The sequence below is a fragment of the Vicia villosa genome, linkage group LG7 (assembly GCF_029867415.1).
Source record: "Vicia villosa cultivar HV-30 ecotype Madison, WI linkage group LG7, Vvil1.0, whole genome shotgun sequence".
Classification (NCBI taxonomy): Eukaryota; Viridiplantae; Streptophyta; class Magnoliopsida; order Fabales; family Fabaceae; genus Vicia; species Vicia villosa.
This window is the reverse complement of record NC_081186.1, coordinates 18,002,140-18,146,318: the sequence shown is the minus strand read 5'-3', so window position 1 is coordinate 18,146,318 and position 144,179 is coordinate 18,002,140. Positions and strand designations below refer to the sequence as shown.

Below are 144,179 nucleotides of genomic sequence, written 5' to 3'. Positions count from 1 at the left end.
ACATTTCAATTTCAATTTCAATCAAAGTCTCCCATTTAGGACTCTGAAAGACATGCTCTGGCACATCCCCAGACTTGTACACTTTCCCTAATTTGGATGAGCATCTTTCTTTCATTTTAGAGGCACGATGGCTGTCATACTTGATCAACCAAGTAGACTCCCCTCTTGAATGAAATGAATCCAGTTATTCTGTCACTCCTTTAAATGTTTGTGGTAGAATAGTACAAATACCTCTCTGTAGAGATGATTTCATGTCTCTTTACTGTAAACAGAGATTTAATTCCAAGCTTCAACCTTGAGCTTCAAGCAAGGCACCAAAAACAAGTAATTTCCCTAGTTAGTTCCCCGAACTACATTAAGCTCTGACTTCCACTAGGGATATGTAGGCATGAGATTCACAAGGAATCTCAGCGAGCTAATAAAATACCAAAAATAGTCAGTCTGTCTGTCTGTCTTTCTTTAATCAATTCAATTCTCTCTCCTAACACAAAGGAGAAACTTTCCCAATCATTAGCAGCAAACACAAACACAATGACACAGAGAAGGTTCCTGTAGAGTACTACAGATATGTAGGGTGTTTAAACACTTCCCTATGTATAACCGACCTCCCGGAGTCCAGAATTTCTAGTCTAGGTGTAAATCCCCACACTTAGCAAACTCCTAGGGTTTAGTTGAGATCTTTTTTCCCCTTTCCTACTCGTAGGACAAATAAGAAAGTTCGTGTGATATCGTAGGAAGAACTGAAATAAAATTCATCCCACCACGGGCGCATTCTCCTTCCAAATTTCGCGTGAAGGGTTTAGCGTGCCGTCCTCCCAAGTGAAACGGGGAGGTAAAAGAAAACGACCACCACAGAAAAATGGCGACTCTGCTGGGGATATAAGTGTTAAAAACCTTGGTTTTTCATCCAAACCAATGGTTGACCTGTTGCTGGTCCAGCCCCAATGAGGAATTAGGGATGCCAAATTCCCCCTCAAACAAGAGAGGTCCTGCCTAACCTCTGTGTCATATCATGTGTTTGCTGCATTTATATTTGTTTATTTTGTTTATTCTGTATCGGGAAAGGGCTTGATTCCCCCTTGTGGTGAGAAATCCTATACCCGGATTTGAGTGCAACATAAGATAGGATGGAGGATGTCTTCCCGGTGAAGGCCCTCTAATCTTGGTTTCCAATTCTACTCTTGGGATTTGCCTGGCTGGTTGTGATTAACTGCGCCACTGCATTCCGAGACTGATTTGTACCAGGAGGACCTAGAAACACATTAACCCCACTTAAAGCCTTTTTAGGACGTAGAGCGGTGATTACGGAAGTAATTGTCACGCAGATACTACACTCAGAGAAAACTCTCTTATAGATACCAATCAACGTATCTTTAAGGTTGAGCAAAAACTTTGAGACCCCTAGAACCCGTTCTACAGGTACAAAAATCCTTAACCTTAGTTTACCATTGGGGCGGGAGACTGCGTTTTGACTTCATGACCACTATACCCTTCAACGCCATGTTTGTTTAAAACTCTTGTGTGTGCATTCATGCATTCATGCATCATTCATTAATAAACAACTAAAAACAAAAAAAAAAGAGTCTTTTTCGAGTCGTTTTTCAAGGAAACTAAATAACGAACGTTTTGAACTTCATAGAAAGAGAGAAACGGAGAAGGGACTTAAGGATCTATACTATGGATTATGGGAGAAAGAGAGCTAGGAAATACACCTTCAAGATTCCCCAGGTCGAGGAACTGGGAAAGCTCGGAAAACTGGTGGTCAACCCCCAGGCTTTCAAGGAGAAGTATGGAAAACTTCTGCCTTTGCTCAATACCAACATGGTGGATGGGATCCTTCCCACCTTGGTACAGTTTTACGATCCAACGTATCACTGCTTCACCTTTCCAGATTATCAGCTCATGCCTACATTAGAGGAGTACTCTCGTCTGATTGAAATACCCGTGTACGCGCAAGATCCGTACTCCGGTTTGGAAAAGAATCCTGACGACATTATCATTGCTGCAACTACTCCTTTGAACGTAGTCGACATCAGAACTCATATGGTGAGTAGAGGAGGAATTCAAGGATTGCCCTCCAAATTCCTGTTTGATCAAGCTCGGTACTTCGTCAGCATCCAAGATATGAGCGCTTTTGAGGAAATCTTGGCTTTGCTTATCTACGGATTGTTTTTGTTCCCTAACATTAACGATTTCGTCGACATCAACGCAATTAAGATCTTCTTAATTGGAAATCCAGTTCCAACCTTGCTTGCGGATGCTTATCACTCTGTGCATTCAAGAAACCTGCAGCGAGGAGGATTAATCACATGCTGCGTACCATTGTTATACGAATGGTTCGTTTCACACCTGCCAAAGTCTAGCACTTTCTGGAACATGAGGGATGGCCTTTACTGGTCACAGAAAATCATGTCTCTCACTCATACAGACATTGATTGGTGTAGTCCTGACAACGACGAAACCAAGATCATCTTCAGTTGCGGAAGTTTTCCCAACGTACCCCTTATTGGAACTAAGGGAGGAATTAGTTACAATCCAGCTTTAGCCCGTCGTCAATACGGCTATCCCATGAAAAACATTCCAAGTAACATCCAATTGGAGGGTCTGTTCTTCAAGAACATCGACGATCATGGCAACATGCTGAAGAAGGAAATTGTCCAAGCCTGGCGTCTTGTTCACCGCAAAGGGAGAAGATTGTTAGGAAAACATCTTTGCATCTCCCTGGATCCTTACCTTCAATGGGTACGCGTCAGAGCATTCAAGCTCAGGATGCCATATCAACATCAAGAACCTATTCCCCTAAGGGAACCAATTTACCTTTTCTCCACCGATGTTGAAAAACAGCAAGCGGCATTAAACAAGGTATGCCAAGAAAGGAATGCCTGGAGGAATAAGTATCGAATTGTCAACACGGAAAATGTTGAGATTCAAAACATCCTAAGAAGGAAGGATGAGTTACTTGAAGTACTCGATCGACAAGTGACACAAACGTCACTTTCTCATCATATCCCTCCTGCTTCCTGGATCATCGATCAGCTCACGTCAGAGAACGCTCAGCTCAAGAAACAGAAGAAGATGTTAGAACGTGAAGTCGGCTCTTCATCAAAGTTTTAGAGTCCTTTCTCTCAGTTTCTCTGTATTTCCATTTTCAAAGTGTGTAAAAGACGGCGTTTTCGCTTAATTAATAAAGTTTGATGTTTCATAACGTAATTATGGTGTTTCCTTGAAAAATATTAACTTAATTGCATATCATACATCGCTTTAGTCGTACGCACTGACACGAGAATTGTCGCGGATCTAATAGTCACTTTCCTTTCTCCAGAAAGAGAGGAGGAGAAGGAGGTGAACCAAGACTTTCAAGCTGTCTCATCCATACAACACTCGTTCAAGCCGCAAGAAAAGAATGGAAGACTTTGAGCAAGAGAATGAAGAACTCAGAGAAGAGATTAATACTCTCAAAGGTACTGTTGAAAGGCTCAATAGTATGGTAGAAGCCCTGGTAGTTGTGCAGAATCGACCAACGCCAGAAGAACCACAAAGGACTGTGGTTTCCGAGATTGTTTCTACTCCTGTTCCTCAGTATACCATGCCGCCTGATCGACCTTGGGGCATGCCGTATAACTTTACTCTAGAAGGGTACATACCTCCAGTTTCTGAAGCTCCAAAAGTCACCATGGATATGCGTCCACCGGAGGGTTACAAACCTCTGGAAATTGAAGTTCCAAGAGCAACGGCAATGGGTTTCGCACAACAGAATGCTGAGATTCCAAGATCTGCTGTCATGGCTTCTCCACAGCCCATTATGCATACTTTTCCCCCGCAAGGCGGACAAGTATATCATCACGCTCCAAGTGAGGATGCTGGCGTGTATGAAAGATTGGACGAGTTCCAGGAACAGTTTCTGCAAATGCAGAAGGAACTCAAGACTCTCCGAGGACAAGATCTATTTGGAAAGAATGCTGCAGACCTCTGTCTGGTTCCAAATGTTAAGATTCCTCACAAATTCAAAGTACCAGAATTCGAGAAGTACAAAGGGAATTCATGCCCACAAAGTCATCTTGTGATGTACGCTCGAAGAATGTCAACTCAGACTGATAATCAACAATTGCTCATTCATTATTTTCAAGACAGCCTGACTGGTGCTGCACTCAAATGGTACATGAACTTGGACAGTTCAGAGATTCGTACTTTTCGAGACCTCGGAGAGGCCTTCGTCAAACAGTATAAGTACAATCTGGATATGGCTCCCGACAGAGATCAACTCCGGGCCATGACTCAAAAGGATAGAGAAAGCTTCAAGGAATACGCTCAGAGATGGCGTGAAGTTGCTGCTCAAATTTGTCCACCACTTGAAGAGAAATAAATGACAAAAATCTATCTCAAAACTTTGAGTCCATTTTACTACGGACGAATGGTTGCAAGTGCACCAAGTGATTTTACCGAGATGGTAAACATGGGTGTGCGTTTAGAAGAAGCAGTTCGAGAAGGACGCTTGAACAAAGAACCAGAATCTTCTGTTGGTCCAAGGAAGTATGGAAGTTCTTTCCAGAAGAAAAAGGATCAAGATGTCAGCAATGTCTTGCACAAAATCAAGAAGAAGTTCCAACCTCAAGTTGCAACAATAACTCTGGTTGTTAACTCAGCGCCAGCTTATCAACCTCAGGTCTCGCAACAACAAATTCAACAAAGGTCGCAGCAACCTCAGCAGCAGGTTCGACCTCCAAACTACAACAATCGGGCTCCAAGGTATCCAGCCTTTGACCCCGTACCAATGCCGTATGCAGAATTATTTCCAACATTACTGGCAAAAGGACTCGTTCAGACAAGAAGTCCTCCAAATCCTACAAACAGTTCCTCACCATGGTATAAGGCTGACCAATCTTGTCCCTATCATCAGGGGGCACCAGGTCACAATATTGAGAACTGTTTCTCTTTCAAGATTGACGTCCAACGATTAGTGAAGAGCGGAATGCTATCCTTCAAAGATACTAATCCAAACGTCCAAGCAAATCCTTTGCCGCAGCATAAAGAAGCTTCGGTAAATCTGATAGATCAGCACCCCAACGTCATTCAAATCTACGACATTCGTCAGATAGGGGAAAATCTTGTCAAGATGCACGCTAAACAAGCTGGGTACGGTCATGTACCACCTCACAACTACTTCACATGTGAAATTTGTCCAAAGAATAATCAAGGATGTACCGTAGTTCAAGCTGCATTACAAGAACAAATGGACTTGGGATGGATTCAACATATCCGAATCAGAACTGAACATGACATCAACATGGTTCAAGGATGTCCAGGAGAATACAAAATCTACAAAGTTGAAGACCTTGAAGGATCGGTAGTCAGGTTCCACAAAACTTTAAATGGACTTGCCTACTTTGGAACAGATTTCCACGCTTACAGTAGATGCAGAATCTGTCGAAGAAATTCACGAGGATGTTTGCGTGTTCGCAACGACATTCAAAAGCTGATGGATGACAATACCATTACTGTACTTGCCAACAGAGAAGATGATGAAGTCTTTACCGTATCTTCTCAAATTAATCAAGTTGAACCTATGCAAGTTAAGTATGACAGCAGGAAGACAGCAGTTGCACCACTAGTCATCTACTTACCAGGTCCTGTACCGTATGAGTCCAGCAAGGCTATACCATACAAGTACAATGCTACATTCATTGAAAATGGTAAGGAAATACCGTTACTGTCTGTTGTCAACATTGCTGATGTTAGTCGAGTCACCAGAAGTGGACGAGTCTTCAACAGAACAACAGAAGATGTGGAGAAACCTTCAGAGGAAGTACCACATAGGCAAGATAATCATCCGACCAATGCTGTTCAAGCGAAAGAAAATGATGAGATCTTGAAGTTAATCCAGAGGAGTGAATACAACATTGTAGATCAATTACTACATACTCCGTCTAGGATTTCTGTTCTTTCCCTACTATTGAGTTCTGAAGCTCATAGGGAAGCTCTACAGAAAGTTTTGGAACAAGCTTTCGTAGAACCAAGTGTTACAATAAGTCAATTCAACAACATCGTTGCCAACATCTCCGCCGGAACTAACCTAAGTTTCTGTGACGAAGATCTTCCTGAAGAAGGGGTGGACCACAATCTTCCACTTCACATCTCAGTTGGCTGCATGGGTGATACACTCACAGGAGTCCTAATAGACAATGGATCCTCTCTCAACGTCATGCCTAAATCAACATTATCAAGATTATCTTTTGAAGATTACCCTCTAAGAAAAAGTCATGTCATCGTCAAAGCATTTGATGGATCAAGGAAGTCAGTTTTCGGAGAAGTAGATCTTCCCATAACTATTGGACCTCAGACGTTCAAAATCACTTTCCAAGTTATGGATATTCCAGCACAATACAGTTGTTTGCTAGGTCGCCCATGGATTCATGAGGCTGGGGCAATTACTTCAACATTTCATCAGAAACTGAAGTTCATAAAGAATGACAAATTGGTAACCGTATGTGGAGAACGAGCTCTGATCGTCAGTAACCTATCATCATTCTCCGACATAGAACCAAAAGAAGTTGTTGGAACTAAATTCCAAGCACTTTCCTTAGACAAAGGAAAGGAGAAAGCAGCGTCTATTTCTTCATACAAAGATGCAATCCAAGTTGTAAAGGATGGCACTATCAGTTGTTGGGGGCACATTAATATTCCTACCAACAACAAGAACAGAACGGGAATTGGATTCTTTCCGACATCATCAAAAGCTATCCCAGGGATTGAAGTAGTTCTCCCTATTCAAGAAACTTTCTGCAGTGGAGGTTTTCTTCAACCCGTTCAACAAACAGTCAATACCATCGGTACGGAAAACACCGATGAAGAGGAATGGTTATCCTATCTTAACAAAGCAGGATATATCTCCCTACCAGAGTCTGATCCACCTTGCTGTTATCCAACTGAGGGATCTGAAAATAAGACTCAACCAAGCAGGGATGAAGTTACTGACAGCTTCACCACCAGAAGTCATGGTTCATCAGAAGAAGCTCCTCCTATCCCCGAAGAAACTTGGGATACATTAGGAGAACCAAGCGGAAAATTCGACTACATGGTGAAATATTCCGCTCCTGAAAGTTCAAGAATCTCTCTTGAAGATATTGTTCCAACTGGATGGAACAGTGATTTTGAGTACCTCTCTCAGCCAAAAGAGATGTATAACCCTTGCTATTTATCATCTACTGGTGAAGTCATCATTGAGGATTATATCCCCAAGTCACCTTCCGAGGCTACGGATCTAGAGTTCACCTATCTAGTCAATGCAATCTTGGGAGAAGAGCAAGACCAAAATACAGAAGAGGACGATCTCGAAAGTGTCTCCGACAACGAGTCTCTCCATTCAGAAGATTGGAAGTTTCCTCAAAAGAAAAACCGACATACTCCACTCGGAAATGGGTATACTCACACCGCTCAATCTGCTGAAGTAGAAGAAGATCGTCTGAGTGTTGCAAAGACAGTGGTTGGTAAATCAAGACCTACCACAGGCCAGCTTAAGCCTAAGGTTCCAGATTACTTAGTGCACAATGGGGTTCGCCACTATTGGACAGCTGTTGAAGTTTCAACTGTTGTTCGCACTCCTAAGTAGGAACTTTCACCGTTTATTTTGTCCTCTCACCATAGCCCAGGGTGAAGAGATGTTTCATAGGGCTTTGCATTTTACTATTTCTTAGTTAAATGTCCCTCTTTGCTTCGCCCAAAGCAATAGAGTTTTGTTTTATAGGGTCTTTGTTTCAAGAAATGACTGTCCATAAATAAAAATGTCATTCTGTTCCTTCGTTTAGTTTTCCCTTTTCTTTTTTCGGAAATTGGTAATCCTAAAAAACACCCTTAAAAAACATCAAATATTCCATTAACTGCATACACCGAGTCTTCCCTCGTTGTCTAAATAAAACTTATCACACATATGCAGATTAATCATAAAATACCCCGTTGAAACGTACGACCATATGACTTCTCCAAGCTTTGAGTTTCCTGTATTCGAGGCAGAGGAAGAAGAAGACGAAGAAATATCAAAGGAAATTTCACGGTTACTTCAACAAAAGGAAGAGGCCATTCAGCCATACAATGAGCCTCTAGAGATCATTAACCTTGGTTCCGATGGAAACAGAAGAGAGGTTAAGATTGGAGCTTCGCTCAGTTCAGAGATCAGAGAGAGTTTGATACAGCTACTCAAAGAATTCTCAGATGTCTTCGCTTGGTCTTATCAAGATATGCCAGGGTTGGATACCAGTATAGTGGAGCATCACTTGCCGTTAAAAGCAGAATGCCCTCCGGTCAAGCAAAAATTAAGAAGAACTCATCCGGAGATGGCCATGAAAATCAAAGAGGAAGTTCAAAAGCAGATCAACGCAGGTTTCCTCGTCACTTCAGAATACCCTCAGTGGTTAGCTAACATTGTTCCCGTTCCTAAGAAAGACGGAAAAGTCCGCATGTGCGTCGACTACAGAGATTTGAACAAAGCTAGCCCTAAGGATGATTTTCCTTTACCACATATTGATATGTTGGTAGACAGTACAGCAAAATCCAAAGTTTTCTCATTCATGGACGGATTTTCAGGATACAACCAAATCAAAATGGCACCTGAAGACATGGAAAAAACAGCTTTCATCACCCCCTGGGGCACGTTCTGCTATCGTGTTATGCCTTTTGGACTAAAGAACGCAGGGGCAACTTATCAAAGAGCCATGACTACACTTTTCCACGACATGATGCATAAAGAAGTGGAAGTCTATGTGGACGACATGATTGCCAAATCAGAAAATGAAGAAGATCACATACAGGATTTGACAAAGTTATTTCAACGCTTACGGAAGTTTCAGCTTCGCCTGAACCCCAACAAGTGTACCTTTGGTGTCTACTCAGGAAAAATCCTTGGTTTCATTGTCAGCAAACGAGGAATTGAAGTAGATCCAGACAAAGTCAAGGCAATTCAAGAAATGCCTTCGCCCAGAACCGAGAAACAAGTTAGAGGATTTCTTGGACGTCTGAACTACATCTCGAGATTCATATATCTCATGACAGCAACTTGTGCTCCTATTTTCAAACTTCTACGGAAAAATCAAAGTTGCGTCTGGACAGACGATTGTCAGAAAGCGTTCGACAGCATTAAGGAATATCTGCTCGAACCACCCATCTTGTCTCCTCCAGTGGAAGGAAGACCTTTGATAATGTACTTAACCGTCTTAGAAGATTCCATGGGTTGTGTCCTTGGACAGCAAGACGAGACAAAGAGAAAAGAGCATGCCATCTACTACCTGAGCAAGAAATTCACTGACTGTGAATCCCGCTACTCCATGCTCGAGAAGACGTGTTGTGCTTTGGCCTGGGCTGCCAAGCGTCTCCGCCAGTACATGATTCGACATACTACTTGTTTGATCTCTCATATGGATCCAATCAAGTACATCTTTGAGAAGCTTGCTTTAACCGGGAGAATTGCCCGTTGGCAAATGTTGTTATCAGAATATGACATTGAGTATCACGCACAGAAAGCCGTGAAAGGAAGCATTCTAGCTGAGCACCTGGCTCACCACCCACTCAATGGTCATGAATCAACCAGTTTCGATTTTCCGGACGAGGACGTCATGTACCTCAAGATGAAAGATTACGACGAGCCACTACCAGACGAAGGACCTGAGATAGGATCCCAGTGGGGCTTAATCTTTGACGGAGCTGTCAATGCTTATGGACGAGGAATTGGGGCAATCATTGTTACACCTCAGGGTACCCATATTCCATTTACTGCCAGATTAACTTTCAAATGCACAAACAATGAGGCCGAATATGAAGCTTGCATCATGGGTCTCGAAGAAGCCATGGATTTAAGAATCAAACACTTGGATGTGTACGGAGATTCTGCTTTGGTCATCAATCAAATCAAAGGAGAATGGGAAACACGCCAACCAGGGCTAATTCCTTACAAAGACTACGCAAGAAGATTGTTACCATTCTTCGACAGGGTAGATTTTCATCACATTCCTCGTGAAGAAAACAACTTGGCTGATGCATTAGCCACACTCTCTTCCATGATTAGGATAAATCATTGGAATGACATTCCTCGGATCGATGTTATGCGCCTGGATAGGCCCGCTCATGTGTTCACAGTAGAAGCAATCATCGACGACAAACCGTGGTACTACGACATCAAGAACTTTCTTCAAAAGCAAGAGTACCCTCTTGGGGCGTCAAAGAAAGATAGAAAGACTTTGAGAAAGTTAGCTTGTAGATTCTTCTTGAATGAAGATGTTCTGTACAAGAGAAACTTCGACATGGTTCTGCTCAGATGCGTTGACAGAAAAGAAGCAGAAATACTCATGAGAGAAATACATGAAGGTTCCTTTGGTACTCACACCAATGGACATACCATGACAAGGAAAATACTGAGAGCAGGATATTATTGGCTGACGATGGAGTCAGATTGCTACCAGTACGCAAAGAGGTGTCACAAATGCCAGATCTACGCCGATAGAATTCATGTGCCACCATCTCTTCTCAACATACTCTCTTCCCCTTGGCCTTTCTCCATGTGGGGAATCGACATGATTGGAATGATCGAGCCAAAAGCGTCCAACGGACATCGCTTCATCTTGGTAGCTATAGACTATTTCACCAAATGGGTTGAAGCAGCTTCATATACGAACGTTACAAGACAAGTTGTCGTCAGGTTTATCAAGAATCACATCATCTGTCGCTACGGCATTCCTAGCAAGATAATCACTGACAATGGGTCAAATTTGAATAACAAAATGATGAAGGAGCTTTGTGAAGAATTCAAGATCGAACATCACAACTCATCTCCTTACAGACCAAAGATGAATGGAGCTGTAGAAGCAGCTAACAAAAACATCAAGAAAATCATTCAGAAGATGGTCATCACTTACAAGGATTGGCATGAAATGCTCCCGTATGCTCTTCACGGTTACCGTACATCAGTACGTACTTCGACTGGAGCAACTCCTTTCTCCCTTGTATATGGCATGGAGGCAGTCCTACCTATAGAGGTTGAGATTCCATCAATGAGAGTTTTGATGGAGGCAAAATTGACAGAAGCCGAGTGGTGTCAAAGCAGATTCGATGAATTGAACTTAATCGAAGAAAAGCGCATGACAGCTTTATGCCACGGACAGCTATATCAACAAAGAATGAAGAAAGCTTTCGACAAAAAGGTTCGACCTCGCACAATCAAAGAAGGCGACCTTGTACTCAAAAAGATTCAATCTTTTCTCACAGATTCGAGAGGGAAATGGACTCCCAATTATGACGGCCCCCACGTGGTCAAGAGAGCTTTCTCAGGAGGAGCCTTAATACTCACGACTATGGATGGAGAAGAATTCACCCGTCCTGTGAACGTCGACGCAGTCAAGAAATACTTCGCCTAAATAATTAAAAGAACAACTCGCTAAGTTGAAAACTCGCAAAGAGCGGCTTAGGCAAAAAAGAGCGTCTCGGTGAATCGAAAACCCGAAAGGGCGATTCAGGCAAAAATTAGAGACATAAAAAAAATAATAATAATAATCAATCCCGGTAAACTTAAAACCCGAAAGGGGTAGTTTACGCAAAAGTTAGGGATATATGGCAAGTAACTGTGTTCAGGACAAACTTGATCATTCAAAAATCCATAGCGGAGTGTTCATCAGCAGTAGGTCACCTTCTACGAAGCACGAATACAGCGCAACTCGGAGTGGAAGGGAGAGATAACGGTCGTCACGTTTCATCGTAGCCCTTTTCCCAAAAATTACCAATTTCCAACTTTGTAAATACTCCATGGAATCAAGCATTTGGCTGATTACCATTCCATATATAATAATTTGAGCCTTGTGCTTTTCCTTTGCAATCTAGTCTTATTCAGTTTCTTGAAATGCATTTTAATTTTAAACAGTCATTTTCTTGAAACGAATGTTTTCATAAAATAAAAATGAATTTACTTGCAAAAATAAAGGTGAAATTTCTTTCTAAGGTTTACAAACAATAGGAAGGATGCAAACAGTTGCTCCGAGAATGGTTGAGACTCCGGGAACCAATATTTCCCCATGAGGTCGCTTTGCGAACATCTCCCTATGACGGGTCTTTACTTCGATTCATATTTTTTACTTCGGACAGCGGACAATTGATAGCCAGATATTCCAAACAGAGTTCGAACTACAAGAAGAGGACGTCTTCTGATCAACAAGAATTCAAGACGTATCATAGGATTTTACATCCGCGACAATTCTATTCACATTCACTTTACATTTTATAATTGTCATAATACTCATGCATACATTACATCATAACTGCATAGTCAAATTAGGCTTTTAATCATGAGAATGCCCGAGTCATGAGGGCATGAACTCAAGTTTCCCCTGCAAGTCCTGGAGAAACTTTTTCCTTCAAGACAACGATCCATGTAGAGAGATTTCCCCAAGCAAGTCAATAGATGGTAGTCTCCCTCAAAGAGATAGTTTGTTCACTTTTGGAATTCCTCAGCCGAGAATCTCCTGCAGAGCGACATTCGACAGTCTTCTTCAGATAAGATAGTCTGCTTCACATTTTGGAATTCCCTACAGGTTTGGTATTTCCCCAGCAGGGTCAAGAGGTGCCACTTCTTGTCAAAGAAAAATTCAGAATCTCCCAGCAGATCGACAAATGATTCCCCAGCGGAGTCAACGAATGATAGTCTTCGTCCAGAAGATAGTTCAGATTCCCCAACAAAGTCAGCAAATGGCAGTCTTTTTCATCAGAAGACAGTTTGCTCACTTTCTATCATAACAAAGTCAGCAAATGGCAGTCTCTTTCAGCAGAAGACAGTTTGCTCACTTTCTATCATGACAAAGTCAGCAAATGGCAGTCTCTCCCAGTAGAAGACAGTTTGCTCCCCTAGCAATTGGCAAATGGCAGTCTTTTCCCAAGAAAAGACAGTTTGTCTGCTAAATACTCAAGAGACCGACAAATGGCAGTTTCTTCGAACAGTTTGTCTGTTTCAGGGATGTTTAACTCCCCACAGAGTCGATGAATGGCAGTTTTCCTCTTAGGGAAACAGTTCGTTGATTCCCCAGGCATCAGTTGACGAATGGCAGTTTTCACCCCGAAAACAGTTCGTCCGCCTTCAAACAAAGTCATTAGCCCCTCAAAAGATCATGAGGCCATATGACATTCTTTCAAAGACGTCGAGTCAAAAGGGAAGATGGTGAAGTTTCTTTACAGCCGTCAAATGGCATCTTATCTCCAAGCGCTGATAAGAAGTTTGACGAGGAAACAAACCTTTGAAGTTTCTTTATTTACCATCAAATGGCGTCTCGTCTCCAAGCGCTGATAAGAAGTTTGACGAGGAAACAAACCTTTGAAGTTTCTTTATTTACCATCAAATGGCGTCTCGTCTCCAAGTGCTGATGAGAAGTTTGACGAGGAAACAAACCTTTGGAGATTTTCTCTTTATCTGAGATATCGTCCAAACGCAACTGAGACCAGTTTCGAGATATGGACATCCGAAACGAGGAGAGGTTGTTTACCTTTTTCTAAGTATCAGCACTTAGTTAAAAAAGATGGATTGCACATCCTACATTGCCGTCCATTCACCAGAATCCACATCAAGTATTTCTGCAGGAGTTTGTCTCCTCATCCCCCGCCAAATGCGACAACGGGATCAAGTCGTGCAAAGATTTTATCAATTACAACATCTCAGGAGCGCCCAAAATTCGGGCATTCTTTGATATTTAAGTCTCTTTTACGCAGGAGAGATCGAGATCTCAATCTCTCTCCCTCCGGATAAAAGAAACTTAAATAGGGGCATCTGTCATACCCTAATTTTTGACCCCCCTGAGATGGCATATCTTCAGGATTTTTCATCAGGTCAAGACAAGTTCCCAGAGCAGTCATTTCTCCATCTGGTACCTAATCGAGGATGCTCAAAGACAAGAAAGCTCAGGCAAAGGATCAATCAATACAAAGACTAGTCTCTAATACAATCATGGGGCTCAAAAACTTCACTTTTCTCATCTATGATTGATTAGACATCCAGTCATCTGAGTACAGGTTTACTCAGGTCACCAGACTAGGGTTTTGAGCCTATCAAGGACTAAAATCAGGGATCACTTTTGGGAAACCCTAAAAAGCCCCAGGGAACCATTCAAAGACATCAATCATCTTCAAATAACTCATATGACAAGATCTACTGGACATCACACTTCAATTCAAAGTCTACAGTCATTATTTTCACATGGTCGACAAATTAGGGTTTTGACCTAATTCACCAAGATAGTTGACTTCTGATCAGGGCATGAATCCAAAATTCAAGACATGATTCAAGGATCTCTACTACCTCAATATAATCCATTTATATCATCCATTTGGGGAGAAGATCTTATTTCTACACAAAAGCCCAAAAATTCACTTTGTCAGGAAAAAGTCAACTGTGAAGGATCATCATTGACTTTTAAGGTTTTTGGTCAAAAAATGACTTTCAAAGATCAATATCATCAATATATGGATGTCAAAGTCATTTGGCCAAAGAAATTCAGAGAAATTCATCAAGGAGCGAAAAGTCGGGAATTAGGGTTTTTGAAGGCATGGTGAGAACTCAAAATTTCACCTACACAACTCAAAAAACTTCCAACATGAAAGTTGTAGATCTTGCAAAATAAAACAACATCTTACAACGGAGCTTTTTTCAAAAGATCAACCATTTATGAGGTTTTGGAAATTTTGAAGTTTAGGTCATAAACACTTAGAAATTTTTCTAAGTGTTTTAACCTAGTTTTCATCCAACTTTGGGCTCATTTTTCACAAATTTCCCAAATGATTCTGAAGAAGACATAAACTAATGATTTAAAGTAGATGTTTAGGGCTTTCCAAATTGTGTTCAACCTTCTCCAAATTCAATTTGAGCTAGGAGTTATGCTTGTTCAAAGTTGGCCTCATGAAGTGAAATTATAGGTCATGGACACTTTTGGACTTTGCAAATTTTGTGCAAATAACCTCTCTTATGGATGCTACACGACCCATAACACATCTGAAAACATGCCATGCATTCATTTTCACCATGCCATAAGAATTGAAGAAGATTCTAAAAACAAGAACATGTGATTATGTAATGATTACATTTGTGAATTTATGGCAAATTGATGAATCACCCAAGGAATCTTCTCACCAACCAATTAGAGCTCATTTCTGGCTCAGAATTGTCCCCTAAGATCAAGCAAAATCGAGGGCTAGGGGATTGATCAAATGGAATCAAAATTCCCATCATTGCATAAGAGATATTTGCAAACTTCCTTCATGGCTAAGAAACCAAATCAACTTCACTAAGGAAGCTCACTCCTCTGCAGCTATACTGATCCATTTGCCTATAAATACAAATGCATTCCTCATTCAAAAAGACACCAAAGCAACCATATTACTTGCTTTCTCTTTCTCTTCTCTTGTTCATTGTTTTTCAAAGTTCTTTGGCAAGAAGAATCGATTTCTTCAAACCAGAGCTTATCTTTGGGAAGTGAGCATTCTAACATCTCAAGGGAGGTCATTTGAGGTGATCCAAGCACCTGGATCACTTCTGTAGGTGGAGGAACACCATTGTTGCTCTCACTTTGGAGCATCTGCAGTTGGAGGTCCATGGAGTGATTCAGAAGGTTTCAAGGCAAGCCAATCATCCAGACACACTCCTCAGGTCATAGTGAAGCTAACCAGATGGCTGCAGCTCATCTGTAACTCCAAATTCAACAACCTCCATGTTCACTTGAAGCTGAAATCGAGGGAGGTCCATAGAACAATTCAGAAGGATTCAGGCTACAATAAGCATCCAGTTAGCATCATTGAGTCTCAGGGAAGCTATTGAGATCATTCATTCAAGCCCAGGTGCCCTCAATCATCCTCACGACCTCCATTTTCAGAGGTAAGTTTCTGAACTTCACCTCTCTAATTTAAGTACTCTTTGTGAAATAGCTCGATTCTATCTTGTTCAGCATCATCAGAGGATTGAAAACCCTCTATCATCATCCATTTATCTTTCAGTATAGTCATTTAATTTAATTTTGAAATTTTAGGGTTCTTCACGATTTCTGGTGAATTAGTTAGATGTAGTTAATATTAGTTCACGTTAGTTACATATTTAGAATCGTGAGTGAATTTAGAGCAAGTTTCATGTTTACATCGTGGCAAATGGTTGAGAAACGAGTGAGTTTAGAAATTCAAATTCATGGAGCTTGAGGTTGAAGACGAAGATGGTGGTGGCGCGCAATTTTCAAACTCAGGTCTAAGTTTATTTTATTTTGATTGATACCTGTTTCATTAACGACTAAAACGGGATAGCCCAGTGGTAGAGAGTGTTTGTGTGTTGCGCGTGCCCAAGGTCTGGGGTTCGAATCCCCCTCGCCCCAGACCTTTTGATTTTATTTCTTTTTTACTTCTATGCATTTGAGTAATATATGAATTGCAATGGAACCATGCATATGACACCAAGCGCGCGTTGGCTCAGTGGTGTTGTTTTGGGCTGGTAATACAAAGGGCGTGGGTTCAAACCTGGTTGGTGACAAAACCATATTTTTTTACCACTTTTCCCATTTAACTCCTTCACAACTTTAACAAATTATTTAACCTATCAAAATAAATCATTTTCACTTCATTTTTCACACACTTGTCATTTAATATATCTATTTTATGAATAATCAAAAAAATCATAAAAATATTATTTATTTCATATATTTTTATTAGGTTTAAAATAGTATGATTTAAGTGTTATATTAAAATGTTTTAAATACATATATTCACTTTGTTTTAACTCAATTACTTTGTGAATCATTTTATGATAAAACCCTAATTGATTAGGTCTTAATTAAGTAAAATCTTTATTTTTACTTTAATTAAGTTGACTTTTGTCAATTCTTAAAACTATTTTCAATCTCTGATTAAATAAAATGATTAAGGTTTTCAAACAACAAAACCTTGTATCATTCAAAATCATTTTCAAATTGCTCTCATAACCAGTACTGTAAAGTACTGGGCCTCTAATAGAGTGTAAGTCCCAAACATCTTCTCTTCTTAGCTTGTTTTTCAAAACTGTATTTTCAAAATCTTCTTTCTGTTTTCAAAACATTCTTCTGGTATTTGAAGGGCATTATTCCCGGTGAAACTCTTCAGATACCTATGTGACCTTTGTCCATCTTCACTTCTTCTGTTTTCAAAAACCATTAACTGTTTATTATATATATTCAACTGTTATCAACAAAACAACAAAAATACTGTTGAGGCTCTGTACATACTTCTTCAATGGCCTCCACTCCATCCAGGTTAGGCTTTACAAGCTTTCCGTTTACAGTCTTTATTTAAATTACTGTCAAATATAAACTGTGCATATATTAGTTTAGAACTACGTGTGAGTATAAACCTTAGGACAGTTAAACTATATATATATATTAGGAATATGGCCTAGGATTGAGAATGTCTTCCCGGTGAAGGCTCTTTCCTAATTAGAGATCTGTAGTTCAAACCCCCAAGATGAATTATTCCCGGTGAAACATCTTGGCAAAAACCTTAGAATCCAAATAAATAGGACACATCCACCCAAAGAGGAATTATTCCCGGTGAAACCTCTTACCCATTTGCTTAGAGCCAAAATAAGTTCAAAACTACATAGCTTTCTCTTGTGCTATAACAAGGACCCTCGATGACCCTCGATTAGCCTCCTCTTGGGCTTTGTACAAGGACCCACAGGCTTCTTAAAAGCATTTCCAGCTTCCTCTTGAGCTTGTATACAAGGACCCATCAGGTTTCTTATAAACATAGGAACAGGTCTTTAGTCACCTTTTAGCCTACCCTGGTGAGTTTCTTCCAATTTAAACCAGACTTTAAACAAGCTAAGTTTGTCTCAATTGCACATTGAGTACATTTTTGGAATGAGAGACATGGACAGTCTCTGTCACCCTTATCTTCATCAATCTTCCTTAGCAGAGTCTAGGATCCATGTTTGGTCATCCTCAGCATTGAGTCAGCCTTCATCTTGGGCTTTAAACAAGAAGCCTCACTAGATAATCTTTCTGCCAGTCCCTTCATCCCTTAATAATTAATGGAGTGCTACCCAAATCAATCACTTTGTCAAAACCCCTGGAAAGGGTTAGCCTCCAACATTTGTCTAAAAATGTCAAAACCCCTGGAAAGGGTTAGCCTCCAAAATAATTAATAAATAATTTCATTTCTCTTAGGAGATAATTTCCCCAAAAGAGTCAGAACCCCTGGAAAGGGTCAGCCTCCAAAAAAACATGATAAAGTCAGTCTTTTAACAGACAAATTCACCAGCTGAGCCAAAATCCCTGGAAAGGGTTAGCTTCCAAAGAAAAACAGTCTTTTAATAAATAAAACCTCTTCAGTAGAGTCAAAACCAACAAAAACAGTTAGCCTCAACCTTGGGCTTCATACAAGGCACCCAAACAATAAAACTCCCCTGTCAAGAGTCAGCCTCAACCTTGGGCATTGTACAAGGCAGATAATAGAGTCTCCCCAGTGAGTCCTTCATCACTCAGTAGCCACAACCTTGGGCTTTGTACAAGGCAGATAAACCATATCTTTCATGTGTCAGAGATTCCTAACACTTAGGATCTTTCCCCATATAGTCATCCATATTTAATTCATTTAAGAGTCCGCCACAACCTTGGGCTTTGTACAAGGCAGAAAATAATGTTTTCCCTAGCTAGAGTTAGCCACAACCTTGGGCTTTGTACAAGGCACATAAAATAGAGTCATTCAATTATCCTCAACAGTTAGCCACAACCTTGGGCTTTGTACAAGGCACACAAATAGAGTCTCCTTAAGTAGAGTCAGCCTCAATTCTGGGCTTTGTACAGAACACAAAAATACCCTGTAATTACTCCCCAATGGAGTCATCTCCCAGAGTCAATAATAATTAATAAGTCAATCAAAAAGCCTCAAGCTTGGGCCTCATACAAGCCAGCTAAAGTCAAATCTTTTACACAGTAGATAGACATAGCTTATCTCTATAGAGAGATATTTTTACTACTCTACTACATTCAAACAAACAAACATTTCAATTTCAATTTCAATCAAAGTCTCCCATTTAGGACTCTGAAAGACATGCTCTGGCACATCCCCAGACTTGTACACTTTCCCTAATTTGGATGAGCATCTTTCTTTCATTTTAGAGGCACGATGGCTGTCATACTTGATCAACCAAGTAGACTCCCCTCTTGAATGAAATGAATCCAGTTATTCTGTCACTCCTTTAAATGTTTGTGGTAGAATAGTACAAATACCTCTCTGTAGAGATGATTTCATGTCTCTTTACTGTAAACAGAGATTTAATTCCAAGCTTCAACCTTGAGCTTCAAGCAAGGCACCAAAAACAAGTAATTTCCCTAGTTAGTTCCCCGAACTACATTAAGCTCTGACTTCCACTAGGGATATGTAGGCATGAGATTCACAAGGAATCTCAGCGAGCTAATAAAATACCAAAAATAGTCAGTCTGTCTGTCTGTCTTTCTTTAATCAATTCAATTCTCTCTCCTAACACAAAGGAGAAACTTTCCCAATCATTAGCAGCAAACACAAACACAATGACACAGAGAAGGTTCCTGTAGAGTACTACAGATATGTAGGGTGTTTAAACACTTCCCTATGTATAACCGACCTCCCGGACTCCAGAATTTCTAGTCTAGGTGTAAATCCCCACACTTAGCAAACTCCTAGGGTTTAGTTGAGATCTTTTTTCCCCTTTCCTACTCGTAGGACAAATAAGAAAGTTCGTGTGATATCGTAGGAAGAACTGAAATAAAATTCATCCCACCACGGGCGCATTCTCCTTCCAAATTTCGCGTGAAGGGTTTAGCGTGCCGTCCTCCCAAGTGAAACGGGGAGGTAAAAGAAAACGACCACCACAGCTTGATCCCTTACAAAGATTACGCCAGAAGGCTGTTGACATTCTTCAACAAAGTGGAATTCCACCACATCCCTCGAGATGAGAATCAAATGGCTGATGCATTAGCCACATTGTCCTCCATGTACAAAGTGAACTTCCATAATGAGGAACCTCAGATTACAATCAGGCGTCTTGATAGACCTGCTCATGTATTTGCAGTTGAGGAATCAACAGATGAAAAGCCTTGGTATTTCGATATTAAGCACTTCCTTCAGACTCAAGAGTACCCACTTGGGGCATCGAATAAGGATAAGAAAACTTTGAGGAGATTGACTGGCAGTTTCTTCATCAATGCTGATGTTTTGTATAAAAGGAATTATGACATGGTTTTGCTCAGATGCGTGGATAGACACGAAGCAGACATGTTGATGCATGAAATCCATGAAGGTTCTTTTGGTACTCATGCCAATGGACATTCGATGGCTAAAAAGATGCTTAGAGCAGGTTACTATTGGCTGACAATGGAATCTGATTGCTACAAGTTTGTAAAGAAGTGTCACAAGTGTCAAGTGTATGCTGACAAGATTCATGTGCCTCCGACACTTCTCAATGTTATTTCTTCTCCATGGCCTTTCTCTATATGGGGTATCGATATGATTGGCATGATTGAACCCAAGGCTTCAAACGGACATCGATTCATCCTGGTAGCAATCGATTACTTTACCAAGTGGGTAGAAGCTGCTTCATATGCTAATGTGACAAAGCAAGTTGTGGTCAGATTTATCAAGAACAACATCATCTGCAGATATGGTGTACCGAGCAAGATCTTTACTGATAATGGCTCGAATCTGAGCAACAGCATGATGAGAGAACTGTGTGAAAGTTTCAAAATTGAACATCACAACTCTTCGCCTTATAGGCCCAAGATGAATGGAGCTGTCGAAGCAGCAAATAAGAATATTAAGAAGATTGTGCAAAAGATGGTTGTTACGTACAAGGACTGGCATGAGATGCTCCCATTTGCTTTGCATGGGTACCGTACATCTGTTTGTACTTCAACCGGGGCAACCCCCTTTTCATTGGTTTACGGTATGGAAGCAGTGCTCCCCATTGAGGTTGAGATTCCATCACTGAGAGTTTTAATGGAAACCAAATTATCTGAGGCTGAGTGGTGTCAGAGCAGGTTTGATCAATTGAATTTGATAGAAGAAAAGAGAATGACGGCTTTATGCCATGGTCAGTTGTACCAGAAAAGAATGAAGAAAGCTTTTGATAAGAAGGTTCGACCTCGTGTATTCAGAGAAGGCGACCTCGTGCTCAAAAGGATCTTGTCTTTCACCTCTGATTCAAGGGGCAAGTGGACTCCTAATTTTGAAGGACCATATGTTGTTAAGAAAGCCTTCTCTGGCGGTACATTAATTCTTGCAACTATGGATGGAGAAGAGTTCCCACGTCCCGTGAATGCTGATGTAGTCAAGAAATACTTCGCCTAAAATAATAAAAGAATAGCTCGCTAAGTTGAAAACCCGAAAGGGCGGCTTAGGCAAAAAAGAGCGTCTCGGTGGATTGAAAACCCGAAAGGGCGGTCCAGGCAAAAATTAGAGACATAAACAGAATAAAATACCCGGTGGATTGAAAACCCGAAAGGGCGGTCCAGGAAAAAGTTAGGGATTCATGGCAAGTAACTACATCAGACAAGACTTGATCATCAGCAGTAATCTGTTTATCATAAAGAAGTTCAACACATTTCAACAGAAGCCTTTGCTTAGGAATTCGAAGTTGAGAGAAAGGACGGGGTCATTACATTTCAATGTACCTTTTCCACAAAATTACCACTTTCCAAACTTTGTAATAATCCATGGAGTCTTGCCTTTTGCAGGCTACCATTCTATTAAAAAAAAGTTTGAGCCTTTACCCTTTATTGGCAATCTTATTTCTTTCATATCTCTCAAAATGTCATTTATTTTTGATAGTAATTTTTGAAACAAAAAGAAAATTGATCTCAACAAAATCCTTTTTTGAAATATATAAAAGGAAGTTTTACTTTGATTCATGAGTGCATTAACAAGGAATGGATATGTTGATATATTCATGTGCAAAAGAAGAAGAATGTGTTCCACTCAATGCACCTTTGGCCTGGTTCGAATATGGTGTAGAGCTCAACTGTTTTGTTCTCTCAACTCCAATGTTCCCTAGTGTTGGGTAGCATTTATTCTGAAGCCATCAAAAGATTGTTATAGCAGTCTCTGCTCTGGTGTTTAGCTTGAGACATGCTTGATTATGTTATTTTCGTACTCCAGCTCTTGAGTTAATTCTTGTGTTAAGTTTTGGCAGCATATGCATCATTAACATGCATCAAAAACAGTCATACATTCACATTTGCTATCATGAAATCTACTGTCAAACAGATCGCTCTTTCATTTAGAATGTCTTAAGCAGAAAAAGCTCACTTTCCTTGGAAATCCCCACTGAATTTGTTTCTAGGTGGATAATATGTTTCAGTTATTCTGTTCAGATGTCTGCGAACAGAAGACTAGTGAGTTCCTCCCTCACTTAGTCCAGTCTTTTTGACAGCTTCTTTCCATTTGGTCATGGATTGAATTTTTGGTTGCTGGGCGATGAATATTGAGATTATGCATTTGTGTTTGCATCCTAAAATCATTGAAGAAAGTATTATTGATTGCTCTTCACCGTCATTGGTACAAAGGGGCATCTCTTCATACCTTCAGTGAAACGTCGGTATGTGTTATCGTCAGTGGTACGGCGGTACATCTCTTTCATCGTCAGTGGTACGTCGATGAATTATCTCTTTTATATCCTTAGTGGTACGGTGGTATATCTCTTCATGCCTTCAGTGGAACGTTGGTATGTGTTATCGTCAGTGGTACGGCGGTACATCTCTTTCATCGTCAGTGGTACGTCGATGAATTATATCTTTTATATCATCAGTGGTACGGTGGTATATCTCTTCATGCCTTCAGTGGAACGTTGGTATGTGTTATCGTCAGTGGTACGGCGGTACATCTCTTTCATCATCAGTGGTACGTCGATGAATTATCTCTTTTATATCATCAGTGGTACGGTGGTATATCTCTTCATGCCTTCAGTGGAACGTTGGTATGTGTTATCGTCAGTGGTACGACGGTACATCTCTTCATATCATCAGTGGTACGATGGTATGTTTTCCGTTAACGGAAGAGTGTCATTCTGATTCAGGATGCATATTTTCTCATCCCCAGTGAAAGAGGATGCACCTTTTCTCATCTCCAGCGAAAGGTGATGCTTTAACCTCTCTGGTGCGAAATGTTTTCCCCAGAGAAGTTTCTTTTCCCACCAAAGTTTTGTCTCTCCAACAAAGCCTGGCCTTCCCCAGTGGAGTTGTGCCAGCAAGACATTTGTTTTCCCTAGTGGAGTTCCTTTTGCTCCCCGGTGTTGTCGCGTTTTATTCTCATCATATACATTCATTAAACATTGCATAGCATCTTAGGTTCAAAAATTATGTTTTATATATTTAAGTCTCTTCGATTTCGTCAAAACGAAGATTTCCAATCATCGTATCTCCGAATCGAAGAAACTTAAATAGGGGCATCTGTCAAACCCCAATTTTTGACCCTAAGATCACACATCATTTGCATAACAATCATCAATCAAGAAATTTTAACTTAGAGTTCTACCAGTGATGTTGTGGTCAATCCATCTGCAAGGGAATCATCGAGCACCCATGTTTTAGTCTTGTATATATTGTTCTACTAACCAAAATACCAAAAATATTGCCTTGTGCTTTTGTGTGTTTGTGTTTTGTAGGTATCAAGTCAAAACATCCATCAAAAGGAGCATTTTTCAACATTTTCACTATGCAAATCGATTTGCATAAAGTGTAAATCGATTTACACAACTGATTCTGCACCAGATTTGCTTCTGCCATCAGTGCAAATCGATTTGCATAAGACAGCAATCGATTTGCATAACTGTTTTTGCCCCAAATTTTGCCTTTTTCAGCAATGTAAATAGATTTGCATAAGATGCAAATCGATTGCACCAGTGCGGATTTGGAAAAATGAAGGCAAATTTCAGCTTTTTGAAGTGTTGACATCATGTGCAAGCATGGGAAGCATGACTTAGTTCTTACATTTGATTCTCTACATCATTTAATCATAAACCCTCATGTGATTGCATCAAGACCATTGGATTTCATTTTTGGCTCCAAATCCTTTTCCCAAGCCTAATTCTATTTTCCAATCCTAACTCCAAGCCACAAAATTTCCCAAGCCTAATTGCTATAAATTGAGGCACTCCCCTCTTCATTTTTCAAGCTTTGATAGCCAAGAAACTTATTGCAAATTCTCTCCTCACCTCTTCCAAACCCCCTCACTCAAAGCTCTTTTTCTTCCACACAAATTAGTGAGTCACATCTTGAACCTCACTAATTTAGAGCTAAACCTCAACATAAACACTACTTTTTCTTCATCAATTGTGAGAGATCAAGGCTTGTGGTTGTGTGTTCTTGAAGAAGATTCAAAGTTTGTGAAAGATTTGGTAAAATTCTAGATCCATTCCATAATTCAAGATGTGATCCATTGTTGTTTATGCTTGATGCACCTTTGGTGCTATATTGATGAGATTTGCTTGCTTACTTGATACATTTTCGTGCACAAATTGATCCAAGATCACAAGGTGTTTGGTTTTATGTTTAAACAAGTTTTCTTCTCTTTATTTGCTGTATTTTTGAAAACTGTGTTGTGCAAATCGATTTACATCTGGTGCAAATCGATTTACACAACTGAAAACTACACAGATTTTGAAAACAGAGTTATGCAAATCGATTTACACTCGATGCAAATCGATTTACACTGGGCAGAATGCTGATTTTTGTGGTTTTTGACTTGTTTTTGGTTCTAACTCATCTTCTACTCCTTTCTTTTGATATTTTCTTTGAATCACAAGTTAGAGGCCTAATTTCTCTCTAATTTCAATGGACTTAGGGCGTCGATAGGATGAGAATCCAAATCCGCAAAATTATGTGATTGAAATTATGGATGAAAGGAGCTTTTAATGTGGTTCCATCTTTTACTTCTTTTTATTTTGATCGATGAAAGTCTTAATACCTTGAGAATTCTTATGGATTCTTGGTAAAGACTAGATCACTCACCATTTTTCTTTTCATGCGGTATTGCTTTTGGAAAACGATCTACATATCGTTCTTCTCGCATGCATTAGCACATAAAGTTTTGACCGGCCTCGTTGTAGGGTGATTTCTACATAAATCACTTGGCGATCTGCTTAACATAGCGCAATATTTCGTGTCCCGAATCAAAAAGATCAAATATGGAAGAGAATTGTATGCGGTTGATTTAAGATTTATGGAGGTTTATCGTGTAGTCGCTATGATTTTATCAAGCTTCTGATAAATTTCTATTGAATTTAAATCCGAGTACATCCTTCACTCACCATCGATCTTCATTACTAACTTTGATAACATACTTGACAAGTTTCAAGATGGTTATCTTTAACATCTAACAATTGACTTTAATTTCCGCACTTTATTATATTGCTCTTTATATTTCTCGCTTTATCGCTTTATTTTATCATTTCATCATATTTACATTCCGCTATTTTCTCTTTGTCCATTTGGACGCTATGTTTATGCTTCCGCTATTTTTCTTTTGTCCACTTGGACCATACTTTACTTTTATGCTAAAACACTAATAAACAACAAAAATCTAAAAAACACCTAAGGCTCTCTTTTGGACTATTGGTTACTATCCCGAGCATTATGGAGATTTGGACTTATGGACCTAGCACCTCTGGACCCTTATTCTGTTGTTACTCTGTTGTTATTCTGTCTGTCTGGCATTGGATTGTTGTCTGTTTATGTATGCAGGTATTTCCTTGAAAACCCTTGATGGTTAATTCCAAGGCATTGATATAAGGATTTTACCCGAAAACAGCCGTTACTTTGCCCGATTTTCGTCAGAACTTTTAATGTGCTTAATGCAAAGTGGTGCTAAGATAATAAGTTCATCTGGATCCCCAAGTGGTAATATGTGTTGGTATTGATAAGTCCAAAGGATGGGAAATCTACCTTGACTCATAATGTCAAGTGTTGGCTTCTTTCTTCGGTTAGACCGTTTCTTTCCTTAGCTTTTATTTTACGCAATAGGATAGCCTCTTCATCTCCTCCCATTCTTAAATTTTCAAAATCTTCTCCCTTTTTCAAAAACCTTCTTATGTTTGCAATATTTTCAAAACCTTTTCTTTTAAAACATCTTTTGCCCTTAGTGGCTTTTCTTCAAAAGTTTAGACACTGTTAATTGTCGAAACGAGTGATTATACCCCACGATTTTGAAATTGATTGATATAATGAGATATTTTCCGCGTGAGAGAGCTAGTGGCATACTCGTCGATTTTATCCGAGTTGGAGCCCTTCTTTCATTAGCGATGCAGAGAACTCGTTTGTTCTCATGCTCAAGATCAATGGCTGAGTATTTCTCTCCAACGACGATAAAGTGTTTATTCGTTTTAAAAATGTTTTCCCTTTAAGCGGAACTACATTAGCTCTGACTTCTCCATTGCACCGAGGAGGTATGTAGGCACAAAGCTTAACGCTTTGCCGAGCTTATTTTAAAAATAAAACAAACCGTTTTTTAGCACACACGACACAAATTTTCAAAAAGGTTCCTGTGGAGTACCACAGATATGAGGGGTGCTTTAAACCTTCCCCTCATATAATCAACACCCGAACCTGAGTTCTCTTTCTTGTTTTAAAAAGAAAACTTTGGGTTTTACGTTCTTTTCCCTTTTCCTTTGAAAAAATAAAGTGCGGTGGCGATTTCAAATGGAACATTGATTCGAGTCAATCCTATGGCTTCGATATCAGATTTTCCCCGCTACATCTACAGAGAGGTATTTCTACTATTCCACCACAAACATTTTAAAAGAGTGACAGAAAAGCTGAATTCATTTCATTAAGAGAGGGACCTTACTTGTTTGTTTCCAAGTATGCCAGTCGCGTGTCTCTTGAATGAAAGAAGGATTCTCATCCAAATTAGGGAAAGTGTACAAGTCTGGGTTTGTTTGCCTCAGAGCATGCCTTTCAAAGTCCTAAATGGGAGAATGTTTGAAATTGAAATTGAAATGTTTGTTTGTTTGAATGTGGTGAGATAGGAGAAATATCTCTCTATAGAGATAAGCTATATCTATCTATTGTTTGAAAGATTTGATTATTAGCTGGCTTGTATGAGGCCCAAGCTTGAGGCTTTTGATTGATTTTATTGACTCTAGAAAATGACTTTACTGGGAATTAACTGAAGAAATTTGTGTTCTGTACAAAGCCCAGAATTGAGGCTGACTCTAGTTAGAAAGTGTTTATTTGATGGGTCTTATTTGGTGTTCTGTACAAAGCCCGGAATTGTGGCTGACTCTTTATTGGGGGGGTATATTATTTATTTGCTGCCTTGTATGAAGCCAAAGGTTGTGGCTGAATCTCTAGGGGGGACACTATTTTCTGCCTTGTACAAAGCCCAAGGTTGTGGCGGACTCTGGATAGGGGAATTCCTATGAAGAGGGTTTTGACATTTTAAAGGAGTATGTGCCTTGTACAAAGCCCAAGGTTGAGGCTGACTCTTCAAAAAAAGGAAGGATCCAACAGTGTGGGATCTTTGACTCAGAGGGGATTTTGACTCTGTTGAGGATTGTGCTTTTATTAAACAGGAAATGATGAATGAAAGACCTAAGTTTGAAGATTGACTCTACTGGTGACCTGTCTGAGTGGTTGACTTAAAGTAGACTCTATCGGGGAATTTATCTTTTACTGACTGATACTGGTGAGATTATCTTTTTAAGAATTGAATTTTTGTAAGCTAACCCTTTCCAGGGAATTTTATTAAAATGAAAGAATGTTGGAGGCTAACCGTTTCCAGGGAATTATATTAAAATGAAGGAATGAATGGAGGCTGACCCTTTCCAGGGAATTTTATTAAAATGAAAGAATGTTGGAGCCCGACCCTTTCCAGGGATTTTTATTAAAATGAAAGAATGTTGGAGACTGACCCTTTCCACGGATGGTATGAATGATGGCAGAAGAATTATCTAGTTGAGACTTCTTATTTAAAACCCAAGATTAAGGCTGACACTGAGTGAAGATAGACAGATATGGAACCTAGACTCTGTTAAGGAGAATTAATGGAGATAAGGGTGACAGAGACTGTCCATGTCTCTCATTCCAAAAGGTGAACTCAATATGAGATTGAGACATTCTTAGCTTGTTTAAAGTCTGGTTTGAAGAGTAGAAGAAGCTCACCAGGATAGGCTAAAAGGTAACTATAGACATGTTCCTAAGTTTATAAGAAACCTGATGGGTCCTTGTATACAAGCTCAAGAGGAAGCTGGGAATGCTTTTAAGAAGCCTCTGGGTCCTTGTACAAAGCCCAAGAGGAGGCTAATCGAGGGTCATTGTTATAGCACAAGAGAAAGCTATGTGGTTTTGAACTTATTTTGGCTCTAAGCAAATGGGTAAGAGGTTTCACCGGGAATAATTCCTCTTGGGTGGATGCATCCTATTTGGGTTCTAAGGTTTTTTTTCAAGATGTTTCACCGAGAATAATTCATCTTGAGGTTTGAACTAAAGATCTCTAATTAGGAAAGAGCCTTCACCTGGAAGATATTATCAATCCTAGGCCATAGTCCTATAATATATATATATAGTTTAACTGTCCTAAGGTTTACACTCAAACGTAGTCCTAAACAATATATATACAGTTCATATTTGACAGTTGTTGCACCCCAAAATTTACCCACTTATTTATTCCCCAATTGGCTCTCATATCACATGCATATGCATACCTCAAGTAGGTCATTCACATAACACTTTCATGCATGTCATTGTTACTGTTCAAGAAAATTGATAAAAAGGGGCTGAGGTTGAGGAAATTATTGGTTAAGAAGAATCAGATTTGAGGTCTTATAGAAAAGGATCATTTCCATGGGAGTCCTTCTAAAATCAGGGTTGCATGCTCTCCAAGTCAAAGCTCTGGTTAAAAGTTACAAATCTCAAGTTCATCAGGCTTTCCAAATTAGGGTTTTGACCAAAGTCAACCCTGTTGACTTTTTGGTCAGAATTTAATCAGGAATTGAATTTTTTGAGTACAAGAATGCAAATGCTTGAAGAAATATTCAGTGGGTTTAATAAGTTGAAGATTGATTGAGAATGAGATCGAAAACTGATTAATCGGGAAATTCATCTGGAACTGGAAAAATCAGAAAAGTTGACTTTTTTGGTCAAAATCAAGGTCAACTGTCAAATATTGACTTTTGGTGGAAAATCGGTCAAAAAAAGTCAACAAAATAAAATAAAATCAAGAAAATGTCAAAATTACCAAAAATGGCAAGTTAGTTGAAATGTGAAAGTTTCCATAAGAGGAAAGTTCTAGACTTAGAAAATATTTTGAAGGTTTTCAAGTTGATTGGTCAGCCCACTTCATGCTATCATTACACGTGGAAAATGGCAAAATTTTAAGACAAGCTCAACATCAAAAGTGTTCAAATCACAGCCCACTACAACTTTCTAGTTGAAAGTTTTTTCATTGGAAGCTTGGTTGAGAAGATAAAGAGATTGGAAGTTGGAAGAATTCAATTGGTGCAAACTATGTTGCTGGGCAAAATGCTGGACACGCATGACACATTTCATCAAACATGTGGCGTGCCAACTTTGAAGCTTACTATAGAACAATAAAAAGACCCATCAGGTACAAATTAAGTATGCATCTCTTCTCCTCCATTTCTTCTAACCATTGAAGAAAGAATCAGGTCATTTGGATAAGTGTGGAACAAATTACAAAGCCACAAAGTGGTGATCACGCAAAACATTTCATGGCATAAGGCTGAGTCAGAATCCTAAGTCACACGCATGCATTCTATCAAACACATGGCGTGCTGATTTTGAAGCCAATTTCAAAAGTCTACAAATTTCCATTAAAGTCAATCTTGGTGCCAAATTATTCTTTGCCATGTCCTCTTCCAAATGAGCTAAGGTTTGTAATGGTTAGATATACATAGGTCAAGATATTAAGCCTCAAACTCACGCGTATGGAACTACGATGAAACAACCATATGGCCAGGGCACGCACGCGAGGGACACACTTACACATCAGTCAGCTTGCTTAATCCAGCCATGCAGAGTATGAATTTGTAACAGCTCACCAAAAACTTACCTCATGTGCATAACCCTTGCTCATGAAGCATAAGGAAAAGCTACAATACAACATACACACCATAACCTTCCATGGGCACTCACCCTATATAAATCAAAAGCACCTCACAAATCAATTCACGTTCACTTTCTTCATTTTTTCAGTTTCACATACAATCCTCTCCACACTCTTTCTCTCTCCCTCATCTTCATTCTCTCTCACCTCCATAACAAACTTCTCAAACCTGCAACAAACCTAACCGTTTTTCAAACCGCCACCTTCTCCACCAGCCTTCACCGCCTTCCATCACCCTCGACCTTCATCTTCACTACCAAACTCATCACCACAATCACCTTGCAACAAACACATTCCATTGATCTTTATCACCACTACAGAATCTCCATAACCACTCCCATCTTTCACATTCATCACTCTCTTCAAGTCTCCATCTTCATTGCAGTCACTACACCATCATCGCTCCAAGATCACGCGTATTATTACTATCACATCACTGCGAGTGGAAGATCAAAGCTCAAGATCTTGAAAGGTTTCTGAGTTTATTTCTCAGAAATCATTTGAATCATTTGACACTCATCATCATCTTCAAGACTCAAGGCGTTGGATTGCAGCTTGTGGAGTCCCCGGCATAAACGTGAATCCAGAATTCTTTTAGGTTAGACTCTCAAACTTCCTCAGTACCTTAGATCACGTGTGATAGTTCATGCATCTAGTGTTGCAATTATGAGACTCATCTTCAATCCTTGAGCTCGCTTTCTGTTTGTATGAGATGCGTTGGTGCTTTACTGTTTGAATCTCGTGGATGAATGCTACGTTTAATTATGAACGTAATCATTAGATAAGATAAGAGTTTTGTTTAAGATTGATGACGTTAGGGTTAGTAAGATGCGCGCGGTCATGATGATAGAGCAAGTATTAGGAGAAATGGATTGCATATTCTTACTCAGCATGAAAATTCGAGTTGAACAATGTTGGTTCGGTCGATTTCGGGGCGAATTTGAATTTGTGCGCGGCGGAGATCCACCGGAGAAGACGACCGGAGAGCATCTCCGGCGTCTGTGCAGGGGTTTGTTCATTTTGTTCATGACGTGTGCGTGGCGAGCCTTGATTGGCTCATGTTTCCCCTTTTTTACTATTTTGTCATTACTCGTATGATTAGATATGTGAGGTGTTTAGATCTGATTGGCTTACACTTTGTTTTTTTGTCTTATTCTCATTAAAATGATACTTGACCAATTGATAAGTGCTTGGGGGATATATTTTTGTCACGTTACCATTAATCACATGCTGAACAAAAAAGATGAAATAGAAGCAGGATCCTGGGCCACGTTTTGGATTGGGCCTCAGAGTTTTTTTACTAATTAGAATTTTTAGGAATAATTGTATTAATTAGATTTTAATTTATGATTTCTTTGAATTTCGATTGGTTCATATAATAAAAAATAGATAGTTATTTTTAGTTTTAATTTTTGAAATAGCTTTGAAATGATAAAAAATACAAAATTGCTTGTGAATATTTTTCGTTTTTTGTTTAGATTTTAATTCTTCCTTTTTGTGAATATTTTCATATTTTGAGAAATGTCTAAAATACCCCTAGTTATTAAAGTTGACTTTAGTCAACTTAAACAACTTTCTTCTTAGTTAATTTCCTCTAGATGTTAGGTTAGTCCTTAAATAGGAATTAGAATAACTTAGATTAGAGAATAGGTTAGTTCCCCTTGTTCATTCTTTTTCTTTTCAACATTAAAACACTAATAAATAGAGATGCGAATCACACCTTATTAAAAGTGGTAGAGAAATGAGTGGGATTTATTCCCTAATCTGTTTCTCAATCACTTAGTGGGAGAGAAATGAGTGAGATTCATTCCCTAATCTGTTTCTCGATCACTGCATAATGGGAGAGAAATGAGTGGGATTCATTCCCTAATCTGTTTCTCGAACATTACATAATGGGATAGAAATGAGTGGGATTCATTCCCTGATCTGTTTCTCGATCATTATACATTCTTATGTGATTCAAATCGCAAATAAAATCCCTTTAAAAAATACCTAACCAAAAACACTTAAAACACTTAATAAAGGCTCGAATTAAAACAAAGTGATGAAGTGGTGCGAAACCTTGTATTGGGTTTTGTTCATCATGTAGTTACATAAAAAACACAAACCAAATCCTTGCTTTTCTTTTGCCTTGTTAGGCACCTAGGAACAAGTTAAGTCCTTTCCAAAATTAGGCGTATAAGTCTCCAAAGGTCGAGCATCGTAGATTGTGACATTAACCTCTGTTCAACTAAAAAAACACAAAACAAATGGAAACTATGGAGCCGAACTACGGTAGCTCTGATTCCTGGTAAGGGATATGTAGGCATTGGGTCGCGGGGCCTAAGCGAGCACACTTGTAAATAATTCCTTCTTTTCCCGTACTTTCTTTTGCATTCATTCACATTTAGTTTTAGACATTAGACACCCTTTAGATAGAAACAAACATAGGTGGATACCATCGAGTACGATGGGCGTGAGGGGTGCTAGCACCTTCCCCTTGCGTAACCGACTCCCGTGCCCTATTATCTGAACGAAAGACCTTGTTCTTATTTGAGTTAGTTTTCCTGGTATTCCTTTCCCTTATGGGATAAATATATTAGTGGCGAATCTGATCCCATTTTTCGCGATAGCGACAGCTGGCGACTCTGCTGGGGATGTGATAGACCTGTGCTGGTCCATTCTTAGTGAGTCGATCCTAGCCTTTGTTTGTTTCGTTTATTGGGTGTTTCTTTGTTTGTTTATATGCTTACATCCTGTATATATGTGTTTGCATATCATGTTTATTTTCCTGCTTGCATATCATGTTTACTTTCCGCATGCATCTGGACTATATTATGGGTCCCCGTGGGGGCCACATATTTTTCTGTTTGCAGGTTGGGTGGGATGTTCTATGAGGTAAAAGGCCCAATACCCAGGCCAGAGTTGACACTTAGGATACCTAGGATAGAGTGGATAGTCATGATGCCAACAGAATGTCAGGTTCTGTTGATTGCGATTATGAGACCCACGACCAGTTGAGATTCGAATGAGATACCATTGTTGGCATGTATTTGCAACAATGATGGTGTTTCAGGAGAATTGTTAACATTGGAGACCTTTTGACCTACCCTGACCTAGATTCACCTGTGAGTGGGGAGGGATATACATGACAGGTACCGTTGGTGACTATTTAGTTCTGTTGGTGACTATTGTTCCTATGGTTCCGTGATACCTATGTCAGACCTTTGATCTCATGACATCTGACCTATATCAGTTATTCAGAGGATTGTACAGTGGTTACTAAGATTATATGGATCTTGATCCCATGTTATTGCATCGCATAATATCATTGCTTTATCCACTTCATTTGTGGGGGATCCTAAAGTCTATTTCCAAACAAATAAAGAAAAAAAAAAGAAAAGATACTATATGCAAAAAAAAAAGAGAATAAAAGAGAAACAAAAGTTGATGAAAAGACTTTAGGATCCCTTAGAAATGAAACATGCATTCATATTATCATGCATTTCATAGTTCTCTCAGAAGCTTATGGGGGCCCTTTCTACTCAGATTCTGACTTCGGCAACAAATTGACTTCTCACCGCTATGTGCTCGAAAGTTAATGATGGAACAACTCCGTGAGTACTTGAATGAGATGAGGACAGAAATGGGGATTAACCTGAATCAGTGTATGGAGATTATTCAAGAGTTTTCTCTTAGACAAAGAAGAATTGAGACAAGTTCCTCAGAAGGCCAAATGCAATGTTAATCTCACCTCAAGAGAAGGTCTTTTGAATCAGCATGTCTGAAGTAATGTTGAGATTCCTATTCTTGGTAAGGAGAATTCACATCATTGAAGTCTTCAAGTTTCCGAGTATTGAAATTTACAAAAGGGTTCACCTCTTGAATACAAGGTTGAAAGCCATAAAAGATTGCGACTCCATTGATTTTGACATTGTTGGATTGCGCCTAGTGCTTGATGTCAAAAGCTGCAAAGGTCATTTATTTTCTCTCTGGATAGTTTGGACATGCAAGCCAAAGTGGTGATCATCTCTTGTACATATGTGGAAGTTGCTTGGGGCTCCCGACCGAGGGATAAGCAAGACGTATTCTGGTCTTGAGCACTGCACCATTCGCATTGCTCTAATCCCTAAATCATTACAAATTCTTGTGTGACTCCGTTTGAATCTTTTTCCATGTGATAATCAAGGATGTTATACAGAGGCATTTCTCATTCTCAAGCTATTGCTTCATGTCATGGGTCATCTCTTCCTGGAATTTTCTTCTCAGTGGCCTTTGCTCGTCAACAGAGAAAGAAAGAATATGAGAAATGAACCGATGTAATTTCAATGCCTTGTGCTCAATTATATCCCTGATTGTTGGTATTTCAGTTGGTGTCTTGGGTCTTCCTTACCACATATAGCTCTCCTGAGTGTGATGGTCATACTAGTTTCTTCCATTTATAATGGTGATTACTGTTCTAGCATCTATATTTGGGGCTCCCGACCGAGGTATAAGCAAGACATTGTCTATCTTGAGCATTGCATCATTTGCGTTGCTCGAATCCCTGAAGTAAGGCAAAAATGCACCACTCTTGTACGCCTTTGTTGGAATATTCTTCTGGGAAGTAATCTAAAGTGTGTGGAAGGAACATATGATAATGCTAAATGGCTACCATGCTGGGGCACCTAGCCATTCAACTGAAAGTGGTAAGACATTCAAAGGCAGAATTCAAGTCCTCGACGATTCCAGAGCAGTCTCATTCACTCCAAGAGGTTCATGCACAAATTGAGGTCTCAACAGGGTATCAAAACTGCAAAAAGTATTCAAGAGCAATAAGTCCATACGGAGTCAAGTCTCCTCAACAATGGCACTCATTTAGTTCTTTATTGCATTTTCATTTGTAACATTTCATTGTTTGTTTAAGCATTGATTGCATGTAAAAATTTGTTAATTTTTTAATGAAAATCATAATACATTGTTTATGTTTGTCTTGAAGTAATCCATTCGTTTTCATTCATAAAATGTTTTGGCATTGCGATACCAACTTTACTAATCTCTTGCTTAGGTAACGAGCGGAGGGAGAATGATGAAGTAAAAAAATGCAAAATCCCTAATTGTGTGTTTTTGAATAAAACCCAGCTGACGATGTACAGGCATTGCTTCAAATCCCCAAACACCGGAGATAAAAGGGAGATAGACCATTGTTAACCCCTTTGAGCCTTGAAGTAGGAGTTTCTTTTTTTTATCAGAAAAAACCCTTAATTTTAACTCAGGGGCAAGTTAGTGTTCAGTTAATCTGATTGAGTGTTCAAAACTCATAAAGGGTACGCATCTAAGGATACAACAATGGTTATCCTTCAAAAGGTTGAGGAAAGTCAAAACCGTGATGGTTATCCTTCACCTACCAAGAGGACAAAAGATGACAATACCATAATGGTAATCCTTCTTCAATCATGGAATAAGGCAGTCGCAATCACTTCCAATGTATCAAAGACAATGCGAGGTCACACGACTTGTAAAAAAAAAAGAGCAAAAAAAAATATGAAAAAAACAAATGAAAAGAAAAAAGGATGAAAGAAAAGAAATAGCAATAAAAAGAAAACTGATGGTGAAAATAAAGCAAGAACAAAGTCGTGTGATAATGAATTAGAAGAATAAAAGGTGAGCGACTGCCATGTCCGAAAAACCTCATTGATTCCTCAACCATTTCAAAATTCCTTATGAGGGATGAGCACTCATGTTGAGTTAATTGAACTTAGGAGTGGAGAACATCATGAAGGGGTGGGCACCAAATAATTTTGAGCCTAAAAATCCTTTGTTTCTGAAAACCATGAACTCGACCAAGTTACAACCCTTAAAAGTCCTATTTGAAGTAGGGTTTATTTCGAAAGCGCACTTAGAGGAGATAGTGTTTAGATGACTCCCAATGAAGCGTAACACATATCTATGTTGGTATCGTATGCCCGCTTTATCATTTCATTCACAAGAGTTGGCCACCTCATTGCATAAAAAGTTTTTAAACTTCAAGACTAGCATAGGCTTTGCATTATAATTACCAATCTTATAATCAACATTATTTTGCATACAAAAAATTTGCTTAAACATCAAGGAAGTTTCCATGATGAGAATCCATGAAGAGCTTGATCATGTCAAAGTAAAAGAGACTTGAGAACTCCATAGTGTAAAAAGCAATCATTTCAGAGATTGATTATCAAAGCAAGTTGTTTGAAGGCTTCATTGAGCATGTGCAGTTTGATGCCCTCGTTGTTTGATCATTAAGGGAAAAGTGCCTGAAGACTCTGTTGAACCTGATCAGTTTGATATTGTTCTTGATTGGTTACCCTGAGGGGAAAGGGTTGAATACTCTGTTGAGCCTGAACAGTTTGATATCTTCTTTGATTGACTATCCTAAGGGGAGAAATCTGAATACGATGTTGAGTGGATGCATATTGATTAAGTACCCTGAGGGGAAGAGTTTGAAGACTCCGTTGAGTGTGATAAACTTGCTTCCATAGTTTGGTTGACTTCAAGGGAAGTAAACTTGAGGATTCTGATAAGACATACATAATCAGGGGCAGTCGCGACGAGGAATTCTCTCGTGAGTTCAGCCGATCTGAAGCAGTTGAGTCGATAAATCTTAATTTTAGTCAATCAAAAGCAATTGAATCAAGGTTTGACCTCTCAAATCCAATTAATATGGGTCAATCAAGTTGAGGAATCCCTGCTTGATTTCAATCAATCTGAAGTAGTGATGTCGAGGCATCTCTCTCAAAATTTAGTCAATCTGGGGCAATTATGTCGAGATTCGAAAAATCTCTTCAAAGATCTATTGATCAAGAGAAATAATATCTCAAATGTATGAATATGCTGGGGCAAATTATATCAAGTAAGCGTGGTGTAAAGATCCTTTTTTAGGCAAATATCTTCGTAAGTCAGGCAGCCTGGGGCACAATATTTTGGTTTGTATCGAAGAAACCGTCATTCACCTATAAGGTGCGGTTGGCCATCACACAGTGGAGAAGTATCACAATGCTTTTTCCCAGCAAGTTATTCTCTCCCCAAGCATAGGAGTTTATTTCTCCTGAGAGTTGATTCCATTCGCCAAGCATAGGAGTTTATTTCTCCTAGAAAAGTAACTCCTCAAGCATAGGAATTTATTTCTCCTGAGAGTTAGTTCCATTCATCAAGCATAGGAGTTTATTTCTCCTAGAAAAGTCTCTCCTCAAGCACATGAGTTTATTTCTCCTAGAGAAGTCTCTCCCCAGGCATAGGAGTTTATTTCTCCTGAGAATTCATTCTCTCCCCCCAAGTATAGGAGTTTATTTCTCCTCGGAGTGGTTCCATCATCCCATAAAGAGTTCCTTATCCAGATTTCTCATCCCCAACATGGTGAATCGAGGGGATCTCCTCATGTCAAAAATCCTCCAAGCAATGGAACATGGTGAGAAGTCAGAAGTTATTCTTCAAGTCAACTAACAAGTATATCTTGCAAGTTAAAGTCCAACGTCTATTAGCACCCCCACAGAGTTCTTAACACTAAGGGGATTCTCCCTGGTGTTTACCTATCCCGAGGTCAAAGACGAAGCTCGATCGACAAGTCAGCGGAATATTCTCTAAAGGGCCCTTGTGATCTTTGCATATAGTAATCATTGCATTCACATTGCATCTACAAAATGCGTAGCCTTTCCATGAATATGGAGCGTTACGCCATGGAAAAATTCAAACATGCATCAATGCATAAGCCAAGTTTGTATGTGCTTCAAAGGCACAAGGTAATATATCCCCAGAAAAAGTCTCACTTTCTCTCTCCAGTGTGGATTGGATACAGAGTCATTCTTCGTCAAGATCATTGTCTCTATGGTTATTTCCCGTTTGCTGAGCTCAATCGTTTGGATAAGTCATACTTTGTGTGTGGCAATTTGAATGATTGTCACTCTTGTAGAATTACACCCCGCCTTTTGGCCTGAGGGATCCATGTAGTTCTTATGCCCCAAGTAACAATACCTCTTTCAAAGTCCAGTGTTTACTGGAATCACCCAACAGAGTCTGGTCGTCACCAGTCTTCTCTTTTGTGAGTCCCCTTACTGCCTTTTGCATAAGGGATATCTCTTGCTTCTTGCAAGTTTGCCTTGGTTATTTTCCCGTATGCCACGTGCATATTAGAGTGCGAATGAGGGTGGGAATTCAACCCATCTCATTTTTCAATCATTTGGGTAATCATACTTGGTGTGTGGCAATTCGAATGATTGCCACTCTTGAAGAGTTACACCCGCCTTTTGGCCTGAGGGATCCATGTAACTCTTATGCTTCGCAAGCATCAACATTTCCATGTTTGTTCAGTGTTTACTGATGTCTTCTAATCGAGTCTAGTGGTCACTAGTCTTCGTGGTTATTTTCCCGTTTGCCGAGTGCAATTGAAGTGAGGGTAATATCTCACGTCTCGATCATTTGGATAACCATACTTGGTGTGTGGCAATTCGAATGATTACCACTCTTGAAGAGTTACACCCCGTCTTTTGGCCTGTGGGATTCATGTAATTCGCGTGCTCTACAAGCACCAATGCCTTTTTGAAATCCCAGTGTTTACTGGCATTCCCTGATTGATTCTAGTTGTCACTAGCCTTTCTTTCAATCAAGTCCAATAGTTATTGGCATCACCTTCAGATCCAGTGCTCATCAACGTCCCCAATAGAATCTAGTTGTTACTAGTCTCCTTTAGTCAAGTCCAATGATTGTTGGCATCTCTTTCCTTAAAGTCCCATGGTTATGGGCATCCTTCAAAGTCTGGTTGTAACCGGCAAAAGTACTATTGTTACAGGCATCCTTTGGTCAGTTCTAGTTATTACTAGTCTGTTCCTTAAAGTCCCGTGGTTACAGGCATCCTTTGGTTAGGTCTGATTGTTATTAGTCCTTTCCTTCGAAGTCTGGTTGTTACCAGAAAAAGTCCTGTTGTTACAGGCATCCCTTGGTCAGTTCTAGTTGTTACTAGTCTGTTCCTTTAAAGTCCCATGGTTATGGGCATCCCTCAAAGTCTGGTTGTTACCAGCAAAAGTCCTGTTGTTACAAGCATCCTTTGGTCAGTTCTAGTTGTTACTAGTCTGTTCCTTTAAAGTCCCATGGTTATGGGCATCCTTCAAAGTCTGGTTGTTACCAGCAAAAGTCCTGTTGTTACAGGCACCTTTGGTCAGTCCTAGTTGTTACTAGTTTATTCCTTTAAAGTCCTGTTGTTACAAGCATCCTTCGGTCAGGTCTGATTGTTATTGGTCCTTTCCTTTAAAGTCTGGTTGTTACCAGCAAAAGTCCTGTTGTTACAGGCATCCTTCGGTCAGGTCTGATTGTTATTGGTCCTTTCCTTCAAAGTCTGGTTGTTACCAACAAAAGTCTAGTGGTTACTAGCCTTTTCCCTAAAGTCCTATGGTTACAGGCATCCTTCGGTCAGGTCTGATTGTTATTGGTCCTTTCCTTCAAAGTCTGGTTGTTACCAGCAAAAGTCTAGTGGTTACTAGCCTTTTCCCTAAAGTCCTGTGGTTACAGGCATCCTTCGGTCAGGTCTGATTGTTATTGGTCCTTTCCTTCAAAGTCTGGTTGTTACCAGCAAAAGTCTAGTGGTTACTAGCCTTTTCCCTAAAGTCATGTGGTTACATGCATTCTCCGGTTGGGTCATATTGTTGTTAGTCCTTTCCTTCAAAGTCTGGTTGTTATCGGCAAAGGTCTAGTAGTTGACTGGCATTTCTTGTTTATATCAAGCACTTAATAGTATCCTTTGTTTGAAATCTGTGGTAATTGGTGTCCTTCAGAGTTGTTAATCTAAGATGCAAATTTTGATGGTACTTTTGGGTATTCAATCCACTCGCACCTTAAATGTCTAAAACCCAAGATGTTTGTACATTCAGGTCCAAGAACATTGAATAGGGGCAGCTGTTGCACCCCGAAATTTGCCCTCTTATTTATTCCCCAATTGGCTCTCATATCACATGCATATGCATACCTCAAGTAGGTCATTCACATAACACTTTCATGCATGTCATTGTTACTGTTCAAAAAAATTGATAAAAAGGGGCTGAGGTTGAGGAAATTCTTGGTTATGAAGAATCAGATTTGAGGTCTTATTGAAAAGGATCATTTCCATGGGAGTCCTTCTATAATCAGGGTTGCATGCTCTCCAAGTCAAAGCTCTGGTTAAAAGATACAAATCTCAAGTTCATCAGGCTTTCCAAATTAGGGTTTTGACCAAAGTCAACTCTGTTGACTTTTTGGTCAGAATTTAATCAGGAATTGACTTTTTTGAGTACAAGAATGCAAATGCTTGAAGAAATATTCAGTGGGTTTAATAAGTTGAAGATTGATAGAGAATGAGATCGGAAACTAATTAATCGGGAAATTCATCTGGAATTGGAAAAATCAGAAAAGTTGACTTTTTTGGTCAAACTCAAGGTCAACTGTCAAATATTGACTTTTGGTGGAAAATCGGTCAAAAAAAGTCAACAAAATAAAATAAAATCAAGAAAATGTCAAAATTACCAAAAATGGCAAGTTAGTTGAAATGTGAAAGTTTCCATAAGAAGAAAGTTCTAGACTTAGAAAATATTTTGAAGGTTTTCAAGTTGATTGGTCAGCCCACTTCATGCTATCATTACACGTGGAAAATGGCAAAATTTTAAGACAAGCTCAACATCAAAAGTGTTCAAATCACAGCCCACTACAACTTTCTAGTTGAAAGTTTTTTCATTGGAAGCTTGGTTGAGAAGATAAAGAGATTGGAAGTTGGAAGAATTCAATTGGTGCAAACTATGTTGCTGGGCAAAATGCTGGACACGCGTGACACATTTCATCAAACATGTGGCGTGCCAACTTTGAAGCTTACTATAGAACAATAAAAAGACCCATCAGGTACAAATTGAGTATACATCTCTTCTCCTCCATTTCTTCTAACCATTGAAGAAAGAATCAGGTCATTTGGATAAGTGTGGAACAAATTACAAAGCCACAAATTGGTGATCACGCAAAACATTTCATGGCATAAGGCTGAGTCAGAATCCTAAGTCACACGCATGCATTCTATCAAACACATGGCGTGCTGATTTTGAAGCCAATTTCAAAAGTCTACAAATTTCCATTAAAGTCAATCTTGGTGCCAAATTATTCTTTGCCATGTCCTCTTCCAAACGAGCTAAGGTTTGTAATGGTTGTATATACATAGGTCAAGATATTAAGCCTCAAACTCACGCGTATGAAACTGCGATGAAACAGCCATATGGCCAGGGCACGCACGCGAGGGACACACTTACACATCAGTCAGCTTGCTTAATCCAGCCATGCAGAGTATGAATTTGTAACAACTCACCAAAAACTTACCTCATGTGCATAAACCTTGCTCATGAAGCATAAGGAAAAGCTACAATACAACATACACACCATAACCTTCCATGGGCACTCACCCTATATAAATCAAAAGCACCTCACAAATCAATTCACGTTCACTTTCTTCATTTTTTCAGTTTCTCATACAATCCTCTCCACACTCTTTCTCTCTCTCTCTCATCTTCATTCTCTCTCACCTCCATAACAAACTTCTCAAACCTGCAACAAACCTAACCGTTTTTCTAACCGCCACCTTCTCCACCAGCCTTCACCACCTTCCATCACCCTCGACCTTCATCTTCACTACCAAACTCATCACCACCATCACCTTGCAACAATCACATTCCATTGATCTTTATCACCACTACAGAATCTCCATAACTACTCCCATCTTTCACATTCATCACTCTCTTCAAGTCTCCATCTTCATTGCAGTCACTACACCATCATCGCTCCAAGATCACGCGTATTATTACTATCACATCACTGCGATAAAAAATACAAAATTGCTTGTGAATATTTTTCGTTTTTTGTTTAGATTTTAATTCTTCCTTTTTGTGAATATTTTCATATTTTGAGAAATGTCTAAAATACCCCTAGTTGTTAAAGTTGACTTTAGTCAACTTAAACAACTTTCTTCATAGTTAATTCCCTCTAGATGTTAGGTTAGTCCTTAAATAGGAATTAGAATAACTTAGATTAGAGAATAGATTAGTTTCCCTTGTTCATTCTTTTTCTTTTCAACATTTAGACACTAATAAATAGAGATGCGAATCACACCTTATTAAAAGTGGTAGAGAAATGAGTGGGATTTATTCCCTAATCTATTTCTCAATCACTTAGTGGGAGAGAAATTAGTGGGATTCATTCCCTAATCTGTTTCTCGATCACTACTTAATGGGAGAGAAATGAGTAAGATTCATTCCCTAATCTGTTTCTCGAACATTACATAATGGGATAGAAATGAGTGGGATTCATTCCCTAATCTGTTTCTCGATCATTATACATTCTTATGTGGTTCAAATCGCAAATAAAACCCCTTTAAAAAATACCTAACCAAAAACACTTAAAACACTTAATAAAGGCTCGAATTAAAACAAAGTGATGAAGTGGTGCGAAACCTTGTATTGGGTTTTGTTCATCATGTAGTTACATAAAAAACACAAACCAAATCCTTGCTTTTCTTTTGCCTTGTTAGGCACCTAAGAACAAGTTAAGTCCTTTCCAAAATTAGGCGTATAAGTCTCCAAAGGTCGAGCATCGTGGATTGTGACCTTAACCTCTGTTCAACTAAAAAAACACAAAACAAATGGAAACTATGGAGCCGAACTACGGTAGCTCTGATTCCTGGTAAGGGATACGTAGGCATTGGGTCGCGGGGCCTAAGCGAGCACACTTGTAAATAATTCCTTCTTTTACCCGTACTTTCTTTTGCATTCATTCGCATTTAGTTTTAGACATTAGACACCTTTTAGATAGAAACAAACATAGGTGGATACCATCGAATACGATGGGCGTGAGGGGTGCTAGCACCTTCCCCTTGCGTAACCGACTCCCGTGCCCTATTCTCTGGTCGAAAGACCTTGTTCTTGTTTGAGTTAGGTTTCCTGGTATTCCTTTCCCTTATGGGATAAATATATTAGTGGCGACTCTGATCCCATTTTTCGCGGTAGCGACAACAATAATTTAAATAAAGACTGTAAATTGAAAGCTATAAAGCCTAACCTGGATGGAGTGGAGGCCTTTGAAGATGTATGTACAAAGCCTTACTAGCTATTTGGTTGTTTATTGATAACAGTTGAATATTTATTATAAACTGTTAAAGGTTTTTGAAAACAGAAGAAGTGAAGATGGAAAAAGGTCACATAGGTATCTAAAGAGTTTCACCGGGAATAATGCGCTTCAAATACCAGAAGAATGTTTTGAAAACAGAAAGATTTTGTAAATACAGTTTTTGAAAACAAACTAAGAGAAGAAAAAGGTGTTGGGTCTTACACTATATTAGAGGCCCATTGAAAATGATTTACCGTTTATGAAAAACATTTGAGGAGATACAAGGTTTTGTTGTCTGAAAACCTGGATCGTCTGTTTGATCAGAGATTGAAGATAGTCTTGAATTTTGACAAAAAGTCAACTTAATTAAAGTAAAGATGAAATTTATACCTAATTAAGACCTAAATGGCTTAGGGTTTTATCATAAAATTATTCATACAATAATTAGGTTAAAAACAAAGGAAAATATATATTTGAAGTATTAAGAAAACACTTAAAATACACCATTTTAAACCTAATAAAAATACATGAAATAAATAATATTTTTGTGATTTTTTGATTGTTTCATAAAATAGATATATTAATTGACAAGTGTGTGAAAAATGAAGTTAAAATGAAATAATTTGATAGGTGAATTAAATGGTTAAAGTTATGAAGAAATTAGAGAAGAAAAGTGGTAAAAAATTGGTTTTGGTCCTAGCAAGGCTCGAACCCACGCCCTTGATAACCACTCCAAAAAACCTGACCAACTGAGCTACAAGCTCAGTTTGCAATATAACCACACTGAATTAGTTTTATTTTAAAAATTCCCAGGGAATTCAAATTTGCGCGCCACCATAGTCATCTTCTTCCTTGAGCTCATGAGAATTTGAATTTCTAACTCTCTGGTTTCTCAACTAAATGATATGATGTAAACATCAATTTTGCTCGTTTTTGGACGAGGAACATGATCATGGGTTCAGAATTCATTTATTCTAAGTGTAACTAACGAATTTCAGTATTTACACGAATAACACATAAACCCTAATTTTAAAATTAAATGATGAACAAGATGAATAAATGAATGATGATAGAGGGTTTTTAATCCTCTGATGATGCTGAACAAACTGGTATCGAGATATATCAAGAAGAGTATTTAAATATGAGTGTTAGAGTTTGAAAAAATACCTCTGAAAATGGAGGTTGATGGCTATAGTGGAGAACTTCTGGCTATGGTTGAATGATCCTAAAAGCTTCCTGGGGACTCAGTGATGCTAACTGAATGCTTATTGTAACTTGAATGCTTCAGAATTGTCCTGCTCGACTCCTTCGATTTGAGCTTCAAGTGAACATGGAGGTTGAGGATTCTGAACTTACAGATGAGATGCGACCATCTGGATAGCTTCACCACACCCTAAGGAACATGTTTGGATGCTTGGACTTGCTTGACACCTTCTGAATTGTGCTACAGACCTCCAAGTGCTCGAGCTTCAAAATGGAAGTGACTATGGTGCTCTTCTACTTATAGAAATGATCCAGGTGCTTGGATCACTTCTAATGAACCCCCTTGAGATGTTAGAATGCTTACTTTAAAAGAAGAGCTCTGGTTTGAAGAAATTGATTCTTCTTGCCAAAGAACTTTTGAAAACCATAAGCATGAGGGAGAGAAAGAGAAATCAAGAAGTAGAGTTGCTTTGGTGTGTTGAATACTGAGGAGGGCTCTTCTATTTATAGTCAAAAGGTCTCAGTGCATTTGGATGTAGAGAGCTTGCTTAGTGAAGTAAGTTTGGTTTCTTAAGCATGAAGAAATTTCAAATTATATCAAGACGTGATTATTGCATTTTCGAGCTAGCTCCCTATCCCTTGATCTCTTGTGATCTTAGGGAACATTTCTGATGTAGAGTGTGATCCAATTGGTTGGTGAGAAGATTCCTTTGGTGATTCATCCATTTGCCATAAATTCCCAAATGTAATCATTACATTATCACATATTCTTGTTTTCGGAATATTCTCCAATTCTCAAGCCATGGTGAAAATGAATGCATGGCATCTTTTCTTATGTGTTATGGGTCGTGTAGCATCCATTGGTGAAGTCATTTGCACAAAATTGCAAAGTTTCAAAATGGTACATGACCTATAATTTTACTTCATGAGGCTAACTTTGAACAAGCATAACTCCTAGCTCAAAATTAATTTGGAGAAGGTTGAGCACAATTTGGAAAGCCCTAAACATCTACTTCAATTCATTAGTTTGGGATTTCTTCAGAATCATTTGGGAAATTTGTCAAAAAAAGGGCCTAAAGTTGGAAGAAAACTACGTTAAAAACACTTAGAATTTTTCTAAGTTTTTATGACCTATAACTTCAAAAGCCTAAATCTCTCAAATGATTGATCTCTTGAAAAAAGTTATCTTGTGAGAAGTTGTTCTATTTGATGAGATCTACAACTTTCATGTTGGAAGTTTTTTGAGTTGTGTAGGTGAAATTTTGAGATCCATGAACTAGGTCAAAATGCACTAGTTTGACTTTTTGTTGACTTTTTGATCCTTGATGAATTTTCTTTGGTCAAATAAATTTAATAATCATATGTTGATGATATTGATCCTTAAAAGTCATGTTTTGATCCAAAACCCTAAAAGTCAAAGGTGATCTTGTATTGTTGACTTTTTCCAGATGAAGTGAAATCTTGGACTTTGGTAATGAATCAAGTCCTCCTCCTCAAATGGGTGATATGAATGGATTATATTGAAGTAATATAGGTTCTTGAGCCAAGTTTTAAATGGTGGATCCATGTCCTGATTAAAAGTCAACTGTGCAAGTGAATTAGGTCTGAAACCCTAATTGTCGACCAGATGAAATTGATGACTGTAGATCTTGAATTGAATTGTAATGCCCTATGTATATTGTCATATGGATCATTTGAAGATGATTGAAGCCTTTGAGTGATGCCCTAGAGCTTTTTAGGGTTTCCCAAATGTGGTCCCTGATTGCAGTCCTTGATGGGCTCAAAACCCTAGATTGGTGAACTAAACAAACCTGAGTCCAGATGATTGATGTCTAATCAATCATAGGTGAATATAATGAAGCTTTTGAGTCCTATGATTGTATTGGGGACTAATCCTTCTATTGATTGATCCTTTGCCTGTGCTCTTTTGCCCTTGAACATGCTTGATTAAGTGCCAAATGACTAAGTGACTGCTCTGAGCATTTGTTTTGAATTTGATGAAAAGTCTGGAGGTGTGACATCTCAGGGGGGGTCAAAATTAGGGTATGACAGGTAGTGTCCCAAAAGTAAAGAGAGGTCACTAGCATAGTTTGGTTATAGTCGAGTCCAGTTTTCGACAATTGAACCAGGTCACAAATCCCTAATTCTTTCCAAAATTGGTACTTTTTTGCTTCTACCTTCGACAGCCAACCGTAATAAGGCTTAGCGTCTTTAGTTAGCGGAATAGCTCAAAATACCTTAAGGGTATTTGTCAGAAACTCTAAAGGAATACGCTCCTGAACTATCCTAATTTTAGTCGAAGATGTATTTGGGTTTAGGGGAAGAGTTCCTAAATCAATAGGCACATGTTTTCCTTTGTCATCTACCTTATTCCTACTAACTAAAGGTCTGCATTTATGATAAGTTGGGAAGTAACCATCTTATGGGTGTGCATCTGGGTCAGGAATTGAACCCACATATGCATAGTTTTCTCTAGAAAGTTTAAAGGGGATGAGTACCTGATACGCATAAATTCTGCATTTTTCTTCAAGAAGTGGAGGCTCTAGAATGTACTCTTGATTCCCCACTTGTGTTGGTTTTGAAATCATTGCGATCGGTTCAGTTGCATCTTTCTTTTGCTTGGATGATTGACCATGAGCAGACATTGTTGCAGATTAGAATGAAGTTTTGAAAGTTTGTAGAAAAAGATTAAAATGGTGTTTTGAAGAAGAAAGATAGAGAAAAATTGAAACGTAGAAGAAGATGCTATTTATAAAGAGAAGGAATCAGTGATAAAGAGTGTTGAATATTTGGAAAGAGAATAAGTGGGACACCTGTTGGATGGTGATTGGAGATAAAAGCGGTTTGCAGTTTTAGCAATACTCCTACTAACTAGGAGCAATGATGAAACATGGGGGAACACGTTAGGTGTGACGTTTTGAATGAAGGAGTTATGGTGAGTTATGACAATTTTTTTAGAATCTTTTGAGAAAAGGGATACTGATAAGACAAGGTCGTCGAAATCTCAAGACAAGAAATATCAATTTCTACAAAGCAATTCGAAACAGACATTTATTGGGGGCAATTTGTTAGCTGGGAATTTCGATGGATCGAAGTAATGTGATGTGAAAATGGCATATAGAACTATTAAGTATATTTAATAGTTCGAAGAAGTTTGTATCGAAGTAAAGACTTAGAATATTTTGGAAATGCTTGCGAATATACTTCGACGACAGCTTTTGCCAAACTGGGAGTTTCGAGCGGGAGAATTCGAATTTCAAATTAATGGGCTTTCGCCAAAGGAACGCGTGGAAAGATCTGAAGAAAGCAACGTTTGGAGATACGAATGTGGCGCTCATTTATATAGAGACTGTTAGGGTCAAATTAGTATAAATAGAAGTCTTAGTTACTAGATTTCGTGTGTTCAAACCATATACAAAAAATCACTAAATTACTCAAAGTACCAGAGCGAGAGAAACAACTTTTGATGATCATGTATGTATTAAGAACACCATAGATTTTCCTTACATTCGAAGTATATTTATTTTTTTAGAATAAACACAAGTTCCATTACTTTGTCCTTTACTCCATTTAATTTCCAGTCAAGTCTTTATTTCGTTTAAACTTTATCATTTCTTGCATACTAGAGACCTTTTATTCGAATATTGTTTCTTTAGATTTTATTCCATCATCGAATCTCACTATCATAGCCTAGGTTATTATTCAAGAACCAAATCATGGATAGAATTATAGTAAAATTAACACTTGAGACACATGTCCTAGGATCAATCTAGTCGATCCTGTAAGTTACCAAACACACATATAAATTTGGAAGACTAGTAGTTGTTTGTCAGAAATCACTGGTAAACAATAGGTAAACTAAGTCTTGTGATGCTCGAAAACTCTGTGAAGGATGCTTAGTAAGGAAGCAAACCAGAAAGTCTTTTGTTTTTACTATGCCAATGAGATCCTCATGTATACTCGTTGTTGTATATTTAGATGTATGTGCCGCGTTCGAGGAGCATACTATTAGTTGAAATAGATATTTTGTTTCATTTGTCGATGAGTATAGTCAAAAGCTTTAGATCTACTTGATCAACCGATTGGACGAAGTATTTGAAATCTTTAAGAGATTCAAGATACTTGTCGAAAACTAGACTGGAAAAAAGATCAACGTTCTGCAAACAGATGGAGGTGGCGAATGTAACACCCCCAATTCTATACTAAACAATTTAGGCATACATTCGCACAAAACCTATAGTGAACAAAACCAATTCTCCTAATAAAAAAGGTTCAACCCAGCAATCTGCTGATTCCAACAGGGGGATGAGAGAGGCTTTCCGACTGGACTATATAACAGACAAATTTAGGCCATTCCGTTCTTGCCCATCTTTGTATCGAAGTAAAGACTTAGAATATTTTGGAAATGCTTGCGAATATACTTCGACGACAGCTTTTGCCAAACTGGGAGTTTTGAGCGGGAGAATTCGAATTTCAAATTAATGGGCTTTCGCCAAAGGAACGCGTGGAAAGATCTGAAGAAAGCAACGTTTGGAGATACGAATGTGGCGCTCATTTATATAGAGACTGTTAGGGTCAAATTAGTATAAATAGAAGTCTTAGTTACTAGATTTCGTGTGTTCAAACCATATACAAAAAATCACTAAATTAGTCAAAGTACCAGAGCGAGAGAAACAACTTTTGATGATCATGTATGTATTAAGAACACCATAGATTTTCCTTACATTCGAAGTATATTTATTTTTTTAGAATAAACACAAGTTCCATTACTTTGTCCTTTACTCCATTTAATTTCCAGTCAAGTCTTTATTTCGTTTAAACTTTATCATTTCTTGCATACTAGAGACCTTTTATTCGAATATTGTTTCTTTAGATTTTATTCCATCATCGAATCTCACTATCATAGCCTAGGTTATTATTCAAGAACCAAATCATGGATAGAATTATAGTAAAATTAACACTTGAGACACATGTCCTAGGATCAATCTAGTCGATCCTGTAAGTTACCAAACACACATATAAATTTGGAAGACTAGTAGTTGTTTGTCAGAAATCACTGGTAAACAATAGGTAAACTAAGTCTTGTGATGCTCGAAAACTCTGTGAAGGATGCTTAGTAAGGAAGCAAACCAGAAAGTCTTTTGTTTTTACTATGCCAATGAGATCCTCATGTATACTCGTTGTTGTATATTTAGATGTATGTGCCGCGTTCGAGGAGCATACTATTAGTTGAAATAGATATTTTGTTTCATTTGTCGATGAGTATAGTCAAAAGCTTTAGATCTACTTGATCAACCAATTGGACGAAGTATTTGAAATCTTTAAGAGATTCAAGATACTTGTCGAAAACTAGACTGGAAAAAAGATCAACGTTCTGCAAACAGATGGAGGTGGCGAATGTAACACCCCCAATTCTATACTAAACAATTTAGGCATACATTCGCACAAAACCTATAGTGAACAAAACCAATTCTCCTAATAAAAAAGGTTCAACCCAGCAATCTGCTGATTCCAACAGGGGGATGAGAGAGGCTTTCCGACTAGACTATATAACAGACAAATTTAGGCCATTCCGTTCTTGCCCATCTTTGGATAAATCATACTTATCTTGGTTAGATAAAGTTGAAACCCAGAAAGCTTCGTTATGGAAAGAACTAGGTATTTTTGACCTAATTCAAATGTCAAGGCTAAGGTTTAGTTACTGTCAACCTTTGTTGTTGTCTAGCTTGTACTTTAGGGATAATACATATAACACTTTCCAGCTTCCATGTGGAATGATAACTCCCACACTTTTCGACATAGCTGCTATCTCTGGACTCCCCCCGACAAGAGAAACCTTTGACCCTTATCAGGATAGTGAAGACTTAATCGGATTCACTGTTAAGAATGCTGCTTTCAGTTCTTATATCAGTTTATACCTTACCCAATAAGAAACTGTCTCAGATGTAGAACACATAGCATTCTTAGGTCTATGGTTATCCAAATGCGTCTTTTGTTGTAAATCCTTGCAAGTTGCACGAAGGTTCCTAACACTTGCTAACCAATTACACGCTGGTCGAAAAATATGTTTAAGTGAACTCCTCTTAGCAGGTTTATATGAGAGTCTAGGATCTACCAGTGAAAAATTAAAAAACTATAAACCTGGCACTAACTTGCCCCTATCCGGCCCTTACCGGCTCCTTCAATTGTGGCTTAATGCCATCTTCGAACCTTCTTTGTCAACGCATGGATCCATTGATGAAAATAGTCCAGATATAAAAGATAGAAAGATCGAAGATACCAGACTCCTTAGGTTGACTCCTGCTGATGAGGATACAAATTTGCAAGCTTCTCTTACTCAATTCACTCTAATGTTATCATCATGTCACACTTTCACCCCTTCGATGGCTCCCTTCGCTAGTCAAACTCATGGTCCAACTTGGTTTACTACTTCCCTTGAAGACGCTGTGAAAGAGAAGAACACCACCGTTGAAAACACATGGCGCGCATTTTTGCTCCCTCGATTGCTGGTTTTCAGACTTCTACCAGTAAAAAGCCAAGTATGCTTGTTGGCTTATCAACCCAATTTTGTTTCCAGACAATTTGGATTATGCCAACTCATCCCTGTTTCACTCTTTCAATGGAAACAAGAGTTATGTGTTGCGAATACCACTTGGACGGCTCGAGATATTGAAACGCACCAACAACGCTACACAAACTTTGCTAATTTTCAATTGATAGCGTACCAACCAGCATTCTATTCTACAATAGGGTTTGACCATTGGTGGACGGACTTCTATTCTCTGAATATGTACACTACTGAAGAAATCGAAGCTAATATGACAAAATATTTTTAATCTTTGCAGAATCAGTCACACAAAGATAAACTCACACATTGCGAAGAAATCCAAGCATTCCAAAAGTACTTTGAAATTGTATACAAGCCTACCGATATTCTTTGAACAGTTTGTGATGGAACTCCTATTCTCAAAGAAAAATTCGAAAAACAAATTTCTAAAAGAAAAAATCTCAAAGGTGTAAAACCCGAGTTTAAATATGACTTAGCTTTTGAGTTCAAACCACCTCGATTCCCACGATTACCAAGTGCAGATTTTGCTCTATCATTTTTTCTCCCTTACCCAAACTGGTTTGTATGTGGGGATCTCTTTAAAGAACTGTCAAATGATCGACAAAAACCTGTCAAAAGAGCAGTAGCAACAAAACATACCTTAGACAGTTTCAAAGGCTTCCTTCACTTCGGCTTGGAGGCAGTGAGGATTACCTCACCAATGGGTCAAGGTGTGGAATATTTGGATTTCTTGGTTTTATAAACTTTCAACCTACTAATCTTTAATAAAGTGCATGTTTCGACCAATTATTTTCCTTTCAGCCATCGAAAGGAAAGCATCACGAAAAGACAAACCTGCAGCCAAAACTGCCTCTGGCATGACCACTTCCTCGAGTCAAGGAAATCCAATTGACGAGGTTGCTCCCAAAACAACGAAATAAGCAAATGTACTTAATGACATGCTCTTTTATTCCTTTCCTTTATCTAAAAGCCTTTGTCTTTTCCTTTTTCAGGGTAGTGGGAAACCTCCCTTGACGCCAAATAAAAGGAAGAAATCCAGTGGTGATGCCGTCGTCGAAGAACAAGAAGAAATTGCTTCTCCCAAGCCAAAAGGGAAGAAACAAAAAAAGCATAAGGCAATGGTCTCCTCTTATCAAGCCACGAATGTTGCTAATGTTCAACTGAAAGATGTTCGTCCACCTCCCAGAGAAACCCAGCCTCAGCCTTCTAGAAACTTGGTTCTAGAGTACATTGGAAGCAATGCTTCCGAACCTGATACTCAATCGGTAATCATTTCTTACTGTTTCCCTTTCATCAAAAAAGAAAAATAGATCTTTCCTTTATTCTAATATTCTTTTCTTCAAGAAACAACTGTGATCCCTGTTGCCATCAATCAAGGTGACCCCTCACATGAAGGGAACCAGTCTCCACCTCAAAGTAATGTTTCCTAAAACAAAGGATTTTCGACTGGAGCGCCGCTACTTGAACAAACTGACGCTCAATAGGAACTAGAGATATCATCTCCTGTCGAAGACATGGAAACGGATATGGCACACAGTCAAAAAGCCAACTCAGGAGATGAGGACTCTGAAGAAACTCCTATCAATCTCCCTCTTCACGCCAATTTTCCCAGAGATTATGATGATGATCAATCCACTGGGAACGCTGAACATACTTCCGACCAAAATGAAAGAACGATTGAGGAAGAGGTGGCTCCTAAAGTGAATAAGGATTCTCTTGTTGAAACCGCTGCCACCAACACCATACAAACCAATCCTACTCAAACTGCTGCAATCCAGAATTCAACTTTATCACTCACTGAATAGGAATTGACTACTCTAAAGCATAAAGATCCTCTTGAATACGTGAAATTAATGATAGCTCAGAGAGATTCCTCTTATGATAAGAGTATGTTTGGGGCTTCGACTTCTTCTGGCACTAGCGCATCTGAAACATCTTATGATGATCTCTTGAAGTAAGTGAAAGAGTCTGTTTTTGAAGTAGACTTCTTTGAGAAACTGAAGACATAAGTGAGTGTTGGTTCGAGCATTAAAAAACTGATATGCAAGATCAATATCTCTGCTTGCCCCACGAATGTAGGTGAAGCCCTTATCGATATTCAGAATCTAATTAATCAGGAACAAGAAGAACGAAACAGCAAAGTGGAAGCTACTGCGCAAATCAAGTCAGTCGAACGCGCCAAATCTACTGAATTCAACAAAGCGCTTGTGGCCTATGAAGCCTCCAAGAAATTGCTCGCTGCCTAGAAATTAGCAGAAACCAACTTCAATAATTATGCCTCTTCGATTAAACTTTGGGAGTCTCAAATCGACGAGCTGAAAGAGAAAATATCCAAAGCAAAGACAGCACAAGCTGCTATTCAAGGCTTGGATACCACAGAAGCAGACAAGTTGGCAAAACAAAGCGTCGAACATATTGAAAAAGCTACTGCCATGGACGCACACGTTGCTCAACTGAAGGAAATCCAAAAGGCTGCTCAATATAAAATGGGTTTGGCGAAGATCAAATATCAACGACTGAAGGCCTCCGTTCCCTTTTAGTCTCTTTAGTTTTTTTTAATTATTATTTCTACTTGTAATTTCCTTTTAAGAAAAAACTTTGTAATTTTGGCAACTTTGAATATCTCAATCTACTTTAGCTGTAATAATTGCCTCTATATTATGACTGTTCATACCATTAGGTTCCCTATAGTCATTAAGCTTCGATTAGACTTTTGGGTGCCCCAAGCAAGTAACCGTCAATTAATCATGACACATTTTCCCAAACGTCTATTCAGTTTTCAAATGCACTGGACGTGTGATAATTTAGTTTCAACTTCCAAGGCACCAACGCGGCGGACCATGCAACTTCCCTCTAGGGATCTAACACGTGGCCCATCACTACTGCTTTTGCGTAATTAACCCTAACGTGGGTTACTTCTATAAAATACTCTTCTATTCTTCGTTATTGTTTCATATCCTTCCAATAACTCTTGCACCTTCTCTTTCATCTTCTTCATTTCTCTTTTGCGTCCACAATGTCTCTTACTTTCAACAACATCATTTCTGCCATTCAAGAAGAATTTAACCCTTCACCTGAAGAATTTCACAAGCATGGCGTTGATCTTCAAGAAATGTTCGCCACTTAACACTTGGGACACTAATTTACCATCTTAGATAGTCCAGTGTACCCTAACATCTGCTCAAATGGACCAAGAAGGAAAGATTACCATCTGCTCCGAAGTCTCTGGTTCTCGCATAATCATCTCTGTGAAAGTGATTTCCAGGTCATGAAGTGTGAGAACACTGGGGCTCTTTGTGATGATCCTTATAGCCAAACTATCTCTGATGTTTTAAGGAGTATCTTCACTGGTCCTAATCATGCTTTTTCTGCCTCTGTGGGCAGGATTTGGCACCAACTTCTTGTGGGGAATTTTCTCCCACGAAAGGAAAACCAGGAAAATATAATGATGTGGGATATTCAGTTTATGTGTTACGCCTTGCAGAAACGGAAGATCAACATCCCTCTCATAATCTTCAAACATCTCACAGAAGCTGTTATGACCTCTCGCCAAGGCAAACCCTTCTGTCTTCCCTATGGACAGCTAGGAGGCTACGCGTAACAAAGTCTTTTGATGCTTTCGAGGCTAAGAGTTGCCCCCCGCTAAGCCTGGAGGACTTGCATCTTCGGGTCAATTAAAGAGACCTTGAAGACTTTGTAGGCTTTTTATTTTGTTATCTTTTAGTAATGTTTTATTGTTATTTTGGCTTTACTATATTATCCCTTTTGTAATCTAGGCTTGAATATGTTAGCCATCTTTATCAATGAACATCTTTTCTGGGTTTATATGTTGACTTGAGCATATCTTGAGCCTTTCTCATTTGCTTACTTTATATCGTAACTCTGCCAAGAATGAAGCCATCTTGGCGAAGTATTCACCATTTTAGCCGTAACGTTAATATTTATTCACCACGTTTTCGCGATATTAACTTCATGCATAAATGGCTTATACCTCTTTAAGTATTTCCCATTTACTTTTAGGATTCTTCGATCCTCTGCTAGTTCTTCTATCTCATATGCATTATTTGAAAATGCTTTCAAAATTCGAAAAGGTCCTTCCCAATGTGGAGACCATTTCCCTAAAGCTTAATTCTCTTTATCCATAGGTAATATAACTTTCCAAACTAAATCATTTGAAATAAAAGTTTTACCTTTGACCTTTTTGTTATATGACCTCGCTACTCTTTCCTTCTGCCTCCTTAAGACTTCTAACGCGCGCAGCCTTTCTTCGTCTAGCTCTGTCAACTCATTCATCATCATTTCCCAATATAAATTATATGGGATTTCTCCTTGCTTTTGGATCCATACTGATTGCAAGTAAATTTCGACAGGCAAAACTGCATCATGCCCAAATGTTAACTAGAAAGGGATATTATTCGTTGCTTCTTTAGGAGAGGTGGGGCAAGCCCAAAGTATTTGATCTAATGTCTTATGCCAATTATTTGGTTTTGTTCCTACATGCTTCTTTATTAAACCAATGATTACTTTGTTTGCTGCTTCGACTTGTCCGTTAGCTTGGGCATAGTAAGGCGTGGATGTAAGCAACTTGAATCCCATTTCTTTTGAGAATTCTTGCATCTTTCGACCAGTAAATACTGATCCTTGATCTGTTGCTATAGTTTTTGGGATTCCAAATCTATATAATATTTGTCTTTGAATAAATTCTATGACCGTTTCTTGATCTGCATTTATCAAAGGTACTGCTTCAATCCATTTAGTAAAATAGTCGATTCCAACAAGAATGTACTTCTTTCCTTTAGATGAAGTAGGTCGAATCTCACCAATTAAATCTAAAGCCCAACCTCTAAATGGCCATGGCTTGATAATTGCACGGAGCTCGCTTGCAGGAGCATGTTGAATTCCTGCATGTATTTGACATTCTTGACAACCTTTAGCAAATTCTATACAATCCTTCAGCATGGTAGGCCAATACATTCCATATCTGAAAAGCAACCATTTCATTTTATGGCCTGCTTGATGTGCTCCACATGTTCCACTATGAACATTAGATAATGCCAAGTACGCTTCGTTCTCACCCAAACATTTTAATAAGATGCCTTCAGGTTTTTTCTTGAATAGCTCATTTCCCATCAACACGTACGACAAAGCTCTATACTTGGTTTTCCTGTCCATGTTCAACGAAGGGTCTTTAAGATACTCTATAATTGGAACTCTCCAGTCTGTGTTTGTTAGAGCATCAATGGCCAATACTTCAAATTCTTCATCATTAGCAAAACCCAAACGACTTCTCTCCAAGTCACTTGGAGATAGCTTGGTTGCCCTTGCTTTCCCTCTTACTTCAACCTATTCCTCCAGCTTCTCCTTTGAAATCTTATATCCTAAAGCTATCTGTGCTAAATCATTAGCCTCTTAATTTTTAATTCTAGGGACATGTTTTATATCTATGTATTCGAATTTTTTAAGCAACCTATTTGCAATAACGAAATACATGATCTGGTTCTCCTTGATGCACTTATACTCCTTTGTTAATTGCTTGATTACAAGTTGTGAGTCACCCTTGATTTCGACCCTGGTTGCCCCCAATTCCAACAAGGCTTCAAGTCCTGCTATCGAGGCTTCGTATTCTGCCTCATTGTTAGAGCATGAAGGTCCTTCGATTCTATACTTAAGTTTTGTTGGAATTCCATCAAGCAAAATCAGTAGAATCCCAACTCCACTGCCTTCTTTATGGGTGGAACCGTCGAAAAATAATCTCCAAGGCTTCAACTCAACTAGGAGTTAAGGAATCTCAACAACTGTGTGATCTAATATAAAATATGAGACTACTTTCCCCTTCATAGCTTTCAAAGGCATGAAGGCTAAAGAGTACTCATTTAAGGCTAAAGCCCATTTTCCAATTCGACTGTGCATTATTGGCTTAGATAACATGTACTTGATAACATCAAAATGAGAGGAGACATACAAATCTATTGGCTTTATATAATATTTGAGTTTAGTACATGAAAAATGCAAACATAGGTACAACTTCTCTATCGAAGTCAATCTAGTTTCTGCATCATTTAATACCCTACTTAGGTAGTATATGGCCCTCTCGATGCCATTTTCATCTTCTTGCGCTAACATACTACCTATAGAAGTGTCTGAAGCTGATATATACAATCTCATAGGCTTATTTCCACTTGGTGGTGACAAGATAGGTGGATTCATCGGATAGTGCTTTATCTTTTCGAATGCCTCTTGATGTTCACTTGTCCACTCAAAATTTCCGTGCTTCAGACGCAAAAGAGGAGAAAAGGCTTGAATTCGACCACTGAAATTTGAAATGAATCTCCTAAGGAAGTTTATCTTCCCTAATAAAGATTGCAATTCTTTCTTATTTGATGGTGCCTTGGTCTCCATGATAGCCTTTGTTTTATTCTGATTAATCTCTATCCCCTTTTTGTGGACCATAAAGCCCAGAAAATCTCCATCCTACACACATAATGCACATTTAAGAGGGTTCATCTTCAAGCCATGCTTTCTCATTCTTTCGAATGATTGGCTCAGATGGATTAAATGATCTTCGTCTGATATAGACTTTATGACTATGCCATCTATATAAACCTGCATGAAGGTTTCGATGTAATCGTGAAAAATAGAATTCATTTCCTGTTGGTATGTTGCCCCAACGTTCTTAAGACCAAAAGGCATAACGATCCATTCATAAGTTCCTATTGCTCCTAGGCAACGAAAGGCTGTTTTAGAAACATCCTCTTCTGCAATGAAAATTTGGTTATACCCGGAATAACCATCAAGCATGCTAAGATACTCATATCCTGCAACTGAGTCAACTAGCATTTCTGCCACGGGCATTGGGTATTCATCTTTAGGAGTTGCTGCATTCAGATCACAAAAATCTATGCAAACTCTTAAAGAACCATTTTTCTTAATAACTGGAACTATATTTGCAATCCGTTCAACATACCCGGTGGTCCGAATGAAATTGCAGCGAAGGAGTCTTTCAACCTCCTTTTTAATCTTGGAAAGAATCTCTAGAGCGAATCTCCTTGGTGTCTGCTTGATGGTCTTCTTTCCATCCTTAATAGGCGGTTTTAGTTCGACCAGATCTCTCTTCAAACCAGGCATCTCATCATAGTCCCAAGAAAAACAGTCTTTATTTTGTTTTAATAATTCTACTAACCTGTTTTTCATCTTGGGGTCCAGTTTAGCGCTGATGTATGTAACTCTCTTCTTGGTTCCATCTCCGAGATCAAATTCTCCTAGTGGGTCCTATGCTAACATCTTTGCACTTGATGATCCTGGATCTTTCTCGAATCCCAAAGGCTCATCGTCATAGATAGCATCTAGTCTTTGGTCTATTGTTTCTTCGTGTACTTGTTCCTCAGGAGGCTTAAGTACAGTGTTCGCCTCCTATCCTGTATCAATAAATTCCATGCTTTTGGCCCCAACAGCCATATCGATAATTTCGGCTTCGAGAGCCGCTATTCTTTTGTTCTAATCCATGTAAGCTAAAATCTTTTCAAAGAATGAGGATTCAGACATAATCAACGTCTTCGTTCCAGCTCGAGGGCCGTATCCTTGTTGATTCTTCTTCTTCAGGATCTCCTATGATCTCACGATTCCATTGGAAACCATTTGGTTGGAGAGTGAGAAAGTACAAAGCATTCTTATTTGGAGAATAAGTTGTTAGAACAAGATTTGTTCTGATCAATTATCTTAGTTTTGATGATAACAATAATATGAATTTTGCTTAAGATAATATGGTACTCTAATCCAATGCAATTTCCTTTTCAGGAAATATATAAAGAGTACGCATAATTCAGCGCTCAGAAGCTTTGTCTCAAGGGTTCAGCATGCAACATCAGAACATGGTCTGGCAAGACATCAGAAGATGGTCGAAGCAGAATCAGAACATGGGTCTATGGAAGCATCAGAAGAACAAGAGAACAGAAGCACTGAAGTTCTGATGGTATCACGCTCAGAAGCACTTCAAGGTCAGAAGATCAGAAGATGCTATGCACCAAGCTGTTTGACTCTGATGATATTCAAACGTTGTATTCACAAACATCAGATCAGAAGAAAGTACAAGTGGCAAGCTACGCTGACTGACAAAAGGAACGTTAAAAGCTATTAAAGGCTACGTCAGTAGACACAGCGTGAACAAGGCTCGAGGTAGTTGACAAAAGCGTATAACATTAAATGCGATGCTGTACGGAACACGCAAAGCATTAAATGCATTCAACGGTCATCTTCTCCAAACGCCTATAAATATGAAGTTCTGATGAGAAGCAAGGTTAACGATCCTGAACAAAACAACTCAAATCAACTTGCTTAAACTCTGTTCAAATCAAAGCTCAGAATCTTCATCTTCATCAAAGCTCACTACATTGCTGTTGTAATATATTAGTGAGATTAAGCTTAAACGATTAAGAGAAATATCACAGTTGTGATTATCGCTTTTAAGAAGCATCTGTAATACTCTTAGAATTGATTACATTAAGTTGTAAGGAACTAGAGTGATCGTGTGGATCAGAATACTCTAGGAAAGTCTTAGAAGTGAACTAAGCAGTTGTAACTAGAGTGATCGTGTGGATCAGTAGACTCTAGAAAAGTCTTAGAGGGTATCTAAGCAGTTGTTCCTGGAGTGATCAGTGTGTGATCAGAAGACTCTGAAAGACTTAGTTGCTGACTAAGTGGAGAACCATTGTAATCCGTGCGATTAGTGGATTAAATCCTCAGTTGAGGTAAATCATCTCTGCGGGGGTGGACTGGAGTAGTTTAGTTAACAACGAACCAGGATAAAAATAACTGTGCAATTTATTTTTATCTGTCAAGTTTTTAAAGCTACACTTATTCAAACCCCCCCCTTTCTAAGTGTTTTTCTATCCTTCAATTGGCATCAGAGCGCCGGTTCTAAGGTGCAAGCACTTTACCGTGTTTAGAAAAGATTCAGGAAGAGAAAAACGCTTCAGTAAAAGATGGTTGATGAAAGTGAAAAGTCTACACCTGTATCTACATCTGGCTCTGCTGAGCAATACAACGGTAACAATGGTTATACTAGACCGCCGGTATTTGATGGTGAAAACTTTGAATACTGGAAAGATAAACTGGAAAGTTACTTTCTTGGTCTAGATGGTGATCTATGGGATCTTCTGATGGATGGTTACAAACATCCAGTAAATGCCAGAGGCGTAAAGCTGACAAGGCAAGAAATGAATGATGATCAGAAGAAGCTTTTCAGGAATCATCATAAATGCATAACTGTTTTGCTGAATGCTATCTCTCATGCTGAGTATGAGAAGATATCTAACAGGGAAACGGCCTATGACATATATGGGTCCTTGAAAATGACTCATGAAGGAAATGCTCAAGTCAAGGAGACTAAAGCTCTAGCTTTAATCCAGAAGTATGAAGCCTTCAAGATGGAGGATGATGAAGACATTGAAAAGATGTTTTCAAGATTTCAAACTCTTACTGCTGGATTGAGAGTTCTTGACAAGGGATACACCAAGGCTGATCACGTAAAGAAGATCATCAGAAGCTTACCCAGAAGATGGGGTCCTATGGTGACTGCATTCAAGATTGCAAAGAATCTGAATGAAGTTTCTCTGGAAGAGCTTATCAGTGCCTTGAGAAGTCATGAAATAGAGCTGGACGCAAATGAGCCTCAAAAGAAAGGTAAGTCTATTGCATTAAAATCAAATATCAAGAAATGCACTAACGCTTTTCAGGCTAGAGAAGAAGATCCTGAAGAATCAGAATCTGAAGAAGAAGATGAACTGTCCTTGATCTCCAGAAGGCTAAATCAACTCTGGAAGACCAAGCAAAGGAAGTTCAGAGGCTTCAGAAGTTCAAGGAAATTTGAACGTGGAGAATCTTCTGATGAAAAAAGATTTGACAAGAAGAAGGTCATGTGCTATGAATGCAATGAGCCTGGACACTTCAAGAATGAATGTCCAAATCTTCAGAAGGAAAATCTCAAGAAGAAGTTTCATAAGAAGAAAAGTCTTATGGCAACCTGGGATGAGTCAAAAGATGATTCAGACTCTGAAGATGAGCAGGCTAACTGTGCGATGATGGCGACAGAAGATGACGAATCAGAATCTACAACAGAATCAGATTCTGAAGAGGTATTTTCTGAACTTACTAGAGATGAGTTAGTTTCCGGTCTAACTGAACTTCTGGAACTCAAGTCTCAAATCAGTCTCAAATACAAAAAGCTGAAAAAGCTATTTGAATTTGAAACAAAGAAGCTTGAGTTGGAGAATTCTGAATTAAAAGAAAAACTTTTAAAATTATCCAATGATGTTGGATCTCCTTCTGATTCAGAAAAATCCACTCCTAGTCTAAACCATATTCTGAAAGAATATGATTTAAGTTTCAGGAAGTTCTTATCTAGAAGTATTGGCAGAAGTCAGCTAGCTTCTATGATATATGCTGTGTCTGGAAACAAAAGAGTTGGCATTGGTTTCGAGGGTGAAACCCCATACAAACTTGAACCTGTTGATGAAATGAAATTCACATACAAGCCATTGTATGATCAGTTCAAGTATGGCCACTCCCATGATATTAGGCACACTTCACATGCTCAAAGTTTTCACATAACACACACCAAAAAGCATGTGACACAACCTAGGAAATATCATGAAACTCACATTAAGAATTATCATGCTGTTCCTCCTATTGCTTACAATGTTAAACCCAAGTTCAATCAGAACTTGAGAAAATCTAACAAGAAAGGACCCAAAAAGATGTGGGTACCTAAGGATTAGATTATTCCTATTGCAGATATCCTTGACTGCAAAGAGGACAAAGCACAACATGTCATGGTACCTGGACTCTGGATGCTCACGACACATGACAGGAAGAAGGTCTATGTTCCAAGACCTGGTGCTTAAATCTGGAGGAGAAGTCAAGTTTGGAGGAGATCAGAAGGGCAAGATAATTGGCTCTGGAACTATAAAGTCTGGTAACTCTCCTTCCATTTCTAATGTACTTCTTGTAGAAGGATTAACACATAACCTCTTATCTATCAGTCAATTGAGTGACAATGGTTATGATTCAATCTTTAATCAAGAGTCTTGCAAGGCTGTAAATCAGAAGGATGGCTCAATCCTATTTACAGGCAAGAGGAAGAACAACATTTATAAGACAGATCTGCAAGATCTAATGAGTCAGAAGGTGACCTGTCTTATGTCTGTTTCTGAAGAGCAGTGGGTCTGGCACAGAAGATTAGGTCATGCTAGTTTGAGAAAGATTTCTCAGATTAACAAACTGAATCTTGTCAGAGGACTCCCTAATCTGAAATTCAAATCAGATGCTCTTTGTGAAGCATGTCAGAAGGGCAAGTTCTCCAAACCTGCTTTCAAGTCTAAGAATGTTGTTTCTACCTCAAGGCCATTAGAACTCTTGCACATTGATCTGTTTGGCCCAGTCAAAACAGCATCTGTCAGAGGGAAGAAATATGGATTAGTCATCGTAGATGATTATAGCCGCTGGACATGGGTAAAATTCTTGAAACACAAGGATGAGACTCATTCAGTGTTCTTTGATTTCTGCATTCAGATTCAATCTGAAAAAGAGTGTAAAATCATAAAGGTCAGAAGTGATCATGGTGGTGAATTTGAGAACAGATCCTTTGAAGAATTCTTCAAAGAAAATGGTATTGCCCATGATTTCTCTTGTCCTAGAACTCCACAGCAAAATGGGGTTGTAGAACGAAAGAATAGGACTCTGCAAGAAATGGCCAGAACCATGATCAATGAAACCAATATGGCTAAGCATTTCTGGGCAGAAGCAATAAACACTGCATGTTATATTCAGAATAGAATCTCTATCAGACCTATTCTAAATAAGACTCCTTATGAATTGTGGAAGAATAGAAAGCCCAACATTTCATATTTCCATCCTTTTGGATGTGTATGCTTTATTCTGAACACTAAAGATCATCTTGGTAAGTTTGATTCCAAAGCACAAAAGTGTTTCCTTCTTGGATATTCTGAACGCTCAAAAGGCTACAGGGTATACAATACTGAAACATTGACTGTAGAAGAATCAATCAATATCAGGTTTGATGATAAGCTTGGTTCTGAAAAACCAAAGCAGTTTGATAATTTTGCAGATTGTGATATTGATATATCAGAAGTTGTTGAGCCAAGAAGCAACGCATCAGAAGCAGAGCTTCCCAGAAGCAAAGAATCTGAAGATCAAGTATCAGCTTCTCTGGAGAACCTAAACATTTCTGAAGAACCATCTGTCAGAAGATCATCCAGACTCATCTCTGGTCATTCAGAAGATGTCATTCTTGGAAAGAAGGATGATCCAATCAGAACAAGAGCATTCCTTAAGAACAATGCAGATTGTCAATTAGGTCTTGTATCTTTGATCGAGCCAACTTCTGTTGATCATGCTCTAGAAGATCCAGACTGGATAATTGCTATGCAAGAAGAACTGAATCAGTTTACAAGGAATGATGTTTGGGATCTTGTTCCTAGACCAGATGGATTCAATATAATCGGTACAAAATGGGTCTTCAGAAACAAGCTCAGTGAGAAAGGTGAAGTGGTAAGGAACAAAGCCAGACTGGTGGCTCAGGGTTATAGTCAGCAAGAAGGGATTGACTATACAGAAACCTTTGCACCATTGGCCAGGTTAGAATCTATTCGTCTATTAATTTCATTTGCCACTCAACATAACACCACTCTCTATCAAATGGATGTTAAGAGTGCCTTCTTAAATGGTTATATAGATGAAGAAGTTTATGTCCATCAACCTCCTGGTTTTGAAGACTCTATGTCTCCTAATCATGTTTTTAAACTAAAGAAATCATTGTATGGATTGAAACAGGCTCCCAGAGCTTGGTATGAACGCTTAAGTTCTTTCCTTCTGGATAATGGTTTCACTAGAGGAAAAGTGGACACTACTCTCTTTTGTAAAACCTTTAAAAGGGATATTTTAATTTGTCAAATATATGTAGATGATATTATTTTTGGAACATCTAATGCTACACTTGGAAAGGAGTTTGCTGAGTCTATGCAGGCTGAGTTTGAAATGAGCATGATGGGAGAACTCAAGTATTTCCTTGGAATACAAATAAATCAAACATCAGAAGGAACGTATGTTCACCAAACCAAGTATGTGAAGGAACTTCTGAAGAAGTTTAATCTTCTGGACTGCAAAGAAGCCAAAACTCCTATGCATCCGACATGCATCCTAGGTAAGGATGAGGTAAGTAAGAAGGTAGATCAGAAGTTATACAGAGGTATGATTGGATCTCTTCTATATCTGACTGCTTCTAGACCTGACATTCTGTTCAGTGTTTGTTTGTGTGCTAGATTCCAATCAGATCCTAGAGAATCTCATTTAACTGCTGTTAAGAGAATTCTAAGGTATCTGAAAGGTACTACTAATGTTGGCTTAGTTTACAGAAAATCTAAAGAATACAACTTAGTAGGATTCTGCGATGCTGACTATGCTGGAGACAGAATTGAAAGAAAGAGTACTTCAGGAAGTTGCCAATTTCTTGGAAGTCATTTGATCTCCTGGTACAGCAAGAAGCAAGCAACCATTGCTCTATCAACAATAGAAGCAGAATATGTCGCTGCTGCTGGTTGCAGTACACAGATGCTCTGGATGAAGAGTCAGTTAGAAGATTATCAGATATTTGAGAGTAACATTCCTATATTCTGTGATAATACTTCTGCTATATGTTTATCTAAGAATCCTATTCTTCATTCAAAAGCTAAACATATTGAGATTAAACATCATTTCATAAGGGACTATGTTCAGAAGGGTGTTATATCTTTAAACTTTGTTGATACAGACCATCAATGGGCTGATATCTTTACAAAACCCCTGGCTGAAGATAGGTTTAAGTTCATTCTGAAGAACATCAGTATGGATTTATGCCCAGAATGAGAAGATGAGAAGTTCTTATGTATGAGTATCTTCTGAAGTGAAAGTGGACTATTTTTTTTCAGAAGTTCTGATTGAAATCTTCTAGAAATTATGATTCGGTTATTACTAACGTTTCATTGTCTAAGTTGATTCAGAACCTCTTTTAAAGCAAAACAGCTGTAACGTTTTATCTTGGGATGGTAAACCTGTCGTTACTATTCATGGATAAGCGCGCGTGCAGTTGAAGGGACGCCGACCATAGGTAACTGTGCTAGTCACCTCATTTGTCTTTATTATCTCTCCTCATGTCACGTAACATTAAATGCTTTTCATCATTTACTCTCTTTCAGTTTTTCTTTATATTCTTCAAACTTTTTTCCTTCCCTCTCATATTCTCTCTATTCACTCTATCCTTTTGCATTCATATCAAACCCTACCCGTTCATTATCTGCAAATCCATTATGAACTCTTCATCAAGCCCAGGAAACCATGAAAAAGATCAAAACAACAAAAGGAAAGCGGTTGAAACATCTCCCTCCAAACCCAAAAAGATAAAGATCACCTATGACCCTCTCAAGGTGAATCCATTCGAAGCAATGTTATCTGGAAACTATTCTAGACGTGTGTTTCAACCCCCTGGTGAAAGCCCTCTATCATCTCCATCTTCTTCCTCATCTTGTTTCCTTCTAGACTCAACTTCCTCTTCATCTAACCTTTCCTCTCCCTCAGCCCATTCCGAAGAAATTTTTTCATCTTCACCCGCTGAGAATGTTGTCTCTGATAAGGATTGTGGAAGATCTGCATCAGAACCAAGTCTCCCTGACCCCTCGCCTGGAAGCCCAAGAAGCAGTCAATGAGGCGTTTCACTCCTTCATGGCATGCTGGCACAGACTTTGTCTTAGCTAGGGTCTTAGGATTTGGTCTTAGTAGTTTTTCTTTCCTTGTTGCACCTGCTTGTTAAACATCCTCTCTTGTAATATTTTTGATTATCAATAAAAAGTTTCTTTGTTTTTACATTCCAGTGATTTTATTTGTCGTTTTATTCATCTGAACCTTTTGAAATATTCTTTTTGATGTTATGACAAAAAGGGGGAGAAGATAAATGATAAATGATTTGATTAATCTATCAGTTGCTGGGTAAAGCTCCCACACATTTACTAACAAGAACTGCAAGTTCTATATGGTTTAAGTGTTTTGCAGGTATAAAGAAGTGAAGAGAATCTTCAAAGCAAACACAAGAAGCAAAACCATGGAAACTGAAGCAAGCTGAGTGCTGTCAAGCTTCAGAAATCAGAAGCAAGAAAGAAGAATGAATCAGAAGCACTGATAATAGAATTTGATCCATATTTGTCTATTTGATCTGACAAAATTCTATTTGCTCTGATACATTATTTTAGCCTATATGGCTCTGATACATATAATGTGTTCTAATATACATTTTATGTTCTGACTCGTTCATGCTGACTTTTGTCGTTTAGTTTTTGTTCTGTAACATTTCAGGATGTAGAGATGCTCAGATGATGCTCTGGTACATTCAACAATGTTCTGATACAAATCTAGCATGAAGTGATGTTGGTAGAAATTCAAGCTCTGAAGCTATCCGAGGGAAGCAGAAATCAGAAGCTATGAATGTTCTAAAGATCCAGAAAACTCAAATTCTGAAGCTATCCTAGATGGAAGCAGAAGTCAGAAGCTGTGAATGTTCAGAAGATCAAAGAAATTCAAGTTCTGAAGCTGTCCTAGATAGGAGCAGGAATCAGAAGCTGTGAGTGTTCTAGGAATCTAAAGAAATTCTAGTTCTGAAGCTGTCCAATGGAAGCAGAAGTCAGAAGCTATGAATTCTCTGAAGACAGAAGCTTATATGATCGTCTCTACCGAAATAATCAGGGAAGTCTTTTATTAAAGTTCTTCGAGTATTTATTTCAGGGGGAGATTATTTATCTCAGGGGGAGATTGTTAATCTCAGGGGGAGACATACTCATATGCTTATGCTATAGCTGTGTAATTTGTCTTTTGCCGTCTATTCTTTCTGATCGCAAATTCATATCATTTATATATGTTTTTGTCATCATCAAAAAGGGGGAGATTGTTAGAACAAGATTTGTTCTGATCAATTATCTTAGTTTTGATGATAACAATAATATGAATTTTGCTTAAGATAATATGGTACTCTAATCCAATGCAATTTCCTTTTCAGGAAATATATAAAGAGTACGCATAATTCAGCGCTCAGAAGCTTTGTCTCAAGGGTTCAGCATGCAACATCAGAACATGGTCTGGCAAGACATCAGAAGATGGTCGAAGCAGAATCAGAACATGGGTCTATGGAAGCATCAGAAGAACAAGAGAACAGAAGCACTGAAGTTCTGATGGTATCACGCTCAGAAGCACTTCAAGGTCAGAAGATCAGAAGATGCTATGCACCAAGCTGTTTGACTCTGATGATATTCAAACGTTGTATTCACAAACATCAGATCAGAAGAAAGTACAAGTGGCAAGCTACGCTGACTGACAAAAGGAACGTTAAAAGCTATTAAAGGCTACGTCAGTAGACACAGCGTGAACAAGGCTCGAGGTAGTTGACAAAAGCGTATAACATTAAATGCGATGCTGTACGGAACACGCAAAGCATTAAATGCATTCAACGGCCATCTTCTCCAAACGCCTATAAATATGAAGTTCTGATGAGAAGCAAGGTTAACGATCCTGAACAAAACAACTCAAATCAACTTGCTTAAACTCTGTTCAAATCAAAGCTCAGAATCTTCATCTTCATCAAAGCTCACTACATTGCTGTTGTAATATATTAGTGAGATTAAGCTTAAACGATTAAGAGAAATATCACAGTTGTGATTATCGCTTTTAAGAAGCATCTGTAATACTCTTAGAATTGATTACATTAAGTTGTAAGGAACTAGAGTGATCGTGTGGATCAGAATACTCTAGGAAAGTCTTAGAAGTGAACTAAGCAGTTGTAACTAGAGTGATCGTGTGGATCAGTAGACTCTAGAAAAGTCTTAGAGGGTATCTAAGCAGTTGTTCCTGGAGTGATCAGTGTGTGATCAGAAGACTCTGGAAGACTTAGTTGCTGACTAAGTGGAGAACCATTGTAATCCGTGCGATTAGTGGATTAAATCCTCAGTTGAGGTAAATCATCTCTGCGGGGGTGGACTGGAGTAGTTTAGTTAACAACGAACCAGGATAAAAATAACTGTGCAATTTATTTTTATCTGTCAAGTTTTTAAAGCTACACTTATTCAAACCCCCCCCCCCTTTCTAAGTGTTTTTCTATCCTTCATAAGCATCTTCCGCCGGAGCCCATGGGCTTATATTTCCCAAATTCCTATCGAAATTCGCCTTATCTACCTGGTTTACTTCATTCATGAAGTAACTCTGATAAGCTTCTATATTTTCCACTATGCCATCTTTTCTCCAAATAGATACCCTTTGATGCATCGTCGAAGGTACTGCCCCAACACCGTGAATCTATTCTCTTCCAAGGAGTAAATTGTAGTTAGCTTTTGTCGGTACCACCGTGAACATAGTAGGCCTCATAATCGATCCCACAGTTAAGTCTACTTGGATTACTCCTAGAGTATGTCCTATTTTTCCTCCATAGTTTGACAGAACCATGTTATGAGGTTTTACGTCTGTATCAAACATTCCCAACTTTTTCAGCATAAATTGAGGCATGAGAATCACCGCTGCTCCTGCGTCTACCAAAAATTTATTTACTGCCACTTGTCCGACTTTGACCCTAATATAGAGGGGCTTAAGGTGATTTTGCATACCTTGGTGTGGTCGCTCGAACTGGGCATTCTGCTCTTCGATGGCGCCACTATTGAGAACTTAGTAACACACAGGTTTGTGTTTTGCCATTTCTGCTGCATCAACCTCATCATCTTCGTCAATCTCTATTTTCTGGTTATACTCGTGGGGTAATACTGAGACAATATTGCAAGAGTTCATGTGTAAAGATGAAACTCCATCAGAGTCGAAATCATCAGTGGGTATATCATCCTCTCTCCTCTGTTCTTCTTTAGCTTTATTATAATCCATCTTGCCCCCAGCAGGGAATAGCCTTCTTCCCACAGAAGGTTTAGTTGAATGAATTTCGTTTGGGCAGGTCCTTGCGTTGCTGGATTCTCCCATTTCAATCGAAGCTATCTCTTTTTCTTCCTTCTTCATCCTCTGGTGCCTTCTCCACTAGGACCTTGACATAAGGTTCTTACCCTTATAGTTCCCCAATCTTACGGCTTCCCTTTCTGAGGATTGAAACTTCTTTCTATAAGCCCAGGACGTTCTTCCTCCATTATCGAAATTCCTCCACTTGTCCTTCTTTGGTCCCACTTGAACCCATTTGTGCTTTGAAGGTAACTTTGAAGGTAACTTTTCTTGCTTTTGGATGTGGGCTATCTTGTCTTCTTGGGATTCATCTTTTGTCGAAAATGTAAAGGTATGGATTGCCCCTGCGGGCATCCCAATTTTGATTGGAAGGAATTCTTTCGAAGGCTTCAGACAACCTTCGATGGTAAACTGCCTCGCATCTGGAGCATATTAAGCATTCAATTTCGTCTTTGTGGCAGCGAACAAGAAAACCTAAGAGGCTTTCTCCAGGCTTGAGATACACTCCCAACAATTCACCTTCTTTCTTCCAGTTCCTATGTGTTTAACTATCCATAGACATGTTAGCTTGCACAAGAAGGAAGGAAGGAAGAATAGTAAGGATCAACGGTGATTTCTCAACGATCAATGCTCTGATTCTTTGATTCTATGTTGCTACAGTTGTATTAAGATTTCTTAGCTCTCAAAATGGTGTCAACGATTTGATGTAGTCTTCCTTACCTTTTGTATGTTTTTCTTAAGAATATTGTGTATGAACAAGTTATTAATCAATATAGATGATCTAGTTTGTTTACTCTTGAATTTCTATGGTTTAAATGTTTGTGAAATATAATATTTCAATCTTGATCTAACTTTATCATCTATCAAACATTAAGTCTAGACATAGAATTAATGGTTGATAATCACTTTGTATCGGTTTATAAATGTTATTTGTATTGTTCAATCGGTTGAGAAATCGTTGGTTAAACAATAAGGTAAATCTTGATATAACGTTGCAGAAACAAACGGTATAGACAAACGATACGTGAAGACATACAATTTTAGGTCGATTAAATCAAGTCTTGATACTTTTCTTTAACTTAGAACTTTCCTAATTTTAGTCTTTGCTACTAAACTTGTAAATGATCTTTTACCAAACCAAACCCAAAGTAACTTTAACTCAAGACAATATAAACTATAGAACGGCGGTGATATCGCACCAATCCCTGTGGAAACGATAAACTAAAAGTACTCCAATATGCTTTAAACAAAATGGCGTCGTTGCCGGTGTCTTAGCATGTTGCCACCTTTCATAATTTTCTGCTACCCTCAGATTTACTTGTATACTGCACCTTGGGCATAACAGCATCTCAGAACTCTGTTTGTGACATCTCTAGAGGTATTCCTTCAGTGTTTTGTCAGGTTTGAAATGATGAGAGTGCACTCCTTCTCTCTTCAAACAACTTTCAACCTCTTCCATTTCTGGGGTTGAATGGTCCAGATTGACCATGTTGACGTCTAAATTAGCGCTATGGGTAATTGACATTTCTTCAAATTTCTTCCTTAGGCCTTCAGTAGCCATAGTTATCTCTCCCGCAAGATCTTCAGTAGTCTTTGGTTCGACTGACAATTCAAAAGTAACATCCTCCTTCAGGCCATCAGTAACCTGTTCTCCAACTAGGACATCTTCTCCTTCTCCTATGACCCCTCTTGCTTCGACTTCGACCATTTCAACCATATTGATTTCGATAGGCTCAGAGTAATTTGTATCAACAGTGTTGAGGGGGTTGGCGTCTATCTTCATCTGGCTTTTTCCTTTGTCTGCAAATTTCAGACGCCCTTCCTTGAAAAGGAAACATTGTGAGGTTTTGTGGCCCAAAAAATTGTGGTATTTACAGTAGCCTCTCTTCTTCCGTTTCTCTAACGGAGGAATCTTAATATTAGGAGGCAAAACCATTTGTCCATCTTTCACAAGAAAATCAAATATTTCATCACATTTAGTTACATCGAATGTGTATGTTTTCTTAGGAAACTTATCATTCTTTTCAACTTCGACAGGATTTTTTCCGTTTGATGGTGTGATCATTTTGCAGGTATAGGGGCCTGCTTCTTTTAATTCGGCTAGATCTACTTTGCAGTCTTCGAAACCACACTGGTCCTCGAAGGTTTCTGGTTCTCCTTCGTCTACTTCGATGTAGGTAACCCTTTCTTTCTTGTAAATTTTATTTGCTCTAGCCTTTTCTGCTTTTAATCTTTCAACCTGGCGAACTCTATCATCCAATTGGGCCATATCTCGCAGATATTGAGTGTCTAATTTCTTCCTGGTGGAGTAATCTAGACCTCCAGCGGCCATTTCGACTAACTCGTGTTCAGGTACCACTGTAAAACATCTAGCTTTTAGCAAACAGAACCTGTTTAGATAATCGTCTATAGGTTCAGTAAACTTCCTCTTAATACTAGCCAATTTTTTGAGACTTATCTTGGTTTGACCCATACAGAACTGTTCATGGAACAATCTTTCTAACTGAGACCAAGTGTCTATGGAGTTTGGTGGTAGTGTTTCGAACCATGTGAAAGAGTTTTTGGTCAAAGAACTGGGAAAATATTTCATCCTCAGATCTTCATTGTTCGCCAAATCTCCAGCCTCATTCATATATCTTGCTATGTGTTCTGTGGTATATTCAGTAGTATCTCCTGAAAATTTAGTAAACTTAGGGACCTTGCGCCCCCTAGGAAATTCAGTTTGCAAAACATAATCTGATAGAGGAGAAGTATAATTTGGCCTTTGTAATCCTGTGTTCAGACCATTTTGTGTCATAATCCTCTCTATCATAACATTTAGATTTGTTTCCATCTGATTATTTTGCCTAATCCTGTGAATCACTTCGTCAGCATTTTGGTTTCTGTTAACCACCACTACCTTTCTGGATGTTCCTCAGGGATGTCTTGTTGAACTACCTGTTGATCTAATCCTGCCCTCAAGGGTTCTATTTCAGGGGGTGGTCTTGGTGGTCGAACTTGGTTTATGGTGGGTTCATCATCCTGAATGACTATTTGGTTTGTCCTTCAACGCATCGAAGTTTCAGGAGCGCCTAGAAAGTTTGCTATTCGACCCATCTGTGCTGACAATTGTCGACATGTCTCAGAGTTATCTTGGTTGGTTTTATCAATGTTTTGTATTAAAGGAGAAAAGATAACCCTCATTTCTCTTGCCAATAAACCTACCATATCTTGGTTACTAGCGTCCATTTGTTGTCGGAATGCTGCTTGATTATTTGTTGTTAATGTGGGTATGACATTTTGGCCTTGAACATTTTGTCCCACATTATTCATACCAAACCAGAGTTTTGGAATGGGGAAAAAGTTGACATGTTAGGTGCTGGATAAACAGGTATACTACTACTTAATCCTGTCATGTAAGAATATGGTATCCTGTAAGGTGGATCTCTCCATTGTCTCTGGTCTCTGAACCCTTGGTTCGGAGGGGGTGTCCCCTGAGTTACAAATTATGGTGTCTAGTTCACTTGCGCATTCGACGGGGGATTTGTAGCAGCAACAGACGTTGAATTATTTGCTTGGATCGTAACTGTAGACCCAGACATGGAACCAATTACGGCCAGTGAGTGCGTTGGCGCAGACATGGCCTGTGATTGGGCATTGGGATCTGTAGTGTTTGTTGCACTAACATTGTTATTTCCTGAACCCTGTGGAGGATCTTGTTGTCCCCCTCAGTTAGTGTTGTTAACCATTCTCTTGGTGTATTTCCTCTTAGGTATTAGTTGGTTATAATCGAAAGTTTTACCACTCCTAAGGTTCATATTGAAGGATAGAAAAACATTTAGAAAGGGGGGGTTTTGAATAAGTGTGACTTTAAAAACTCTTAAGATAAAAACAGTGAACACAATATTTTTATCCTGGTTCATTGTTAACGAAACTACTCCAGTCCACCCCCTTAGAGTGATTTACTTCAACTGAGGATTTAATCCACTAATCAATCTTGATTACAATGTTTATCCACTTAGAAACACTCTTAGTCTTCTAAAGTATATTGATCAAACCTTGATCACTCTAGGAAATCAACACTTAGAAACTTCTAAGTCTTCTAGAGTCTACTGATCATAACTTGATCACTCTAGGAACCTTTTACAAATCAATGTAAAATAAATGTTTACAAGAGTATTGAAATGCTTCTTATAAAGCTATAATCACAACTGTGATATTTCTCTTATGTTCTAAGCTTAACAATCAGTAAATATTACAATGAAAGTGAGTTTGAAGATGAAGTTCGTATGAATTGATTTCAGTAGCGTTTATGTAAGTTTGCAAGAATTGTTGTTGTAGCTTCTGGTCAGAACTTCATATATATAGGCAATTGAGAAGATGACCGTTGAAATGCATTTAATGCGTTGCATGACTGGACAACTTTGCATTTAATGTTTTCACTGTTTTGTCAACTACACCAAGCCATGCTCTTCTCTGCTTTTACTGACTTTGCCTTTTGTAGCTTCTAACATTCCTTTTGTCAGTCAGAGATAGACTTCGTAGCCTGTCATCTAGAACAAACTTCTGATCTCAGATTTTGTGAATACAACGTTTGAATAATCAGAATCATAGTTACAACTTGGTGTATAGCATCTTCTTGTCTTCTGACTTTGAAGTGCTTTAGCGTGATACCATAAGAACTTCAGTGCTTCTGCTTCTGATCTCAAGTTCTTCTGATGCTTCATAGACCATGTTATGATTCTGCTTGACCATCTTCTGATGTCTTGCGAGAGCATGTTCTGATGTTGCAATCCAGAATCTTATGAGTCAGTGCTTCTTCGCGCTGAATTGTGCATACTCCTTATATATTTCCTGAAATGGAAAATGCATAGGATTAGAGTACCACATTGTCTTATACAAAATTCATATACATTGTTATCATCAAAACAAGAATATTGATCAGAACAAATCTTGTTCTAACAATCTCCCCCTTTTTGATGATGACAAAAACATATATAATTGATATGAATTTGCAATCAGAATATCAGATGACAAAAGACAAATACACAGATATAGCTGTCGCGGGGAAAAATCGTTTGTCCTTTTTTCGGGATGAGACACCTGATGCCTTCTTTGGGCTCGAGTGCTCAAAAAAATGATTTTTCTTTTGTACCGACCAAACTTTTTATTGTTTCCAAAAGAGGAAAAGGAAAAAAGCTGCAATAACCTAAAAGTGGGGGGAGAGATCTTGGGTAAGAGGGTTGGTTATACGAAGGGAAGGTATTAGCACCCAACGTATCTATAATACTCTATAGGTTCTTTGTTTTGTTTATTCCATTCTTGTTATGGTGGAGGTTCTTGTGAGAAAGAGGTGGGACCTAAGGTGTTTGTTTGATTATGCTCGCAAAGATCATTGCGATCCTCTGCATACATATCCCTTAGAGGGAATCAGAGCATCTGTACCTCGGGGTCTACGGGTGCTAAGGTTTGAATGGTTTGAGGGAGAAGTTTTGCTCGCCAAGGATACGACCTTGTGCCTACGTATTCTCATAGGGATGTTGAGAAAGTCAGAGCAATCGTAGTTCCCACTTATGCTAGTGGAAGCAAAGGAAAAGAGACAAATGTCATCTAAATGTTCGATGTATCTAATCTATATCATCACATACATCTGTTTGTTTTTTGTTTGAAAATCTTTTCATTATAAGCCCTGGGCCATGCCACTTATGGCGCTTAGAATGATAAAGATGTTTTTGTGTTTAACCAGCCTTGTGGCAAAAACTTTCAATGAAGTCAGCCTTGTGACAAAAAGTTTTGATTAATCAGCCAGCCTTGTGGCAAAAGTTTCAATGAAGTCAGCCTTGTGACAAAAACTTTGATTAATCAGCCAGTATGGTGGCAAAACGGTTTGATTGATTAGCCAGCCTTGTGGCAAAAGAAGTTTGATTGATTAGCCAGCCTTGTGGCAAAAAAGAGTTTGATTGATTGATTGTTTGTGATGATATAGAAGAGATACTCCTATCATAGAGATGATAAATGTCTAATCTCCTAGGGTATTTGTTTTGGATATTGGGGATGTTTATAAGAAGCCCGTGGGTCCTTGTACGAAGCCCACGAGGAGGCTATCCGAGGGTCCTTGCATTGTAAGCCCAAGAGGAGGCTATGGGAGGGACAATCGAAGGTCTTTGCATTGTAAGCCCAAGAGGAGGCTATGGGAGGGACACTCGTTTTTACAAAGCCCAAGGGGAGGCATGGTATAGTTGGTTTGAGCTCTTAGAGCGATTTCACCGGGAAACCATACTCTATGTCCTAACCTAAACTAGGGAGATTCTTTGCACGAAGCCCAATAGGAGGCTATGGGGAACCTAGTGTTGTACTAAGTTGAACAAGCACACATATCACACATATGAACAATCATGAACAAGTATGAACAAACATGAACAGGTGTGAACAATTATATATATGACAAAGTGTGTGTATATAATGGAGTTTATGAAGGAAATATACCTGTAAGCATGATCCATTTGAATACACGGGGGCTCGGGACTTATACTCGAGGAGAGGTCCACTTGAGTTTATTCAAAGCTATGTAAACAGGTATTTACAAAAGGGCTTGGGACTTATACCTACATGGAGGCCCATGGTATATTTTTTGGAAGATTTAAAGAAACCTTCATTTTTGGTTTGTTATTCAAAGTTAAAAAAAACAGATTGAGATATGTACAAAAATGTGTGTGTACAATGAAATACCTAATTTCATGTACAGGAATGGGTATGTACAAAAGGGGCTTGGGACTTATACCTACGTGGAGGCCCATGGTATATTGAAAAGTTTTGTTTCTTTGGAGTTTCGTTGTTTTGAAAATGATTTGAAAATTGTTTTGAAAAGATTTTGTTAAGAAGTTTTATTGTTTCGAAAACTGTACAAAAAGAAAAGAAATGGGACTTACACTCTCTAATATTCGAGAGGCCCCACTTCGTTTTGAAAATCAATTAAAAAGATTTAATCAATAGTTTCAAAAAGAAATGGTTTATCATTTTTGAAAAGAATCGCGATTGCTTGTTTAAAACGATTTGAATTTTGAAAGAAGTTAGTTTAATCAAGATAAGCAAAAAGATTATACTTAATTAACACTTAGATGATTAGGGTTTGCTCAAAAAATATTTACAAGTGATTATGTTTGAAAATCAAATGGAAAACAATATTTTAAAGTATTAAAACACTTAAAAACATGTCATTTTAAACCCAATTAAAAATACATTAAATAAATATATTTTTGTGATTTTTTTGGATATTCATAAAATACATATATTAAATGAGAAGTGTTTAAAAAATGAAGAAAAAATGAATTAGTTTGGTTAATTAATTAATTAAATGAAGTTTGTGAAGAAAATGAAGAAAAAAAAAGTGTCAAAAAAATAAGGTTTGGCCCTGCCAGGGTTTGAACCCACGCCCTAAGGTTCACCACTCAAAACACTTGCCAACTGAGCTGCGCGTGCAGCTTGTTATTCATACGCTTCCAATGCATTATATTTTAAAACAAATATTTGAATTCTTTGAACGAAAAAACGCGCCAAGAACACAACCCTAACTGAATTTTGAACTTCTTCAAATCTGTGTTGTTTTGATCGATCAAAGGGTCTATTTCACTCGGTTTTTCACAAGGAACATGATGGTAACCTTTAATTTCATTTATTTTCACTCTAAGATCATTAATTTTCTGATGAACACGAAGAACCCTAATTCTATGATTCAATCTGAAATCGTGTTTGTGCAAGATAATTGGCAATTGATTGAGGGTTAACGATCCTCATAGGTGCAGAAACAAGATGGTATGCTCACATTTCATTTATGATGCGTGTATGTATGAGTTTGAAGTTCAAGAGAGCTTACCTTAAAAATGGCAAAACTGGAAATCGAATTCTGGAAATGAGGGATTCCAGATGTTGTTTCTTGATCTGAACACCTTCAGTGGACCTTATGGAACATGTTTGGATGCCTGGAACAATTTGAAAACCTCTTGATCAATCCATGGTACTCGATCTGCAGTATGGTTCAAGTGAGGATCAAGCTTAGTGATTTTGGTGTTTCAGATCATGTATGATGGTTGGAACAGTTCATATATGGTATATGGAATGTGTTTGGATGATTAACTTGGACAGGATTGGCCTGGATTTCATTTTGGCATGATAAGGCTAGTGTTATGCATATTTGGAGGTGAGATGATGATTCTGAGATTTGAGGTGTTTTTGGGTGTATGAGTGATTCAAACACATCCCATATGATGTTTATGGTTTGCTAGAATCATCACTTTGGCCATAGCTTCAAGGGTTTGGAGGTTGAGAATTTTACCTCTTTGAAACTTAAGAGACTTGCAATTCAAGAAAGAAAGAGAAAACCTATCTTTTGTGAGGTTTTGGTGTGATTTTGAATGGAGTTTGGACCTCTATTTATAGGCCAAACTTTCTGAACTCAGAGCTTTGCAACTTGCTTCTTCTTTGGTGATTTGGCACTTAAGGGATAGAAAGGAATCTTACCATTAAATGCATATGGTTAAAGTTACTAAACCATGGTTAAAATTGGCTATGCTTCTTATCTCTTTCCCATCTGTCTCAAATCAGAAAATATCTTCCAATTATTGCCTCTATGTATCATTACTTGGTCCATTTGGCAACTTGGTTCATAACTTAGTGAAAATGGCATGAAATTTCAAGTGAAAAGTTCACTAATGTCAAAATTCAAAACCATGGCTACACTCCATATTTTTCCATGCTCTTAGACATTTTGTAAAGCTCATATTACACACTTCAAAACCCTAGTTGAAAGTTTCTTCAAGATCTTTAAGGAAGTGGGTGAAAAAGATCCATGAACTTTGAAGAAAATGAGGTTTTAAGTGAAGTTTTCAAAAAGTACCAACTTTGAAGCTCCATTTCTCTTAAATGGTTGATCTTTTGGAAAAAAATTATATGTGTCAAAGTTGTTCATTGGATCAAAATCTACAACTTTCATGATTCTTGATTGATTTTCTTGATTTTTCTTGATCAAATGACTTCATATATCATATATTGATGATTCAAAACTTCAAAAGTCATGGTTGACCAAAATTCCCCAAAAGTCAATGGTGATCTTGTACAGTTGACTTTTTCAGACGAATCGTGTTTCTGGAGATTTCAAATGAAACAGGCTATCCTCACCAAATGAATGGTATGAATGGATCACATTGAAGCATTAGAGGATATTGAGCCATGGTTTGAGTTGTGGCACCATGTCCTGATAAAAAAGTCAGTTGTTCAGTGAATTAGGTCAAAAACCCTAATTGTCGATCTGATGAAATTGATGACTGTGGATCTTGAATTGAGATGTAATTTCCATTGGATGTTGTCATAGGGATTATTTGAAGATGATTGAAACCTTTGATTGACTTCCTGGGGATTTTTAGGGTTTCCCAAATGTGATCCCTGATTTTGGTCCCTGATAGTTCAAAACCCTAATCTGATGATTTGAAATTTCACTGTTGATCAATCCTTGTGTAGGAGATGTCTTGAGCCAATGGATTAGGTCAAAATGATGTACTTGGGGTCTTGAGGTCATGTCCCAAGTCATTAGGTCAAATCCTGAGCAAAAGTCAGGAGTATACTATCTTCAGTCAAAACCCTGATCTGGTTGGTTCAGAGCCTTTGAGTTTGTTGAAATGAATCTCTGAGGATCAAATGTTGATTGTTGATGAAGATGATTCATTTGAAATGAAGGGAGAACAAAACCCTAATTGATTGTTACTTGTACTAATAAGTGATTTCTTGTTTAAATCCTGCTGAGTCACAAGTAGCAAACACAAGCTATGCAATTTGTTAGAGATGCAAATGATGCACATGCTATGATATGAGGTGGTATCTTAGGTCAAAAATTGGGGTATGACAGATGCCCCTATTTAATTTTCTTCAACCTGAGATATGAAGATTGAAAATCTTTGTTTTGATAGGGTGGAAGAGACTTAAATATCAGAAGACGCAAATTTTGGACCTAAGATACCAAAATTGCGAATGATGCAAAGATATCTTTACCGAGGGGATATCAAGAACTGACTCCGCTGGGAAAAGAGATTGGGAAGGATGTCTCAATCCGTTTTAGGAAGAGAATCCGTTTTGTCTTTTCGGGAAAGCAAGTGTATGCTTCACCGGGGAATGATAGCTTTGTAAGAAAAGCTTACCTATCGACATTATCGACTATCAGCATGAGGATAGACTTGTTTAATAATGCGAAGGTGAAAGGTATGAAACTGTATTACCGACTATCAGCATTGTGATAGACTTGACAAGGTAAAAAGAGTTTCAAAGGTTCGGTTAATATTACCGACTATCAGCCTTGTGATAGACATGTTAAATAATATAACCAAAACAAAAGGTTACCGACTACCAGCCTCGTGATAGTGGTTTTGAAGACATGATCAGTTATCAGCCGAGTGATAAAATGATCCTGGAGACTTTGATAGGGGAATTACTGGATATTCAGCCTTGTGAACAGTAATAAGGCCCTGATCGTCTAATGATCTTCATGATTGATTTCCTTGAGAGGAAATTTTTGAAAGAAACATAAACTGCTCAGATGACGAGGCGATTGTTTATGGTTCAATTTTTTCTTGACTCTATTTGGAGAATCGGAATTTTGAATTTCTGGTAAAGACAGGGTTCTATCCATGAATGAATTGGAAAGAAACAGTCAAACAAGACTTTGTACCCATGAGGAATGAACTCAACTGGGGATTTTCTCCTTTGTTTTTGAGAGGAGAAACTAAAGCAACCTTCTTCCACGAGGAATGATCTCAGTGGGGAACTGGAGAAAGAAGATGTTCTTTCTGCTTATGGGTGACAACCTACTTGGAGAGATGACACGCCCATACCTGTTTCTTTTTCTTCTTTTTTTTTCTCTTTTTTTTTTGAGGATAGATATATCCTAAACAAGTGATTTTAAAGCATACATTGAAAAATGCAAGAATGCCTAAATGATGCAAATATGTATGAATGATGAATGTCATGAATGTAGCATGCATGCTGACGATACTGACAGACAGAGGAGTATATACTGGAGAAGGACCGACGTCGCAATACAACCAGATACTTGGCAAATGTTTTTCAACATGTTGTAGATAGCACGGGTGATGAATGATGCTGTGTGCTTTAAACTTCTCTGGGGAAGATGAGCAATTTTTCTCACTGAGATGGAAGAATCTTCTTTACTGGAGATGGAAAATCTTCGACACTGGGGATAGAAGACCTTCTTCACTAGGGATAGAAGAGCTTTTCCTATCATAATCTTGGATTCATCCTATGGAGATAGCTGTTGATGTTCCTTCTGTTGTTCACAACTCAAAGGAAAATTTCGCTTTTATTTTGAAAATGAAAAGTAAATTCATTTAAAACTTTTTTTCCCTTTTTTTTTTCAAAAGTGAATAACACAATTAAAGCGTCATTTTGCAAGCTGAAAGAAATTAAAGATTGCAAACAAATGGGCACAAGGCTCAAATTTATTTAATAGGATGGTAATCAGCTAAAGGCGTGATTCCATAGAGTATTTACAAAAGTTGGAAATGGTAATTATGCGGAAAAGGCTACATTGAAAGCAATAACCACTATTCTCCTAACAACTTTGAGTTCCAACTGTGCTTGTCGCTTCAGATTGGCGATGATTTGATCGGAGATCCTTTGATGAAAAGACTCTTCAGGTGACGAAGTATGGACTGATGCAGTTACTTTGTCATAAATCTTTAATTTTTGCCTAGATTGCCCTTTCAGGTTTTCAATCTACCAGGATGTATTTTTTTTGTTTATTGTCTCTAATTTTTGCCTGGACCGCCCTTTCAGGTTTTCAGTCCACCGAGATGCTCATTTTTGCCTAAGTCGCCCTTTGCGGGTTTTCGACTTACCGAGTTGTTCTTTTGTATTTTTTAGACAAAGTATTTCTTGACTGCATCAGCATTCACAGGATGTGGGAGTTCATCACCATCCATGGTTGCAAGAGTCATGGCGCCGCCAGAAAATGTTCTTTTGACAACATACGGGCCTTCATAATTAGGAGACCATTTGCCCCTAGAATCTGGTTGAAAAGACAAGATCTTTTTAAGCACGAGGTCGCCTTCTTGAAATTCACGAGGTCGAACCTTTTTGTTGAAGGCTTGTTTCATCCTTGCTTGGTATAACTGTCCATGGCATAGAGCAGTCATACGTTTCTCTTCGATTAAGTTCAACTGATCGTATCTGCTTTGACACCATTCAGCCTCTGATAACTTAGTTTCCATGAGGACTCTCATTGATGGGATTTCAACTTCCACGGGGAGTACAGCTTCCATGCCGTATACTAGAGAAAAGGGAGTTGCCCCTGTTGAAGTACGCACTGAAGTACGGTACCCATGTAAAGCAAATGGCAGCATTTCATGCCAATCTTTGTAAGTGACGACCATTTTCTGGACGATCTTCTTAATGTTCTTGTTGGCAGCTTCAACGGCGCCGTTCATTTTTGGTCTGTAAGGAGAAGAGTTATGATGCTCAATCTTGAATTCCTCACATAATTCTTTCATCATCTTGTTGTTCAAGTTTGAACCATTGTCAGTAATGATCTTGCTGGGAACACCATATCGGCAAATGATGTTATTCTTGATAAACCTCACAACCACTTGTCTTGTAACATTGGCGTAAGATGCTGCTTCGACCCATTTGGTGAAGTAATCAATTGCTACTAAGATGAAACGATGACCGTTTGAAGCTTTTGGTTCGATCATTCCAATCATGTCGATACCCCACATGGAGAAAGGCCATGGAGATGAGAGAACGTTGAGTAGAGTCGGTGGCACATGGATCTTATCTGCGTAGATCTGGCACTTGTGACATCTCTTCACGTGCTTACAACAGTCAGATTCCATTGTCAACCAATAGTATCCTGCTCTTAACATCTTTTTGGACATTGCATGCCCATTTGAATGAGTTCCAAAGGACCCTTCATGCACTTCGTGCATTAACATGTCTGCTTCGTGTCTATCCACGCATCTGAGCAAAACCATGTCGAAATTTCTTTTGTATAGCACATCTCCGTTCAGGAAGAAACTGCCAGAAAGTCTCCTTAGAGTTTTCTTATCTTTGTTTGATGCCCCAAGCGGGTACTCTTGAGTTTGAAGGAAGCGTTTGATGTCGTGAAACCACGGTTTATCATTGATGACTGCTTCAGTTGCAAACACATAAGCGGGCCTTTCAAGGCGCGTAATTCTGACTGTAGGCATATCGTTCCAATGATTGACTTTGAACATGGAAGATAGAGTAGCCAAGGCGTCTGCCATTCGATTCTGATCTCGAGGTACATGATGCAATTCAACCTTGTTGAAGAAAGTCAACAGACGTCTTGCATAATCTCTGTAAGGAATCAAGCCAGGGTGGTAAGTTTCCCATTTGTCTTTGATTTGGTTGATCACAAGGGCTGAATCTCCATATATGTCTAGGATCTTGATCCTTAAGTCAATGGCTTCTTCGAGACCCATGATACAAGCTTCGTATTCTGCGATGTTGTTGGTACAATCAAATAGCAGTCTGGCGGAGAACGGGATATGAGTATCCTTGGGAGTGATGATGATTGCCCCAATTCCATTGCCAAAAGCGTTCACTGCTCCATCAAAAATTAGGCCCCATCTTGATCCAGGCTCAGGACCTTCTTCAGGTAACGTTTCGTCACAATCTTTCATCTTTAAGTACATGACATCTTCGTCAGGAAAGTCAAACTTGAGAGATTGATATTCATTAATTGGTTGATGCGCCAAGTGATCGGCGAGAATGCTTCCTTTGACCGCTTTTTGAGCACGGTATTCAATGTCATACTCGGATAACAGCATTTGCCATCGGGCAATCCTTCCTGTTAAGGCAGGCTTTTCAAAGACATACTTGATCGGATCCATTTTGGAGATTAACCAAGTAGTATTGTTGATCATGTACTGGCGTAGACGTTTTGAAGCCCAGGCCAAAGCACAACATGTTTTTTCGAGCATGGAGTAACGAGACTCACAATCTGTGAATTTCTTACTCAAGTAATAGATGGCATGCTCCTTCTTACCGGTTTCATCTTGTTGTCCAAGCATACAACCCATGGATTCTTCCAACACAGTAAGGTACATGATTAATGGTCTTCCCTCAACTGGAGGAATCAATATTGGTGGTTCTAACAGGTACTCTTTGATACTGTCGAACGCTTTCTGGCAATCTTCAGTCCATACAACCCCTTGATCTTTGCGGAGAAGCTTGAAAATTGGCCCACAAGTAGCAGTCATTTGAGAGATAAATCTGGAGATATAGTTCAATCGTCCGAGAAACCCTCTTACTTGCTTTTCAGCTTTTGGTGCAGGCATCTCATGAATAGCTCTGACTTTGTCGGGATCTACTTCAATACCTCTTTGGCTGACAATGAAACCCAAGAGTTTTCCACATCTAACCCCAAAAGTACATTTGTTAGGATTCAAGCGAAGCTGATATTTCCTTAGTCGTTGAAACAACTTCAAAAGGTATTCAATATGTTCTTCTTCTGTGCTGGACTTGGCTATCATGTCGTCCGCATAAACTTCAATTTCTTTATGCATCATGTCATGAAAGAGAGTAGTCATTGCCCTGTGGTAAGTTGCGCTGGCATTCTTTAATCCAAACGGCATCACTTTGTGTTAGAACAAGATTTGTTCTGATCAATTATCTTAGTTTTGATGATAACAATAATATGAATTTTGCTTAAGATAATATGGTACTCTAATCCAATGCAATTTCCTTTTCAGGAAATATTTAAAGAGTATGCATAATTCAGCGCTCAGAAGCTTTGTCTCAAGGGTTCAGCATGCAACATCAGAACATGGTCTGGCAAGACATCAGAAGATGGTCGAAGCAGAATCAGAACATGGGTCTATGGAAGCATCAGAAGAACATGAGATCAGAAGCACTGAAGTTCTGATGGTATCACGCACAGAAGCACTTCAAGGTCAGAAGATCAGAAGATGCTTTGCACCAAGCTGTTTGACTCTGATGATATTCAAACGTTGTATTCACAAACATCAGATCAGAAGGAAGTACAAGTGGCAAGCTACGCTGACTGACAAAAGGAACGTTAAAAGCTATTAAAGGCAACGTCAGTAGACACAGCGTGAACAAGGCTCGAGGTAGTTGACAAAAGCGTATAACATTAAATGCGATGCTGTACGGAACACGCAAAGCATTAAATGCACTCAACGTTCATCTTCTCCAACGCCTATAAATATGAAGTTCTGATGAGAAGCAAGGTTAACGATTCTGAACAAAACAACTCATATTAACTTGCTGAAACTCTGTTCTATTCAAAGCTCAGAATCTTCATCTTCATCAAAGCTCACTACATTGCTGTTGTAATATATTAGTGAGATTAAGCTTAAACGTTAAGAGAAATATCACAGTTTGTGATTATAGCTTTTAAGAAGCAATTGTAATACTCTTAGAATTGATTACATTAAGTTGTAAGGAACTAGAGTGATCGTGTGGATCAGAATACTCTAGGAAGTCTTAGAGGTTATCTAAGCAGGTTGTAACTAGAGTGATCGTGTGGATCAGAATACTCTAGAAAGTCTTAGAGGGTATCTAAGCAGTTGTTCCTGGAGTGATCAGTGTGTGATCAGAAGACTCTGGAAGACTTAGTTGCTGACTAAGTGGAGAACCATTGTAATCCGTGCGATTAGTGGATTAAATCCTCAGTTGAGGTAAATCATCTCTGCGGGGGTGGACTGGAGTAGTTTAGTTAACAACGAACCAGGATAAAAATAACTGTGCAATTTATTTTTATCGGTCAAGTTTTTAAAGCTACACTTATTCAAACCCCCCCCCCCCCTTTCTAAGTGTTTTTCTATCCTTCAATTGGTATCAGAGCGCCGGTTCTAAGGTGCAAGCACTTAACCGTGTTTAGAAAAGATTCAGGAAGAGAAAAACGCTTCAGTAAAAGATGGCTGATGAAACTGCAAAGTCTACATCTACATCTGGCTCTGCTAAGCAACACAACGGTAACAATGGTTATACTAGACCGCCGGTATTTGATGGTGAAAACTTTGAATACTGGAAAGATAAACTGGAAAGTTACTTTCTTGGTCTAGATGGTGATCTATGGGATCTTCTGATGGATGGTTACAAACATCCGGTAAATGCCAGTGGCGTAAAGCTGACAAGGCAAGAAATGAGTGATGATCAGAAGAAGCTTTTCAGGAATCATCATAAATGCAGAACTGTTTTGCTGAATGCTATCTCTCATGCTGAGTATGAGAAGATATCTAACAGGGAAACGGCCTATGATATATATGAGTCCTTGAAAATGACTCATGAAGGAAATGCTCAAGTCAAGGAGACTAAAGCTCTCGCTTTAATCCAGAAGTATGAAGCCTTCAAGATGGAGGATGATGAAGACATTGAAAAGATGTTTTCAAGATTTCAAACTCTTACTGCTGGATTGAGAGTTCTTGACAAGGGATACACCAAGGCTGATCACGTAAAGAAGATCATCAGAAGCTTACCCAGAAGATGGGGTCCTATGGTGACCGCATTTAAGATTGCGAAGAATCTAAATGAAGTCTCTTTGGAAGAGCTGATCAGTGCCCTGAGGAGTCATGAAATTGAACTGGATGCAAACGAGCCTCAAAAGAAAGGTAAGTCTATTGCATTAAAATCCAATATCAAGAAATGCACTAACGCTTTTCAGGCTAGAGAAGAAGATCCTGAAGAATCAGAATCTGAAGAAGAAGATGAACTGTCCTTGATCTCCAGAAGGCTAAATCAACTCTGGAAGAACAAGCAAAGGAAGTTCAGAGGCGTCAGAAGTTCAAAGAAATTTGAACGTGGAGAATCTTCTGATGACAGATGATTTGACAAGAAGAAGGTCATGTGCTATGAATGCAATGAGCCTGGACACTTCAAGAATGAATGTCCAAAACTTCAGAAGGAAAATCCCAAGAAGAAGTTTCATAAGAAGAAAGGTCTTATGGCAACCTGGGATGAGTCAGAAGATGATTCAGACTCTGAAGATGAGCAGGCTAACTGTGCACTGATGGCGACAGAAGATGACGGATCAGAATCTACATCAGAATCAGATTCTGAAGAGGTATTTTCTGAACTTACTAGAGATGAGTTAGTTTCCGGTCTAACAGAACTTCTGGAATTCAAGTCTCAGATTAGTCTCAAATACAAAAAGCTGAAAAAGCTATTTGAATTTGAAACAAAGAAGCTTGAGTTGGAGAATTCTGAATTAAAAGAAAAACTTTTAAAATTATCCAATAATGTTGGATCTCCTTCTGATTCAGAAAAATCCACTCCTAGTCTAAACCATATTCTGAAAGAATATGATTTAAGTTTCAGGAAGTTCTTATCTAGAAGTATTGGCAGAAGTCAGCTAGCTTCTATGATATATGCTGTGTCTGGAAACAAAAGAGTCGGCATTGGTTTTGAGGGTGAAACCCCATACAAACTTGAACCTGTTGATGAAATGAAATTCACATACAAGCCATTGTATGATCAGTTCAAGTATGGCCACTCCCATGATATTAGGCACACTTCACATGCTCAAAGTTTTCACTTTACACACACTAAGAAGCATGTGACACAACCTAGGAAATATCATGAAACTCACATTAAAAATTATCATGCTGTTCCTCTTATTGCTTACAATGTTAAACCCAAGTTCAATCAGAACTTGAGGAGAACCAACAAGAAAGGACCCAGGAAGATGTGGGTACCAAAGAAAAAGACTATTTCTTTTGCAGATTCTCTTGGCGACAAAGAAGATAAAAGTCAACATGTCATGTCACCTGGACTCAAGTTGGTCTCAACACTTGAAGGGAAGAAGGACTGTCTTCCAAGTTCTGGTACTTAAAGCTGTTGATGAATCTATGTTCGTAGGAGATCAGAAAAGAAAGTTTATTAGTCTTGGAACCATCTGTTTTGTTTGTTTCTAAAGCAATGATGTTTCGTTCTTGATTATTCTGAATGCTCTAAATGCTACAGAATATACAATATTGAAACATTGATTGTGGACGAATCAATAAATATCTGGTTTGATGATAAACTTGTTTCTGATGAATCAAAGCAGCTTAAGAATTTCTGCAGATACAGTTTTGTCTTATCAGAAGCTGCAGAACAAAGAAGTGAATCTCCAGAAGCTGTGTATATCAGAAGTAATGGATCAGAAGATCATTCAGATTTACATCAGCACACTTCAGAAGGAGTGTTTCCAGAAGAGAAACTTGATCAATTCAGAAGCAGTGATCGAAATCAGAAGGCGTAAAGCCTATTGAATATTTCACACCTGTCATCCATTATCTGATGATGAACACGTGTCTCTATGGTCAGTACGAAGTGTGCAGTTGAAAAGACGCCGACCTAGGTAACTGTATTAAATCATTTCATTTACCATGCTATCTCTCCTAATGTCATTTCTCATTTAATGCAAAATGATTTAATTATTTTCAAATCTTTTAAATAGCCCGCTTCAACTTCATTCTTTTCTCCTTCTCTCTATTTTGTTGTACATCTTTTTTTTTCGCTGCATCTGTTTTTCTTTTTCAAACCCTAGTCTTTGTTCTAATCTTACGACATAATCATCATGAACTCTTCCTCTTGTTCATCTTCCTCAAAAGAAAGACTTACTTCTTCACAAATCCTTCTACGAAATTATGAATATGCTCCTTTGAAAACTTGCTTGATACCCACAAAGGACTTGGAGGTTTTATTTGAAACTGTTGTGGACTTAAACAATCTTAAAGCGAATGGCTTTAAGTGTGATGCAAGAATCCTTGAGCAAGGATGGTCCAAGTACCTTAATAGATTGGTTGGTCCAATTTATCCTGATCTTGTGAAGGATTTCTGGGTACATGCAACGGTTACCCCAACGGCCATCATTTCATTCGTGCTAGGGCATGAAGTGGTTATCTCTGAAAAACTGATCAGGAAGCTATACAATCTAAATGATGAAGAAGGTTGGTCTGGTTTTCGACATGCATCTGTTGATTGGTCGATAGTTGAAAAACAAATCTCTCAGTCTTCTGGGATTGACTCGAATAACACAGGCACCTTGAGGCCATTTTATAGAGTATGGGCTGAGATTATTCTGGGTTCTCTTCACCACAGAAAAAGGATGCTCTCCTCTTCTTACATCAGTCCAGATCACAAGCACACTCTTTTCTGCATTGGCAAAAAGACTGAGATCAACATTTCTCACATTCTGTTTGAGAATCTGAAGACTTCAATCTTTGAGTCAAGAGAAGAGGAAAGGGCGAAGTACCCTCATCTTTCAAGAACGACTATTCCGTTTGGAAGAATGATTTCAGACATTCTTACTGAAAGCAAAGTGCTGGACTCCATCAGAAAACTCAATGCATCCCATTTGCTTGGAGTAGTTCAAGGTCCCATTTTCAATGGTGTGGATTTGTTCAGATTAGAACTCATTCAAAATGTACCTTCTGTGTGCCCAAGCTTTCCTGACATTCTCTCAAGAAGAGTTGCTGCTGAAGGTTTTGCCTCCTTGTTTCAAGAAGAACTGCATCAGGTTGTCAAGTCTTACCTGGAAGATTGTGTTAGGAAGCAATCAGATATTGATCCTGCTTGGATCCGTGGCAGAGTACTTCCGTCCAAGGCTGACCTTTTGAAGAAGGATCAGAAGGAACAAAAGGCTAGGTTTAAAAGAAAAGCCCGAGAAGATGAGGCTAAGAAAGCCAAGAAGTTGAGAGTCACCTTTGATCCTGACAAGGTGGACTCTGAAGAACGAAGGGAGAAAAGGATTAGAGATTCCTTTCGCAGAACCAGATCTTCTTCTTCTGTGCAAATCTCCAGGCAGATATGAGGTAATCAATGGCTTAGACCTTCTGAAGGAAGCCTTCCTAAATGGTCTGAATGATGTTTCTACAAGAAATATCTGGAAAAGATTTCGCAAGGTGTTTCAAGAAGAAGCAATGGGAGTACAGAAAAGACTAGTGGCTGCTGCCCCACGACCTCGTGGAATTCTGAGGAATTATGAAGACTTCTGGTTTGCTAGTCTCAAAGGAAGACATCTGTTGGAAGAGAAGCCCTTCTTGGATGAGATGGAACAATTAAGACTGGCTGCTGAAATGGAAGCAAATCCATGCAGGGATATTGTTATCTTTATTCCTGATTATCCTGTTCTGCTCGGAGACTTCAAGACTCTCTTTGACTATCTGAGGGAAAACCCTTCTGAGAAAGACCCAAGCTTGGTCATTCTAGAAGTTGTTGACCCACCAGAAAGTGAAGGTCCTTCTGCTCCCAGGAATCTAGCTGCCATTCTTCAGGCACTTGAGAATGGAGACTCGGAAATTCCTGCTGCAGAATATGGAGATGCTTCTATGCAAGAAGCAGATGTTGAAGATCATGTTTCTGAATCAGATCCTGTTGAGGAAATCCCTGCAAATGATCTATCCATGGAAGCTACAGATCAAGCTGCTATTCCTGTGGTTGAAAGCGGTGAAGCTTCTTCTGATGAATCTTCTCGTCTTGCAAGGACTCTGGAAGAAATTCAGAAGAGACAGGATGAGCAAAGCTCACTCAATGCTGAGTTTAGAGCTTTCATGGTGAGGCAAGATGGACACAACAATGAGGTTCAAGAGATGCTGGCCAAGATCCTGTCAAGGCTAGGGCCATCTTAGATTGAGTCTGTGTTGTTTCTTTCTTTTCGTTGCATCTGTTTTTTGTGCATCTAATCTTACTTATCTTCATGTACTTCTGTACCTGATGTTTGAACTTCAATGAAATCATCTTCCTCCTCCGTGTGTTTCTTTTTGTTTGTCTCTGAATCTTTTCTGTTTTTTGATGATATGACAAAAAGGGGGAGAAGATAAATGATAAATGATTTGATTAATCTATCAGTTGTTGGGTAAAGCTCCCACACATTTACTAACAAGAACTGCAAGTTCTATATGGTTTAAGTGTTTTGCAGGTATAAAGAAGTGAAGAGAATCTTCAAAGCAAACACAAGAAGCAAAACCATAAGAAGTGTTATTCTGTAAAAAAGAATAAGCTCATGGAAACTGAAGCAAGCTGAGTGTTGTCAAGCTTCAGAAATCAGAAGCAAGAAAGAAGAATGAATCAGAAGCACTGATAATAGAATTTGATCCATATTTGTCTATTTGCTTCTGACAAAATTCTATTTGCTCTGATACATTATTTTAGCCTACATGGCTCTGATACATATCTTGTGTTCTAATATACATTTTATGTTCTGACTCGTTCATGCTGACTTTTGTCGTTTAGTTTTTGTTCTGTAACATTTCAGGATGTAGAGATGCTCTGATGATGCTCTGGTACATTCAACAATGTTCTGATACAAATCTAGCATGAAGTGATGTTGGTAGAAATTCAAAGCTCTGAAGCTATCCGAGGGAAGCAGAAATCAGAAGCTGTGAATGTTCTGAAGATCAAAGAAATTCAAGTTCTGAAGCTGTCCTAGATGGAAGCAGGAATCAGAAGTTGTGAATGTTCTGATGATCAAAGAAATTCAAGTTCTGAAGCTGTCCTAAACGGAAGCAGGAATCAGAAGCTGTGAGTGTTTTAAGGATCTAAAGAAATTCTAGTTCTGAAGCTGTCCAATGGAAACAGAAGTCAAAAGCTATGAATTCTCTGAAGACAGAAGCTTATGTGATCGTCTCTACCGAAATAATCAGGGAAGTCTTTTATTAAAGTTCTTCGAGTATTTATTTCAGGGGGAGATTATTTATCTCAGGGGGAGATTGTTAATCTCAGGGGGAGACATATTCACATGCTTATGCTATAGTTGTGTAATTTGTCTTTTGCCGTCTGCTCTTTCTGATCGCAAATTCATATCATTTATATATGTTTTTGTCATCATCAAAAAGGGGGAGATTGTTAGAACAAGATTTGTTCTGATCAATTATCTTAGTTTTGATGATAACAATAATATGAATTTTGCTTAAGATAATATGGTACTCTAATCCAATGCAATTTCCTTTTCAGGAAATATATAAAGAGTATGCATAATTCAGCGCTCAGAAGCTTTGTCTCAAGGGTTCAGCATGCAACATCAGAACATGGTCTGGCAAGACATCAGAAGATGGTCGAAGCAGAATCAGAACATGGGTCTATGGAAGCATCAGAAGAACATGAGATCAGAAGCACTGAAGTTCTGATGGTATCACGCACAGAAGCACTTCAAGGTCAGAAGATCAGAAGATGCTTTGCACCAAGCTGTTTGACTCTGATGATATTCAAACGTTGTATTCACAAACATCAGATCAGAAGGAAGTACAAGTGGCAAGCTACGCTGACTGACAAAAGGAACGTTAAAAGCTATTAAAGGCAACGTCAGTAGACACAGCGTGAACAAGGCTCGAGGTAGTTGACAAAAGCGTATAACATTAAATGCGATGCTGTATGGAACACGCAAAGCATTAAATGCACTCAACGGTCATCTTCTCCAACGCCTATAAATATGAAGTTCTGATGAGAAGCAAGGTTAACGATTCTGAACAAAACAACTCATATTAACTTGCTGAAACTCTGTTCTATTCAAAGCTCATAATCTTCATCTTCATCAAAGCTCACTACATTGCTGTTGTAATATATTAGTGAGATTAAGCTTAAACGTTAAGAGAAATATCACAGTTTGTGATTATAGCTTTTAAGAAGCAATTGTAATACTCTTAGAATTGATTACATTAAGTTGTAAGGAACTAGAGTGATCGTGTGGATCAGAATACTCTAGGAAGTCTTAGAGGTTATCTAAGCAGGTTGTAACTAGAGTGATCGTGTGGATCAGAATACTCTAGAAAGTCTTAGAGGGTATCTAAGCAGTTGTTCCTGGAGTGATCAGTGTGTGATCAGAAGACTCTGGAAGACTTAGTTGCTGACTAAGTGGAGAACCATTGTAATCCGTGCGATTAGTGGATTAAATCCTCAGTTGAGGTAAATCATGTCTGCGGGGGTGGACTGGAGTAGTTTAGTTAACAACGAACCAGGATAAAAATAACTGTGCAATTTATTTTTATCGGTCAAGTTTTTAAAGCTACACTTATTCAAACCCCCCCCTTTCTAAGTGTTTTTCTATCCTTCACTTTGTAGCAAAAAGTACCCCACGGGGTGATGAAAGATGTTTTCTCCATGTCTTCGGGAGCCATCTTGATCTGATTATAGCTGGAGAACCCGTCCATGAAGGAAAAGACGTTAAACTTAGCGGTGTTATCAACCAGCATGTCAATATGTGGTAATGGAAAATTATCTTTTGGACTGGCCTTGTTCAAGTCACGGTAGTCAACACACACTCTGACTTTGCCATCTTTCTTTGGAACTGGCACTATGTTGGCCAACCATTGAGGATACTCAGAGGTGACAAGAAAACCTGCGTCGAGTTGCTTTTGAACTTCCACTTTGATCTTGTTAGCCATATCAGGGTGAGTCCTTCGTAATTTCTGCTTAACTGGCGGACATTCTGGCTTCAATGGCAAGTAATGCTGAACAATATTGGTATCCAACCCAGGCATGTCTTGGTAGGACCAGGCAAACACGTCAACATATTCTTTGAGAAGGTCTATCAACTTACTCTTGATATCAGCATCAAGCAGCGATCCAATGGTCACTTCTTTTTTGTCTTCTTCAGAACCCAAGTTGATCTTTTCTAAAGGCTCTTTGTGAGGCAGAATGGCTCTTTCCTCGTGCTTAAGTAATCGAGAGATCTCGTCCGGGATCTCCTCTTCTTCCTCTTCTTCGGCTTCGAACACAGGAAACTCAAAGTTGGGAGAGGGCATAGGGTTATTGCATTCAATCGGTTTTTCAATAGTAAATCTGCACATGTGATTTATATTTATTTCAGAAAATTTATGAATGCAGGAGTGTATGCAGATTTTTTTTTGAAAAAGTTTTTTTTTATTTTATTTTGGTTTTTTAGGATTACCATTTCCAGAAAAAGCAAAAATAAAACATATAATGTAGGGAATTCAAAATGACACTTTATTTATGATTCAGCTTTGAAACAAAGCCCTAAACACAAACTCATTTGTCTTGGGCAGGACAAAGAGGGAAACTTTTAAAACAAATCCCTATACACAAAGTTATTTGGGCGGAACATTTAAAAGCAAAGCCCTATAAAACATCTCTCTGCTTTGGGCAAGGCAGGAGGTCAAAATAACAGCGAGGTGATTACTTTGAGCGGCGAACAACATTCGGAACGTCGACAGCCTTCCAGTAGCAATGAACTCCTCTGTGTATTATGTATTCAGGAAAATTCTCCTCAGAATTATCTTCAGTATTGACATTGACCGCTGGTCGAGCAGGATTTGAAGGTCCTGGTTTGTCATCCTTGTTCTTTGTAGAGTTGAAACGGTCTTCTTCTACTTCTTGAAGAGCATAAGACGAGTCACAATCTTCAGAATTTTCAGGATGTATTTCCCAGTCTTCAGGATGAAGAGACTCATTGTCAGCGACACTTTCCGAGTCAGTTGCGGGACCATCTTCCCCTTCATCCTCAAAAATGGCATTTATGTGATAGTAACCATCTTCAGGATTATGAACCTTGGCAGATGCATTGAAGCTGAAATCTTCAGTAATTTCAGGCTGCTGAGATAATTGACAGGGTTGATAAGCCTCTTCTGGTTGACTGTTATATTCAAAGGAATCTCCTCATCCAGTTGGTTGGATATCCTCAATCGCAATCTTTGAACTTTCAGGTGCAGTATATTTCACCATATAATCAAATTTGCCACTTGGTTGTCCCAAGGTATCCCAAACCTCTGCAGGAATAGGCGGAATTTCTTTAGCACTTGTTTTCTCTGAAGGAGGATATGGTTCTTCCTGAGATATGTATCCCGAGTCATTGAGATAACATTTCCATTCTTCTTCAGTATCGGAGAGACCTTCTTCGATGCATTCTTCAATAAGGACATTAACCTCTTGAGGAATTGGGTTAAGGAACCCTCCACTATGGAACGTTTCTTTGATCGGACGAAGGGTTTCATCCTTCTTGGTGCAGTTTGAGAATGTTGATGAACATCCGAGTCCTGCTCTGGTTTCATTCTTGGTAGGGATCACAACTTGCCCCCAGCCAGTGGTAGTTCCATCTTTCACTACTTTTACCGCCTCTTTGTAAGAAGTGATTGATGCTTTCCTTTTGGAAGATTCGTCTTCTAAAGAGAGACCTTGGAACTGAGTTCCTTCCACATCATCGGCACTAATGAAAGAGAAATTGGACAAATGGCTCACCATCAAGGCTTGTTCCCCACTTATTGTTACCAATTTTCCATTTGTTACAAATTTTAATTTTCGATGGAGCGTAGAAGTTACTGCCCCTGCTTCGTGGATCCATGGTCGTCCCAACAGACAGCTATAAGCAGCTTGAATGTCCATGACCTGGAAGGTGATTTGAAATGTATGTGGACCAATGGTCATGGGAAGGTTGACTTCGCCGATAACTGATTTTCGCGATCCATCAAATGCTTTGACTACTACACCACTGAACTTCATAGGCATTCCTTGGTAAGACAAACGAGCAAGGGTCGTCTTTGGCATAACATTCAAGGAAGATCCGGTGTCTACCAACACATTGGACAAAGAGTCTGACTGACAGTTCATAGAAATGTGCAAAGCAAGATTGTGATTTCTTCCCTCCTCGGGGAGTTCTTCATCACAGAAGCTTAAATTGTTGCAAGCTGTTATGTTAGCTATTATCCCATCAAAGTGATCAACAGTCACATCATGATCTACAAAAGCTTGATCTAATACTCTCATCAGGGCTTCCCTGTGGGCTTCTGAGTTTAAAAGCAATGAAAGTATTGAGATCTTTGAAGGAGTCTGCATAAGCTGATCCACAATCTTGTATTCACTTCTTTTGATGAGCTTCAAAATTTCATCGAAATCTGGATTGACATTGGTTCCACTGGATTGGCCAACATCAGTGTTTGTATTACTGACAGGAGTTTCCTCAGGATTCCCTACTGGAACATTGACAGGATTTTGTCCGGCTGCAGGAGCAACAGGCTGCTTTGGAGGTAGTGGAGTATACACACGTCCACTTCTTGTTACTCGACTCACATCAGCGATGTTCATGACAGATGAAAGAGTTGGTAAAGGAACTTCTTGTCCATCCTTTATCATTGTTGCATTGTAGTTGTATGGAACTGCCTTGTCAGAGTCATAAGGAACAGGTCCAGGTAGACAAATGATCAAAGGAGCAACAGGAACCCTTGGCTTGTTGTAAGTAACTTCTATGCGCTCAGGCATGTTGAAATGAGGAACGATGACGTTAACTTTAGGCATTTCCGAGTTGATATCTGAGACTAAAAGCTCATGCGGATAACATCCTATCATGTTAACTTCATCTTCATTCCTATTTCTGTAGATCTGAAGAGTACCATTATCCAACAGCACTTGGAGATCTCTTCTCACAATCGAACATCCGTGAGGATCTACACAACATATGCTACAGGAACCGTAGTGATGCTGGCGAAAACTCGGCCCTCGACAGAGAGTGGCGTGCATTTGTACCAAATCGGCTCTTGAGTAATTGATATTATAGACTCGGTATGGACCAGGACATCCATATACCATGTTTACAACATGCCCTCCATGATTGGGCAGCAGATTTGCTTGCACATTAGGATTCAAATTTCTGAAAGAGAGAAGATTAGATCTAACCAACCTCTGAACTTCATATTTCAAAGCTATGCAATGCTCTAGATCATGGCCAGGTACTCCTTGATGATAAGGGCATGGGACCTCAGCTTTGTACCACCATGGAAGTTTCTCAGGTACTGGTGGTGGTGCTTTAGTTTGAACAAGACCTCTTTCAATCAAAGCAGGGTACAACTCTGTGTAGGTCATTGGAATTGGATCAAACTGTGGAGCTCTTTGTACACGATTCTGATTATTGTTAAACTGTTGAGCCTGTTGTCGAGGCTGTTGTTGTTGAAACTGCGGGGTAAATCCCGAGTTCGGTGCGGTATTAACGACTGGTGCGATAGCAGCAATCTGTCATTGACGATTGACGTTTCCTTTTCGCTTTCCTTGGGATACCATGTCAACACTTTGTTCTTTCTTCTTTTGGAAACCACTTCCGAACTTTTTGGTTCCGCTTGAAGATCCACCTTCTTTAGTCAGACGTTCGGTTCGGACTCCTTCTTCTAGACGCATCCCCATGTTTACCATTTCGGTGAAATCACTTGGAGCACTAGCAATCATGCGTTCATAATAAAACGGACTGAGAGTATTCAAGAAGATCTTTGTCATCTCTTTCTCTTTTAACGGTGGATTAATCTGAGCAGCAGTTTCTCTCCATCGTTGGGCATATTCTTTGAAAGCTTCATGATCTTTCTGAGTCATGGATCGGAGCTGATCTCTGTCTGGAGCCATATCCGAGTTATACTTGTATTGTCGGACAAAGGCCTCACCTAGGTCGTTGAAAGTCCGAATATTGGTGCTATCCAAACCTGTGTACCACTTCAGTGCGGCACCAGTCAAACTGTCTTGAAAGTAATGGATAAGCAACTGATGATTATCTGCATAAGTAGACATCTTTCTGGCATACATTACGAGATAAATTTGTGGACAAGAACTACCTTTGTGCTTCTCAAAGTCAGGGACCTTGAACTTAGCCGGTATTTGTACACTGGGAACCAAACATAGCTCCTGGGCATTCTTTCCAAACAAATCTTTCCCACGAATAGCCTTGACTTCCAATTGAATCTTGTTGAACTGTTCTTGGAGATCTTCCACAAGATTACGCGGATTTGTGCTATCACCTTGATCATGATAAATCTCATTGCCATCATAAGGAACAGTGTGAACCGTAGGGGTCGGAACTGTCATAGTGGGTTGAGAAAGTGCCATAGTGATTTGGGAAAAAGTTACCCCTGAATGTGGAATAAACGCCGAACCTTGTGCAGCAGGCGCTTCAGTTGTGGTTGTTTGAACCCCAGAGAAATTATGGCGGAAACCTACACCAAAGCTGAAAGGCGTGCCCCAACCTTCTGGCATGGAGAAAGATGGAATGCTGAATGCAACTGTAGAAACTGGAGTAGTGACTTCAGATGTTACCGTTGCTTGACTGTTGGGTGGCGGCGACTGATTCTGTGCGGCCATTAAGGAGTCAACCAGAGTAGTGAGACTTTCCAACTTTTCCTGAAGGGTGGTCACCGTACCACGGAGCTCAATATTCTCTTGTTCAGAGTGTTCCATTACTCTTCTTCTGCTTGAACGAGTATTGTATCTGTGATCTGATTGCGAGCGCGGTCGAGAAACTTTGAGACGCGACAGCTTGACGATCTAATGGAGAAAGATCCAAAAGATGAGACTCTATACAACAGACTCGATATGCAGAATGATGTATGCAAAGAGAAATTTTATGATTTTTCCAAACATTTTAAAGATTATTTCCTTGCAACCATTGGAACACAAACAAATCTTTTATTCATTCATTTTTTTTATTGCAATAATGGGAAATGTTACAACATTGGAGCGTAGCTCCTTACAAAAGCAAATGATAAATAAAAAAGCTAAACAAATCCTAAACATCTTCATCAGACGAAGAACCAAATGCATTGTGCAGCTTGAGCTTCAGGATTTCTTTCCCATAGTAAGCTTTCAACTCGGCCTTTTCAGCCCTCAGTTTGTAAACAACATTCTTCCAGTTGTCAGGCATCGGAGCGTTGCTTGTTGAGGCTTCAAGATTGTTCTTGCTTTCTTTGATGTATCTTCTGATTGCAGCATCTTTCTGACGGATCTTCTCATCTTTACTCATGAGCCATCCATCTTGATAATAGAGTGTTTCTTCGTGATCTTTCACTCTTTTCTTCAACTTTCTATTTTCCTCATCAGTTTTACGAAACTTTTCTTCCCAAGAGTCCTTTTCTAACCTCATCTTGGCTAAGATCTCCTGGTACTCCTCCACATTGTTAATGGGAACATTGGGTAGTTGAGACACCACAGGGAACATGGGTTTTTCATAATCGTAAGGCATTTGAAACTCTTTTGCTCTTTTCTTCACCCAGCTGGTGTAGGCGTTCGTAGCAATGTAGTTTCTTTCCCCACCTTTTTCTTTCCTTCGGACGTCGTACCAAGCTCTTACCATTCTTGTCTTCAACCTTTGAGGATCCTCCCCTTCTCGGTAAAAGTAGCATTCCACTGCAAGACTAACAGGTTTAACTGAATTTGCATACCCGAGCTGTCGTCGGGCTAGGACTGGATTGTAGTTAATTCCTCCTTGTGTACCAATGAGGGGTACGTTGGCGAACTCTCCACAACTATCAATGGTTTCTGTACCGCAGCGAGCCAGAGTATACCAATGAATATCATTATTAGTAAGGGACATAAGTCTTCGAGGCCAACGTAAGCCTTCTCGGTTTTCCGTGAAAATAGGAGACTTAGGTAAGTGTGAAACAATCCATTTGTACAAAATAGGTGCACAACATACAATGATTCCACCGCCTTGGCGATTCCTATGATGAATAGAGAAATACGTGTCACCAAGCAAAGTCGGAACAGGATTTCCAATCAGAAAGATCTTTATGGCGTTGATATCAACAAAGTCGTTGACGTTGGGAAACAGAACCAACCCATAGATGAGCAAGGCTAGTATAGCTTCAAAAGCTATCATGCTACCAGTGTCAATGAAATCAAAGGCTTTCTTTATTAGAAACTGCGAAGTCAAACCCGGAAAGTTTCCTTTGGTAGTCCAATTACTTTCTATTTCAGATTTCTTCAAGTGGATACTTGCTGCAATGACTGGTGACTTAGGAATGGCTTCCAAACCATTGAAAGGTATTTTGTCAGACACAGGAATACCCAAAAGATCGGCGCATTCTTCCAAGGTTGGTACCAACTGATAGTCTGGAAAGGTGAAACACCGATAGACGGGATCATAGAACTGAACCAGAGTTTTGAGAAGTCCTTCGTCAACATGAGTGTTCAAGATAGGCAAAAGCTTTCCATGGCTTTTCCTAAAATCAGAAGGATCTTGTACAGAAGATGCTAACTCTTTCAGCCTTTCCACATTAGGCATTTTGAAATCGTACTTTTTGGTATGCCTTTTTACCCCTTCCATAACTTAATCCTATAATGTTTGCAAAGGAAATTCTCTAAAATTTTTGGAAAAATCATGTTTTTATGGAAAACGATGGATTTTTGAATGTATGAATGCATGGATGCGTGGATGCCACATATTCAAACATGGTAAAGCAAACATGGTAGTTCAAACATGGTAACCCAAACATGGTACTACAAACATGGTAATTCAAACATAGTACACATAGGTTCAAAGGTCCAGCGTCACGAGCATGAGGTCAGAGAACCAAACATGGGATAGTACTAGGGTTTATCACCTGCAAAACATGTTCTACTGATACGTCAGAGTCTACATTTTTCTTTCGGATATTACCGGCTTGCACAACTGAACTTGTGAGCTAGAAATATTCTCAAGAAAAACTCGTCTGAGTGTGGTTCTCCGCATGACAACTATCCAAGTCTTCACCTGGATCGTTTCTGCACCACGTCCTAATAAGGCCAGGATGGGTTGGGGTTCTACAGCCAACTCAGCTTCTACAGTTCAATGAAAGCAATAATGTCTTCGCAACTGAACTTGCTAAACATATACTACAAACAAGGAACCTCCACTGAGCGGAAGGATTCTCATGCTGACTTTTTAAGGACTAACTCCTTGTATGCCATACATGACTATACCCTCCACCTAATTCTTATGTGTTCTTAATCCGGGTTAGGATTTGTCCATAATGTATCACTTGTAACAGAATCACACAGGTAACAGAACCACAGAACCACACATGTAACAAAAATGAAATAACAAACAAAAATTAAAATTAACCCTTTCTTTGGAAACAATAAAAAGATGTTCCCCAGTGAAGTCGCCATTTTTCTGTCGCGGGGAAAAATCGTTGTCCTTTTTCGGGATGAGACACTTGATGCCTTCTTTGGGCTCGAGTGCTCAAAAAAATGATTTTTCTTTTGTACCGACCAAACTTTTTATTGTTTCCAAAAGAGGAAAAGGAAAAAAGCTGCAATAACCTAAAAGTGGGGGGAGAGATCTTGGGTAAGAGGGTTGGTTATACGAAGGGAAGGTATTAGCACCCAACGTATCTATAGTACTCTATAGGTTTCTTTGTTTTGTTTATTCCATTCTTGTTATGGTGGAGGTTCTTGTGAGAAAGAGGTGGGACCTAAGGTGTTTGTTTGATTATGCTCGCAAAGATCATCGCGATCCTCTGCATACATATCCCTTAGAGGGAATCAGAGCATCTGTAGCTCGGGGTCTACGGGTGCTAAGGTTTGAGTGGTTTGAGGGAGAAGTTTTGCTCGCCAAGGATACGACCTTGTGCCTACGTATTCTCAAAGGGATGTTGAGAAAGTCAGAGCAATCGTAGTTCCCACTTATGCTAGTGGAAGCAAAGGAAAAGAGACAAATGTCATCTAAATGTTCGATGTATCTAATCTATATCATCACATACATCTGTTTGTTTTTTGTTTGAAAATCTTTTCATTATAAGCCCTGGGCCATGCCACTTATGACGCTTAGAATGATAAAGATGTTTTTGTGTTTAACCAGCCTTGTGGCAAAAACTTTCAATGAAGTCAGCCTTGTGACAAAAAGTTTTGATTAATCAGCCAGCCTTGTGGCAAAAGTTTCAATGAAGTCAGCCTTGTGACAAAAACTTTGATTAATCAGCCAGTATGGTGGCAAAACGGTTTGATTGATTAGCCAGCCTTGTGGCAAAAAGAAGTTTGATTGATTAGCCAGCCTTGTGGCAAAAAAGTTTGATTGATTGATTGTTTGTGATGATATAGAAGAGATACTCCTATCATAGAGATGATAAATGTCTAATCTCCTAGGGTATTTGATTTGGATATTGGGGATGCTTATAAGAAGCCCGTGGGTCCTTGTACGAAGCCCAAGAGGAGGCTATCCGAGGGTCCTTGCATTGTAAGCCCAAGAGGAGGCTATGGGAGGGACAATCGAGGGTCCTTGCATTGTAAGCCCAAGAGGAGGCTATGGGAGGGTCACTCGTTTGTACAAAGCCCAAGGGGAGGCGTGGTATAGTTGGTTTGAGCTCTTAGAGCGATTTCACCGGGAAACCATACTCTATGTCCTAACCTAAACTAGGGAGATTCTTTGCACGAAGCCCAATAGGAGGCTATGGGGAACCTAGTGTTGTACTAAGTTGAACAAGCATATATAACACAATCACAAGTATGAACAAGTACAAGCAAATATAAACAAGTACATGAACAAATATGAACGAGTATGAACAAGCACATATATATGACAAAGTGTGTGTATATAATGGACTTTATGAAGGAAATATACCTGTAAGCATGATCCATTTGTATACACAGAGCTCGGGACTTATACTCGAGGAGAGGTCCACTTGAGTTTATTCAAAGCTATGTAAACAGGTATTTACAAAAGGGCTTGGGACTTATACCTACATGGAGGCCCATGGTATTTTTGGGAAGATTTAAAGAAAACCTTCGTTTTTGATTTGTTATTAAAAGTTAAAAACAAATTGATTGAGATATGTACAAAAATGTATGTGTACAATGAAATACCTAATTTCATGTACAGGAATGGGTATGTACAAAAGGGGCTTGGGACTTATACCTACGTGGAGGCCCATGGTATATTGAAAAGTTTTGTTTCTTTGGAGTTTCGTTGTTTTGAAAATGATTTGAAAATTGTTTTGAAAAGATTTTGTTAAGAAGTTTTATTGTTTCGAAAACTGTACAAAAAGAAAAGAAATGGGACTTACACTCTCTAATATTCGAGAGGCCCCACTGTTTTGAAAAACAATGAGTTGCATGATTTGAAAGTGAATTGATTACTGTTGTGAAAACAGTTGATTGAGTTTTAGGCTTACCTCGAAGAATGAGAAAATTGGATTTCTGAGTTTGAGGTGTTACCGTGATCCTCAAGTGATGTGCTTGGAATAAATTAGGATTTAAACAGATGTTAAGCATCCACACCAGCAGAATAGAACGCCAGATAAGTTCACAGCTTACAGCATTCTTTGATCATCCAGTAATTGTTTATGGAATTCTACAGCAAATGGAAGACCAAACAAAACAGACGAATCCAAAAGACAACAGAGAAATAATCTCGAAGTCTTGGATGAAGTGAGAAAATTCAAGTAAAATGTGCAACAGTAACCAATTAGAAATTTAAATGATTAACTACACAAAATAATATGAAAATATCAAATTCAAATAAAAATTAATTCTAAAAGAAGATATTTTTTTGTGTTTTTTTCATGAAAAGATAAAATAATTAGAAACACAAATTTAAATATGCATCTAATATATTTTTTTGTTGTTTTAATAAGAATTAAAAAAACATACTTATAAACACATGAAAATATTAAAAACATATTTTTTTTTGTCATTTTTAATAAGGATTAGAAAAGAAACATAAAATCCTATATTAAAATTAAAATACTTAATCTCATGAAAATATTTATAGAAAAAATTAAAGGAGTTAGTTAAAAAACTAATTGAATGGGCCAAGGAGTTTTAAACTGAAAAAGGAGGTGCAGGCCCAAGACTGAATTAAAAGGATGAAACAAAATGAACCGGACCGGTTCGGGTCAGTATGACCCGGATCCGCTAGCTCTTATCACATGGGTTGGGTTTTATGAAAACCCTAAATTAACACAAGAGGGCCAGCAGCGCCTCTTTCTTCTTTCTTTCATTTTCACGCTTCTGGAAAAAAAGAAACAACAACAACAACACGATTCTCTCTCTCTCAGTTTCGTTCATGGTGAAGAACAAATAACAATAGCTTCTGGTCTCTTGCTCAGTGTGAATCAACAAAGAAGCTTACGGTTCTCTCTCGGTCTTTTGCTCTCACCGAACAAACAACAACAAAGAACCTCTCACGCTTGCTCTCCGTCTCTCTGCGAACAACAACGACACTCTCGGTTTCACGGCAGAGGAGTTGTAACTCAGGTTCGGTTCTGTTTATGTATATGAAATTGGTTGTTGTATGATGCTGAACTGCGACTCTGTGACATGGTTACATGTTGGTTCTGCAACTTTGAATTAGTTTCGAAATTTTGTTGTTGCTTCTGCGTTTTTTAATTACAGTAACAATAACTTAAACTCTATGTTTTTGATTTTCAGTGAAGCACAAGAACAACAAATTTGCAGTAACAATTAACAGAAAAATTAATAGCGGACGAGAAATTGAGTTACCTGCGGCGAGGAGGCTTTCGCCGGTTTATGTGCTGAGGTATGTATCGATTCTCTGAGCTTTTGGAATTATGCTGTGAACCGCCTATTGTGTGTTCTGGATCTTTGAATTAATTGTGATGCTGAACCACTTTCTTGCTGCTACTGCTTCGGATTTGTTGTTAACTGTATGCTGAATTTTTCTTTTATTTACAGCAATAATAACTCAAGCTATATGTGTTTCTGGTGATTTTTATGTTACAGGAAAGCCAAAGTTCAAAGCAAGAACAATATTGAGACTGAGAGTGGAGATGACTTACCTACGGCGAGGAGATTTTCGCCGGATTTATTGCTGAGGTATGACTTTAACTTCTACTGCTTGCTGCCAATTGATTTCTTCTAACAACTTTGCTTAACAGCTTTGCTTCTTGTTGTAGGCTTTTGATGAAGGTGATGCCATAACACCTCTTTGCATATTAGGGAGACTTGAAGATGGACTTCAAGTGGAAACCTTCCACCAAGGTATGAACTATTTCTTCACCCTTTTTCAAACTATGGAACTTTGAAAATTATGAAAAGAGAGAAGTGAGAAAGCTAGTAGTATAGTAGCTTTGGTGTGTCCAACTTCAAAGAAATCACTTCTTATTTATAGGAAAAATTTAGGGATGTGTTAGGAATTAAGAAACTTGATTGGGAGGTTATAGTCATCTCAAGAATGAGAATAAGAATAAGAATATTCTTCATCATTGTAAGAATAAGAATAAGAATAAGAATATATTCCTTATGTCATTATCCTTGTGACAAATAAGCCATGTGGGTAAATTTTTATGTCATTTTATGATATCTCTAAGTTGTAGAATTTTATGACATAAAAATCTCTCTTTGACATTCTTTGACTTTTGCTAATTTCACCCCTCTTTGTTTCTTTTTCATGTTGCATGAGAACTTTGAAGAAAGCATGAAGAAGCTTGAACTTGAAGAATGAAGACTTTGAAGATTGAAGAATTCAAGAATGTCTTTGAAGCTTTTTCTTTTTTCTTGTAATTCCAATTTATTCCAACTTTAGATTGTATGAACTTGTATTCTTGGAAATAAATGGAACTTTGAATGTTGTATCTTAGAACTTTGTAAAGAATGATCTTCATTTGTGAATGTTTGAATTTCCTTTAAAATCTTTGAATGAAGTTGCATGAACCATGAATACTGGATATTTTTGAATGGAAATTCCTTGAAGTAATGTGAAGAATATTCTTGCACCAATGAATTTTGAATTCTTGAATTTATGGTTTTAAACCATACTTGAAATAATCTTTCAACAAGTGGACTAAAAGATATTTCTTGCAATTTTCATGAATTGTTTCAAACTTGTATCATCTTTCAAATAATCCATAAGAAACAATTTTCTTCACCATGATGAATCCATAGGCCAAGAGTCGCGGAATAAATTCTAAACAAATCTCTTGAATCACACAAATGGATATGGCACACTTTTGAAGATGATTGAAACCTTTGATTGACTTCCTGGGGATTTTTAGGGTTTCCCAAATGTGATCCCTGATTTTAGTCCCTGATAGTTCAAAACCCTAATCTGATGATTTGAAAAAATTTCACTGTTGATCAATCCTTGTGTAGGAGATGTCTTGAGCCAATGGATTAGGTCAAAATGATGCCCTTGGGGTCTTGAGGTCACGTCCTTAGTCATTAGGTCAAACCCTGAGCAAAAGTCAGGAGTATGCTATCTTTAGTCAAAACCCTAATCTGGTTGGTTCAGAGCCTTTGAGCTTGTTGAAATGAATCTCTGAGGACCAAATGTTGATTGTTGATGAAGATGGTTCCTTTAATATGAAGGGAGAACAAAAAACCTAATTGATTTGTTACTTGTACTGATGAGTGATTTCTTGATTAAACCCTGCTGAGTCACAAGTAGCAAACACAAGCTATGCAATTTTGTTAGAGATGCAAATGATGCATATGCAATGATATGAGGTGGTATCTTAGGTCAAAAATTGGGGTATGACAATAGCATAAGCATATAATTAGAGTGTGTGAATATGTCTCCCCCTGAGATTAACAATCTCCCCCTGAAATAAATACTGGAAGAATTTATAAATAAAAGACTTCCCTGAGTATTTTTCATTTCAACAGAGACTTTCACTTTTCCTAGAACTTCAGAATATTCAGAGCTTATAGGACATTTTCAGAGCTTTGAATTTATTCTTAGTTGTCATAGCATGCTTGATTGAATCAGAACATTCTTGAATGTTTCAGAGCATTATCAGAGCATCTTTACATCCTGAAATGTTTCAGAACATACTAGACAAAAATTATCAGAACATGAATGTATCAGAGTCATAATGTGAATGTATCAGATCATTCTTGATAACTATCATGTATCAGAGCATTCTTGATGAATAGCATTTATCAGAGCATATAAGATGAAGAAAATGTATCAGAGTATATTCTCAACCGAGAACATCAGAGCATTCTACGAATGACTATCAAAACATTCTTCTTCTTGCTTCTGATCATGAAGCTTCACAACACTAAGCTTGCTTCAATTTTCCAAGAGCATGCTTCTTTAGAATTGCCTTTCCTCATTTATTTGCTTCTCATGTTTAACTTTTTCAGAATATCTTCAATCCTGCAAAAAATCTTACAAACATAGAACTTGCAAATAATGTTAGGAATGTTGAGACTTAATCCCAGCAACTGATAATATAAAAAATCAAATCAATTATCATGTTTCTCCCCCTTTTTGTCATAACATCAAAAAGCATTAAAAAGATTCAGATGATAAAACAACAAAAAGTGAAGAAGATAATATTTCATTGATTAACAAAATATATCAGAAGATACAACAAGGATTAGAAGCAGATACAAGAAACAGATGCAAGAAACAAGAAAACATCTAAGACCAAGACACACTACGACTAGCCTAGTTTAGAAACTATTTTGGCCAGAAGGTTTTGAATCTCAGCAATGCTTTCTGTCTGCGTCTTCATAAAAGATCTGAACTCATCGTGAGTTTCCTCATGCTTGTCCAAACGAGAAGCAAGATCAGCTTGATTCTGTTGAAGAGCCTTCATGGTGTTCACCAGAACAGAAGGTCCAAAGAAGAAGCATCAAAGCTATTGTCCAGAACAGTAGCATCGACCATGAGAACATCAGCTTGATTTTCCTTAAGAGGAGATAGCGTAGAAGGATGATTCTCTATAGCTTGTTTCACAGCATCAGCTTCTGCCTCAGAAGCATCATCAGCATACACAGGTGAAGGAATTTCAGAATCAGGATTCTCTAGTGCCAGAAGAATTTCAGCCAAATTCTTAGGAAGTGTAGGAGCAACAGGTTCTGATGGGTATTCAACTTCTGGATATACCATACTTGGTGCCTTAGCAGAGGGATTCTCCATTAACCAATTGAATAAGAACTTAAAATCTCCAGTCAGAACATGGTAGCTAGGCTTCCACACAACCATAGCCAAAGGATGAAATTCTTCAAGTTCATCAACAAATTTCTTCTCTTCAAGAGATTTCCAGCTCCTGATGGGATGATAGTACTTACCATCATCTAAATCCAAAAATTAGCCAGAAGATCCACTACTTTCAGCCAAGCATCTCTTCTGGATATTCAGAAAATCAGTCTGCATATCCTTCTTAAAGACTTTCCACAACTTGCGAAGAACAACATGATCCATCTGGGTTTCATGAGCAGCTTTTAGAGTTTCCAATCCAGTTCTGATCTTACACATCAACAAGTCATAGCAAGCATTAATAGAGGGTTCAGAAGGATTGAAGGTGAAACAATAGTCAGGGTAAAGAAGACTATAGGGTTTTGATTATCTTGAGAACAAGGCAAGGGTGGAAGAAGATGAAGAATCTGTGGTGAAGGTGGTTGAGAGAGTATTTTCAAAAGGAAGATGGAGAGAGATATCATTTTGTGGTTGAGGGTTTAGAACAGGTGTAGAAAGAAGTGGTTGGTTTATGTGTGTGGTTATGGAAGAAGATGCAGTGACAGAAGGATGAGGCTTTTTTTGAGGGGGACGGTCAGAAGAACGATAAGCTTTATGAATGAGCTTCTCAAATTGTTCATCAGTTCTTTTAGGTTTGAGATTCTCTTTGGGTTTCTTTTGCTTCTTTACTTGCTTAGAATCAGGGCCTTCTTCTGTGGCTTTTCTCTTCAGTTTCTTTTCTTTCTTGTTCTGTTCCTTCTTTCTTAACTCTTCTAGAGATGGAAGAGTTCTTCCTCGAATCCAAGCAGGATCAACAGAAGTTTGTGCTATAACACATGACTTAAGATAGCGTTTGACAGATTTGTCTAGCTCCTCTTTGAACATGTGAGAAAAACCCACAACAGGAGTTCTTCTAGCCAGAATATCTGGAAACATTGTTGAAGGAGTGGTCACTTCTTCAATCAGCTGCATCCTTTTTAGAATTTGAGTGTCATACCCCAAAATTTGCCCATCTCACTTCTCTTTCAAGCTCATACTAAAGTCCAAGGCTCAAAGACTCACTCTCCTAAACAAAGGCTCAAGAAACTAGGGTTTGTGGTTTCCTGAAGAAAATCAATGGATCAATGCATCTCATATGGTTTATGATGTTTCAAACTACCTCCATGACAAAGTTCAAGCCTCAATTCGAAGGAGTGATCACTCAATTGCTCAAAAAGTCAACAGCCGACTAGTTTGACCTAAAAGTCAAATGTGGTCAAAGTACAGTCAAAACTCCTGATTTTTTGTCAACATCCTTATTTTGAAGTATCATTCACCATTTGATCAAGGATTGATCATGGTTCATCAAGGAAAGATCAGAAATCAACAAAATCAAAAGTTTCTAAATTAAGGTTTTCATAGGAGAAAGTCAACTGCACTTTGACCAGCCATAACTCCAACATGGAACATCATAAATTTTCCATCCAAAGCTCATTTTGAAGGAAAATGGATTCTCTACAAATTTGTCTCTCACAAGCCAAGTCCAAAAATGCTTCATTTGAGAGATATGGACCAAAATATTATAGGTCCTTTTTGAAAGTCAATCGAAAGCAGTTTTTGTCAAAGCCAATATCATCAAGATAAAATCCTCAAATTAAAAAAATCTTCCAAAATGGCTTGTAAAGGACATCTTGAGGTTTCCAAAAAGTCCTAGAACTCCTCCATATCTTAAAAATTGAGGGAGATATGCCTTGTCAAAGTTGGCCGATTTTGAAGAAAAAAATGTGAAGTAAAAGGCCTCAAAATGGATTTCTTTGCAAAGAGGCCCAACTTATTAAGATCCAATCTTTGTTCTCATGATATTTAGGGCCTCATATCCAATGCCATAAATTTTTGGTTTATTATTCAAATTTTTTATTGAATTTAATTCATGAAAAATGTGATATAAATCAAATAATGAGGAAAATATTAAGAGAATTTGTTTTGATTCTATTTCCACTTGATTCCAATCATCAATTATAGTCCATAATTATTCAAAATTCGTGCAGATTGGAATGGGAGAGATTGAATCAAATATTGGTCAAATTAAGATTGGAAAAAAAATCAAATTTTCATCAAATACCAATCTCTTGATTCAATAAGATTGGATTCAGTTTTGTTGCCCTAAAATCCGTATATTATATATACACACCATTCAGATTGAAAAAAAGAGGATTTGGAGGCTAGGGGACCAACTCAAAAACTTAAAGAAGTTCAAGAAAATCTGGAGTTCGGTCGAAGAGATTGGAGACGATTCAAAGCATTATGAGGCTTCAAACATATTCCTTGAACGATTCCAGAGCTAGGCCAATCATCATACTCGATGAACAAGTCAAGAACCGAGCCCTATAACTCACGGTTTGGTCATTATTTTTTCAATTTCGATTTCGCGATTTTATGCATCATGAATGTGTTTTGATTGAATAATTGCGTTTTCCATAATGCCATGAATGTTTCTGGATCATTTAATCATCGTTTAGCCGCTTGTACCAATAGTTGCCATTGTTAGGGTTCTCAAACTCCAAATCGATGAGTCCATTGAATTCATGAGGTTGTTTATACTTGGTCTGGGTTATTGGTTTGCATTATTTGATGATGATTCGGAGGAAGAAGAGATGGAGACCTATGGCTACGGTAAAAAAAACGTTGCTGAAAGTGTCTGTGTTTTACAAAGGCTAAACGAAGAAGAAGAGAGAATGGCGCGCTATGTTTCTTCAAATTTTTTTTGAATTTTTTGTTTATTTGATATATGCAATGCGTTGTGTTTGTTATTTCAACATGTGAAAACAGCAGGGTTGGCAAGTGCACGGAGGCGTGAGGATTGAAACTTGGGTTCGAACCCCACTGAAGACTTTTATTTTTTAACAAAATATGTGTTATGGTTTACTTAAGGATCCTGTGTACCCCCCTGGCGCATGACTGGGGTGTACCTACGTCCATCAGCCATCAGATCATCACAACTTCTGATCCAACGCCCTGAAGTTGCCAGTGTATCATACACCTCTCCAGGCTTACCACACTGAATCCAAGCTGAGTATTTTTAAATTTTTTTTATTATTACTCTTAGTTACATAATTCATTCTTTTTATTATATATTGCTTATTAATTAGTTTTTTAGTGAAATTGGTTCTAAATTTTCTTTTTTCATAAAAATATTAAAATAAAAAAAATTATTTTAATTGTTAATAATAATTTTATTTGATTAATTAAATGTTTAAATTAATTGTTTAATTATTTATAAAGATTTTATTAATTGTTTAAAAATACTTATCAGGATTAGAAAATTTAATCCAATCTTTATTTTCATAGATTTAATTAATTAGGTTAAAAAACCAATAATGAATTAATCTGATTTTATTTATTCTATTAACTAGGGTTAACTTGTGCCCTAATCAGGGTTTACGAGGATCATTCCTACACTTAAAATTTTCTCTTTTTTGTGCAGTTTTTCAGGGTTACCGTCAAGGTTCGTCCGACTACGCGCCATATCAGATCAATACTAAGTCCCTGATTTAATCCTTATTTAAATATCATTTATCTTTTGCCTTATAAAATGAGTTAGGGTTTACTTTCAAATGTCAATGAACTCTTTCTATACTCACCCTTTGTTTATTTTTCCCTTTCTAATTTTTAGGGTTAGCCAACCGGTCAAAGCTCGATTAGTCGGTAACCCAAAAATTCAATTTATTTTATTTCTCTTTTTCTATTATTACTTATGTCAGACTTGCTGCTTTATTGGGGTTTATATTTATTGCTTTTTCTCCCCCATCCCCATGGCTTATTATGTAACTGTTCCTGGTATGTATTGCTTGGCCTTGAAGGCACTTAACGTTGTTTATATTACTGCGTGGTTAGTAATTTAGGGAGTGTAACTTATGAACTGAATTTAGAATAATTAATTTTACAAGATAAATTATTTTGCAATAATCACGTGATTGTGCACCCACACACCTTTTATGGTACCCCTCTTGTTGCCTATTGCTTGTTGCCTTGTTGCCTTGTGTTTTTCAGTGCAGAATAGCCAAGTCCCTCAGATACGAATATACCTTAGCAATGTTGCCCTCGGTTCATTCTTAAGATCATAGGTCCCAATGATGCTGCCTTCGATTCGCTAATATGATCTCGTCCCTCGAAGTTTCTTACGAAGTGCTGAGGTATCCTCTAGTTGCCTGACAATGGCTATTCTAATCCTTCCCTTAGACTACCTGCCCCTCTATGGCAGGGACAGTCTTGTGGCGAACGATGATTCGACGACCCTTTAACCTCTAAATAAAAGGACTTCCCTACCCTCCTATGGTATGGATAGCCCTGAAAGGCTAATAGAACATTTTTCATCTAACTAGGTAATTTGCCCTTAATTGCATGCTCTATTTTAAAATTCCCTTTTCTACTCTTTTCTCAAAAAACTCCAATAAGGCTACGCTCATTTACGAGCTAAAGTCCTTATTTTCTTCTTCTACATTTCTAAACTTCTGGTTTCAAAAATAAAGAGCAAAGCAATTAAGAGCCCATGGACAACCATGGATGCAAAGGGTGCCTTACACCTTCCCTTTGTATAACCTACCCCCCGAACTCAAAATCTTTCAAAAGGTCTTTCCTGTTCTTTTAGCCTTTCCAATTGGATAAAATAAAAGTCGGTGGCGACTCTTGCTTACCGTGACATTTCTTTAAAGTTAGTTCACCGTATTACACTGAGCATTCAAAATAACTCCTTGGATAACAGACAAGCTCTTAGATGAGCCAGCTGCTCTCAGAACTTCTATCAAACCACTCTCAATCAGAATATCTGAAATCCTCCTTCAAAGAGGGATAGTATTCTTCTTGAGTTTGGGATTCTTCTGACGTTCTTCATCTCTTGATTCTTCAATATTAGTCTTCAGATGTTGAAAGAGAATGTCTGGTAGATTAACTCTCATGCCTTTGCCAATGCAGAATAATATATACTTTTGATCCTGATTGACATAGGTAGCAGCGCTTGATGATTTTCTATGATAAAAGATCCCAGAATGATCTCAGCCCATACTCTGTAGGAAGGCTTCAAAGCAGTAGTGAAAGTAGAGGCGATACCAGAAGTAAACAACTCTCGATCAACTTTATCCCAATCAGTTCTTCCAAAAAGAGCACCAGTGATTCCATCCAAACCACCAAGACCATACATTTTCCTTATCATTTTCTCAGTTACAACAACTTCATGTCCTAGCACGAAGGAGATGATGGCAGTTGACGTAATCGTTGCATGTGTCTAGAAATCCTTAACCAATATAGTATAAACTGGTCCAATCAACCTTTCAAAGTAGTTTGACCATTCTTGTATCAGCATAGCAGTTTTGGTTTTGAAATCATGTGCCATAAGATTTTCAAAATCCACCATTGTTTCGTAGAGAACCTCCAGTTCATTATAAGGAATCGAACAAGACTTCAAAGGAAGATATGCAGGTTTCCTTTGTTGAACATGATGTTGCGATGATACCTTGCGTTGAACATTCGAAGATGAAGCCATGGATTCACACTTAGATTCAGGTTTAGAACTAGGTTTTATGCAAAATGAGAGAGATGAACAATGATAGACAACGAACAAAGAGAGAGAATGTAAAAAGATGAAATGTTATGGAGATGAGTTTATATAGGCACAGATTTGAAATGAAATGCAATATGTTTCTGAATGAACAGGATTACAGAAAATCAAATGCATTTAATGTTGAGTGACGTTAGGGCAAAATGTGATATTTGAAATGATTTGCACAGTTACCTAGGGCGGCGTCTCATCAACTGCACACATGCTTGTCCCTTTAGAGTGAACACGTGTTCATCTTCTGGAATAGCTGGTGACAACTGTTTTGCTTTAAAAGAGACTCTGAATCAACTTAGACATATGAAATGTTAGCAATAACAGAATCAGAATATCTAACTGACTAACAATCAGAACTTCTTATAAAAGAAAAATAAATGATCATTTCAAATCTAGTCCATATATCAGAAATTCTCATCTTCTCATTCTGGGCATACATCCATACTGATATTCTTCAGAATGAACTTAAACCTATCTTCAGGAAGGGGTTTTGTAAAGATATCAGCCCATTGATAGTCTGTATCAACAAAGTTTAAAGATAGAACACCCTTCTGAACATAGTCCCTAATGAAATGATGTTTGATCTCAATATGTTTAGCTTTGGAATGTAAGATTGGATTCTTAGATAAACATATAGAAGAAGTATTATCATAGAAGATAGGAATGTTACTCTCATATATCTGATAATCTTCTAGCTGACTCTTCATCCAAAGCACCTGTGTACTACATCCAGCAGCAGCAACATATTCTGCTTTTGTTGTAGCGAGGGCAATGGTAGCTTGCTTCTTGCTGTACCAGGAGATCAGGTGACTTCCAAGAAATTGACAACTTCCAGAAGTACTTTTCCTTTCAACTCTATCTCTAGTGTAATCAGTATCACAAAATCCTACTAAGTTGTATTCTTCATATCTTCTGTAGACTAAACCAACATTAGTAGTACCTTTCAGATACCTAAGAATTCTCTTAACAGTTGTTAAGTGAGATTCTCTAGGATCTGATTGGAATCTTGCACACAGACAAACACTGAATAAAATATCAGGTCAGAAGCAGTAAGATATAGAAGAGATCCCATCATACCTCTGTAGAGCTTCTGATCTACCTTCTTACTTAGCTCATCCTTACCTAGGACACACGTTGGATGCATAGGAGTTTTTTCTTCTCTGCTTTCTGAAAGATTAAACTTCTTCAAAAGTTCTTTCACGTACTTGGTTTGATGAACATAGGTTCCATCAGAAGTTTGATTGATCTGAATCCCAAGAAAGTACTTGAGTTCTCCCATCATGCTCATTTCAAACTCAGCCTGCATAGACTTAGCAAACTCCTTTCCAAGTGTAGCATTAGAGGTTCCAAAGATAATATCGTCAACATAAATTTGGCAAATTAAAATATCCTTTTTAAAGGTTTTACAAAAGAGAGTAGTATCCACTTGTCCTCTAGTGAAACCATTTTCCAGAAGGAAAGAACTTAATCTTTCATACCAAGCTCTAGGAGCTTGCTTCAATCCATATAATGATTTCTTTAATTTGAAAACATGTTCTGGAGACTTAGAGTCTTCAAAACCAGGAGGTTGGTGGACATATACTTCCTCATCTAAATAACCATTTAACAAGGCACTCTTAACATCCATCTGATATAGAGTGATGTTATGTTGAGTGGCAAAAGAAATTAATAAGCGAATAGATTCTAACCTGGCCACTAGTGCAAAGGTTTCTATATAGTCTATGCCTTCTTGCTGACTATAGACCTGAGCAATTAGTCTGGCTTTGTTTCTTACAACTTTTCCTTTTTTGCTTAGCTTATTTTTTAAGACCCGCTTGGTTCCAATGATGTTGAATCCTTTTTGTCTAGGAACAAGATCCCATACGTCATTCCTTGTAAACTGATTGAGTTCTTCTTGCATGGCAATTATCCAGTAAGCATTTTCCAGAGCTTGATAAACAGAAGTATGCTCGATAAGAGATACTAGACCAAATTGACATTCTGCATTGTTCTTAAGGAATGATCTGGTTCTGATAGGATCTTCTTTCTTCCCAAGGATAACATCTTCTGAGTGAGTAGTGTAACACCCCGTTAATTCTTGTTTATTAATTTAATTATTATTTTTAATTAAATTATTAGAATTAATAATTCTTGGGAATTATTTGGAAAATGATGAAATATTGGCATTGGGCCTAGAGTGGTGGTTAGCAGTAAGGGGGGTGTTAACTAAGCAAGCCTAATAAGATATTTTATTTTATTTTTATAAAATAAAGGAAATTGGGAAAAGAGAAGGCAGAAGCAGAAGAGACAGACTCTGAGAAAGGAAGAACACGTGAAAGACAGAAGAGCCAAAGGAGAAGAAGACCTTCGAAGATTCGACTCTGAGGTAACGGGGGATTCTTCGGGTTAGTGATCCTTATGCGATTGTAGGTAGTAGGATTGATTAGAGTTGCCGTTAGTTCAATCGTACGTGTCGGGTTTGGGAGTTTAGTTAGGTTTTGATGAATTTGTATGAATTACATGATTCTGTTAATACTCATGACATATGCTGTTAATACTAGTATAAAACTTGTCTGAAATATGTGATGATGTGAAAATTGATGGTATTTGTGTGCTATGTTCGTATGTACTTGAAATTGGGGAAATGGGATAGGGTAAAGCTGTCAAAATGGTGAATTTGGCTGTGCAGGTACGTAGGAACCGGTTCCCATGTGGGACGAACCGGTTCCCCCTTATAAAAACAGAGAGGTGTGGATTCTGGGTTGCTGGGAACCGGTTCCCAGATAGGGACAACCCGGTTCCCCATAGTAAAAATCAGAGGCGTGTTTTGGGAAGCAGCCAGGAACCGGTTCCCACGTAGGGACGACCCGGGTTCTGCTGCATTTTTTCTAAAAAATGTTTTATCTTTAAAATACCATAACTTTTGATCCGAGTATCCGATTTATGTGCCGTTTTGAGCATTGCAAAGCTGAGTTAATGGCCTATACGATGAATAGGTGGTATCGACGTAAAATCCAAGTTTTTTATTTGTGATTATATTATTTATTGGGTGATGACTTTCGTGTATGCGTATGATATGTTTGTATGAATGCTAAGAATATATACATGCTTATTGGTGATGATTTGGTGATGATAATGAGACGATGTGTTACATAGAATTGGTGATGTTGTAAGCATGTTATATGTTGCATTCATTGGCATACATTTTTGGTGATGGATCCCGGTGATGAAATGGATCAAAATGGTGGGCATAATTCCCATTGTGTGGAATTTGTGTTGGTTAAACTGTATCTCGGTGATGAAAAAGATCAGTTGGATGGGTGTATCCCATGTATGGTACCACATGCATTAGTGTCAGTCCATTCATTGCATTATGTTCTGATATAACTGAATGATTATGTAGTGTGTTAGAAGATGCTTATGTACTGATGCTTGCTTGTTGTAATAAATTCCGATTATATGTGTGCTTGAGTGTATGACAATTTCTATGAGATTTTATTGCCTATGACTGTATAATGTTTATTAATTCGAATGAAACTCACCCTTACTTTGATGATTTCAGATTAAGGATGTAGCGGCGTCTTGATTGGGTGAAGATAGCTTGTAGGCTAGCCCGTAGTTCGTGTCGAGTCATGCTCTGATTGTAACACTGGGATCGATTAGTCTTAGCGTTACTTGAGATACTTTGTTGCTATTTTGATTATGGATTATGTATTGTTGATCTGTGTGGATATGTTCCTAACATTGTTTAAAATAAGTTTCCGCTGTGATGAACACATGTTTGAAGTTTGGTTTAATCTTAATAAAGCATGACAAACGACATTGGTATTTTTATTCATTTTAATAATTGTAGCATCCTTGATGTGTTATTACTCTGATTATATTATATTTTCCGCGGGGGTTTAGAAGGGTGTTACAAAAGTGGTATCAGAGCATAGTCGGTCGTTAGAGTCAGAGTCTTAGTGTCAGTATTCCCTTGTATGCGACTAGTGTAAGGTAGACACTGTCGATACTTTTATTCTGATGAGCTTGTTTCGTGATTTAGCAGAACAATGGCTGGAAGAGGTGGGAGGAATGATGACACTATTGTAGAGGCTCTGGGCATGATCGCTGGTGTACTGGGAGGAAATGCTAATGGAGTTGTGATTGGTGCTGACAGACAATTGAACAGCTTTCAGAGGAACAACCCTCCACTGTTCAAAGGCACCCATGACCCTGATGGTGCTCAGAAATGGTTGAAGGAGATCGAGAGGATCTTCCGAGTGATCGATTGTGCGGAAAATCTGAAGGTGAGGTACGGTACTCACATGCTATCAGAAGAAGCTGATGACTGGTGGGTTACTACTAAGACTGAATTGGATTTAGATGGGATTGCAATCACTTGGGCCATATTCAAGAGAGAATTTCTGAGGAAGTACTTTCCTGAAGATGTGCGGGGAAGGAAGGAAATTGAGTTCTTGGAGCTGACACAGGGTAGTATGACAGTGCCGGAATATGCTTCCAAATTTTTGGAATTGGCTAAGTACTACACACACTACACCAACGATGCAGCTGGGGAATTCTCTAAGTGTATCAAGTTTGAGAATGGTCTTCGTGATGAGATCAAACAGGGCATCAGGTATCAAAGGATTCGCCGATTTGCTGATTTAGTAGACTGTAGCAGGATTTTTGAGGAAGATAGTATCAAGCTGAAATCATCTCACTCTCGCGAGTTAGTTGATAAGAAGGGTAAGAAGCCTATGGACAGAGGTAAACCATATGGTAGAGGAAACCCAAGAGCTGGTGATTGGAAAAGGCCTAGTGGGGGAGATTCTGGTGCTCCCTTTAGGTGCTTCAACTATGGTGAAACTGGACATAAGAGGAATGAGTGCAAGAAAGAAGAGAAGAAGTGCTTCAAATGTGGCAGAGTAGGCCATGTTGCTCCCGACTGTAGAATGAGAACTGTGACTTGCTATAACTGTGGCGAAGAGGGTCATATCAGTACATAGTGCACCAAACCAAAGAAGAACCAATCTGGAGGAAAAGTCTTTGCTTTGTCCGGATCAGAAACCACTCTAGAGGATAGACTGATTAAAGGTATGTGTTTCATACACGACACACCTTTAATTGCGATTATTGATACTGGTGCAACTCACTCATTTATTTCATTGGATTGTGCTAAGAGGCTAAATTTAGAGATATCAAAGATTAATGGAAGTATGGTTATTGACACTCCTGCATCGGGTTCAGTGACCACTTCATCTGTATGTTTGAACCGTCCTATTGATATATTTGGTAGGAAGTTTGGAATGGACTTAGTGTGCCTTCCACTTGAACAACTTGACATTATTATGGGGATGAACTGGTTGCAATTTAACCGAGTTCATATCAATTATTTTACGAAGACGGTCATCTTTCCTGAAGAGATGAGTATCGAAGAGTTGGCAATGACTGCAAGACAAGTGGGTGAAGCGATTCAAGACGGGGCAGCCGTGTTTATGCTTTTTGCGTCGATGGAAATGAAAGGAGGAGTAGTGAGTAATGAATTACCAGTGGTAAGAGAATTTCCAGAAGTTTTTCCTGAAGATGTTAGAGAGCTACCACCTGAACGGGAAGTAGAGTTTGCCATTGAGTTAGTTCCTGGAACCAGTCCTGTATCGATGGCACCTTATAGAATGTCAGCATCTGAGTTGACTGAATTGAAGAGTCAATTAGAAGAATTGTTGGAGAAGGAATTCATTCGTCCCAGTGTATCACCGTGGGGTGCACCGGTGTTATTGGTAAAGAAGAAGGAAGGATCTATGAGGTTGTGTGTGGACTACAGACAGCTGAATAAAGTTACTATTAAGAATCGGTATCCATTGCCGAGGATTGATGATTTGATGGATCAGTTGGTCGGAGCTAGTATATTCAGTAAAATTGATTTGAGGTCTGGGTATCATCAGATTCGTGTGAAGACGAACGATATTCAGAAGACTGCGTTCAGAACGAGGTATGGTCATTATGAATACACCGTGATGCCGTTTGGAGTTACTAACGCACCTGGTGTTTTCATGGAATACTTGAATAGGATTTTTCATCCTTATCTTGATAAATTCGTCGCGGTATTCATTGACGACATTCTGGTATATTCCAAAAGTGAAGAAGAACATGCAGAGCATCTCAGAATTGTGTTGGTAGTGTTGAAAGAGAAGAAGCTTTATGCCAAACTGTCAAAATGTGATTTCTGGTTAAAGGAAGTGAGTTTTCTTGGCCATGTAATTTCTAAGAACGGTATTGCCGTGGATCCAGCAAAGGTAGAAGTTGTGTCTCAGTGGGAAGCTCCGAAGTCTGTGACTGAAATTCGTAGCTTTTTGGGTCTTGCAGGTTACTATCGGAAGTTCATAGAAGGATTTTCAAAGTTAGCTCTACCTTTGACGAAGTTGACTAGGAAGGGTCAAGCGTTCGTTTGGGACTCGAAGTGCGAAGAAGGATTCCAAGAATTAAAGAAGAGGCTGACTAGTGCTCCTATTTTAATTTTGCCGAATCCGGCAGAATCTTTTGTTGTGTATTGTGACGCTTCATTGATGGGACTTGGAGGGGTACTAATGCAGAACCAACAGGTAGTCGCTTATGCGTCGAGACAACTTAAAGTGCATGAGAAGAATTACCCGACTCATGACTTAGAGTTGGCAGCAGTGGTGTTTGTGTTGAAATTATGGAGGCATTACCTTTATGGTTCACGGTTCGAGGTGTTTAGTGATCATAAGAGTCTGAAGTACCTATTCGACCAGAAGGAGCTTAATATGAGACAGAGGAGGTGGTTAGAGTTCCTTAAAGATTATGATTTTGAGCTGAATTATCATCCATGTAAGGCAAATGTCGTTGCTGACGCTTTGAGCAGGGAGTCCTTGCATATGTCTATGTTGATGGTCCGGGAACTAGATTTGATTGAGCAATTTCGGGATTTAAGTTTGGTATGTGAAGGCACTTCGAATAGCATCAAACTAGGTATGCTAAAGCTGACAAGTGGAATTCTTGATGAGATCAGAGAAAGGCAAAAAGAGGATGTGGGAATAATTGACAAATTGACTTTGATTAACCAAGGAAAAGAAGGTGAATTCAGGATTGATGAGAATGGCATAATGAGATTTGGCGACCGTGTTTGTGTCCCTGACGTTACTGAACTGAAGAAGAGTATCTTGGAAGAAGGACATCGTAGTGGATTGAGTATTCACCCTGGTGCTACTAAGATGTACCATGATTTGAAGAAGTTATTCTGGTGGCCTGGAATGCTGAATTTGTTTATTCTTGTTTGACTTGTCAGAAGTCAAAGATCGAACATCAGAAGCCGTATGGAACTATGCAGCCTTTATTTATTCCTGAATGGAAGTGGGATAGCATATCCATGGACTTTGTATCTGGATTGCCAAGAACAGCTAAGAACTATGAAGCCATTTGGGTTGTTGTGGATAGACTGACGAAGTCTGCTCACTTCATACCGATGAGAATGGATTATTCTATGGAAAGGTTGGCACAGTTGTACGTTGAGAAAATAGTAAGTTTGCATGGTATTCCTTCGAGCATAGTATCAGATAGAGATCCAAGATTTACATCCAGATTTTGGGAAGGGTTACAGAAGGCCTTGGGTACTAAATTGAGATTGAGTTCTGCTTATCATCCGCAGACTGATGGTCAAACTGAAAGAACGATTCAATCATTGGAAGATCTATTGCGTGCTTGTGTATTGGAAAAAGGTGGTGCGTGGGATAAATATTTGTCGTTGATTGAGTTTACCTACAACAACAGTTACCATTCGAGTATTGGTATGGCTCCATTTGAAGCTTTGTATGGTAGGAGGTGTAGGACACCACTGTGTTGGTATGAATCTGGTGAAAGTGCAGTGATTGGACCAGAAATTGTCCAAGAGAAAACGGAAAAGATTAAGATTATTCAGGAGAAGATGAAAACTTCTCAAAGTCGTCAGAAGAGCTATCATGATAAGAGGCGGAGAACACTTGAATTTCAAGAGGGAGATCATGTGTTTCTGAGAGTAACTCCTACGACGGGTGTTGGTCGAGCACTAAAGTCAAAGAAGTTGACGCCGCGTTTCATTGGTCCGTTTCAGATTATGAAAAGAGTAGGAGAGGTGGCTTATCGTATTGCTTTACCAACAACACTTGCAAACCTACATGACGTATTCCATGTATCTCAATTGAGGAAATATATTGCGGATCCGTCTCATGTGATCCAAGTAGATGATGTGCAGGTGAGGGATAATATGACAGTTGAGGCTTTGCCTATGAGGATTGAGGATCGGAAGATAAAACAACTGCGTGGTAAAGAAATAGCTTTGGTCCGAGTGGCTTGGGGAGGAGCCGCAGGTGGGAATGTTACGTGGGAACTGGAGAGTCAGATGAAGGACTCTTATCCCGAACTCTTCGTTTGAGGTATGTTTTCGAGGATGAAAACTCCTTTAGTGGGGGAGACTTGTAACACCCCGTTAATTCTTGTTTATTAATTTAATTATTATTTTTAATTAAATTATTAGAATTAATAATTCTTGGGAATTATTTGGAAAATGATGAAATATTGGCATTGGGCCTAGAGTGGTGGTTAGCAGTAAGGGGGGTGTTAACTAAGCAAGCCTAATAAGATATTTTATTTTATTTTTATAAAATAAAGGAAATTGGGAAAAGAGAAGGCAGAAGCAGAAGAGACAAACTCTGAGAAAGGAAGAACACGTGAAAGACAGAAGAGCCAAAGGAGAAGAAGACCTTCGAAGATTCTGTGAATACAAGATTACACTCAAAGATGTTTTTGATTCATGGCAAACTCAAATAAGCATTCAAACAACAAGACGGAAGCAGAAAACTTAAAGAAAAGCAAGCATTGATCACTCATAGGTCAACCCATTATGTTTATATGTTTATAGGTTGCCTCAACACAAGCAAAACAAGAAGAATGCAGAAAAACAGCAGTTAGGTCGACCTACCATCAACCCAGGTCGACCTAAAATGGAGAAAAACTCATATGTCCCTGCTAGGTCGACTCACACATCATTTAGGTCGACCTAAATTGATGAATTCCACATACCAGTCTGTTAGGTCGACCTACACATCAACTAGGTCGACCTAATCTGTGAAAATGTCCCCAGAATGCATCAGAAGAGGATTCTGGTCGACCTACTCCTTCAACAGGTCGACCTAACTGGGAGCAAAATTCTGCAAGCTCTGTTAGGTCGACCTAAGCACTACAAGTGGTCGACCTAACTGATCAAGAAAGTTCAAAAATCAGTTTTTCTTGGTTCTAACTGTTATGCAATCATATATATTGTACAAGGGTAATTATTCAAGCAACACCAACGACTGAAAGATACACAAACGCTTCTCATCTTCGTTCTTCATCATCTCCAACACAATTACACATAATCATTCTTGCGTTGCGGGTTAGTGATGAGTTCGATAACGTCCATGGAACGGAATTGAAGATTCCTAGTGGGTGAAGGTTTGTGGGGTTTGTTGGTGAATAAAATCTGCGGGTTTTGTCCTCCACGACGGGTGGTTCTTGGGGGTTTTTATCAAGAGGCGTTCATTGAGGATTCGGCTGAGTGTAACGATTGAGGAACGGGGAGTTCAAGGAATCAAGACACTGCAGAAGGGAATCAAAGTGAAGCTCTTGGATAACCTTGATCTGGCTCAAGATTAAGGGGGAAGAAGATTCAAAGGATCGACATAATTGGTTTATCGTTTATCGCTTTGTTATCTTCTTTGTATATACTACTTTCAACATTAATGAAAGATTACCCAATTTCAATTTGGAATTGGGGGCAGACGTAGTCGTAGCGAGGACGATCGACGAACTGCCTAAACAAATATCGTGTTCTTGTCGCTTTTACTTTCTCTTTTACTTTCTGTTCATAATTGGTTATAAGTGCAAAATTGATCAACGATTCAAGTGTTAAAATTGTGAATTAAAGTTCTGCACAAACATCACAATTCACCACAACTTGAATCACTATCAATTTGAACGTATCACCAAGTGTTTGTGTTTTTGCTTAATCCAATCTTACTGCATTGCAAATCAAAGTTGTCAATCTAGAAGTTAATTGGTTTTCAGTTGTAAAACGTATTGTTTAGCTATCATATTACTTCACCATCAAATTCCACTTACTCTTTGGTTTTGAAACACATACGACCTTTGCAATAGCGGTCCAGAATAGACGCAAGTCGATTCAGAACCGCTTTCGCTCGAGTCAGTAGAAAAATCCTTAAAAACTAAGAAAGATCTATTCACCCCCCCCCCCTCTAGATCTTTAGGCCAGCGTCTAACAAGTGGCATCAAGAGCTCTGGTTTATTCCGTGCTACGTGAAACACTTATTGGAAAGATGGCTTCTGGACCTAAAGGGGCTCATAATAGAGCTCCAGTTTTCAACGGAGAAAACTACGGCTATTGGAAGGATTGTATGTGTGTCCATATCAATGCAATTGATAGGAACATCTGGACAGCTATTGTCAATGGTCCATTTCAGATCACTATGACAAATGCAGCTGGTGCAGTTGTTCCAAAACCAGAAGATACTTGGAATGCTGAAGATGAAAAGAAATATGCATACGATTGGAAAGCGAGAAACATTCTAATCTCAGCTCTAGGAGTTGATGAATACTATCGCGTTTCCCATTGTAGATCAGCTAAAGCTACGTGGGACACATTGCAAGTTGCCCACGAGGGAACGGATGATGTCAAACTAGCTAGGATCAATACGTTAACTCAAGAGTTCGAGCTTTTCCACATGGAAGATGGTGAAACCATCGAAAGCATGCAGAAAAGATTCGTTCACCTGAAAAATCGATTAAATTCTCTTGATAGACCTGTTTCCAATGCAGTTGCTACTAACAAAATCTTAAGGTGTTTGAACAGGGAATGGCAGCCCAAAGTTACAGCAATTAAGGAAGCAAATGATCTCAACACTTTAGACATTACCACTCTCTTTGGTAAACTAGAGGAACATGAACAGCATCTTAAATGCCTTGACATGCATGAGAAGAGGACAAAGAAAGAAAAGAACATGGAGAAAGAGGTAGAGAAGAAGTCAATAGCTCTAAAAGCTTCGAGCTCCAAGACCTCAAAACGAGAGCCAAAGGATAGTGACACAAGTGATGACGAAGACTCCGATGATGAGGAAATGGGACTGTTTGTGCGAAGATACAACAAATATCTAAAGAAAAATGGAGCAAAACATTCCGACAAAGGATTGATCAACTATAGAAAGCAATCAAACATGTTCAAACAAGATGACGACAACAAAGGAAAGATCAAAGGTCTTTGCTTCAATTGTGGGAAAGCCGGTCACTACAAACCGGATTGTCCATACCTTAAGAAAGAAAAGGAGAAGAACCAAAGCAAAGGTCATAACAAATCTAAAAGAGCTTACATAGCATGGGAAAGTGATTCATCTAGTGAAAGCTCGTCAAGCGATGAAGAAGAATCAGCAAACCTATGTTTCATGGCTCATCAAAACAAGAAAAAGAAAGCTGTAAGTCATCTTAAACCTGAACTCGTAGATAAGGTATCTCATTCTCAACTAAAACTTGCTTTTGAAGAATTACATAGAGATGCAATTAAAGCTTTCAAACTTTTGGCCTCAAATAAGAAAATATTTTCATATCTTGAATCAAAAGTTGAGAAAACCGAAAGGGATATGGAAGCTTTAAAACAATCTATGCTAGACATTCAAAAGGACAAAGTTGAATTAGATCCTACATCATGGTTTGGTTGTGAGACATGTCACATTTGGCAAAAAGAAGTGAGAGATCTAAAAGCCAAGTTAGACAAGGCTCTACAACCAAAAGTGACTTTTGCGGTTGATCCAAACAAGTTCAAAAGATCGTATACTCCTTTATATAGTAAATACACTTTTGTACCAAAAGTATCAACTAGCAAAACTCCATATTCTCATCATATTACCTGTCATTATTGTTGCAAAAAGGGACATACCATTGAAAAATGCAAATTTAGGAGAATTTTAGTTCCTAAAGGAGTATTTCAATGGTTGCCTAAGTGCAACAAATTGTGTACTCACTACCAAGGACCCAATGAAAATTGGGGACCTCCCTCTTTAAATTAATCTTGCAGGAAAAGTGTCTTGACATTGCCGAAAGGTTGTGGTTCCTTGATAGCGGATGTTCAAGACACATGACTGGAGACCTATCTCTTTTCGTTGAGTTTCAAGCAAAGAAAAAGGGGTATGTCACATATGGAGATAACAATCGGGGAGCCATACTTGGTAAAGGAAGTGTAGGTAACCCTTCTACCACTACTATAACTGATGTGCTGCTAGTAGAAGGTCTTAAACATAATCTTTTAAGTATAAGTCAATTGTGCGACAAAGATTTTAAAGTAATGTTTACAAATTCTGGATGCACAATAGAACATACTAAGAAAAGAGACATTATGTTTAAGGGATTAAGAGTAAACAACATCTACATGCTAAACTTGGATGAGGTATCTAAGTCTAGTACCAAATGTCTAGTTGCTCTAGGCGATGACTCATGGCTTTGGCATAGACGTCTCGCCCACATAAATTTTGACTTACTAAATAAAGTTGTCTCAAAAGATTTAGTAATCGGCTTACCCAAAATGAAGTTTTCAAAAGATCATCTATGTGATGCTTGTCAAAAGGGAAAGCAAACAAAAATCTCTTTTAAATCAAAGAACGTGGTTTCAACATCACGCCCTCTTGAACTACTTCACATGGATCTCTTTGGCCCTTCAAGGACTAAAAGCATAGGTGGAAACACCTATGGTTTTGTCATTGTCGACGATTACTCGAGATTTTGTTGGACAATCTTTTTACCTAGTAAGGATCAAACTTTTCCAGCCTTTACACAATTTGCAAGATTATGTCAAAACAAAATGAACAACAAAATAGTTGCAATTCGAAGTGATCACGGTGGAGAATTTGAAAACAATCTTTTTGAAAAATACTGTGATAAACATGGAATTGAGCATAACTTTTCAGCTCCTAGAACACCTCAACAAAACGGAGTAGTTGAACGTAAAAGTCGAGTTCTAGAGGAGCTGGCAAGAACAATGCTGAATGAGGGTAATCTACCAAAGTATTTCTGGGCTGACGCGATTAGTACAGCATGTTATGTTTTGAATAGGATAACAATACGTCCTATACTGAACAAAACTCCCTATGAATTACTAAAGGGTAGAAAACCAAATGTATCTCATCTCCATGTATTCGGTTGCAAGTGTTTTGTTTTGAACAATGGTAAGGATAATCTTGGCAAATTCGATGCTAAAGCTGATGAGGGCATATTCCTTGGTTACTCACAATCTAGCAAAGCATATCGAATATATAATAAGAGATTACTTATAGTAGAAGAGTCAGTACACGTTTCTTTTGATGAATCTTATGCAAAATATGTCGAGAAAGGTCTTTCATTTAATGGTGCAGGCCCATCCACTGAAGACATTGTCAAGGATAAGGAAGATGAGGATGAAAGTATTGTAAAGAAAGATGCTGAGAGAGAGAAAGATGAGTCTCACGATGAAAATGAAAAAGAAAGCATCTCAAACAATGAAGAACTTCCCAAGGCCTGGACAAACGTGAAAGACCATCCAATTGACAATATAATAGGTGACATCTCAAGGGGCGTTACAACACGCTCAAAGATAAGTAACTTCTGCCATCATTTTGCTTTTGTTTCACAAGTTGAGCCGAAAAACGCTAAGGACGCATTACTTGATGAGCATTGGCTAATGGCCATGCAAGAAGAATTAAACCAATTTAAACGGAATGATGTTTGGGACTTAGTCCCTCATCCGGGAGATCATCAAGTAATAGGCACTAGATGGGTTTTTCGTAACAAACTTGATGAAAACGGAGTTATTACTAGAAACAAAGCTAGATTAGTTGCCCAAGGTTACAATCAAGAGGAAGATATTGATTATGAAGAGACATACGCTCCTGTAGCACGTCTCGAAGCTATTCGCCTCTTACTTGCTTATGCTTGTTCTAAAGACTTCAAACTATTCCAAATGGATGTTAAGAGTGCCTTTCTAAATGGCTATATAAATGAAGAAGTCTATGTTGCTCAGCCACCCGGCTTTGAGAATTACATGTATCCAACTCATGTTTATAAGCTGAAACGTGCTCTATACGGTCTTAAACAAGCCCCTCGGGCTTGGTACGAACGTTTGAGCAAATTTCTCCTTAGTCAAGGGTACTCTAGAGGTAAAGTTGATACTACTCTCTTTATTAAAAGAAAAGATAAGGATATTCTCTTAGTCCAAATTTATGTAGATGATATTATATTTGGGTCCACTAATGCAAAACTTGTCAAAGACTTTTCTAAGCTTATGCAGAGTGAATTTGAGATGAGTCTCATGGGTGAGCTAAATTTCTTCCTTGGCCTACAAATCAAGCAACTCAGTCATGGAACGTTTGTGAATCAAACTAAATATTGTACGGAGCTGCTCAAAAGATTTGGAATGAGTGAAGCAAAGGAAATTGACACACCTATGGCAACAAATACAAATCTAGACAAAGATGAGAAAGGTAAAGAGGTTGACGTGAAATTATACCGAGGTATGATAGGTTCACTATTGTATCTTACTGCCTCAAGACCAGACATTATGTTTAGTGTGTGTATGTGTGCAAGATATCAATCTTGTCCAAAAGAATCTCACTTGAAAGCTGTCAAAAGAATTCTGCGATACTTACGTGGAACTACTACATATGGCCTATGGTATCCAAAAGGAAATGAGTGTCATTTGGTAGGATTCTCCGATTCAGATTTTGCTGGCTGCAAATCCGATAGAAAAAGCACTAGTGGAACGTGTCATCTATTCTCAAACTCATTAATAAGTTGGCATTATCTACTGCTGAGGCAGAATATGTAGCTGCTGGAAGCTGCTGTGCACAAATATTATGGCTCAAGCAACAACTTCTTGACTTTGGTATTAAGCTTGATCACATACCTATCATGTGCGACAACACAAGCGCCATAAACTTAAGTAAAAATCCTGTCTTACACTCACGTACCAAACATATTGAAATAAGGCATCACTTTCTACGAGATCATGTAGAGAAAGGAGACGTTACTTTTGAACATGTAGAAAGCAAGAAGCAACTAGCTGACATCTTCACCAAACCGCTAGCAACGGAGCAATATTTCAACATTCGTAGGGAATTAGGGATACTCGATATCTCTAATTTGGGCTAATTACGTTTGTTTTCTCTTAATATTATTTCTTTACTTTATGTATATATCTATTTGTCTTGCTAACATTTTTTTGGCATAAAGGTTGTTCATCATCAAGCCAGGCGTCATATTGAAAAAGCGGTAACGTAATTGTTGTTCACTTCCAAAAATATTATTGATACTATAATATGCTATCAATTAACATGCTTATAGTGACCTCATGCATAAAAACTGCTCCTGCTCACATATGTGTCTCATTCTACCATTAACTACCTTTTACCTACTATACTATACATGCTAGCATTATTACCTATGGTTCTCTTGTTACTCTTCTATTCTCCTGTTTTCTCTTTTTGATGTTGACAAAGGGGGAGATAGATGCTGGATGTACGGGGGAGCTTTGTTGAGAGATTGCCCTGTTGAGAGATAGATGCTGGATGTACGGGGGAGCTCTGCTGAGTCTTTATCATTTACTACCAAAGCTTAGTCGAATGGTTTGCCATCATCAAAAAGGGGGAGTATGTGAATACAAGATTACACTCAAAGATGTTTTTGATTCATGGCAAACTCAAATAAGCATTCAAACAACAAGACGGAAGCAGAAAACTTAAAGAAAAGCAAGCATTGATCACTCATAGGTCAACCCATTATGTTTATATGTTTATAGGTTGCCTCAACACAAGCAAAACAAGAAGAATGCAGAAAAACAGCAGTTAGGTCGACCTACCATCAACCCAGGTCGACCTAAAATGGAGAAAAACTCATATGTCCCTGCTAGGTCGACTCACACATCATTTAGGTCGACCTAAATTGATGAATTCCACATACCAGTCTGTTAGGTCGACCTACACATCAACTAGGTCGACCTAATCTGTGAAAATGTCCCCAGAATGCATCAGAAGAGGATTCTGGTCGACCTACTCCTTCAACAGGTCGACCTAACTGGGAGCAAAATTCTGCAAGCTCTGTTAGGTCGACCTAAGCACTACAAGTGGTCGACCTAACTGATCAAGAAAGTTCAAAAATCAGTTTTTCTTGGTTCTAACTGTTATGCAATCATATATATTGTACAAGGGTAATTATTCAAGCAACACCAACGACTGAAAGATACACAAACGCTTCTCATCTTCGTTCTTCATCATCTCCAACACAATTACACATAATCATTCTTGCGTTGCGGGTTAGTGATGAGTTCGATAACGTCCATGGAACGGAATTGAAGATTCCTAGTGGGTGAAGGTTTGTGGGGTTTGTTGGTGAATAAAATCTGCGGGTTTTGTCCTCCACGACGGGTGGTTCTTGGGGGTTTTTATCAAGAGGCGTTCATTGAGGATTCGGCTGAGTGTAACGATTGAGGAACGGGGAGTTCAAGGAATCAAGACACTGCAGAAGGGAATCAAAGTGAAGCTCTTGGATAACCTTGATCTGGCTCAAGATTAAGGGGGAAGAAGATTCAAAGAATCGACATAATTGGTTTATCGTTTATCGCTTTGTTATCTTCTTTGTATATACTACTTTCAACATTAATGAAAGATTACCCAATTTCAATTTGGAATTGGGGGCAGACGTAGTCGTAGCGAGGACGATCGACGAACTGCCTAAACAAATATCGTGTTCTTGTCGCTTTTACTTTCTCTTTTACTTTCTGTTCATAATTGGTTATAAGTGCAAAATTGATCAACGATTCAAGTGTTAAAATTGTGAATTAAAGTTCTGCACAAACATCACAATTCACCACAACTTGAATCACTATCAATTTGAACGTATCACCAAGTGTTTGTGTTTTTGCTTAATCCAATCTTACTGCATTGCAAATCAAAGTTGTCAATCTAGAAGTTAATTGGTTTTCAGTTGTAAAACGTATTGTTTAGCTATCATATTACTTCACCATCAAATTCCACTTACTCTTTGGTTTTGAAACACATACGACCTTTGCAATAGCGGTCCAGAATAGACGCAAGTCGATTCAGAACCGCTTTCGCTCGAGTCAGTAGAAAAATCCTTAAAAACTAAGAAAGATCTATTCACCCCCCCTCTAGATCTTTAGGCCAGCGTCTAACAGATTCGACTCTGAGATAAGAGGGGATTCTTCGGGTTAGTGATCCTTATGCGATTGTAGGTAGTAGGATTGATTAGAGTTGCCGTTAGTTTAATCGTACGTGTCGGGTTTGGGAATTTAGTTACGTTTTGATGAATTTGTATGAATTACATGATTCTGTTAATACTCATGACATATGCTGTTAATACTAGTATAAAACTTGTCTGAAATATGTGATGATGTGAAAATTGATGGTATTTGTGTGCTATGTTTGTATGTACTTGAAATTGGGGAAATGGGATAGGGTAAATGCTGTCAAAATGGTGAATTTGGCTGTGCAGGTACGTAGGAACCGGTTCCCATGTGGGACGAACCGGTTCCCCCTTATAAAAACAGAGAGGTGTGGATTATGGGTTGCTGGGGACCGGTTCCCAGATAGGGACAACCCGGTTCCCCATAGTAAAAATCAGAGGCGTGTTTTGGGAAGAAGCCAGGAACCGGTTCCCACGTAGGGACGACCCGGGTTCTGCTGCATTTTTTCTAAAAAATGTTTTATCTTTAAAATCCCATAACTTTTGATCCGAGTATCCAATTTATGCACCGTTTTGAGCATTGCGAAGCTGAGTTAATGGCCTATACGATGAATAGGTAGTATGGACGTAAAGTCCAAGTGGTTTATTTGTGATTATATTATTTATTGGGTGATGACTTTCGTGTATGCGTGTGATATGTTTGTATGAATGCTAAGATATATACATACTTATTGGTGATGATTTGGTGATGATAATGAGACGATGTGTTACATCGGATTGGTGATGTTGTAAGCATGTTATATGTTGCATTCATTGGCATACATTTTTGGTGATGGATCCCGGTGATGAAATGGATCAAAATGGTGGGCATAATTCCCATTGTGTGGAATTTGTGCTGGTTAAACTGTATCTCGGTGATGAAAAAGATCAGTTGGATGGGTGTATCCCATGTATGGTACCACATGCATTAGTGTCAGTCCATTCATTGCATTATATTCTGATATAACTGAATGATTATGTAGTGTGTTAGAAGATGCTTATGTACTGATGCTTGCTTGTTGTAATAAATTCCGATTATATGTATGCTTGAGTGTATGACAATTTCTATGAGATTTTATTGCCTATGATTGTATAATGTTTATTAATTCGAATGAAACTCACCCTTACTTTGATGATTTCAGATTAAGGATGTAGAGGCGTCTTGATTGGGTGAAGATAGCTTGTAGGCTAGCCCGTAGTTCGTGTCGAGTCATGCTCTGATTGTAACACTGGGATCGATTAGTCTTAGCGTTACTTGAGATACTTTGTTGCTATTTTGATTATGGATTATGTATTGTTGATCTGTGTGGATATGTTACTAACATTGTTTAAAATAAGTTTCCGCTGTGATGAACACATGTTTGAAGTTTGGTTTAATCTTAATAAAGCATGACAAACGACATTGGTATTTTTATTCATTTTAATAATTGTAGCATCCTTGATGTGTTATTACTCTGATTATAATATATTTTCCGCGGGGGTTTAGAAGGGTGTTACAAGTAGAGGTGAGTCTAGAAGATCTTCTGATCGTTGGCTCTTCAGAAATTCTGAGATTTTCCAATGAAGCAGCAACTTGATCTTCTGACGCCTTGCTTCTGGGTTCTTCAGCTTCTGAGTTAGAGACTTTAACATCTGCAAAATTCTCAAACTGCTTTGGCTTTTCAAGACCAAGCTTATCATCAAATCTGATATTGATTGATTCTTCAACAATCAATGTTTCAGTATTGTATACTCTGTAGCCTTTTGAGCGTTTAGAATATCCAAGAAGGAAACACTTCTGTGCCTTAGAATCAAACTTACTCAGATGATCTTTAGTGTTCAGAATATAACAAATACATCTAAAAGGATGAAAATACGAAATGTTGGGCTTTCTGTTCTTCCACAATTCATAAGGAGTCTTATTAAGAATAGGTCTTATGGAGATTCTATTTTGAATATAACATGCAATATTTGTTGCTTCTGCCCAGAAATGCTTAGCCATATTGGTCTCGTTGATCATGGTTCTGGCCATTTCTTGTAGAGTCCTATTCTTTCTCTCTACAAATCCATTTTTCTGTGGAGTTCTAGGGCAAGAGAAATCATGGGCAATACCATTTTCTTTGAAATAAATCTCAAAGAATCTGTTCTCAAATTCGCCACCATGATCACTTCTGACCTTTATGATTTTACACTCTTTCTCAGATTGGATCTAAGTGCAGAAGTCAAAGAATACTGTATGAGACTCATCCTTGTGTTTCAAGAACTTTACCCATGTCCATCTGCTATAATCATCTACGATGACTAATCCATATTTCTTCCCTCTAACAAATGCTATTTTGACTGGGCCAAACAGATCAATGTGCAGAAGTTCTAGCGGCCCAAAGGAAGAAACAACATTCTTAGACTTGAATGTAGGTTTGGAAAACTTCCCTTTCTATCATGCTTCGCAAAGAGCATCTGATTTATATTTCAGATTAGGGAGTCCTCTGACCAAATTTAGTTTGTTAATTTGAGAAATCTTTCTCAAACTAGCATGGCCTAATCTTCTGTGCCAGACCCATTGCTCTTCACTAACAGACATAAGACAAGTTACCTTCTGATTCTTAAGATCTTGAAGATCAATCTTGTAAATGTTGTTCTTTCTCTTGCCTGTAAATAGGATTGAGCCATCCTTCTGACTTACAGCCTTGCAAGACTTTTGATTGAAGATTATGTCATAACCATTGTCACTTAATTGACTTATGGACAACAAGTTATGAGCTAATCCTTCTACAAGAAGTACATTTGATATGGAAGGAGAGTTACCAGTACTTATGGTTCCAGAGCCAATAATCTTGACCTTCTGATCTCCTCCAAACTTTTCTTCTCTAAAAGATTTAAGCACCAGGTCTTGGAACATAGACCTTCTTCCCGTCATGTGCCGCGAGCACCCAGAGTCCAGGTACCATGAAATGCTTTTCTTTTTCTTCTTTGCTGCCAAGGATATCTGCAATAGAAATTATCTTCTCCTTAGGTACCCACAACTTCTTGGGTCCTTTCTTGTTAGTTTTCCTCAAGTTCTGATTGAACTTGGGTTTAGCATTATAAACAACAGGAGGTACAGCATGATATTCCTTAGGTTTAGCAGCATGATATTTTCTAGGTTGTGTCACATGCTTCTTAGTGTGTGTAACATGAAAGCTTTTGGCATGTGAAGTGAGCCTAATATCATGGGAGTGGCCATACTTAAACTGATCATACAATTGCTTGTATGTGATTTTCATATCATCTACAGGTTCAAGTTTGTATGGGGTATCGCCCTCATAGCCAATGCCAACTCTCTTGTTTCCCGAAACAGCATATATCATAGAAGCAAGATGACTTCTGCCAATACTTTTAGATAAGAATTTCCTGAAACTCAAGTCATATTCTTTATGAATATGGTTCAAACTTGGAATAGATTCTTCTGAACCAGAAGATGACTCAGCATCTTTGGATAGTTTTAAAACTTTTTCTTTAAGTTTAGAATTTTCTAATTCAAGCTTCTTAGTTTCAGATACAAAGAGCTTTCTCAGCTTTTTGTACTTGATACTAAGCTTAGCCTTGATTTCAAGAATTTCAGCTAAACTGGAAGCAAGCTCTTCTCTAGTTAGATCAGAAAATACCTCTTCAGAGTCAGATTCTGATTCTGATGTAGATTCTGCTTCATCATCCACAGTAGCCATCAGCGCAATGTTTGCCTGCTCGCCTCCAGAGCCTGATTCTGATTCTAATGAATCTGAATCATCCCAAGTTGCCATAAGACCTTTCTTCTTATGAAACTTCTTCTTGGGTTTCTCCTTCTGAAGCTTTGGACACTCATTCTTGTAGTGACCAGGCTCATTGCAGTCATAGCACGTGACCTTCTTTTTGTCAGATCTTCTGATTCCAGAAGATTCTCCTCTTTCAGGCTTCTTAGAACTTCTGAAGTTCTTGAGCTTACTTTTTTTACTCTTCCAGAGTTGGTTTACCCTTCTGGATATCATGGACAGTTCGTCTTCTTCTTCTTCTGATTCTGATTCTTCAGAATCTTCTTCCTCCGCCTGAAAAGCGTTAGTGCACTTTTTATTTAAAGACTTTAAAAGAAATAGACTTACCTTTCTTTTGAGGTTCATTAGCATCCAGCTCTATTTCATGACTCCTCAAAGCACTGATCAGCTCTTCCAAAGATACTTCATTCAGATTCATTGCAATCTTGAATGCAGTCACCATTGGGCCCCATCTTCTGGGCAAGCTTCTAATGATCTTCTTGACGTGATCAGCCTTTGTATATCCCTTGTCAAGCACTCTTAATCCAGCAGTTAGAGTTTGAAATCTTGAGAACATTGTTTCAATGTTTTCATCATCCTCCATCTTGAAGGCTTCATACTTCTGGATTAATGCAAGAGCTTTTGTCTCTTTGACTTGGGCATTTCCTTCGTGAGTCATCTTTATTGATTCAAAGATGTCATGGGCAGTTTCCCTGTTTGATATCTTCTCATATTCAGAATGAGAAATAGCATTCAGCAGAATAGTCCTTGACTTATGATGATTTTTAAATTGTTTCTTTTGATCATCATTCATTTCTTGTCTTGACATCTTTGCTCCACTAGAATTTACTGGATGTTTGTAACCATCCACAAGCAAGTCCCATAAATCACCATCTAGACCCAGAAAATAACTTTCCAATCTATCTTTCCAGTATTCAAAGTTTTCACCATCAAATATTGGTGGTCTAGAATATCCATTTCCATTTCCATTGTTGTGTTGATCATTTGAAGTAGATGTAGAAGTGGATGTAACAATATCAACCATATTGACTTTGTGTTTTTCTCACCCTGAATCTTTTTCTAACACGGTTAAGTGCTTGCACCTAGAACCGGTGCTCTGATGCCAATTGAAGGATAGAAAAACACTTAGAAAGGGGAGGTTTGAATAAAGTGACTTTAAAAACTCTTAAGATAAAAACATTGAACACAATATTTTTATCCTGGTTCGTTGTTAACGAAACTACTCCAGTCCACCCCCTTAGAGTGATTTACCTCAACTGAGGATTTAATCCACTAATCAATCTTGATTACAATGGTTATCCACTTAGAAACACTCTAAGTCTTCTAGAGTATAATGATCACACCTAGATCACTCTAGGAAATCAACACTTAGAAACTTCTAAGTCTTCTAGAGTCTAATGATCACAACTTGATCACTCTAGGAACCTTTTACAAATCAATGTAAAATAAATGTTTACAAGAGTATTGAAATGCTTCTTAGAAAGCTATAATCACAACTGTGATATTTCTCTTATGTTCTAAGCTTAACACTCACTAAATATTACAATGAAAGTGAGGTTGAAGATGAAGTTCGTATGAATTGATTTCAGCAGCGTTTCTGTAAGTTTGCAAGAATTGTTGTTATTGCTTATGATCAGAACTTCATTTATATAGGCAATTGAGAAGATGACCGTTGAAATGCATTTAATGCGTTGCGTGACTGGACAGCTTTGAATTTAATGTTTTCACTATTTTGTCAACTACCTCGAGCCATGCTTTTCTCTGCTTTTACTGACTTTGCCTTTTGTAGCTTCTAACGTTTCTTTTGTCAGTCAGAGATAGACTTCGTATCCTGTCATCTAGAACTAACTTCTGATCTCAAATTTTGTGAATACAACGTTTGAATAATCAGAATCAGAGTTACAGCTTGGTGCAGAGCATCTTCTTGTCTTCTGACTTTGAAGTGCTTTAGCGTGATACCATAAGAACTTCAGTGCTTCTGCTTCTGATCTCAAGTTCTTCTGATGCTTCATAGACCATGTTCTGATTCTGCTTGACCATCTTCTGATGTCTTGCGAGGGCATGTTCTGATGTTGCAATCCAGAATCTTCTGAGTCAGTGCTTCTTAGCGCTGAATTGTGCACACTCCTTATATATTTCCTGAAATGGAAAATGCATGGGATTAGAGTACCACATTGTCTTATACAAAATTCATATACATTGTTATCATCAAAACAAGAATATTGATCAGAACAAATCTTGTTATAACACATACAACGCAGAAGGCAACGAAAATACTAAACTTATAAACTAATTGAAATGAAAACAATTGAAAATAACACTATGACACTGTCCCACTGGACGTGCCAATTTGTTTACCAGTGATTTCTGACAAACAACTGCTAGTCCTCCAAAGTGTTTAAACAATCTGGTTACTCGCAGGATCGACTAGATTGATCTTAGGACATTGTCAAATAGTGTTTTAGTGATTTGATTCATATTCAATAATCTCTATAGTTTATAAAAGTATACAACTTGCTAATGTAAATTGCAATGAGTAATTAACTTTAAAGCGAAATAAAGTAAATGTATAAACAAAGAACTTTTAAGTATAACTTTGCATTGAACAAATAACATAAAGTATGAAAATATGATGTTCTTCACACATACATTGTTTCAGCAAAGACTCTTTTCTCTCGCGCCGGTACTTCGAGTGTATTTTGTGAAATTTTTTATATTGATTCGAACATATCAAAATAAACAATAGTACTCCTATTTATACTACTTCGACCCTAACGATCATTACATAGATGTCTGCCACGTTCGACGTTTCGAACGTTTTACTATCCTTCAGATGTCTCCACGAGTCTGCTAGACGAAACCGCTTCCTTTTGAATTTCAAATCTTCCCGCTCTGCTGTTTCGACTATACTAGTGCCTACGTCGAAGGATACTTGTCACATTGCTAATATTACTCTTAGTCAAATAACATCTCTTTTAGAGAGAAAATCCTTAAACAGCTCCAATATGAGAACCATTTCTTCATCATGATCCAACAATTCAAGATATCACAATCCCTTAATCGAAATCTTCAACTAACAGCGTGTTAAGAAAATTGGATCAGATCTGTGTTGGAAGAGATGTATGTCGAAGTGAATAAACCTCTGGTGTTGCAGATCGACAACAAGTCAGCCATTAATCTTGCAAAGAATCTGGTTCTAGATGGAAGAAGTAAACACATCGAGGCTAGGAATCATTTCCTGAGGGAGAAGGTAAACCAGGGTGAACTTGAAGTGAGACATTTCTCGAGTAAAGCACAATTAGCCGACATTTTCACCAAAGGACTGAAGATTGACAGATTCCTAACTTTGAGAAAGAAATTAGAAATAGTTCAGATCGACTATGATTAGTTTGTTCGAAAACTTGGATTATAAGGGGGTATGTTGTGATATAATCTAAGTTGTAGCTCAAGCCCAAGTCAGTCAGGGTTAGAGTTTGTTATGTTAGCTATTTAGTATGAAAATCACTTAGTTGTATATAAATACATATTGTAATTCAGTATCAATTATCACCTTAAATAATAACAATCCTTATTCTTCATTCTCTTTTTCTTTCTCTCCTCACTAAAAGTGCCTCCCGGACTAACAGAATGCATGAAGGCTATGCGGCATAATTGATGAGTAGCACAAGCATCACAAAGTATGTCAACATGAAATGCTATAGAGATAGAAAGATCAACATATTCTGATACGCAAGAGTTCGTGTATCCCTAACTAAGGGAGCATTTACAAATTATATGTAAAAAATAGGGATAAGGATCCTCTACCTTTTGGGAGGAAAAGATATAGTGACTTTAGGCCAAAAAATAAATAAGACAAAAGAGAGATGATGTTTATTTTAGAAAAAAATAGATGTGAAAGAAAGTAAATCATGAGAGAGATAGAGAGAAAGTTAAAGAAAGATAGGGAGTAGAAACTTAGAGGATTAAAATTAAATTTTTTTGAATGAATGAGACAATATTATTGTATGTCACAATTTAATGGTTAGTAAGATAATCTAAAATGAAATAAAAAGTGCAAAATAAGAATGGTTAGTAAGTTACATTTGATCTCTTGAGACGTGTCTTTATAGAACTTATTGTCATTTTCCTATATTTTAAATAAGATATTACATGTTTTTGCATCATTTTAATTGGAACTAGTGGCAAACTTGATCGAAACAACTTGAGCAGAATTTCATTTTATCGTGTCTTTTTATTATAATCATCAATACATGCATCCATACTCTGAGCGGATTACTTAAGAAGCTTGAAGAAATAACTTAATCGGTCGTAATTCTGACTAATACACAGGTGGATCAATAAGATGAGTTACGTTTTACAGACGACAATTGATGCATACTTGCATGCATCTCTCTCTACAAATCATAACTCATTTCTCAATTGCCTTCCTATTTTTTCTAACTTTGAATTCTTCCTAATTAATCTTCTAAAAGTATTGTTTAAAGATTTTAAATCAAAAACTATTTCTTCAGAATTTTAAACGTTATTATATTGAATAATATACAATTTTTTTTTATTTATGAAAACTTATCAATTTTAAGTTAGAAATAATAAGTCTATGTATAAAAAAAAGAAATGAAAAAGAGAAACGATAAGTTCTCAATTTTTATAATAGAGATGCAGTGTCGGATATGACATCAATTTGATTCACACATGATAATGGGGTGTTGATCATGAACAATGCTTTGTTTGTATATTGTCAACATCAGGTATGGGAAATAAAAATAATGAATCATCAAGCTTATCTCCGCTTAAGGTTGAGCAAAGTCACATCAAGAATTTTAAATGAACCTCTTTTGTATTTTTCCCTTTTTTTCTCACTTAAAAATTGTTAAAAATTATAAATATACTTTTTAACAAAAAAATTATTTATTTTATAATTAAGAGTAATTTAAATATGACGCTTTTGAATAAACAACCTAAAGATGCATATGCAGATGAACCATATTAACCTTTGTGGCTTTTGCAGGAGGGGAACTCCTGTCTCTCTCTGTAATCACAACAAAATCTTCACTGACATCGGGGAGATTCATCCTCATGTCAACGTTATCCTTTGCGGAGACATCCTCTTCCACGAGAAGGATTTCCTATTATTTTTTAATGACCATTATCTTTTTCAGGTAGCTCATATCATTCTCAAAAGAAATAACATGCATTAGATCACATAAATAATGACAATTTGACAAAAAAAATGTAAAGTAGAATGAGTAGATAACGAGATCACTCCTCACCGAAGATTCACTTTCTTTCTTTCTCACTATTTGCATTAAGTGGTAAATGAGTTTTGATAAATTGATGTCTTTATTTGGCGGGTAACGCCTCGGGATCAACGATCACCTCACACTCCAAATCTTTCTAGAATCTTACAAGACATTTCTTCAACACCATCTCCTTACAAGTGAGGTTAGCATCTTTATAGATGTAGGACCCAAAAACCTAGGTAAAGTGAACTTCTGACCACCACTTAGGGAACCTTTTCTTACACTATGGCCGGTCAGAACACTCAAGCTCAATCGAGCACCCAAACTCCTATTCATGTCACAATTGGGCCTTGAAAGAATTGTCATTAAAGATAATGGTCTCTAAGCCACCTACACCCCTCTCTGGTCATGTTCTCCCATTTCTTCATTCGCAAGCCCCTCAATAGGAATCTCACAAAGTGTTTGATGTGCAACAAGGTTGAAGGGAACAAAAAAAAACGTATCCTTGAAACTTTTATAGGAGTCCTTATACACTTCAAAGATTTTTTGACCTGCTTCAAAGAGGCCAACACTTGAGGTTGGCTATGGTCAATAAAATTCCTTAGCACATGGAATAAATGGAAGAACATAACCATCACATGCATACTCTTCTTGTAGTCACATTAGTATTAGAAAACCTTTATGTATGTCTAACTTATCAGATGGAACTACGAAGAGGCAATTGTCAAATGGTCGAGGACCCCAACCTCAAAGTCGTTGAGAGGAAAGTAAGCCACATATGGGAAATTAAAAACTCCACATGGGGAGCCCATATACATCGAACTTAATGTAGATGTACATGCCTCTCACAAGGAGAGTTACCATCCAGTGTAATAACGACTCCATATCTCAGTAGGCTAGCTCCAACCTATCCCCACCAGTGTAGAAGGATCAAGTTCCCAAGATTTTATCATGTATCCATGAGTAATCCTCAGCGTTGGTAGGCCATTCCAGGGCCGGTGAGGAAACCTTATTTGTCGTTCAAAGAAAAACTTTGGAAACCCGAAGATAGACACCTGGACCGTTCCTCCAACCACTATCTCACTTCATTAACGATGACCTGACGCTTGAACTAAACTTTATTCAACTTGATTTACTCAAAACTAAATCCAAACTATCTCAACATATTTCATATCAATAAGAGTGGGATAAGATTCCCTATCACCAAAATTAACTACTACTAGTTTAGTAAAAGAATCTGCATCGCCAAGTTTTACTTTGCTAAGGTCTACAAATTAGATACTTAAATATGAGTTTCCTAGGTTCTCCATATGCAATTTCAATGAAAAAACAAATACAAAGGAAAAAATGAAATACCTTATTTCAAATGCAAGTTTATGTGAAAGAATTGAACAAAGATACAGGTAGTTAGATCCAAGCAATTAAAATCCCAAAACTCTCAGTAACATAAAAGAAATGTCCAAATGAATCACTCTCAAAAGACTCTGAAGCAAATAAAAAGCATAGTTAAAATTAAATTTCAAGTCTCAATTTTTTAGGCACAATGGTTGTCAGGTTCAATAGTCATAGGGAAGCCTTGAGGGAACAACTATTCCGGGCTAAATAAATGCCCATGAAGACCAACACAAAATATATGCATAATCCAATCAAGGTGTGCCGATCATTGACGATCAAGTGGACCTGCATCCACGAACACTTCCAGGAGCACTGCTCTTCTTCCATCAAGACTATTAATCTGCATCTAATAGTTCTTCGTGCTCCACACTGGGCAGCTCGCAGACAGTTAAAACCGTCCATAATATATAAGTGTGACTCTGAGTCACATCCAAATACATTTTTACTCATACTTGCAAATATCTACCTCATTCATTTATTAAATTGAACATCAGAGTACTAACTTTTTTGCAAGTACCCTTTATGGTCAATAGAGAACTGTCACTTGAGCTCATAAACAAGAAAAATGAAAATTTATAAATTATTAATATATTTCACTATACCATAAATAATAATAAAATAATAATAATAATAAATCTCACTCATGTTATAATTTTTGTTAAAAGTTAAGTGTTAACCTGACATAAACAAACTCTAGAAACACGACAGTCTTAAATATCAGAAGTCTTTTGTAGGTTAACCATATTTTAAGTGTGACAAGTCAAATGTGGATCTTATTTGTCATATTTTAACCATGATAAATATTATGATGCCATTTTTAACCTTAATTTATATTTAATTTTAAGTAAAATGCAATGTAGCGATAAAATTTGTGAGACTAAAGCCATTGAATTGATTTAGCTCATATATTTTAAACAGAATCGCTACCGCGCTTTATTGTTTCCAAAGGAAATGGGAGAAAGAGCGAATACAACCCATACAAATTTTTAAAATCAAAACTAATAAAATAAAGAGAGATTTGGGTAAGGGGGTTTGTTATGCAAGGGGAAGGTTTTAAGCATCCCTCACATCAATAGGGAAGTCAGAGCTTTTGTAGTTCCTCTTAAAAGGAAAATAAAAAGAGCCAAGTGGAAAAATCTTTTTGGGTGTTGAGCTTTAAAAATACTCAACGGGTTTTTAAAATGTTAAGTGAAGGAGTGAGAAACACTTAGAATGGGGGGGGGGGGATTGAATAAGTGTAACTCAAAAACTTGGATGATAAAAACAATAAACACGATTATTTTTATCCTGGTTCGTTGTTAACCAAACTACTCCAGTCCACCCCTGACAAGGTGATTTACCTCAACTGATGATTTAATCCACTAATCCAACTGATTACAATGGTTTTCCATTTAGATACCCTCTAAGTCTTCTAGAGTCTACAGATCACAACTTGATCACTCTAGGAATCCTTTTACAATCAATGTAAAATTAAGTTTACAAGAGTTTGAATGCTTCTTATAAAGTTGTAATCACAACTATGATATTTCTCTTAAGTTCTATTCTTAACACTCACTAAATATTACAAAGAGTTGTGAGGTTGAAGATGAAGTTCTTTAGCTTTTGAATTTAACAGCGTTTCTGTAAGTTTGCGCAAATGTTATATCTTGCTTCTGATCAGAACTTCTATTTATAGGCGCTTGAGAGGAAATGACCGTTGGGATGCATTTAATGCTTTGCGTGAATAGTACAGCGATGCATTTAATGTTTCACACTTTTGTCAACTACCTCGAGCCATGCTTTTGCTGCTTTTACTGACTTTGCCTTTTGTAGCTTCTAACGTTCCTTTTGTCAGTCAGAGATTTGACATTACAGCCTTTCATCTTGTACTTTCTTCTGGACTTAGATTTGTAGATAACAACGTTTGAATATCAGAGCCATCAGCTTTTGGTGCATAGCATCTTTTGTCTTCTGACTTTGAAGAGCTTTGAGCGTGATACCATCAGAACTTCAGAGCTTGTACTTCTAACTTCCGTTCTTCTGATGCTTTCCAGTTCATGTTCTGATTCTGCATGACCATCTTCTGATGTCTTACTAGAGCATGTTCTGATGAAGCCATCCAGAACTTTCTGAGTCAGTGCTTCTGAGCGCTAATTTGTGTATACTCTTTAAATATTCCCTGAAATGGAAAATGTAAAGGATTAGAGTACCACATTATCTTATACAAAATTCATACATAATGTTATCATCAAAACTAAGAATATTGATCAGAACATTTCTTGTTCTAACAATCTCCCCATTTTTGATGATGACAAAAACATACAGAATTGATATGAATTTGTATCCTAAATATTAGATGAACAAAGACAATTTCACAGATATATAGCATAAGCATATAATTCAGAGTGTGTGAATATGTCTCCCCTTGAGATTAACAATCTCCCCCTGAAAATAATACTAGAAGAATTTATAAATAAAAGACTTCCCTGAGTATTTTTCCATTTCAGTTGAGACTTTCACGTTGAACTAGAACTTTAGAACATTCAGAGCTTCTCTTCAGAGCTTCTCTTCAGAGCTTCCATTGGTCAGCTTCAGAGATTTGAATTTCTCTTTGTGATCACTTGTATCAGAGCTCTATATCTTCAGTCTTCTATGTATCTGAGCCATCAGATCTTGAGACTTCTTGTATCAGAGCTTCTGGTTTAACAAAGCAATGTTTGCTTCTGATCTTGAAGCTTCAGAGCATTAAGCTTGCTTCAGTTCTTTAAGATCTTTAGAATTGCTTTTCCCATGTATTTTCTTCTCATATTGAGCTTGTCCAGAATATCTCGTTCTTGCAAAAACTATCAAAAACAGAAACTTGCAAATAATTGTTAGGAATGTTGAGACTTAAGCCCAGCAACTGATATTATAAATCAATTCAATTATCACGTTTCTCCCCCCTTTTTGTCATAACATCAAAAAGCATAAAAGATTCAGATGAAAGACACACAAAGTGAAGAAAGAAAAAGATATTTCATTGATTAGAATCAGAGGAGAAACAAAGAAAACTAACTAAGACACAAGACAGACTAGGCAAAATACCCTATTTGGTCCCTTAAGTATACCCTCTGGTTCACTTTGGTCCCTCAATTAATTTTCGTGCCATTGTGGTCCTTTAAGTTTCTAAATGTATTCACGTCAGTCCTGTCCGTCAAGTTGGCTCTAACATTCGTTTGTTTAGTATAGTTGGCAGGTGATGTGTCATAGTATATTAGGTTTTCCTTCTCCCCATTTCAATTTCACATTCTCCTTCTCCCCATTTCAATTTCACATTCTCCTTCTCCCCATATCTGCACTTCTTGTTCTCTTCTCCTTCTCCATCGTGTTCATCACTTTTGCTTCTTCTCCATTGTGTTCATCACTTTCTCTTCTTCTCCATTGTGTTCGTCACCAACGATGAAGGAAAAACATTATTCTGAGTTCTTCAAAGAGACCAAATCAGAAAGCAACGAGTCTTGTGTTCTTAGTAGGGGTCGTGCTATGCCAATTTATTACTGTGGTGATGATGCTGTGCTTCGTAGGGCAAACACTGACAAGAATTTCGAAAAGAAATTTTGGGGATGTATCAATTACAAGGTAAGCCCTAATTTTTGGTTTGGTAGGTTAAAGCAATGTGAAGAGGTTGTGTTGTTGATACAAAATTGTTATTTCCAGGGGTCTGAGCAAAGAGGTTGTGGTTTTTTCAAGTGGTTCAATGAGGAAGTGGTGGAAGACAAATGTGAATATTTGATGCATAAGTTTGAAATCTTATCCAAGGAATTTGAAAAAGTGAATAGAAGAAATGAGGATTTAGGGAATGTTGTGACTGAAATTCAAGGCCAATTGAAGAAGTTTCAGAATTGGAATTTTATATGTTTTATAATGTTATGTTTCTGGTTTTATAGGATGTTTTAGTATTGGCAATTAGGGCTTACTTTGAATGTGTACTTTGATTGTGTATTTTGAATGTGTAATTTTAACACAGTTGTGAAATGAAATGAGTTTTAGTATTGGCATATTTTGTGTATAATGCATTTGACAGAACAAAACAAACACAACATTAACACATTTGATGATATTTCCACAATGTTCCAAAAAGCATTTGACATAAACATGTTGATAATACAAACTCCAGCATGATGTTTACCATAAACATGTTACATAGACTTCTTCAAAATGACTACAAACAGAACCAAAACAACAAACCTAATTGTTCAAAATGACTTCAAAATACATTAACCATAACCCTAAGTGTTCAAACAGAATTCAAATTACATTAATACTAATTGTAAGACTAAGTAATTTTCCTTGATGG

General features: G+C 38.2%; 1 long non-coding RNA gene across 1 annotated transcript; it reads left to right on the top strand.

Annotated features, from left to right (window-relative positions):
- The first annotated feature begins 102,453 nt into the window (after positions 1-102,453).
- On the top strand, positions 102,454-103,523 carry LOC131616997 (uncharacterized). Its single transcript, XR_009288382.1, has 3 exons — positions 102,454-102,943; positions 103,118-103,226; positions 103,430-103,523. It is a non-coding gene; the product is annotated as an uncharacterized LOC131616997 (long non-coding RNA).
- Positions 103,524-144,179: the final 40,656 nt, after the last annotated feature.